This window comes from Castanea sativa, chromosome 5 (assembly GCF_040712315.1).
Source record: "Castanea sativa cultivar Marrone di Chiusa Pesio chromosome 5, ASM4071231v1".
NCBI lineage: Eukaryota > Viridiplantae > Streptophyta > Magnoliopsida > Fagales > Fagaceae > Castanea > Castanea sativa.
Window position 1 is genome coordinate 75,046,306 of NC_134017.1, and position 144,179 is coordinate 75,190,484.

General features: G+C 33.1%; 9 protein-coding genes and 1 pseudogene across 9 annotated transcripts; 2 read left to right on the forward strand and 8 right to left on the reverse strand.

The window, feature by feature from the left end:
• Window positions 1–2,254: 2,254 nt before the first annotated feature.
• Window positions 2,255–4,395, reverse strand: LOC142633278 (uncharacterized). Its single transcript, XM_075807493.1, has one exon. It carries the CDS (start codon window positions 4,218–4,220, stop codon window positions 2,484–2,486), a length of 1,737 nt encoding a protein of 578 aa, XP_075663608.1. The 5' UTR covers window positions 4,221–4,395; the 3' UTR covers window positions 2,255–2,483.
• Window positions 4,396–11,646: 7,251 nt separating this feature from the next.
• On the reverse strand, window positions 11,647–16,512 carry LOC142636673 (protein AUXIN SIGNALING F-BOX 3-like). Its single transcript, XM_075810955.1, has 3 exons — window positions 15,839–16,512; window positions 13,375–13,867; window positions 11,647–12,724 (listed from the first exon to the last, which is right to left on the reverse strand). Exons 1-3 carry the CDS (start codon window positions 16,357–16,359, stop codon window positions 11,966–11,968), a joined length of 1,773 nt encoding a protein of 590 aa, XP_075667070.1. The 5' UTR covers window positions 16,360–16,512; the 3' UTR covers window positions 11,647–11,965.
• A 4,761-nt stretch (window positions 16,513–21,273) lies between these two features.
• On the reverse strand, window positions 21,274–28,648 carry LOC142636547 (external alternative NAD(P)H-ubiquinone oxidoreductase B2, mitochondrial-like). Its single transcript, XM_075810800.1, has 10 exons — window positions 28,429–28,648; window positions 27,382–27,658; window positions 25,905–26,099; window positions 25,438–25,688; window positions 24,273–24,492; window positions 24,026–24,130; window positions 22,790–23,062; window positions 22,565–22,686; window positions 21,968–22,087; window positions 21,274–21,743 (listed from the first exon to the last, which is right to left on the reverse strand). Exons 1-10 carry the CDS (start codon window positions 28,515–28,517, stop codon window positions 21,656–21,658), a joined length of 1,740 nt encoding a protein of 579 aa, XP_075666915.1. The 5' UTR covers window positions 28,518–28,648; the 3' UTR covers window positions 21,274–21,655.
• A 14,391-nt stretch (window positions 28,649–43,039) lies between these two features.
• Window positions 43,040–44,484, reverse strand: LOC142634339 (uncharacterized). The gene has a single exon (XM_075808633.1). It carries the CDS (start codon window positions 44,152–44,154, stop codon window positions 43,225–43,227), a length of 930 nt encoding a protein of 309 aa, XP_075664748.1. The 5' UTR covers window positions 44,155–44,484; the 3' UTR covers window positions 43,040–43,224.
• A 7,583-nt stretch (window positions 44,485–52,067) lies between these two features.
• LOC142633985 (uncharacterized) lies at window positions 52,068–57,578 on the reverse strand. Its single transcript, XM_075808251.1, has 9 exons — window positions 57,391–57,578; window positions 54,298–55,061; window positions 53,993–54,181; window positions 53,781–53,889; window positions 53,592–53,650; window positions 53,342–53,513; window positions 53,145–53,212; window positions 52,533–52,986; window positions 52,068–52,439 (listed from the first exon to the last, which is right to left on the reverse strand). The coding sequence occupies exons 1-9, from the start codon at window positions 57,542–57,544 to the stop codon at window positions 52,336–52,338; spliced, it is 2,073 nt and encodes a 690-aa protein (XP_075664366.1). The 5' UTR covers window positions 57,545–57,578; the 3' UTR covers window positions 52,068–52,335.
• An 11,292-nt stretch (window positions 57,579–68,870) lies between these two features.
• LOC142633679 (receptor-like protein kinase FERONIA) lies at window positions 68,871–72,126 on the forward strand. The gene is made up of 2 exons (XM_075807921.1): window positions 68,871–70,673; window positions 71,034–72,126. Exons 1-2 carry the CDS (start codon window positions 69,011–69,013, stop codon window positions 72,020–72,022), a joined length of 2,652 nt encoding a protein of 883 aa, XP_075664036.1. The 5' UTR covers window positions 68,871–69,010; the 3' UTR covers window positions 72,023–72,126.
• Window positions 72,127–86,505: 14,379 nt separating this feature from the next.
• Window positions 86,506–89,591, reverse strand: LOC142636523 (receptor-like protein kinase FERONIA). The gene is made up of 2 exons (XM_075810775.1): window positions 87,932–89,591; window positions 86,506–87,577 (listed from the first exon to the last, which is right to left on the reverse strand). The coding sequence occupies exons 1-2, from the start codon at window positions 89,589–89,591 to the stop codon at window positions 86,583–86,585; spliced, it is 2,655 nt and encodes an 884-aa protein (XP_075666890.1). The 3' UTR covers window positions 86,506–86,582.
• A 15,463-nt stretch (window positions 89,592–105,054) lies between these two features.
• On the reverse strand, window positions 105,055–107,972 carry LOC142635809 (uncharacterized; annotated as a pseudogene).
• A 3,481-nt stretch (window positions 107,973–111,453) lies between these two features.
• Window positions 111,454–113,636, reverse strand: LOC142635810 (uncharacterized). Its single transcript, XM_075809890.1, has 5 exons — window positions 113,195–113,636; window positions 112,671–113,076; window positions 112,314–112,505; window positions 111,938–112,160; window positions 111,454–111,465 (listed from the first exon to the last, which is right to left on the reverse strand). Exons 1-5 carry the CDS (start codon window positions 113,634–113,636, stop codon window positions 111,454–111,456), a joined length of 1,275 nt encoding a protein of 424 aa, XP_075666005.1.
• Window positions 113,637–130,553: 16,917 nt separating this feature from the next.
• On the forward strand, window positions 130,554–133,839 carry LOC142636524 (receptor-like protein kinase FERONIA). Its single transcript, XM_075810776.1, has 2 exons — window positions 130,554–132,433; window positions 132,748–133,839. Exons 1-2 carry the CDS (start codon window positions 130,780–130,782, stop codon window positions 133,749–133,751), a joined length of 2,658 nt encoding a protein of 885 aa, XP_075666891.1. The 5' UTR covers window positions 130,554–130,779; the 3' UTR covers window positions 133,752–133,839.
• Window positions 133,840–144,179: the final 10,340 nt, after the last annotated feature.

A 144,179-nucleotide genomic window follows, 5' to 3' on the forward strand; every position in this document is an offset into this window, starting at 1 on the left:
TTAAATTAAGTTTTTTTTTTTTTTCCCTTTTACTTATTCTATTAAGTGTGTATTTGGTATTTAATTTTGAAGGTGTCTGCTTTTCATTGAACGCAACCAATTTTAGCTCCTCTGCTCAAATGATCAAATACAAAGATTGTTACAATTTGTAAATATAGAGACAAAAATTATGTTAACGATTTTTTTTTTGGTAATTGAAATTACAAACTAAATTGAACCAAGAAATAGAGTGTGTGTGAAGTATGCACCGGTTGAAGTACAAACGGTGTCGCTTTGCAAGGAGAGGAAAAGGCCATCTGCGAAGGTGAGGTGCACGAAAAAATCCGATAGCCGAGCTTGAAGGAAGCTCTGTTTTTATTTTTGTTTTGTGTTTTTCAATAATCGTTGGAAGCCCATTGGGCCTATGAACAAATAGTAGGTACTGTAGCCCATTTAATGGATATGGGCGTTGAATAGCTCACATTCTGAGGCTTGCATGTTTGTGATCTTGTAGCCCACATTCTGAGGCTTGCATTTTTTATAATTATAATGGGGGATTTTGTTTGAACTTGATTGTGTTGTTTCCTCTGCTTACTAAAACAAAGGGTTATCAATCTGTATGAAATTAAATTATAAATGATGTAACATCATATATACTGTTAGATTTACGAAAATTAAATATGAATATTAAAATTTATATGAAGATACATAAAATTCTTCCTCCATTCAATAAATTAGAATGTATTTATAAAAAAACTAACTTTGGTGTTGGTTATGGAAGTAATGTATTATTCAGGCCCAAGTTATAGCAAGTACTACGTCTAGGCCTCCATTCATAACTTATATACATTTTTTTTCTTTTCCCTTTTAGAGTATAATTGTATTTTTGTCCACTTTATTTTTTTAATTTCTTTTAATAATTTTTATTTTTAAGTTTAACCGGTAAAATATCTTGTTATAGAATAAGAGATTTGAAATTTGAACCCTGCTTACATAAAAAATCAACCAATATCTTGGCCTAGTGATAAAGAGTAATTATAATAGAAAGAACGCCATAAGTTGAAATTACTTACCTCTTTCTTAAGCTAAGTAAACTTAATGAAGATAAACTACGAAAACAAAAGTTAGGAAATATGCTATGTAAGTCCAATTTACAAGGACCTTTTTTAGTCACACATTAAATGAATATAACCCATTTCTTACTAAAACTACAGAACTTAGGCTGCCTTTGTTTGGATATGTAGATTTTATTATGAAGTTGACCATCATTTTGTTTGGAAATGGAAACTGAATCTGATAACCACTAACCTTGATGTATATTGAATGTTGGATACTGTTGTGTATAAGGACCTAAAGTCTCAACCAAAAGAAAGAAAGAAAAAGATAAACAGAACAAAACATCATCTTCTCTGCCAGACCCACAATGAAAGGATGCATTCAGGATTATTGTGTGGAACACAAGCAGGAGAGTCCTAAGTGGGTACAATTTCTGATCGCATCACGAAAAGTTCCAATGGTCCTAATGTCCTCTGTGGGCATCAATCCATTTCCATTTCTGTGATTGCATGTACCATACATAGGTCACCTCTGCTATCTAGTTAATAATGGGTACTAATCCATTTCTATGGTTCTCTCTCACAATCAATAGTCATATTTCCTAAATCATGCCTCAAAATGCTATTAGGTAGCTGATGGATGAGATGAGATGCAAGGAAAATGGCTATAAAAAAAATTTACAAACTGATGTGACGACAAATATGATTAATGCCTCGTCAATTCTATAGTAAATAAGTTTTTAATTTTTTTTTTTTTTTTTTGTATTGTGTTTAAAAATTAACAAATCGGTTTGAAACTACTATATATTTAAATTTATAGTATCTAACATCACTGGATATGCAAGCTAAAATTAACAAATTCAGCAGAATGTCAAACAATAAATCATAATTCCATGTTAACAATACTAAACTGGCATAATAAGGAGATGAGGCAGGCTAAAGGACAAGCAAATACAGAAGGAAACTTCATCCATCACTATCTTTTCTGTCTATAATTATAGCTGGACACAAGCTTTGATAGCCACTATTCACATGCCCATCTGTGTGTCTGTCATGTCTTTACCATGTAGTACCTCTCAAAAACATGTAGTACATGACCTCTCTACCTCCAACTAACTTCAAATAACAGTAATTGCATTCTTTATTATTCTTTTATTATTATGACTTCTTTCACCCATTTGCTTCATAACTGCAATTGCTTTCAGCAATGGCATAATATATTGAAGGAACTCTGTAATAGCAGCTTTTATTAGATATCTACTAGCACAGTTGCAGTTACAAGCTTAACAAAAAGTTGTTCTAAAGCTGTTTTCGGAAGGGGAGAATTTGAGAGAGGGTGACTTTGAACTTTGATACAAAAAGGAAACAAAGAAGGAAAATTTTGACAAACATTTATGCAGATTTACACCTATAAAAATTTAATTAAAAAAAAAAGAAGGAAAATTACATTCAAGAATGCCAGATTCCACTTAACATACTTCGGAATCTGTTTGTAGACAGCTTCCTGACAAGTCTCTTGGCATCAGTTTCAGCCTGTGCAAGTTTCTCTATGTTTTTCATGTACCCAGAATTCACGATCTTTCTTTTCACACTACTGCAACTTGTTAATGATGTTAATATAGATAACAAGAACTTTTTAATACCTGAATTTCCCTCTTCCTTCTCAAGCAATTGCAACAGCAAGCCAATATTCCTGTCATCCTGCGCAAACCTCTTTCGATTTTTGGGGACTAATACCATGCCAGAGAGTGCCTCAGCTGCCATTTCCCTAACTTCAAAAGACTTGCAATTGAGAAATTTAACAAGCTCAGGCATAAACCCTGCATCCCCCATTGCTTTCTTGGCCTCTTCTGATGTCCCACAAAGCCTAAATGCCACCTTCAATGCCAATTCTTGAACAGAAACTTCCCCATTTCGAACAAAGTACATAATTTGATCCACAAAACCATGATTCATCAAAATATTTATAGCAATCGATGAAGAGAAACATAAATTCTCAATAGCTCTCAATGCCACCTCTCTTGTTTTCGAAGAATAAGACCATCTAGGATCAACAACACGTAGTAATGCACGAATCCCTCCTTCTCTAAGAATCATTTCCCTAACCAATTTATCTTCAAACGCTATACTTTGAAGGAATTCAATCGAAATCATCAACAAGATTTCATCTTTACACCTTGCAAGCTTGATAAACATCGGAATAGCACCTTCTTCAATCAGAAACCGCTTTATTTCTTCAACACCAATTAGATTTCTCAACACCCCACAAGCATAACCGACCAACTCAACCTTACAATCACTCCCACATATTTTCAACAATGCGGTGACTCCACCATGTGCTGAAACAGACCATGAATTATCCGAATTTTCAGTCAGTTTCATCAAACACTTCAAAGCAACCTCTTTTCCCATCTCACTCCCACCCTCCAAAACTCGAATCAACGGTCCAACAACCCCAGCTCCAATCAAAACAGCCTTATACGAATCGAACCCAGAGATCACTTCCACGACTTTAGTCGACTCGACTTGTATCTGTGTCTCTGTCGAATCGAGAAAATTCACTAAAACATTCACAACGCCATCGAGTTCCAACATAACTCTTACATATTTCTCGTCCTCGACCACAACCTCGTACAAATTAACCAAAGCTTGCTTCTTCATCCTCGTATCACCAACCTTCATTCTCGTTAACAAGTCTCTTATATAAAACCGCATGTCGTCTCTACAAGCAGTAACACTAGGCTTTGAAACAACCAAGGCATGGTTTTGAGTTAAAACACCAGCTGTGTACAAGTCAGAGAGATTACTTACATGGCGATCGAGTTTCGTGAGGATCACATTCAAGTCACTTTGCATGAGAAGCTTTCCACTGTAAGAGAGATCGACGCAACGTTGAGCGAGGTCATGGGACTCTTTGGTCGTCAATAGTATAGCCGAAAGTAAGCCTGAGATCGCTGGGTTTTCGATGTGGGAGTGCTCGAACTCGCTGTTTTCAATGGCGATTAGACCCGAGTGGAGCTCCTCGAGCTTGACACGAATCGATTGCCATTTCGATACAAAGACTTTGACTGAGTGAGTCAGAGAGATCAATGAAGATATAATCTCAATGCCTCCCTGGAGAGTATTCGATTTTCCGGCGGATGTTTCCGGCGAGGTTTGGTTTTGGTCTTGTTTTTGTTCTCTCATCGTGGTTTTTCTTTGCTTTTCACTGGTTTTGGAGCAAACCCATTTGTCTTTGTGAGATTTTGGTGATGTGGGTACGAATATTCTGGCGAGAAATGAGAATTCTGGTGAAGAATATGGATCTGCGAGATCAGAAAAAATTGGGATTCTCTCTCTTTCACAGTTTGTCGCTGCTTCTATCTATGCTATGCTTTATCTCCTTGTTTGGACTTAGGAGCTGAAACTGAATTAGATTTTCAGTGTGAATTTACGAGAACTACCTTATGGGGGGTTTGTGTAATCGTGACAGCTCAGAGAGTGTGGTGACAAGGGCAGTTCTGTCATAGTGAACGGTGATAAAGGCTTGGTTCAATCTGTGGGACTCTGTGATGTGAAGTTGAAGACTGATTTATTATTGGGTTTTATGTTTTGCTCTCTTCTGCTGGTGGTATCTGGCTGTGAACAGCTTTTATAATGGTAGTTTCCATTTGTTGTATGTGGTAATGTACATTGGTACTAGAAAGACTAGAGCATATTCAAATACAGGTGTGGTTAAAGCAATGTATGCATTAAATGGTTTAATTTGTATTACTGTTTGATTATAATTATTTATGGCGGAAGTTATTAGTTAGCTGTGACTATCATATTATACTGTATAAAATTTTTGTCAGCTTGTTTTTATTAGAATAAGCTTTGCATTAAAAAAATAAAACAAAAAAGGAAAAAAAGAAAGAAGAAACATTGTACGCATTAAATGGTTGAATTTGTTTTACTATTTATTATAACTAAAATTATTGTGTACTCTCGAAATACCATAAATGCGTATTTTCTCATCCCACATGAATAGTAGGTCTCACTAATTAAATTCATGGTAGGATCCACCATTCATGTGAGAGAATGAAGTACGCATTTATGGTACTCCGGGATTATATAATAATTTTCCATAACTAACAATGGGCCGCGCGATGTGCTGTCAGCTGCCATGTGAGAATTTCCATGTGAGAATTTCCATGTGAGAATTTCTATATAGGATGTTTAAAATATTTTAAAGTAATAATATAAAGTAATGTTGTAATAATATTAAGAATATTTGTTAAATTAATGATGTAATACAAAATTAAGAGGATGAAGAGTTAAATTTGTATTACTATATGATTATAACTAGCAATGAGCCCATGCGATGCGCGAATAATGGTATAAGATGCAATGTGAGAATTGTCATATAGAATGTTTAAAATATTTTAAAGTAATAACATGAAGTAATGTTGTGATAACATTAAGAATTTTTTTTGTTAAATTAATGATGTAATACAAAATTAAGATGATGAAGAGTTGAATTTGTATTACTACTTGATTACAACTAGCAATGGGCCCGCGCGATGTGTGAATAATGCTATAAGCCACCATGTGAGAATTTCTATATAAAATGTTCACAATATTTTAAAGTAATACACGAAGTAATGTTGCGATAACAAGAATAAGTTTTTGTTAAATTAATGATGTAATACAAAATTAAGGGAATGAAGAATTTAGACTATAAAGTAAATGTTATAAAATTAGAAATTAGTTATTATGTGGTGTAATAAATTATTTATATGTCTAATCATAATTTTTGTTTCTTCAATGTATTGGAGTCCGCATAAATTTTTTTCTAGTATAATATTAATGTTTAGTTGGCTTATAAAAATATTATAAAAAATTTATGATGTCATATTTAAATGGAAAATTATTCTAACAAAACATCATACGACAGAGCTACATGATCTCCCATGTGAGGTTTTCTTATATAAACTTTAAAAAAAAACCATAATATATATTAGTGATTGATTGATTTACGGTGGAAGTTTATTAGATAGCTGTGACTATTGGTGATTGATTGATTTACGGTGGAAGTTTATTAGATAGCTGTGACTATCATATATACTATATAACATTTTTGTCAGCTTTGCAACTTCGGCTCACAGTTCTGAATTTAAGTGTTACAATGTTACATCATTTTGCTTTTTTTAACCACAACAGAATAAGCTCTGCATTGAAAAAAGAAATACACAAATCTGTTTCCTTAAATGAGTTGAACTATATAGAGCTCATTTTACAAATTGAGATTTCACTTGATAATAAAATTTTGTTATAAAGCAAATAAGAGTCAAATGATTCCACTTAATATGATGAAAATATGAATCTAATATGTAATGAGTTATCATGGTATTAAAACATGTGGTTTTGAGTTTGAAGTTTAAACCTTGTCCCCAGCTATTATTTTCCAATTCATTTGTTCCTTTTTTTCTCCCCTGATTTTTTCTTTTTATTTATTTATTTGTATGTAGAAAAGGTGAAGGATTCAGTACTAGTAGAAAGGCAATATACAAAATGTGAGAGACTAATTAACTTCAATGACAATGATTTAACCTTAATTTGATCCATAGAAAAAGTTACATTTCTGGTTCAGCTCACGAGCAAGAAAATGGTGCATAATTTCCTTAAGGAACTTTATCAACTCAAAATTTTCTCTACTTTACAGAGAAAAAGGCAAACAAGAAATTAATGAGGGCCCATTTCAAAATTACTGATTATAAGTCCACCATTGAGGTTGCAAAGTTTTAAGTAGTAATTTGGAGCCAAAAAAGAGAGAAAAAGTTGTGAATTTAGTACCAAGCTAGTGAGAAAAAAAAAAAACCAGCACCCCTTATGGACCAGCCCCTAATAAAGTCACACTAAAATGATTAGGTGAAAAGGAAGGAAAAGCGTAGCTTTCAATACCCTTATAGCCTGCAAAAGACATAGCTACCACCCCACCATGTGAAGCCCTTTAGTTGGATTTGGATGCCTTGAGCAAGCAGTCACCTTTTGAATAGGAGTTAGCTAATAAGAAGTGGAGGTAAAAATATCCACACCCAAAGACTCAAAAGGTGTTCTTTTTCTAACCCTTTTTTCTCGTCTGGATGATGATAACTAAAGCCAAAAGCTGCCCGTGTCAAACAATGGACAAAATAAAAGCACGAGTATACTGTATGTAAATTAGAGGATAAAGCCATGGAAGAATTTATTGTAGTTCAATAGCTCTACGTGGAATAAATGTGGGGCAAAAGCATTGTGCCCATCAAAACCTTGGAAGATGACAAATGACATAAAGAAAATTCAATGACCCATGATGTTGATTAGTTGTCTAGTTTTGCACTAATACTCACTTTTGTACATGACAAAGTACCCATTGTTATGTTTTTCCCCTGGTCACGGATTGTTATTTTATGTTTTCTAATCTAAATGAGTACCCTTTTAATTCAAGTGTTAAAAAATGATTAACTTTTTATCACGTCTAAAGTGATTTAGTATTGTTCTTTTTGAAACATAATCTAGTGGAGAATGTCGGCGTTCACTTTAACCATTTTAAATTATATCGCATCACATTTTTCTGTGTTTGTAATTATCTAAGTGAATTTAAATTTTAGATGTTTTTTTGTTGGAAACACGAGAAGATACCAATTGAGCTAATAGGGTTGTCAACAACATTTTTTTTTTATTTTTTTTTAACTATTCTGTCTTTTGTGCTTTATAGGGCTTGTTGGCTAAGCTTAACTCCTAAATTCTGTTGCATCCAACCTTGTCTTCTTCGTGCACATGGCCTTCAATCTGCTGTTAGGGACTATCTTGGATGTACCTACAAATATACTATTCAAAGAAAGAAGGTGAAGTATTTTCCTTAATGAGCATCATTTATCAAACAAGCAATTCTTTGTTACCAAAGAATTAATGAAGTTTGAGTAGCTTAAATGGCTGAACTAAAGGCTTTTTGTGCGGGCAACAAATGGCGGATGAGTACGTAATTATGACCATTGCCTATATCTTTGAGTTAGTTGAGAAATGCTTTTTTAATGCAATGTTGGACATATAGGGTTTCTCCTGTGTTGCAATGTTGCATTAGCCCCCAAATAGTACACACTGTTTAGGGGTTGTTTTAATGCTTATGGTGTTAGGTACAAAGGCGTCGGTATGCAAAAGCAAGAAAGTGATGGCCTACGAAAACTTTGAGTAGGGAAGAAGGCATATTTGAGAGTGAAGCACAGTTATAGAAGTACCTTAGCTTTGAAGAGAAAAGAATATGTGTGTGTATGACAATATTTCGTGTCCATCTACTTCAATGTGGAGGGTCTAGATGACCCAATAATGAGGTAAATACATATAGATAAGACAAATGAGATTGCTTCGTGATATTTTGTTTGTTCATCCTTAATAGGAACCAATTGTGTCTCTTACATCATTACCACTATTTGGGGGTTTAAATGTTTATTGATTTCAACATTTTTCTTCTCCAAAAAATTTTTTTTTGGCATTTTTAATATTGTTATGTTGCAATCAAGTAAAGCTTGGATAAGTTTTTCAAGTTTCCTTATTTAAATATTTGGCAGAAAACATAGATTTGAAATGTGATTTTAACTAAATCCAAACAATCAGATTTCACAACCTACAATTTTCAAACCAATGATGTGATGTATTAAATTTAAAATAGGGGATCTCATTTGCGTTGAATCGTTGATGTTGACTCTCCCAAATTAATTTGACTTTAATCTCTTTTTGGGCCCTTATATTATACTAAACCATGAATATACTTTAATGAGAGTGCATGCGAAGTTTAGTTGTTGGGTGTTCTAGCCTTCTATTCTTCTAGACTTCTAGCAGTCTATCTTGTTTGCATAAAGATTCTGTGTTTTAGTTCAAGTGTAGGAAAAAATTTAACTACAAAATTATTCATAGGGTAAGGTTACAATTTTCTTTAAAATAATTGATATTATTACATATTTTGAAAATTTAACTATTTGATTACATATTTTTTATATTCTTGATATACATGTTAAATTTTGCATATTATTTTCTAAATGTTATACATAATTTTAAATTACAAAAAACTTATAATTTAAACAATTTATTGATGACATAACTATTTATCTTTAATTTTTAAAATTTTTTTTTTTTGCAAATATGGAGGATCTAAGAAGAAAATATAATTCAATGATGAATTTGTTAAAATTCAACTCTAATAAAAAAATATTGAATAAAATTGTAATCTTAAACGACAACAAATTTTGTTGCTAAATTTTTTTTAATGTGTTTTCAGTTACTTTAGAAGAAAAAACTCAAGATTTTCTATTTGTTTGCAACAAGTCAAAGAGAGGAAAACGTTAAAGATTTTTCTAGTCCCAATATCATCACGATGGACTCCTTCCAACCCATCCAAAATTTTCATGCCCTTATTGCGGTGAACAAAACTCCATGAAAACCTGTCTTTTAGCTCCAAATTAGCAGTAAGATTCTTTAATTGATGGCTTTGTGGACTGCAAATTAACTCTCTAATGTTTCATCTTTTTGACTACTTACTGATAATCATGGTACAATTTTGTAAAATAGTTATGATTTTACAGCTCCTATTGCAAGTGAGTGATGTTCCCTAGCTTGATAGATCATGTGGGACTTTAACCCTTTAAGCAAAGACTGATAAGGTTATTATATGCTTCGAATCTGAATGAGACTGCTTACCAACCATAGCTTACACTGTTACACATATTACATATATAGTCACCATTCATTACACTGTATCGTAGGGTTGGAGCACAAAGGCTCTACTGTTTCTATTTACACCAACATGATCAAACCTAAAGGTGAAAAATAGGACCTCTCACCGAACCTTATTAACCGACAAGTTATTATTACTTTTTCTGGAGCCTTGATAGGTGAGATTCTGAAGTAAAATCATGATCAGTCCCTCTAAGATCTTACTGACCCCACGAAAATCTAATTATGGTCATAAAAAAGATTATGATTAAAACTCTTCAAAATTTCATAATCAAATACTATGTAAGAAAAACATTTGTTAGCTAAGAACATTATAACTTAGCTAGTACATCTTAGTATTTTTAACAAAGACTTTCAAAGTTTTAAATCTCCCCTCCACAATTGTTGTGCCTCAAAAAGAGTATTTGCTTCAAAAATGATAAAGAAATCAAATTCACTTTTCAAGTGACTCAATAACAAATTACCACTTGTCATTAATTATATTGCTAATTGTGTAAACGTAATTCCATGAATACAATAAACATGTTTAGAAGTTCATTGAGATTATTCATGAATTGAATGACATTTTCATAAAGAGCATAATATATTTATTCTTTGTTATAAGACCGAAACACTAATTAGTTCTAAAGTATAAATAAAATTTAAATTAATTTTTTTATACAAAATTTTACTAGTCATGAGCCTAAATATCATTTTTGAAGCGTGGATTATGTGGCCAAACGTCTCCAACCTTCCTACCAAAGAAGTTTTCATAATGTGACTGGACCCATAATCGGTGGAGCATAGCATAGGCCATGGAAAGCACATGCCTCTGGTGACTAGGGTCCACTCAGACCCACCAGTAGGGACTAGGGAGGTGGCTAAAATTGAATGATCAAAAATAATGAACGGCAAAAGATGGGTCTATCAAATTTAGTGAAATCTTAGAGAGAAAAACTCGAAGATGCATTAAGTTTGCTGAAGAGTGAGAGTGAAGGAGGACCAGCCCAATCCCCCCATTACAAGTGTCAGTACAAAGTGATAGCCATTAATAACTGGAGCACACAACTCAAAAGAATTTATTCATTTCTGGCTTTGTGATTATCTCACATCCATAATTGCACCGAAAGACTGAAGTCATAAACATGAATAAAATAATTTTCTAGCTTTAACTTCGGCCAAACGTGGCAAATTATTAAGTCTACGGCAAAAATAGCCGAAGTGTTCCTCTTAACTAACGAAATAATAATATACATAGAAATGTGAGTCAACTTCTTAAATAGCATAAGAAAGAAAGAAAAAAAAAAAAAAATTTCACGAAGTGATCTTATATTTCTATAAATTACATCATTTTATTGATTGAAAAGTCCAAAGAACAATCTCTGATAGACCTAATAATTTCTCACCATACACAGGCTAATCCTGCCTTTTGATAATCATTGATTACGAAATGGACCAGACCATGTTGATGACAGAATTCATTGCCCACTAAGAGGGCCTCAGCTCATGGTCAAGTATTCCAGTAGAGATCTGAAAATACGTTTGATAACAAGTGTTTTATTTTTTTTCAAGCCCAAAAAGTTGTCTGATAAGCCCAACAAAAAGAAAACTAAAACTAAAACCAAGCCTAACATAAGTTCCAATTAGAATAGTAATGGATAAATGATTAAATTCACAAGTTTTTTTTAGTCTAAACTTTTGGGATAAGATAAAGTTGATCGTGGTGCGAGTTATTTGAGTTCAAACTTCACTCGGAGCGCATGATTTCATTTCCATTTTGATAAAATTCTTCAAACGAATATGTGCTCCATTATTGCTAACTAAATGATATAGATATTGGTTATTAAACCCGAGAATGATACATAAGAAAATCACAAGCCACAAAGCATATATGCGCAAATGATAAGAAAAGACAAGTGACACCAGTCACCGCCAATATTCTGAATCAAAATCTTAAAGATTATTGTCTACAGTAATTTACACATAAGAAGCCTGGTTTTATTTAATATCATTTTGAGCTTTGCCTTTGCCCTTTGGTTTGTGGTGGAAGTACACACAACAAAGGGAAATCAAAAGCAAAATACAATAGTGATTAATTGAAGCAGATTCTCCAGGCAAGGTCAAGGCAACAACTTTGCACTCTCATCCCTCCTATTGTGTGTGTGTGTGTGCGCGCGCGTGTGAGAGAGAGAGATAGAGAGATGGAGGTTACTGTGCATAACTCAAAGAGTGAGAACAAAAGGTGGGGCGTCCTTTCTTGGCCCTGCAACAGAACGATAAACATAAAGTTTATCAGCCTGACAATCATCATTTCCGCATTCCTTTATTACCTCCACATTCAACCTGGGCATCTCTTGTGCCAACAATCTACAGCCATTCATTGTCACTTTGCAGCCTGACATCCAGAGTGACCTCATTGATTCATATTTCCTGAAACTTGATAGTAAAGCTGCATTCCCAAACGGGCAGTCCCTTATCTCAAGTTTCCTCAGCTTTGGACAACCTTTCAATACACACTCCATGCCCCAATCACTGCTGCCAGCAAATGCAACAGAAAGTGTTTCCAAGTTCTTGGCATACTTCCCAATGTACTCAAATGTGAGGTCAGTCAATAAACCTGAAACTGCAAGCCTCCGGAGTTTAGTGCAAGTTTTCACCACTGCACCAAAAGCCTCATCCATGGGCTCACCTGTTTGGTAATCTGGCTGGCGCGGGTTCATTATGCAAAGCCTGAAGTGGGTGAAATCAGGGCAGTTCTGCACAATGGTTGTTACTGCAGCATTAGTCATCCGTCGGCAAAAGTAGAGAACGTAGTGGAGTTTCTTGCAGCCATAAGACACAGCAAGGAACCCAATTTCAGTCACCCCATGTACAATTTCATCCTCATGCGGATCAGATGCAGGGAAGACACGGAGTTCCTCAAGTAGAGGACAGTTTGATCCGACGGCTTCCAACCCCTCATCTTCAACTGAGTCCAGGACCTATATCAAGAATTTGACATAGAGGCCCCAAATTATTAATGTTATGATTATTTATAATTAACAAGTTACTTGTGCAAGTCAGAGCAATTAGAACTACAAAAAATTATTCAGAATTAGCTAAATACTAGGATTTGCCATTGGTGCATATGCAGTGATCTTTCTGGAATTTTGTTAACTAAAGTAGTAATTATTACGTAAGAAATCAGTGCAGAATTCATTGGTTGGGGTTAGAAAATAGCTAAACAGAACTATAAGTTCTAGTGGAAGAGGGACTATGTCTTTGTGAAATGATGTGTATTTCTGACAGGTGAAGCATGTAGTTCTAAAAATATGCTTTTGAAGTGCATATGAAATGCCAGAGGTAGAGGAACCACCAAATTTTCAAGAAGGAAACTACATAAAGGGGAAGAGATCTGAATTATCGGTTGTAGATGAAGTATTTCCATATTTTAAGAAAAGTCCAATATGCAGTGGTTTCATTGAATTTGAGAATGATTATTATCTCCTCCGAAAAAACACAAATAATGATTTTAGAACTCTTAAGTTGTGCACCATGATCATGTCAAAAAGAATTGTAGCTTTTTTTACTTTACTATTGAACTTTGAGGAATTCTGACAAGAAGAGAAAATGGGAAATTGAGGTTCCTTACCCAGAGGCGCTGAAGAAGTGGGCAATGAATAAGAAGATTAGACAATTCATCACTTTGCAAAACAGCATAGCTCAAATTCAAGAATGTCAAATTTGTACAGGCAGGGTAAAGAACTGGAAGAAATATGGATGTAACTTCAGTAAAACCAGAGAGGATGTTTAGATTCTTGCAATTGCTGAATGCACTTTTGAGCTCTGAGTGCTGGCGGGGCGTAAGCTCTTGCAAAAGTGAACCAGTACCTACCTCCCTTAAGTGAGGAGCAAGAACAAGCAGCCTTTGTAATTGTTCCAAGGTTATATTTTCATTAACCTTTAAAACTTTCAACGATTTGCACCTACTAACCAGTCTCTCAAGAGCTTCAAAATTAACATCACTATTCAAATTGGCAAAGTTTAGGACTTCCAGTGACATGAAGTTTTCAGGGAAGCAACTCAACCATTTACCACTTTTATCATCAATATCATTCTCTTGTATGTCGAGCTCAGTCAAATTCCTGTAATCAAATCAGAATTTAGAACTTTATCTTTGATATGTGGAAATGCAATATGAGAAGTAAAACATTAATTTTAACATAAACCTTCTAACAAATTTTATATATATCAAACCACATTGTTAACCATATAGCAAAAAGGAATAAATAGAAGAACATGAACTTATAGGGAATAGAGTGTCAAGATTCCCCATATCTCAATTAATAGACTGATTTTAGGTATAACAAATGAATATTTCTAGTGCTCTCCACTCATTTGAATCTTAAGTCATTTAGTGCAGAGTACACTGAAGAGAAAAGAAGCAACTCCAAGAACTACATCTTGATCATTAAAGGTTCAGACCACACAACCAAAGCTCATTGCAAGGTAACATCGTCATTTGCAAATGCAACAAATTTGGATTCCTAGCAAGATTCCCTCAGTTCAATTGATCGAAAATACATGCTCACAAATTTGCAAAGGTTCTTGAGTATAAATATGAGAGATATTGAAAATATGGATAGAACCTTTCTAGATCATATAAATTCTGAACATTGAATTCTTTCTAGCGTGTAGAATTATACCCAAGAAACATATTACCCACCAAATCAACTTTATTAAAGTTTCACTTCACCTATGACCACAGGCATCAACTAGACAGGTAGTTTTATAAAATGATAAATCAATGAAATGCCAGTCAGAAACCAAAGAAAAAAGCAGAGGAAGAAATGGAAATAAAAAGCACGTCCATTCCCACCACAGCACTGTTTTCCTAGTAAAACACATTCCTTCTAAATTTGATCCATGGACATCCACCCAACAGGCCAACATATTCTCATGGTTTTTTATTTTTATTTTTACAATCATAAGACCTACTCCAATCTAGTGGCAGCGACAAGCATACAATAATAGAAGTGACATCCTTATCGCATAACATAAAGAACCACAACTTTTTTTTCACGTTGGACTTCATTCAAGGCCACAAGAAGATACTAGGTGGGTGCATTCTTCCTTGGCCACATATTGGCCAATTATTTGCCATTTTATTTTCACCAAATGGGACTTGCATAAGTATAAATACAAGGATATGCCATCCACTAAATACAGGATAAAAAGAGCATCCCCATTCACAGCAAAAAGAGAAGACCAAAAGAAACTAAAAGGTTGAAGCACTTCTATATGTTTCACAACCACTTCCACAATAACAACAAAATCTTTCTTTCCTACCTTCTTCAAAGTCCCATTACTAATCTGAAAACTAGAACCACAAAATCAGTTTGATCAACCTAAAACAAAAAGCCCCATTCATAGCAAAACGCATACAAGTTTTGAGCTTTGTCATCAAAATTATCACAAGCACCTGCTCAGATCTCACACACATTCGAAATTTTAAGACCCCATCTCAAAACAAATAAGAACTCCAGCTAATAAAACTTAAGTTTAAATTCACTACTGGTCCCTAAAGTTTAGTCCACGGCCAATTTTAGTCCACGGCCGATTTTAGTCCTTGAAGTTTAATGGGCCGTTTGGTAACATTCTTCTAGTAACGTTTGTTTGTATTTTTTGAAAAGTATAGAAATTCACATAATATTGTTTAAAAAACTGAAAAGTATTGCACAAACTACACTGCCAAACGGCCCCTAAATTGATCGCTTTTAAGATGACATGGCCAAACTAAAAACTGGCCCATCGTCACTCCAGTAAACCTGTCAGTACTAAAAATGGTCCCTTTTAATTTGTCAAAGGTTCAACTGATAAAATCTCTTATGGTTGAATAAGAAATTTGGGTTCAATTTCCGCCCACACTAGAAATCAATTAGAGTGCTCTGATGATGATAAAGAGCTATATTAAGAGTGGTTGAAACTCTAGAAAGAAAATTTTGTTAAAGAGCTAATGGGCTAAAACTAAAACTTAAAAAGTTCATAAATTTGAACAAAAATGAGCATGAAAGACACATAGAATATTGGTAAGAAAACCAAAAAATTATACTTACTTGCAATGAGTGGTAATGGAAGCAAGCCCATCAGTGCTGAACCCATCACAGCTCAAAAGCGAGAGAGCCTTAAAATTAGGAAAAGAAAGAGCCAAAAACTTTAAGCTCTCATCACTAACAGTCATTCTCTTAAGCCTAAGCTCCTCAAGAAAGTGATACTTGGTCGCAAAAACGAGCAACCAAGAGTGAACACACGCACCCCATTTGGGTGGAACCAGATCGAAATCCGAGAACCTGGGTTTCCCTTTGAGGGTCACGCTACGAATGTTTGGGAATCGCCGAGTCAGTATCTCCGGCGAGACTGAGTAGCAGTTTCCGATGAACACGTGGGTTCTTGACCAGCGCTCAGCATCGTACCAGTCTTTGCAGACAAGGGAGACCGAGTTACGGTCTTTTCTGGAGTTTAGGAGAGAGAGAACTCGTTCGAGAACTTCGTCTGGGAATGGTGAGGATAGCTGGGCTGACTCGTCCGAGTCAGGGGATGATGGGTCTGGGTTTGGGTTTTTTCTCTTGAGATTCATGGGTTCAGTGGGTAAAGAAAAATCGATATGATGAATATCTTGCTTTATTGGGCTAACGTGCACTGTGTTTTTGTTTTGGATGGGAAATACATGTATAGTTTACACAAGCGAGAGAGAGAGAGAGAGAGAGAGGAGCAAATAATAATACTCAAAGACAAAGTGTAAAGAATAATAGAATATATATATATAGAGAGAGAGAGAGAGAGAGAGAGAGAGAGAGATGTCTTTGAGTTAGCTTAGAAGAGATATTATCATAAAACAAACCTTATAAATTTGTAATAATATCATATTTATAAATAAATAAATAAAGACTACACAAATCTCCATTTCATCTCATGAGAAACATACTACATTGCAAAATTTTAAGAAGAGAATTTAAGGAACAATATTTAAATACTGGATCTAAATCTTGCCTGCAAAGATAAATATGAAAACTGATGACAATATATGTTATGAGAGGTGCTACGTCCACAACATTTTTACAACAAATCATAGGTGGTTAGTTGTTATTGGTTCAAATTTGAACCTAACACTAAGATTACTTTTTTGCCCCAACAATAACAACCAGTAACATTCTGCCACTTAGGATTTGTTGTAAAAATATTGTAAAAATGTTGTGGACATATCATTTCTCATATGTTATTCATGGTGGTAATCTATGTCAAATCGAGTAAAGTATTAAAAGTTTGGAATTGTTAATAACTTCATTTCTTTTTCTTTTTTTAAATGCAAGTAGAGTTCACATCATCAAGTTCTAATGTATTTAAGTTTAGTTTATTTTATTTTTCACGAATTACTTGATTCACGTACAATTAAAATAGCATACGTTATGCCACATAGTGATTGCGTAGAAGTTTGTGTCAATATCATTATCCACGTATAGGGGCAGAGCTATGGTGAAGCGTGGGGAGCAATGGCCCCCAAAAATTTTGAAAATTTTTAAATATATGTATATATATATAATTATTTTAATGTTTTCAAAATTTAATCTACAAAAATAACAGTTGGCCCCTCAAGTACTTGAATTAGTCCAATGATACTCTTAAAAAAAAAAATTGGTCTAATAGTTATAGAGACATATCTTTATTTTTCACAATTCTTTTTTATTGTAAAGTGTGATCTTATATCTGTTAAATATTTGATAAAATTTGGCTCCAAATATATTTGAATTTATCGTTTTTAATCTGTTGTGGTAATTAACAAGTCATTGACTCATTAAAAAAAAATATTGTCACTAAAACTATACATGAAATGTCTCTTTAGTTGCCACATAATGGGTTAAAACAAGATAACTTCAAATATGTTTGCAGTCTAACTTGTTCCTCCAAGTTTTGGATCATTTATGTTTTTGAAAATTTCATTAGTTTAATTGAAAAAAATTTTAATTACTTTAGTATAAAATTTGATAATTTGTATCGAAAATGAAACTTTTTAAGAATTTCACTATGAAAATAATAAAAATGAATTTTATTTTATGAAATATCTTCATCAAACATAATTTGATTGAAAATACTAAACTCCTTTTTTTGTTAGGTGTGTGTATATATATAACTTATCAAATAAAAAAGTGTGTGTATATATATATATATATGTGTGTGTGTATGTATATAATAAAAAAGCGTGTGTTTATATGTGTGTGAAAAGTTGTCTTGATAAATATATTAATTCTGCAACATGGCCCTTCAAACAAAAATTCTTGGTTCTGCCCTTATCTACATAGTGATTTCATTTTTGTTAATGAGTTAATAACTCTTAGATTAAGGGGATTCAAACCCTAAACGAGATACCATTCAATCGTTGGAAAGAGATGGTTACCAAATATATATATATATATATATATATGAAAATGGAATCTTATAACGTTCCTTACAAAAAAATTTAAAAAAAAAAAAAAAATCTAACTTTGATTACTGCTAGAGTCAAGGCCGGGGTCAAATAATTTTTTTTTTTTAAAGCTTCGTTTCTGCTATTACAAAATCGGTGTGTGAACTCTGGAGTCTGGAGCATGACACATATTGGAAGCAATTTCATTCTCAATGATATATATTTCTCGAAGGAATCAATTTTGCTAATGCCTATTATCACTGAGGTGTTAGCTAGTATATGGTGTGTAGTTCATTCTCCAATTATCTTTTTAAATGCAAGTAGTTGTAATCATATTGATTATATACACAATAGAGTTCACTGAGGTGCAGCCCACAGCTTTGAAACCTGGTTTTTACTTTTTATTGAACAAGCTGGCTAGTTCGTCAGTATAGTTTTATAGTTTCTGTTTCAAAAAAATCTTATTGATTTTCATAATAATTAGTAAAAAAAATCGAGTCAAGAAGTCATTAATTTAGTGCACTTTAAATGGGTCCGACATATAGGTAACATTCCAACTTTTTTAAAGGGCACGTTGTGGGGATAACTTTAGCGATTGAAGGTGACTTAATCACAATCCACATTATCACACATTAATGGTCATCTTTCATAGGAATAGAAAAGATATGGTCATCTCTTCGACACGATGGGATTAGTACTGCTGAGTCAATGAAAGGTGAGATGTACAATCGATTGATAAGATCCAATTCAACTACAAAATAAAATTCATTTGATTGTCTCTGCAATGCTGCATGTAATGAGCAATGCTATTCGACATAAGATTTCACAAGTAACAAATTATAATTGGTATAACATTATTTTTATGTGTTATTTTTGTTATATGCAAATTATAATATGTCAATTTAATAGTTGAGAAATTTTTTTATTCATTAGACTTATTGACGACTTAATTTTTACCCCCAACCCCTCAAATCTTGTTACTCTTTGATTGATGACTAACAATTATGGTTCCCCTTCTTATATCTAAAATATGAAAGATGAGATGAAGTCGTTAAATGGATCTTATTCTTCAGGAAACAAGACTTGAAAACATGGGGAAGGTTTATTTATTATGGGAATAAGACCTCTAACCCTTTTGTCCCCCAGAGCTTAGGAGCACCATGTTCTACTAATACCTACTTTTCTGAGTTTTCTCTCTCGGTCTTCAGAGGTCCACTTCGTTAAACCTTGCTATCATGACTGTCTACTAGTTGAAAAAAAAAATTATAAACAATGCTAGAGATACAAAAAAACCTCACGAATATTCTATTTGAATTCAAATTGTCATATAAACAATGCTAAAGACACAGCATACTAAATTGCTAATATGACAAATTGTTTATTAATTTTATTTGAATCCACCGTTAACTTCATTTTTTAACTACGTATCACAAACAATTTGTCGTATTAGCAATTCAGTATGCCGTGTGAATTTTGCGTGTTTATGAATTTTTTTAAAAATTCATAAGGGCTCAGCAATTCAGTATGCCGCATGAATTTAGTGTATTTATGGATTTTTTCGAAAAGTTATAAGATTTAGCAATTCAGTATGCCGCGTAAATTTTACGTGTCTATGGAATTTTTTCAAAAAATCATAAGGCCTAGCATTGGGGGAATTTCCACTTCGCAGTTGCACAGTTGGACAAGATGGGCCGAGTTGTTGGGATATTGGGTTTCCCATGGTGGCTTTTGAGCTGTGATGACAGGGAATTAGCTAAGATTGCTGAATGCTGATGCTGCAATGAGGAAGACCACGCAGGTCTTTTAAGGACACGGATTGGGACATGGGTGTGCATGTGTGACCAACCTTTTCGGCTTTTTACCAACTGGACTACATGATTGGATTGCCCCTAAAACAATCCTCACTCCTAAAAGGTATCCTTTTATTATTAAGCTCCAATTAGTTCGATTATAATGAGCAAAAAGATATTCATTAATATCATAAATGAGTATCATCAACAAAAAGTTTGAGAAATTTGTTTTTATTTTTGTAAACAGTACTTATCATTATCAATGTGATTTGTTATAATATATTAAGAATATTAAGGATATAGTATCAATTATGCTGTTTATATTTCATTCAGAAATAAAAATGGCTTCGTAGGAAGATTAATCAGCTTTTTTTTTTTTTTTTGATACTCTAAAAAAAAAGTTTTTGTTGAATCTATAGAAGTTTTTGTAAATGGTCCTATTTCGTTTAGAATAATGTAGTATGCATCCATAAAAAGTTTGTGTTGTAATTATCAAATTATAAATTAAAAAAAATCCTACTTCCTTACTTTAAAAATAATTATAAAAAAAAAAAAAAAAAAAACAAAGTCCTATTTCCTCAAATTGGATGTCGGAGAAGGTTGATTTTGTCTAATCACTTTTTTTATTATTATTTAATTTGGAAATATTTTCGCTTTCTTTTGATTGCGTTTATTTCTTGGGTTTGCTTCATAACTTGAAACTCCTTTTGGATGTTCTCTAATTTAAAATCTGATCTACTTTCTCATTTTAAAAATTCTGAGCTACTTGAGCTTGCATTCGTATACTGAGTTGTGGGCCTCGTGGCCCCTGCAAGATGTTGGGCCGAGGTTTATGAATGGCCTAACAGAAGAGACAAAGACCCAATACTTAGAAAGCTAGATACGGCTCCGGCCTAATTTTTCTGCTATATCTTGTGTGCTTGGAAAGATTTTTTTTTTTTTTTTTTTATTTCTAGAGGATATCTTATATAAAAAAGATAAAGACTTAAAATAGAAGGAGACCAATTTTTAATGAAGACCAAAACAAAGGAATCTCCTGCAAAGAAATAACAAATAAAAAGACCAAAATTTAAAAGGTAAATTAGGGTTTTGGGAAAAAGTAGTGGAATGTCCCAAAAGATTTACACTGATTTTTAATACCAAAATAACAGGGTTGATTTTATCCTCCTCTTGGTTTACAATTGCACGAAAATTTCTCAGGCCCTTGCAGGATGTACTCATACACACGAGTCATGATTGCCACGAAGAACATAAAAGAAACAGAGTATCTAAATTTTTGCCGAATCCTATGCTATACAAGAGAGAGAAAACATGAACTTTTCTTATTTTTCAAATAACATTGCCCAATAAAGCATGTTATATTAAAGAACAAATCAAAGTTTTTGCACCCTTGACATGGGTGACTAGTAACTAGCCATGTAGCATGATTTTTAATGAAAGTTTCTGCGAATCTGAAAATATTTAATCAGACGCTTCTTCCCTTCTGTCCCAACCAAAAAAAAAAAAAAAACCCTACTACCGACAACTTAACAAGATTGCATATTAAATTATTCAACAAATCAAGTTAACCAATCGAGATTTGAAAACAAAATTTTCCTCAAATATCAAAATGTAAATGATGGTCACCAAAATTTGGGCCGCGTTTTTCTATTGGAAACTCAATTATCTGTGAGCTGCCTGCCTCAGATACGACTTGAGTCCCTCCCGAAGATAAAACGCCTTGTCCAATCTGTTACCACCAATACCCTGTTTCGCCAGCTGACTTGCTTGCTGAAAGTTCAAGAAAAAAAGTTGGGAAAGAATCAAAATCTGATAAATGGAACTCTTTGGTCGTTAGCACATTGATTATTAACATTAAGCCAATCAGTTAGCTTTGTTGAGTAAAATTGGGTTTGTCGCGTATATGGGTCTCATCATCTTCTGAATAGGAAAGTTGAATTTGATACCCTAAATCATTTATGTAATACCAAAACGGAGGAGAAGAAATAAATTACCTTGTATAGACAGAATACCAAAGCCACTGACTGCTCTGGCCAATGGATACCCAATCGCCGGGCAGTTGTGCAGCTGTTTGCTCTCCTCCCAAAGGAGCAAACTGTCCAAGATGCTTATACCTGAAAGAGAAATCAACGATGTAAAAAATTGTTAAGATAGACATCATCACTATGAATTAAGAATAACACACGCTATTTCCAAGCTAAAATAATTTTTTCCATATTAGAAGTCAGAAACTTACTAAGAAGTGTGATTTGATTTAAGTTGAGAGAATGAAAAAATGTAGAAGAAAGACTTAAAATTAACATTAGCAAAAATAGTAAAAAATGACACACCAATTAAGGAAGTAACAGAGTATGACTTCTTTCTAAAAAAAGAAAAAGAAAATAGGACTTTAGATAGAATAGAACCGGAAAAATAATACAATTGTGGCCAACCATGACTAGCCAGTTGTTGCATAACAGAAACTTAGTACTATATTTAGACAACACACTTTTTGGAGTTGATCCCAAAATTCATGATTATGATTTATGAGGTATTATCTAGCTCTAACATGGCCATGCGAACACAGTTTGAAATATTAATTCAAATTGTACCTAAAGGGACGAAACCGATGGCGGCCTGTTCCCCTGAACCTGAGAGGACCCTCTGGATTTTTCTCACACTCTTCCATGCGGTTAAAACAGTTAGCAAGGTAGACACCTTGCTGAGATGCAACCTGAATTGTCATTTTGGAAGGCAAACAAAACATACATAAGGATATATGCCTCTGATAGATTATATTATTATAAAGGCATGACCAAATAAAAGTAACATGAAACCTGAGCCGTAGCTGGAAGATTTTTCATTTGAGAATCCACTTGGGAAAGAGCTGATTTAAATTCTTCAATATTTAGTTCAATAGATTCTTTTGTATCATCCCCTTTGGATTCCTTCAAAAGATAAAAAATATCGCTCATTTGCTTCTTCTTCAAATAAAGCTCCACTTGGGGGTATCGTTCACAGATGTCATCAATAACTTCTCTGAACTCTTTGACTGTAAGGGTTCCTGAGTTGTCCGCGTCTGCCTTACTAAATATGGCTGAAATATCTTCCTGAAAAGCAAATTCAATAAGGAAAGGAGAATAATTAGCAGAATGTGAAGCTTAAAAGAGGGGCTGAAATAGGAAAGAAATATTTGGACTAACTAGTAGCCCAAAGTAATCCATGACTCTATTTCTCCAACTATTAATTAATTGATATAGATTTAAAAGAAAATAGTTCTACAGTGAATAGGTTGCAAGTGATGGACAATGCCACATCAATAACAGCTAATGTGGAGGACTGGGAACTGGCTATTGCCAGCAAGCATACTTGGGATGGAAGATTAGTGTAGTAGAAAATATGCAAGTTCTATATGCGTTTCATGATTCCTAATAAATTACCAATTATCTCAAAAGCTTAAACTATTAAGAAATGATGAATTTAATCATTTAACCATAATTCTAACCCTCCCCCTCTTGTGTGGGTCTAGACTCTCCATAACAAATGGGGCCCAACACAGCGAATTTAACTTATTAAATGTGTGGTAAAGTGGAGACAAGGTTTGAACTCAAAAACCCTCCTTTGATTCTAAGATAAATTACCAATTGTCCCAAAAGCTTGAACTATTATAAAATGCTGAATTTAATCATTTAACAATAATTCTTTTGATGCCATGCAAAATAAATGAACATTTACAGATTAGCAAAAGTTCCTATTTAACCATAATTCTAACAATTCCCTTTTGAAAGAAAAAGTTTTATCAACTCTTTGAAAAAGAGAAATGATTTAGTTGTCATCTGTTATAAGTCTAGTCAGTCATGCCTGCACAACCAAACTTTTTTAGAAAGGAATAAAAGGAAGAACTTATAATCAAGAAGTTATAAGCCACATTTGCGGCAGAAAAAATATTCACATTGGTTAATTCAGATGAATCAGTCACGTCATTAACAGGACAAACATCTCTTGATTGACAATTCAATGAATGTTGAGTTTGATGTGCATATATGAACTAGAAAATTACTAGAGTATAGTACCATGACTTTGCGCTGATTTATAGTGGCACAATCACCTAGTGCATATATGCTGTCACATCCCTCAACTCGCAGCCATTCATCAGTTGCTAAAACACGCCTGTTGGCCTGTTTTAAGGAAACCCAATTATTAAATGAAGTGGTAAATGAACATAAAAAAGATCAGCTCATGAAGTTTTAGTAGTAAATGATATCAAAAACTCTATGTAAAGCAGCATTTTAATAATTCAGAGGTTCAGGTAAAACACACCTGACCAATTTGCTTCATAAAATCCACTATGATGGGACGAGTTCCAATGCCAGTTGACCAGACAGCCATTCCATATGGCATAGCAGAGATTTGCCCATTTTTCACTTCTTTAGTACTGATTTCTTTTTCAGATACTTTCACAACCATTGATCCTGTTTTCACATCAATACCATCTCGTCGAAACTTGTCTTCAGCAAAAGTTGTGATTCTTTTGTCAAACCTGCAAAAGTAAGAGAAATTTCAAGTAAAGGAAGAACTGACTCTCCTAGCATACCATCCAACTTTTAGAAAATGAAATCCACATCAGTGATAGTGTGCATGCACTTATTAGGTGGTCATAAAAGATGGACATGTTAGGTTAGCTTTCTAAAATGCACTCATAAAGTAATAGACGTATCATGAACACGATGACAGATTCACTTCCAAGAAACATACATTGCAAACATTGTTGATTGAATTAAATTAAATTCACCACTAAGATCTTATTTTCTTGCCTGCTTTCCTTAAAATTTACTTTCATAAACTTCAGGAATTGTGGCCATCATCACATCCTTAAAATATTTGATTAATGCCAGCACACAAACTTTACATATTTTCTTATGCTCAAAATATAAAAGGAACAGTGAGATAAGCCTTACCATAGAACTTTGTTGGTCCTTTTGCTTCTTTTTGAAAGAGTAAGTCTCAAACAATCTAAAATATGGAGACAGTCATTTCTTACTTTTGTAAGTCCCCAAAAGTCACATTGGTGAATCCCCAATTAATGTTTTGGCAGCACTCAACAGGTTTTATGACAGTTCCCAAACTTATAGTATTCAGATGACAGATGGTTTATGCAATATTTTTATAGAGAAAATTCACCTCCACATCTTAAATCATGTTAAACACTTGCAGTCTGGATATCATTATCAACTCAATGTCCTCTTTCAGATTGATCATGTCAATAATGCTGTTAAGGCACTCAACGCTCATAAATGCTGCAACCCTCTATGAACAAGGCCAACTACAGCTTTAGCTTCTATGGCTTGGACAAAAATTACATGTCTAACTCAGTGAACACAACTGAACTAGAAAAAAAAATCATACATTAATAGCTTAAGAGGATAATGCATCATGAACAACCCAAAAAAAAAAAATGACAGGCTTTGAAGTGTCACATTCTTACATGTTTAAAATATGGTCGCCTGCCTCCAGAAGTGTTATTTTAACCTGGTCTTTAACCCTAGGATATAGTGTCACTAAATCCTCTTTGACAAAATCATGAAGCACCGCAGCAAACTCCACACCAGTTGGGCCACCACCAACAATAGCAAAATGAAGAATTCTCTTCCTCTCTTCCTCGCTTACATTTGGCAGGCTTGCTCTTTCAAAGCAATCAATAACTGTTCTTCTGATCCTCTGAGCATCTTCTACTTCCTGCACTAAGACGTAAAATTCCCAGGGATGAAAAAGAAACAAGAAACGTACAAATGTTCAGTTCAAATTCTGGAATTCCCAAAGCAATAAATAATTTTTCTTCTTTCTCTCTCCCTCTTGTTTTCAGGGGAGGAGCTAGAGAAACATCTTCTGAAAAAGGGAAGCTTTCATGGGAATTCACCAAAACATAAACTAACAAGGTTGCAATGAAGTTACCTTCAGGAAATGACAATGCTCTTCCACACCAGGAGTATTGAATGTATTAACACGGGCTCCAACAGAAATTATAAGGTAGTCAAAGTCCACAACAAATTCTTCTTTCCCATTTTGAGTAGACCGACAGTAGATTTTCTTGTTTTCTGCATCAATCTTGTAACATTCTGCTTCACAGTATTGCACGTCTGAATGTTTCTGCTTGAGGAAAAGTCAAGAAAAGCATTGTCCAATTATATACATCATCTCTAGTAACTGACAAAAGCTACCTAGCATGTGAAAATGGTAACCAAGCGGCTATCAAACATAAAACCAATAATTATTGGGCCATGTCCACATACTCAATATAGTAAATATTTTCTATTTTCCAAAGAACAAAGGGATCCATCAAGTTCCTTTCCAAAATCTATAATCACATCTGACACCTGAGCAACACATTTTGCAGGCATCGAATAATAATTTGTCATCTATCCATGGTCTCATTTTCACCCCTCTTCATATTTGTGGTGTCCTCAATGGTTGTTTAAGGATGTACAAATCTTTTTGTATAGTTTTTGTTGTCTTATTGGCTTCATTCTGTTCCTTCTCCTCTTTCTTTCTATTTTCATTTACTTCGATGGAAGGCAAAAAGTGGCTGTATGTTGTTATTGTACCCCTATTCCCATGTGTCTGAAGGTTTATTATGATTGCAGAATTTATTTTTACTCATGGATAGTTATCTAGAAATCTTCTTTCCCATAACAAACACCTGAGCATAATCTCTATTACTTAAACCTTCACGTTCTCAAAGGGAAAACACTTGCTGTTTTTCTACATGTTTTATACGCACTCTTGCATATACAGGCATACAAAAATAAGATTAAGATATTAGACGCATTTTCCAGTAACAGTACCAAGGCCCTAAACGGCTTAACAGCCTTCAAGAAAGAAGCAATATCAGAATAGAAGCTACAAACCACATTGTTGACATGGTCTTTGCACACAGAAAACATTGAAGAACTACTTTTACCATCAGAGAAATTTAATGTGCAGAAACACAATCTTCTCAGATTTTTCAAAATTTTACGGCATATACCACAGTGCCACTGTAACTTGCCCTTTCTTCAACTGGTTTTATAACTACTCAAAAATTTGATTTTTTCCATTTTCCATCTATTTCTTATAGCATCGAAATCTGCAATCTTAGTGTGCGTTTGGGTTAGGATTAAAAATTAAATTTATTTCACTATTCAGCTTATTTTTGCTACTATTCATAGGCCCTACTGCACTTTTAGGCACTATTCATGGGCCCACTATACTATTTCAATTAACTTTTATCTTCATCTATAATACTTTCAGCAATAATTTTTTAATTCCAATAAAATAAACGATATCTAAACACACCCTCAAATTATGTTTGTCCCTAATACTATAAAAGCATAGATTATCTAACATAATCACATAATACAGAAACATTCTTATGCAATTCACTTTCGATTACCTTCCGGACAATGTTGCGAATTGGTTCAACAATGCTGCGAGGTTCAACTGTACCACATGTAACACTTGGCAGCAAAGGAGTGAATGCAAAATAATTACGGGGCGATATCACTTGAACATCATATGTGGGGTTTTTCAGATTCTTCAAGAAACTAGTTCCAGCCCAACCAGTTCCTAGTACCACCACCTTCTTTTTCACGTTCTCCGATTCAGACGAAGCAATGGCAGGAGCACCATTGGTCGAGTTTGCCTCGGCATAAGCGACAAGGCCCCCACCACTGCAACAAGAAGCGACAAACACAAGCCAAACAACACGAAAAAATCAAAAATCATGAACTCACATATCATAACATTTTACATTTAAAAATTGAAATTGAAATATACGAATACGAAAAATTGAATTGAAATCTAAAAACACTATTTTAAAAAAATAATAATTTCCAGTTCACAAAACTGCGATATATTATAACTCACAATCTTATAGCAATAGCAATTAAAATTCAATGTGCTCAAAAGCACAATTTTTCATTATTCGTTTAAAAAATATCTTAACACAAAATCTTCAAGTTGCCTAAAATATAAAATTGAAAAAAAAAAATTCTCTACGTGTTTATGGCTGAGTTGTACGGATCTGATACTAATTTGAACATGTTGATGTAATTAAGTTTTCTCAAACTTTCAGAGTTCAAATTATAGATCTAATATTCTAAAATTTTCTACTGGAATGAACAAAAAAATGTAGAACAATCTGATTCCGGAAACTTCCAAAAGAGTTGGAAAACTACAATTCAGGATTAGAACACAACGAAATGGAAATCATAGCTTTGTAGAATCACACTAGAACTATTTCGTTACAAAATCATTCATTTTCCTTCACGAGTTTAGCAAGATTTGAATCCAAAAAAAATTAAGTAAAACGTTGGAAGAAAAAAATATAAAAATTCAAATAACAGAACATGAGCTACAATCAAATTAAGCAAATATGTAAACCGATTAGCATTTATAAATTTATAATCGAGCACAAAACTCAAGCAGAGAGGGAGAGTACCTGACTGTGAAGACCACGAGAAACTTGGAGAGTGAAGGATAGTCATTGAAAGCTCTAGAAACTCTCTCATAGAAAGTGAAACTCCGCATATTTTTGCACAAATTGTTTCAAAATAGCTTTAGATCTGTAGCCAAAAACCTTGGAGAAAAAGAGAGGAAGAAGAAAGATTTATAGAGAGAGAAAGAGAGGGGCTGTTAGGTGTAGTTAGAGAGAGAGAGAGAGAGAGGTTGTTAAATATAAGTAGTATAAAAAGTCTAGAAGTTTTGGTCAGAGTGAGGAAGAGAGAGAGAGAAAGGGAAATCCGGAGAGGTGGGAGGAAGAAAGAGAAATGAACCGAACGTGAAGGAGAGAGAGAGAGATCTCTGGGTGTCTTTACGTGTTTCCCGCGCGTCGAGGTCACGATGGTTTTGCTGTGCTGTGCTGTGCCTGTCACAGTCTTGAGGTGTGAATCGTGATTTCATTTTTTTTTCTTTTCTATTTTTTTGACTTGACGGGCAAGGAAGTGGCAGGCGGCACGTGTCTTTCGATGAGGATTCTATGACTTTGACGGGGCTGGGTGGCCCCACCTGTTGTGAAGTCTTTTACACTTTTAGGAGTAGATTGGGAAGGTTGTTTTAGTAATTGGCGTAAATGTATTTTAATTCCTATATTTTTAGGCTTTACATTTTAATTTTACTACTTTTAATCTTTAAACTAATTATCGCATGTTATTTTTGTACTTTTCATTAGTTAATTGATGGAAATAACTGAGATGGCAGCTGGAGAAATTAAAAAATAATATAATTGCATAGTATATAATGCCACGTCATTATATAAATTTAAAAAATTAATTTATTAATTTTAATTAAATAAAAAACATAAATAAAACCAAAAATCACTAAAATTAAGATCTAAAAAGTATCTTGACTCTCTCTAGGAAGACATCACAAACTAGGTTCAAATTATTTTCTCTTCCATCTCACTTTATTAAATTAGTTTTTCTTCTCTCTCTCTCTCTCTCTCTCTCTCTCTCTCATCTGTGTCTCACTTTCTATCAAATTTTTTGATTATCTTCCCTCTCTCTCTCTCTCTCTCTCTCACAATTGTGTTTCTCACTCGTGGTAACTAGTGGTGCAGTGGCTTGTGATGGCTGTGGTGGGTTAAGATCGGGGTGGGGTGGGTTGAAATTGGTCTGGGGTGGGTGGGTTGAGACCGGCTGGGTGGCTTGAGTCAAGTGGCTGGGGTTGAGGTTGAGTTGGGGTGGGTGGGTTATGAGTCGGTTGGGGTGGGTAGAGATTGGGGTGGTTGGGGTTGAGACCGAGTTGGGTTTAGTTATGGTGGTTAGGATGGTGGGTTGTGGCGGCTGTGATGGTTTCTCGAATTTGTAGGTTAGTTTCTCGAATTTTTCTGGGTTTGAAATTTATAGGTTTGTTTCTCAGTTTCTCGAATTTCTGGGTTAGTTTTTCGAATTTTTTTGGGTTTGAAATTTATGGGTTTGTTTCTGGGTTTAATGTTTGTATGGAGGGTTTGATTTTTCATGTGATATTCTGGGTTTGCTAGAGATTGATTTTTCATGTGATATTCTGGGTTGGGTTTGGGTTTGTGTTCTTTGTGTTTTGAATCTTTGAAGGTCTTTGTATTTTGTAGATCTGTGCCCTTTGTTTTTACGTGTTCCATGTTGGCATGTTCTTGATTTTTTTTAATTTCCTCGGCATTTGATTTGTGTTCTTGGGTTTGATTTTTCTGGGTTCGTGTTCTTGTGTTCATAGGCATTTGATTTTATTTTTTTAAAATTTTTTTATAGTTAAAATTGACAAATTATTATTTTTTTTTTTAAAAGATGCTGATGTGCCATTTTTAATGATATTTTAATTCCTCCGGCTACCATCTCAGCTATTTCCGTCGGTTGATTGATGGAAATAACAAAAATAACATACGTTAACTGGTTTAGGGACTAAAAGTGGTAAAATTAAAATGTAGGGACTAAAATGGAAAAACATCAAAATGTAGAGACTAAAAGTGCATTTACGCCTTAGTAATTTTGTTTGTATTTTTTTGAAAATACGTGTGAGTGGAAAAGTGTGTGAAAATTTGTGTAATATTGTTTAAAAACTGAAAACATGTATTTAAACTCCTACCCAAACGGCTCCTTATTTTCGAAAAATGCTATCTTCGTCAAATTTTCATCGCACTTTCATAACAAATTTTAGGTGGTAGGTAGTTATTGTTAATAATGGACAAAAGGGTAATTTCATAAGTGAGTTCAAATTAGAACTAATAATAACTTAATTTGTTGTGAAATTGTTGTAATAAGTTAGAGAAATGATACGTCCACAATATTTTCACAATATTTTACAACAAATCTTAAATGACAAGTTGTTATTGGTTGTTATTATTGAGGCAAAAAAGTAATCTTAGTGTTAGGTGCAAATTTGAACCAATAACAACTAACCATCTATGATTTGTTGTGAAAATATTTTAGACATAGCACCTCTCAATAAGTTATGGACGTAGAACTTCTCCTTTTTATTTTGAGTGGTGATATAAATCCTTCGGGTTTGACTCCGGTGATATAGATCCTACAAGTTTGACTTCGTTGAATTTATAAATAGATGGGTTACCAATCATTAAGAAATAATTGAAGCATTCATTTTATATAACGGTTGAAATCTATCAATTATATTCATTGACACCTAAATTTGTGAAATTATGTAGCACTTTTAACATTTTTTTAATAGGAAAAATTGTGAGATTCAACTACCTACTTATTAGTATTGTTGCGTGCTCAACAATGCTACCAACACAACGGATCTCACAAGTAATTTTACAACTTGTTGTACAATAAAAAGTGGTTGGTTGCACAAATCATTGAATCAATAATGGGAAAAAAATATTGACCATTCGCATAAAGGACATTTTGTCGAGACACTACTTCTTATTTATATAAGAGGTGCTACGTCCACAATATTTTCACAATAAATCATAAGTTCTTAGTTGTTATTGGTTTTAATTTGAACCTATCACTAAAATTACTTTTTTACCTCACCAATAACAACCTGTAACAACTTGCCACATAGAATTTATTATGAAAATATTGTGTACATATCATTTCTCAATTTATATTTATACATGTATAGTTGTACATAAACTAAATTAGCTAAGTTAATTAAAAAAGAAAACTCTGATAAACAAGCCATATGTAAGGATGAATCCACCTATAGATCCTATATATAAGGACTTACCTTACATGAGTGGAAATGTGGAATACATTAATGCATAATGTGATTATCAAAAAAAAAAAAAACATTAATGCATAATGTACTGGTTATACAAAATAATTTCTTTTATGCATATTTTGTAATTATGCAATTCAATCTATATATAAGCTATGAAGTATGAACTAAAAGAAAGAATAAAAGATAAATCGATTTACAATATAAATTGATGATATTTTTCATCTTGAACCTAAAAGCATCCATTTGTGGTCTAATGGTATATCATGTATTCCTTTACCAAGATGGTCAAGCTTCAAACCATGGAAAAATATGACTCCCATATAATATTTAGTGTAATGTGAAAGAAATTTAGAATTTGAACCGGTGAGTACAGATGATCGAAGACATCTAACAATATTATAATTTCAAAAAAAAAAAAAAAAAACACTAAAATTTAATTGCGAATGTCATTTCTTAACAAAGAGTGTGAATTCAAATAATTTACCTAACACCTTTCTGTTTTACAATTTTTAGTATATCAATACCAAAAAGGGAAATTGGTGTGGTTCTTCTAATAAAATATTATCAATTAAAATATTGAGTTGCTTTAAATGGTATTATTTTAATTGAATTGAGGCTTTTTACTGTCTTTTTAGTGGCGTAGCCGTAGATTCATATGTGATTATTTAATCAAGCAAATAGGAAATGATAATAAAAATCAAACAGTTAGATCTCACCTCTTTTTTCTTTTTCTTTTTTTTTTCTTTTTTTCCTTTTTCCAAATCTCTCTCGATCTGACTCGACCCAACGATCTGTTTTCAACATAAAGTCATTAGTCATCGCTGGTCCGTGTCTGATACGTTTTAGTAATGAAAAAAAAAGGTCTTTATTAGATTATCTTTCTTTTATAGTAAATTAATTTATTTAAAGTTTCTCAAAAAAATATCAATTTATTTAAAGTTTCACATAATATCTTATTGTATTTCGATGACGTTTCCATCTAATAATAATAATAATAATAATAATAATAATAATAATAATAATAATAATAATACTTTTTCAAAAAAAGAAAGATATATTAATGCTGTATTAGCTACCAATGGCATGTGTCACGTGCATGTATTTGTATCTCCTGATTTAATTAGACATATTTTCCTGGCAATTAAATGCCAGTAATAAGATTTCAGTATTTATGGTTACATACATACATTGCATGACGAATTGAATAAAAAACTAGTGATCCAATCTTCATCATGATGTAGGACTTGAACAGTTGAACAACCTAGATCAGCATCCAACTTTGAACTGAGACTTTTTTTTGTCAAGTTGAACCTTGGCATCATGCATGGGCCCTTATGGTTTGGCTTGGCTTTCGAAGTGCTGTAAAGTGTTTATTAATGAGTCTTAACTCTTAATTCTTAAAAGCTGTTTTTAACAATAAATTATTAATGATATAGTTTAGCTCCAAAGTCCAAACATGTTTGCAATCTTGGACACAAACCATCAATAGGAAAATAACATATATCATATGACTTATTTCGCTAGATTAAATGAGTTATGTGCATTACATATAATAAGAACAAATATCTTATTCCTATTGGTCATTGGAAGTGGAACCCAAAGCTTCAAATATGTTTGAAGACAAGTTTTAAACATGTTTGAAGCTAAGCTTTGTCCAATTACCAAACATTTTGAAATTAAAAAGCTAAAGAGAGTTATTAAAGTTGTTTTCAACTTTTTTCTCAAAAAAAAAAAATGTTGTTTTCAACTTTAACTCTTTAAAATTAGGAAAAAATTTGGCTCCAAACTGGTTTTTATGTGGTGGTTAAATAAACCATTTAGTGTAGTTTGAATGACACAAACTTTTTTAATAGGTTGTGTGGCCTAATATTTTTTAATTAAATAATAAACATGGATAATCTTATAATAAAGTTGCGTAATAGGTTGGAAAAAAATAGTTCCAAAATAGTTCTCTCAAAAGTTAAAGAGTTTTTCAATTAAAACTATATATTACACAAAATTTTCAATTAAAACTTTATATTTAAAAACTTGAAAAAAGTTTAATTTCAAACCAGTTTAAAGTTATTTTCTTCCGGTCTATTATATTACGATTCAAGAGATTATTTGATGCATAATTTTAGTTACAAAATTTTGTTAATAAGTCACATGACTTGTTTAAATATAAAAATAAATATTCTTATAAATCAAAACATAATCATGAGTTGAAGAGTAAAGCTTCAAATCGATTTGGAAATCAACTTTTTCTTTAAAATTTTTTTTTTTCTTTTTGGTGAAATTTGAAACTTCACTTCTTACCCCCAATGCATAAATAACAAACAATCATTGTCATTTGTCATTAGTTGGGACAAAGGAGTTTTGAGTCTTTTGAGTGAGAATGTGAAGAAAAAGCAAGTAGGAATGGGAGGCTGTATTGAATGGATGTTACGTACCTTGACATCACAAGCTGATATATGAGTGCCATAATATTGGAGAAGCAGACTCATGCGGTACAATGCTGAACTGAATTGCTAGGAATTTTCTGGCCTTGATTTCTGGAAGAAAGCTACTCTGTTGGGTCAGATTCTGGTGTCTAGACAGCCTGGTCCTGCCTTGTGTGTTTGACATTTCCATTTTCCACACATGGCCCTTAACTTGGAGCACAATTCTTGATTATTTATTAGGTGAAATGCTTCTGGTCATTTCGCATGGGGAAAAAAAATTATATATTAATTAGTGGTATATTAGTTTTTTTTTTTTAAGTTTAAAAGTATTCATATTTTTTTTCTTTGGTTGATAGTTGATGCTTTGTATTGTTCAACCGAAAGAAGTTTGTTGCTACTTGCGTTTCAACTTTTAATATCAACTTCAATATCTTCCATTAAAAAAGAAAAAAAACTTTTAATATCAACTGGTGTTTAGAAAAAACAAAATTTTTTCTTGAATAAAAAAAAGAGTCTTCGATGTAAGACTTGTCGACCTCACGTCATGTGATGGCAATAAATAATACCATGTGTACTACCGAAATCTTTTGAGGCTATCACTCGAATTGCTCACCAAGTGAAGCAATTCGAGAATTCCTACCGTCAAGCCACACACTTGATGGGTAGAGAAAAAAACATTTAATACAACTTTTTGAAATCAATTATTATCACAAAATGAGAACATTTTGAAGGTTGACAAAATATATATATATATATATATATATATATATATATTTTTTTTTTTTTTTGCTGAATTGAAGGTTGACAATATTGACAACCTTTTATGTAACTTTTATAGTCAAACAAATTTACAATGAAGAGCAAAGTAGTACATCAGCACAAAGTCCAGATGCCCCTAACACATTCTTGTCGTATACGAAACAATATGTAATATGCCCTTTTCAAATCTGAGCGCCCTGAATTCTCCCGATTATAATTTTTTTTTTTTTTTTGGCGAAACTGCACTTTTGGTCCCTGAAGTTTACCCGATGTGCGCAATTGGTCGCTCATGTTTGAAGCGAGCACAATTAGTCCCTTAAGTTTTAAAATTGAGTTGTATTGGTCCTTTTAATAATTGTTGTTAACGGTATTACTTACGTGTCTAACGGAACAATGAATTGGCATTTTTTTTAATGACTTGGAATGTTTTTAATTAAAAATAATTTTAAAAATAATTTCCACAAATCCCTAGCCGCCGCCAGTGGAGACCAAACCCAAGCCTAGCACTCGTATCATCCCACCTTCAACTACAACGAGTCACAACACTGCTCCATTGCTAGGCAGACCACAGATGAGTTCTCAACCTCTCTCTGTCAACACTGCTCCATTGCCGCAGAAGAGTCCTCTGCCTCCCTCTGTCAACACTGCTCCATTGCTAGGCACACCGCAGAAGAGTCCTCTACCTCCCTTTGTGTCTAACAGGGGTGCTTCCATCCCCTAGCCCTGATGAAAAAAATGTGTGTACTCCTTTTCTTTATCTAAGAACTAGCACTAGCAGATGAGAATAATTTTGTTTAGAAGTTGTTGCATTTGGATTTTAAATCTATAAATTTCAAAATTCTTTGTTTGGATGGTAAGGATTTCTTAGATTCCATGGGTTATTTATGCACCATAGTATGTTGTATGGATTACATATTTACATCTTTGATAATGTGAATTTGCGTTTATCTTGAATTCTCAGCTGATGGGTATATGTGCTTGGAAACTGTATGTGCCATATCACCGATCACAGTGTCGGCGCAAGAAACACCCTAAGAGCCTGAGAGCTTTTGTTTGCCTTTTCAATTTCATCTAACGTGTAAATTATTTTTAAAATTTTTTTTAATTAAAAACATTCCACATCATTAAAAAAATGCCAAGTTATTGTTCCGTTAGCCACATAAGTAACACCGTTAACAGCAATTAGTAAAAGGACCAATACAACTCCCTTTTAAAACTTAATGGACAAATTGTGCTTGCTTCAAACTTGAGGGATCAGTTGCGTACACAAGGTAAGTTTTAGGGACCAATAGTGCAGTTTCACCTTTTTTTATTTATTTATGAACTCCCGATTATAAATTCTTGGTACATGACAACATGTAGAAGTAGAAACATGATGTAACATGCTCTTTTTTCTTTTTAATAGAAATATTATATTAAATTAAATTGCACTTAGCATGGAATATGTAGAAATAGAAACATGATGTAACACGCTCCTTTTCCTTTTTAATAGAAATATTAAATTAAATTAAATTACATTTAGCAAGGAATACGTACAAGTAGAAATACTATGTAACGCCCTCTTTTCCCTTTTTAATAGAAATACTATATTATATTAAATTGCACTTAGCATGGAATATGGGAGATGCACTCTCTTTTATGATCTTTAAATCAGGAGAAAGTTTAACTTGAAACTAGTTTGGAGAAACCTCCTCTAATTTACTATATGACAATTTATAAGCTTATTCATGTATATTATTTAACAAGTTATATAACTTAATTAAAACTATAAAATACTTAATTACAAAATAGGTTTGAAGAAAATAGCTCCAAATCTATTCGGAGTTAAACTTTTTACTAAAAATCATACCGTTGGCATTGAACATTAAAAGTAGAGATATTCAATAATTTAAAGCTAAAAAAGAAGAAGAAGAAAATGCAGCCTTTGTTGGTCATATCACATATGGCATAATAATTTTATTAATAATAAAAGGTGGTCACTGATCACATAATAATAAAAATCTTTAGAGCAGACTTTTTTGCAATGTGATTGGGGTGCCTAAATTTGGTTTGCAAGTCCTTGGCTATTAAATATGAGCCATATGTATAATGTGTCTATAGTTGATTGGGTGCAGATGATAATCAACCCAAAACATGGCCTAGGTTTAGAGGGCGAAAAAGCTAAAGATTTCCAATTATATGCAACAATTTTATGTGATCAAATTTGGAAGATTGGAAGGAATCAAAACAAGTCCAGAAGAGCTGGCATGATAGGTGAATAAATCTTATGAAGAGCACAAAAATGCTTGGAGAGATCAACCAAAAAAACCCCAAAAGACCCATCCTAGACTCTCCCACCTTTAAAATGGATAAAATTGAATTTTGATGCTGCAATTAGGGAAGATAAATCCTCTGTAGCAATGGTGGCAAGAGACCAAAGAGAAAATTTAGTTGTAGCATGGATAGAACAATTGGATCAGATAGAGCCTTGTTGAGAGAAGCCAAAGCAGCTTGGTTATCTATCAAAAAAGCAGCTAATGAAGGATTCAAGAGAATTATCCTTGAAGGAGATGCACTAAATATCATTGAGAAACAAAGTAGTTGTCTCTCACTAGAGAATTAAAGCTGTCCTAAAGGATATTTTGTCCCTAGCCAAATCTTTTGATAATATATCATTTTCTTTTATATGTAGAGAATGCAATGTTATAGTTTATCTTCTAGCCTAATGAACTATTCTTTTGAATTGGAGTGGGTCAGTTTTCCATCTCTAACTTGTCACCGTGGTTAGTTAAGGTTTTAGATAAAGATGGTCACAGACCTTTCCTTGATTGTATATCTTTTGTTTCTTCTTATCATTAAATAATTTATTTAGCAAAAAAAAAAAATAAAAAATAAAATTGGGCTATAATAGAGAAGCCGACGTAGTGGTCCATGAAATAGGCAGATGGGCCTCGGCTTGTAATTATTTTGGTGTATATGGGTCAAGGCTGCCCATTCCTCCTCCATTGGAAAGAGAAAGAGCCTTGTATTTTGATTCTTTTATGTAAGTTGTTTTACTTTGATGTGTTAATTCTCATGGCATATGAAAATAACATATGTGCCATGTTGTGAGAGAATGATCTTCCTTTTAACATGAGGCCCAACTAAATATGATTCAAGAATCTGGCCCATATGTGATGTATATGAGTTAATATTCTCTTGCGGATGGCCTATGTATGCGATTTTTTTTTTTTTATAAAGTTTTGCAAGTCTTCCCTGTGGCAAAAAACCAAATAATATATTATTACTATTAAATAATAATAAAAAATGTGAGAAAAATATTTAGTTTTGCTTAAGTACTCAACACTGTTGTTGAGTTATTGTAGCAAAACAAAATTTTGTTGAGTTCGTTGGAGACCGGAAAAAGAGTTTTGCTCTTTAAAATTTGGAAAAATATAAATTAGTTGTTGAAATCGTTGTGAATACTTTAAGACCGTCTCTCCTAAAACGGGTACAAAAACTGTCAAACCAAGCCCAACATGTGCAAGTATGCAACTACCTTCTTCTTCTTCCTCTTAAGATCTTCTTGTTTTTTGTTTTTTTATTTTTATTTTTTCCCTAAATAACACTTGTCATAAAAGAAAGAGAAAATCCAAAGAAATTACATATAGAGGTACTAAGACAAGCTCTCTCCTGAAACCTCGGGCTAAAATCAGGAATAGAGTAGATGATGATCTTTCCCATACTATTACTAAAAATGGCCCATCTAGCTATTAACATGTGCTAACTACATTAGCCTCTTATGAACAAAAGAACAAGGGTCTAGTCAACGAAAGTCTCAAAAGCATTAGTTAATGTTGAATTGTTTATTAAAATCGATTATTTATTTTGAGAGTCGCACTTGAGTTGATTAATGAAGTATTTATTTATTTACGTTTGTTGCTCCCTAATGTTGTGAGGCCTATTAAATTCCTCTTTAATGGATGCGCAAATACACCCATTAACAAAAGAACAAAATTCCTTCAAACTTCTCTTATATCTTTATATTGAGTGTTAAAATTGAAAATTTAACCATTAGATTACATGCTCTTATTATATTCTTTATGCTTGCAAAGTTTCAAAAAGATTAAAGATGAATTACCATGTCATCAAATAAATGTTAAAATTTCAAATTTTTGTGATCTAAAATTGTGTATAAAAAATTAGTTTATTGATTAAATAGTAAATAACATTTGATTTGAACGAAATTTAATATACATATTAAGAACATAAGGAACATAAAATTTAATTGTTAGATTTTCAAATATTCAAAAAATAAATATATGAGAAGTTTGAAGAATTTATCTCCAGACTAATTTGAAGAGAAACTTTATTCTTAACAAAAACCAACAAAAGGGTACTAAAGCCCTTAAAGATCTGATATTTGCCATAATGGATGCTATCGACTGACCAGTAAGGCTCTACACTGAAGCAATGGAGAGGATGGGCAACATTTAAGCATCCACTTCCATCCTTACAATCCACTTCTTTAGGGCATCTCCAGCAGATTTTTCAAATTTTTGTACTGTTTGAAGAATAAACAGTGACATTTAACTATTACCTACTCACTTTTTCAAATATACTTTCTAATAGATTATCTATCATATTCTCTATCTCATTTAAATATTATTTTTTCATTCATTCTTTATTCTTTTATTAACAACTACACATCTTCTACTATTTTTTTTATTCAATATCTAATTATTATAATAGAAAAAAAACATTTGAATAATGAATAGTAACCATTAGATTTGATGAGCTACTGTTCATGAGAAAAAAAAAATTTAAGTATAGAGAAGCTATTAGAGGCTAGTTTTATGGTCTCATTCTCTATTATAGGCAATATTTTGCCACCATTGGAGATGCTCTTAGGTTTGGAAATGGCAAAAAGAGCAGCTAGAGATTTCACTCATAAAGAATCACCCAGTGGGATAATTTTTGACCAGATTTGTAGAACTTCTATTTTTATGGTCCCTGCTACACAAAGTCACAAACATGGTCTGACCTGACTGTAGAGTCAAATTTAATTTTAATTATTGCCAAGGACCAGGGGTGTAGGGGACTGTGACTTATATAAAAGATAAAACTCAACTAGCGTGTAGCTCTCAACTTCCCATATCATCTTGTGTGAGTAGAAGCCAAGGTATCAATGATTCTTGGCTCCTTAAGTTGTTTGTTTCAAGCCATATAAAGTGAATCACAACAAACAACTACGAACACAAGAAAATCCATGGAGTCCTCATGTGACAGGTTGAGAGTGAGCAAAGCATGAAGTGGCATTTCATATGCATTTGAGAAGTTCATTAAAGGAAACTTTATTGTTCATGGGGGAGTTGGACCAAATCATTTGGGCTATAGTACATTCAATGAAGATGTGCTCAACATACCTACTTAGAAGATAGATAACATCCTCCATACGAAGAAAATATCTCTTGTACTTATAGAGTGGCCTCTTACAAGTACATGGTCTCATGGAAGTACATGGTCTCATGCGTCTTTTGGAGATACTTGAATGGTAGGCTTAATAGACTTGAAAGACATAACATAAACCTAGAGATCTTAAGTTCCATTCAACATATTATTGGTCCATAAGATTTTCAGGGTGTTTCATGAACTAGAAGTTGAATAATCTAGTTAGATTATAATACCACCATAAAATGAAGATTATTTTATCTAATTAACTCAAATAAATAAAAATTATAATGTAGTTATTAATTATGTGCATACGTTTGTGAAGGTGTAAAAACTTTAAATTGTGGTTTTTTCAATATATGAGAAAAGAATAATTTGATTAAATAGCTCATGAACAAGCCTAAGCTTGTTTGACAAAAAAAAAAAAAAAAATTTGAACATATAATTAAGTTTGTTGATGAATTTGAGTTCGATTTGTATTTGAAATAAAATTTAGTGAATAACCTTAAATTTAAAATACTTGGTTCAGGTGAGTTCTAGTTAGCTCAACTGGTAAAGGCATTGATGGTTGAATAAGAGATTTGAAGTTCAATCCCCGTCTACACCAAAAACTGATTGGTGTCTTAGCCTGATGACAAAAAGCGCTCATCAAGAGCGGACGCCATAGGTTGAAACTCTCTCAAAATAAAATACTGGTTCAGCTCATTCATATCTAGATTCTAATACTTGGTTCAGCTCATTCATATCTAGATTCTAGACACGTTCTAATCAAGACTCAATGTGGGACCTTTTGTGGATAAGCAACTTTCTTAGCCAAACCCAATAGGCTAATATAGAGGAAAACTTACCACTTGAAGATGAAGTCCAAATGAAAGTGTCAGGATGTTGGACTTGAGGTAAATGAATCCTCAGAATATCGATGGTTGATTCATAAAAGGGGATGGAAACTCCTTAGGCCTAGGAAAGTTGTTCTATTTAGCAAACTGTTTCTTCACATGGAAGAGAAAGCATGCTGAATACATCGTTGTTGGTCTAAATTTGAATGCAAAAGTTGCATTTAAAGGATGTGGGAAGAGAGTCACCCAATTAAGTTTCCTTCACTATCATCATTGATTGGGGGCCAATAATTTCATCGTGAAACTGTTTAAGATGGCCATATAGCAGAGCTGTTTTTTAGATTGACATCCCAGTCAGGCTTTTAAAGGCTCAACTTTTTTTATTATTTAAAGTCTAATTAGCCACTGACCACTGTTTTGTTCTCATCGAAAATTAATGAATGGTGTTTCAAATGATGTAGGCAGGTCACCAACTATTTTCGTATGTGGAAAATGGATCCCAGAATTCAGAAATGACATTGCAAATTGCAATCTCCCCTGTCCTTTATTTGGGATTCAAAATACTCCATTGTTGTCAACAAGTCATTTTTGCAACCAATCAAGTTCATTTCCTTTTATTGCGATTTAACATAGAGTCATGCGCCATGTTCTTCAATAAATTATTTTGGCATAAATCCAATCAAGTTCATTTCCAAAACCCCATGTTGATGTTTCCACCTTTATTTTCCTTCCCTTTAAATTTTTTTATTTTTTATAATCTTTTTCATATCTTTAGGAGATAGTTAACCTTGTATTGGGTTCTATTTGTTACAAATGAATTCTTGAAAATTTTTGGAATATTGACACCGATCACAAAAAGAATAATAGTTAAAAAAAAAAAAATTAAATGAGTGAAAGATTGACATTTACTTGAATAAGAGCTTATGTAGGAGAGAGTTGTGTGAAAATAAATAAAATGTTGAATGGGAAAACTAGTAAGAGTTTAAAATATTAGATTTTTTTTTTCAATCCTTAAATTGCTAAGCTATAATAATCTTACTAAATCAAACATAAATTTAGATTGTTGTGGAAATTTCTCTAAGAAAGTTTCTAGCAAAATTTAGGAAGAAAATCACACAAATTCTTTTATTTATTTTTGGCACACAAATTCTTTTTTTAAAGTGATGGGAATTGAGACTTCCGAATATATTTTGCCATAATTCATAGTAAAACATTTACCAATCTTAAGAATTTGCCTTATTCATCCAATGGAGTGAGAAAAGATCAACTTCTTTTGAAAGTGAACAATTGAATGGAAAAGATCTTTGGCCAAAAAGGTATGAATGAAGTGAAGATGACTCATCTTCTTTCCACTTCTTTCCAAAAGGCAACTAATTGGAAACATGAATTTGCAAAAAGGAAAAAATGACCTAGGACTAGCCTAGACCTAAATTGATCACGACTTTTACACTAGATTTTCATGCTTTTGTATGCCAAATCTCTATCACTGCAAGTAATGTGTTCATGGACTTCTCACCTATATCACATGCCCTTTCATCAATTTCACTTTTGTACCAAATGTAACACCTTCCCTTGCTATCATCATCCTACCATGTTTCCAAACAAAACTTTTTGAACCTACATTAATAGAAAAATTCTTTAACCTTATATTATAAGTGCAATTTTAACTAAATCCTATTCTTTTTAAAGTTGCGAATTATGCCTTAAAGTTTAAGACTTAAGAAATATATTTCATAGTTTTGTTAGTTTCAAATGAAAATCTATAATTTTAAAATCTATATTGATTTAAACATTTGATTTAAATTGATGTAAACGATTTTAATTTTAAAATTTCAAGATTCGACTTGAAACTAATGAAGCACAATGTAATTTTTTCTATTAAAAAAAAATAATTTGAAACTATGGGATAAAAATGAAATAGTATATTATATAAAAATTTAAAAAGAGAAAAAAGATAAGGGTAAATTAGTCATTCCAAGCCACCCATTTAAATCTCTGGATTTGTGCTTAATTATACTTCCACATTTGGCTATAAAGAATAAACACAACGGTAAACCGAAGCTATATCGACAAAAAGGAAAGAACATTCCAAACCCACAGAACCCAAAAAACACAAAACCCAAAACTCTGATTAATTAATTCGTTAATCCATCCACATTAACTGTACCTAACCTCATCGGAAAACCTTAATTTCTCGCCGAAAAATTCTTCGTTTCTCGTCGGAGAAATATCAATCTCAATCAAATTCTCCTCCTCAACATGAAAACCCAAATCCAAATCCAAATCCAAACCCAAAGTCGAACCCGAACACTTCTTATCTCCATGATCCAAAGCAATCTCGATCAAGCCCTCTCTGTCCTCCTCCCCCCACGCGAAGCACGCGCTCTCCGGCGAGGACCATTCTCCGATCGCCGGAAAATCTCCGAGATCACCTTCGTCCGACGAGTCATCAGAGTCCGATTCCGGGTAGTACAATGACAACGAAGAAGACCTCTCAAGTTGTCGGGTCGGGTTTGGATCCGAATAATTGTCTTTCGGATCCTCCTCTGCCTCTTCGCCTTCGTGCTCTTCGTATATGACTTCCAACGGCGCTCTCACATTCCATTCCACGAACGAGAACGAGACCTCGAAGCACGTGATCGGGTCGTGATAACCCGTTTTGATTTCGGACTCTGTTTCGGATCGGCACGTGACCTGCTCCGCTATTTCCGGCTCGCTAATTTGGCTTTGGCTTTTGCTTTTGCTTGCTTTTTCTGGAGGGTCTGTTTGGACATGCAACGTGTAATCCGTGAATTCATTTTCCAACAATCTTTGAGCAGCACCGAGACGGAGTAGAGTGAAAAGGAGAATTCCGGTAAGAATAAGCACAGGCGAGAAAACAATTCTCAGGAAAAGGTGCGGGAAATAGAGGAGAATTAAGGTGTAGAAACTGACAATGCTTGAAAAAAGAGGGCTTGAGGAAATTAGTGATAATAAGTTGGAAAGCGAATCCACAGGAAAACTCATGTTTACGGTAAAACAACACAAAGGCAGAATAAGAACAGCAATTCTCAATTCCTTTGGGTTTGGAATTGAATTTCCTTCCATGAAGATTTTATTTTCCCAGAAAATAAACCATGGGTTTCAACTTTCAGGTGTGGAAAAAGAAACCCATTAGTGGAGAAGAAGAAAAAAAGCTCAAAATGGAATGTGGGTACTAACCAAAATAAAGGAATTTATCTCAGAAAACCGTGATTTTTGGAGGAAATAGTGAGTGAGAAATGGAACCCATTAGAGACAAGAAAGGTGGTAAAGTAGTGGAAGAGAAAAAGAATCAAAATTGGATGAGATTCAAAGAGACAACACAAAGAGAAAGAGAGAGGGGTTTATAGGTAATGGGGTTTTAGAATTTAGAGAGTTGAGAGGGGCTTTTGAGTAATGAAGGTGTGTGAGAGATAAGAGGCATGGAATATTTAGAGGTGAGGTGGTGTGGTCGGGTGGCCTATATTTTTGGTTTAGGGAGGGGGGGTTACAATTACCGAGAGGACCTTTGTAAATTGTCCCACAAAATCTACAAATCTTTCTTAAAAGATGTATTTATTATCTTTTAACATTATGCACATAATGCATTCATGGAATTTAATCACTGTTTTTAGGGTCAGCAACAGACCCAAAACTCCAACGAGCACTGGGAGTTGTAAACCACTAAACCTTTCCTCATTCGTGGCTTTGTACACTTGGGCTTGGGTTCTTCTTCCCTTTTCTTCTTTTAGGAAAAAAAAAAAAAATTAATTACCTTTTTTTTAGTTGAAGCCAATGTTTAGAGCTGTAATTAATTACTTTTTTTTTTGTACTTATATACTTGTGCATTTTTTATTCCCTCTAATTACTCTTTTGTCATATATAACTCATTATATTAAATTGCATTTAATGTATGTCATACATAATTTAATTATTTTTATTTTTATTAAATTGACTTGTATATTTTTAGACATGTCAACTGGTAAAGTTTTTGATAGTTGAATAAAAGATCTGTGGTTCAATTTTCGCCTACATTGAAAACTGATTGATGTCTTGGTTTGATAATAAAGAATTATTATTATTATTATTATTATTATGCATGTAAATATTTTTTTTTAGATAAGAAAATAGCATATGTTAAATTAAAATGACAACATTTACTGTGTGTGTGTTGTTCTTTGAATTAAAATTTTTTTGTTTATATATTTAGCTTGGCTTCCCTAAAAAAAATCCTAACTCTCTCACTAATGCTATTAGACATAGAAAAATGAGTTTCTAAAAAAAAAAAAAAACATAGGAAATAAGATATTTTTTAAGAAAATACTACTTAGAAAATGATTTATTTTTCAAAGTGTTAATGTCAAAATAAACGGAGAAATAAGGATTACTCATTGGTCCTTACAAGTTTCCAACCTTTTTATTTTTGGTTACCATCTTTAAGGAAAACTATCAAGCATGTGCGGTTGGGGTTTAGACTTTAGAGAACATTAAAGTTATGGTGGGTTTATAATTTGTATCATGGAATATTTTGCTTTTTATTTATTATTTATTTTTATAAAGTTTTGCCGAGTACTTGAAGGGAAGAGAAGAAGTTTGGGTATTAGTAGTAGGTGATCATAACCATGCTCAAAAAAACAAAAAACAAAAAAAGGAAAAAAAGACTAATGAATGTTCACGTATGAAGTATGAACTATGTATAAGGTTTTTTTTTTTTTTTTTTTTTGCATGTACATAAGGTTTAACTTTGCCATTTATTGCTTTAAAAAAAAAAAAAAAAACTTTGCCATTTAGTTGTTATGTAGGATTGTGACTGAAAGTTTGGATTTTGAAATATCATTTTCCTAATTGAGTTGCTCGATTATGTCGTGACTCGTGGGGTTAATCACTAGATTCCAAATGCCTAGTTGCCTTGCTTCAAAACCTAACCTCATTCACGAAGTTTCATTTTAGCCAAAAAAGAAATGTCACTCTTTAGTCTTTATATATAGTATAGGCATGGCATTTGTATACTTTCGGTGTATTGATTTTTCAACTGTTTGTATCATGTAGAATTCTTCACAAGTACTTTAACTTAATAGCGCATAGAGTTGTTGAGAGTTTTGTAACTCAATTGATATTTTTTAGTGTTTTTAACGATAATGTTAAAGGTTCAAACTCTCATGCTCTATTAGAAATATCAAATTCATTAAAAATAATTAGTAAGTAGAATTATAATTCAAATTATATCCTTTAGAAATTAAGTTTCAAGTATTCATGTAATGTCAATTAACGGGGTTGAGTGCCATATACGGTTGTAACATAATTACTGAGATTGAACATCTAGTGCATCAGAGAAGAACCTTTCTCACACTCAATGTGAATGATATGACCAAATTCTTTTCAATTGGAATCACTTCCTATCGATGGTTTCATAAACGCACTAAGCATATTAAACTTGATTGTTATTTTATTCGTCATCATCTTCATCAAGGCACTTGCATTAATATTCCATTTTATTGACAGCTAGCTTGCTGGTGTCTTCACAAAGTCTCATCCACCTCGTCGTCTTTGTGTTCTTGTTTCTAAACTCAAGCTGGCTTCTTTCATGCCACCTATAGTTTGAGAGTGGATGTTAGCATATATTAGTACATATTAGTCTGTGTGTAAACCTTACAGCCTTAAAGCTCAACGTATGATTACTTGTATTGCACATTTATTATGCCTATATAAAAAGGTAGTCCCTTGTACAGTTTTACACACAAAAATATACAGATTATTATTTTCCACCTCTATTTCTTGTCCCTCCTCTCTCTGTTTTAACATGTAGGACTAGGATGATAAAGTGTGGTAGTCCAGTAAATCAGGATGAAACTCGGGACATTGTTTTGAATGATTTTAGTAAGGGTGTCATATTAGTTACGTGGGAACAATCACTCTCATAATTTTTGTTAGGATTCTATCTCTCTTGGGGGAGCCAGGATTTTAGTTTGGGAGGCAAAATCAAAAGGCAATAATAAAAAAATAACCTAAAATTATTAATTGATATTAATAATAAAATTATAAACAAACAATAATTTTCTTACAAAGCTTATTAAAATTAAACAATTGTAAAATATCTAACTCATAGTTATTAATTGACGATCAATCATCAAAGTAAGAGATTAATCTATATACATAAAGTTTAGAGATCTAATTTGATTCCTAAAATTAAATTGAGAAAATAAATTTCAACTTTTCTCTATTCTTTTAATTATTTAAAATTTTGGATTCATGGTAGAGACTCAAATTTTGAAACTATGAAAATGGAAGAGATGAAGGATCAAAGAGTAATGGACATTTCAATGCTTTAGTACCATACAAGACATTATTATTATTATTATTATTATTATTATTATTATTATTATTATTATTATGTGTGATTAGAGCTCCAGGGTCTGAACTTCAAATAAAAAGAAGGAAATTTAGATAAGTGAAAAAAGAAAAAGGTAAAAAGATTTATTTTTGGTTAAAAGTGTAAACAGCTTTAACAAGTTTTGTTTGGTGACATTTATTTTGTGTCAGATTGTTTAAAGTAGGAGGAATTGTTTTTGTAATACCAAAAAATCTCATAATATTTTTACAACAAATTGAGGTGTTAGTATATCATTGGTTAGAATAAAATAAAATAAATTATTCTGATATTCATTTCAACTAAAAAAAGAGTATTATGAAAATATTGTGAGATTTTGTTGTGTCTCTAGACTTTCTTAATTGGAAGATTTGTTATTCTATTATTTATTTCATGTCATGTACAGTTTGTTTAGGGAAACTGTTTCTTTGTTTTTCTATTCTATGTCAGGAGCTAAATCAACTTTACATAAAAATGTATAATGGACTTTTAAGGAGGAGTCAGGGGGTAGGTGCCCCCTCGCCCCCCCCTCTAGCTCCGCCCTTGATATCTTCTTTTATTCACTTTGGGTTGAGCTTGTGTCCAGTATCCAGTTTCAATGGACACGTGTTCGCATCTCAACATGTCCAGTAGAATTGGCCACGGGACACAAGCCTCTTTCATTCACTTTTTGTTACAAAAATGGTGTTTTGGGCCATCCATTGTTCTTTTCATTTCCTCGCAGGTATTGATCAATCTTCCTTTTCTGTGGAAAAATGGATGTCTAAACGAAGTTGAAGCAATCATTTACTTTGAACTAAAATTTTGTTGATTGAGCAGGTATATCTTTTAAAAATAACAATAATAAAAAAATGGAGCTCATATGTGTTTGTACACAATCTCAAAATATGATCAAATTTCTATACGCAAATAACACATCTTTAGGAATTTGATAAAGAGAATGATCGGAATCATCCTTCCCAAGAGTAAATGTGGCTTTCTTTTTGTTTAGTAACCATAGATAACACTTATAAGACTGATAAAAATGAGAAAGGAAATATGATTTGTATTCTTTTTTGAGATAATATTATTTGGATTCCAGAGAAACCATTGGTTGGTATTTATTTACAAACTAAATACCCTTGTTATTTATTTATTTAGTGATTCAGTGCTACTATATCAGTGCACCCTTAATGTGTCAATGGTTGTTAAGAATGAAAAAAAAAAAAAAAAAAAGCAGCAGCAGCAGCAGAAATTGAAACATTTTTTTCAGGCTCTTGGAGTTAGAGCACTACCTGACTAATCTCTTGGGTATTTGTAATTTTTTCATTCCATACACCAAATAATTACAAGGAAGAATACTCTAAGAATAACCCCAATATATTGGTTAGAAGATCGATTTGAACCAAGGTCTCATGGATCACATAAAACATAAAAAATGCTAAACAAATGTAAGATTATCATTGTTCTATAAAAAGAAAATATAATCTTACACTCGTTTACGTCAATATTTACAATATATACAGAAATGTTTACATTTTAAAACATAAAATTAGATGCAAAAATACGAGTGTAACAGTATCATTACCCATACTTTTAAAGTTAGTTAAAACTTGTGTACTTAAAAGGACGAGCAACGTGTGCAATCAAGCTGTGAAGCATTATTACAAGTGATTGGAGGAAAGAAATGTGAAAATAAAGGAAAATGAAAAGGAAGGCCTATCAGCACCTTGCTGCAAATGTTTATACACGGATGGAATGGACCACATCACTGTGGTTGGCAAGCCCACTTAGGTGGTATCACTTGGACACATTGATGTTTTTTTGATGGACACTTTGATGTTGAAATAACTTAAAACTTTGATCATTCATGTAGGCCTAGTTTCTAAAGTAATGCTGGTCCAAGTAGGCTTCTGGTTAGAAAGAAAAGCATACCATATTATTGTCTCTATTGTTTTTACTATAGATAATCAAATGAGTTATGCTATGTGTTCCAAAACCAATTGTCTTATAAAGAATATATTTAGCCTGTAAAAAATAGTGTGTTTTTTAGTGCATAACACATAATCTACCTTTTGTTGGAACCCACTCCTGTCAAGTGACCAGCCCCAAGGACAGGGTGGGTAAAGCTGAATATAAATGGCTCCTCCTTGGGTATTATCCCAGGGCAAGTTTAGTGGTGGTGGGGTCATTCGGGATCACTGTGAACAATGGATGTTTGGTTTCTTGCAGCACGTTAAGGGTGGCCAGAAATGTGGTAAGAGAGCTTTGGGCCTTAAGAGATGGACTTTCGTTAATATTCTCGTGAGATTTTTGAATGTCTTTTTACTTATATTATGGTTCCTTTTCTTTCTAGTTTCTACTATGACTAAAGTTCATCCTGGTTTGAGTCCCCTTGTGGGTGATTGCAGGTCTCTATTGTGGATGAACCTTATCTTACGTCTTGTGTTAATGCCTTAACTATTTGGAGGAGAATATATTAATGAGGATTTTATTTTTTTTGAGACTCATTTTTTTTTTCTATTTTTAATAATTTTCCTTTTGATAATTCGCAGGATGTTAGTTTCCCTCTTATTCATGCATTCCTGTAGCAAATTTTAAACACTACTATAGTATCATGCACTGTACAATTTATGCATTCTTTCTTTTTCTTTTTCTTTTCCTTTATTTATTCTTTCTTTGAAACATGCATAATTCTTTTTTTATTCTTTCTCTGTCACTCTCAAACATGCACTATCCATGCTAAGTGTAAAAAAATATTATTTTAATGTACTGTATTATAACGTAAAAAATGAGATATGAAGTGTGCATAAAGTGACTTTTTTATGAGTTAAATGTTTTTTCTCCTTCTTCTTTGTAAGCGGATAGGAATGCTCTAAGTAATGGAGGCCTCGTTGGCTCGTCAGAAAGATATTTCGTTGGAAAGCTAGTGAATAAAAAAGCTGAGCTAAAAGAAAATGCAAAGTACTAGCTTTTCGTTTCTGTAAAACTCCCGGCTTTTGTTTTGATTTGAAGGAGTAGAACACTTGGAACTTTGGGTCTACCACTGGTCCTAGCTTCACTTTCAAGTAAATCATACAGAGTTATGATTGGATATGAAAGAACAATGAATTCGACCGTAGGGACGTCTATAAGTATTTTCTATGTGTATTGGTTAAAGCAGAAATTTTCATCTTGATAAGATAAATAATTCGATTCATTTTGAGTCCCAAAAAAAAAGAGAGAAACAAAGATTGAGTGAGAAAGAGAGAGTGCAGTTCTTTTGTGTACGCTACTGTTCTATCATTCCTTATGTTTTCAATATTAACAAGTATCCAAGCTCAACATAAAGGATATCCAAGTTAGATCACAACCTTCGAATTACTTCACTACACTGATTTTTTTGGGCAAATTGTGAGCAAAAAAAAAATCAGTCATCGACCAAACTCTTTTTACTTTGATTGAACCGGAAGGCTTCTATTCTAGCATGGAAAGAAAAGACATGTGAGCTACTTGTCATTGTTAATTGTGGCAGACAAAGAATCTAGGTTATCAACTCAGTGCTTAAAGCCATAAAGGTACACGAAGAACATACCCTTTTAGAGGGTTTGTCACATGGTTTGTGCCCTTGGATGTCAATCTCAAACTTTTGGGTTAGGTCCTCCCTTCAGCTCTAGATAAAATTTTCCTAAGATATACGCCAACTTCAAACCATCCAAAATGGAGTTTAATCTTTGGACCAATTTGTGTTAGGAACTATTGGGTTCAGTTCCTACCATTTGGAAGAAAACAAGAAAGCAGGTCCCTCCAACTTTGATAACTTGTAAAGACAAAGTTTGATCAATTTAATATGAACTTTAATGCACACAATTTTCTTACAGTAAGATCTAAGGAAAATAAAAGTGGATGATTGATGTGCTAGAACTTGTGCCTTATTTTGCAATACGTTGCCACACGCTAACAGCTAAAAACTACAAGCAACTAACTTCTTGCGGCTGAAGAATTATGTAACACAATTATTCATTGACATCTTTTCCCTCTAGGCCGGTTTCATTAATCTTTTTTCTTTAAATCATAAGTTGCAGTGCTACACATACAACTGGTAGGTCTTGATTCTCTTGAATCTACAATCTAACCCTCTACCTTAGTCTAGGTTTATCTCATCTAAAACCAATCTATCATTCACAGACATGGTTATCTGGACAATGACGCAAGATTGATTGAAAATGCTCCATTTGTTCATGAACGTGCACTGTGTCTTGCTCTCATCGTCTATATCAGGCGTCGCCTTTCATATTATGGTAATAACCATGGGTCTAATATGACTGGTGATTACAATTATACAATCTCAAATATTTACATGATGTTTATTTAAAAGAACTCTACACAGCAAATACTTTATATAGCAAGCACTAGATAACCCATCTATCCTTGTTGTGTTGAATTTTTTGATAAGTAGGGATGGCACCATCTATATAGCAAATCTGCACTCCAAAAACTTGTGTACAAGCTACCATGTATAAGACCTACATGTATCTGAAGTTGTCATATTATATGTTGATATCCTCAACTCTACAAGACCATTATGAAACCTAGTCGTGATTGACATCACACCATCTGAATGCAAAAATAAAGAACACAGCAAATCAAGATGGGAACAAGATATTCAAAGTGACCATCATCCCCAGAATTCAATATTGAGGTTTTCTTTTCTTTTTTCTTTTTTAAAATTACATCTTCTAAATGTTTTATGTCCAAAAAAAAAAGGGTGTCATGCTAGTATTATCTACCAATCGGAGTCAAAAGGCATGCCTTCAGTTGTAAGTCATAAAGCTTGTGTCAGATTTGGCCATGTCTCAAAACTGACATATCTATTGGTCCAACTTTGATGGATGGCCCAAACATCATGTCTTTAGCGAACATCCAGCAAATCTATACAGAAGTTAGTAGTATTTTGGATGAGGCGGGGCATATCCTCCAGTATACTGCCCATCAGTGGGATTACTTCCATATGGAGGTCTTGGACTCGGAGTTCCATAAGGTGAACCTAAAGGAATAATCAATAATGCGGCTGAAAATTAACACAAGCATGAACATGTATACGCGTGTAAATAGCAAATAATGAATCAAGAGTACCTACCATATGTCACTGGGGGAGGCCTGGGCAAATATGAGGGTGCTCTTGGTGCCTGCAGAGCAGCTCCAGGACCTCCAATGTTGCTAAAATGTTCACCATGACTGCTGTGTGAGAATGGCGTCGTACTTGCACTTCCAAATGGAGGGTGTTCAACCATACTACTCCTGCAAGGGACAATGGCAACGGCAGGAATGGCATTCATGGCTTCAATTTTTGGTCTGCTGTAGGGGGGACCACCCATTCCATAACCCCAGTTAGGGGCAGTCCCACTACTTGGAGTACCAGCATAACTCCCAGAGTAACCAGTATTATCTCTAGGAATTGAACTCTCATAGCTTGAATAGGTTCCAGGAGGAGGAGCTACTATAGCTACAGGAGGATATTGATTGCCTTGATATGCTTCAGCATATGATCCTGTACGTCCTTGTAGTTTAGCCCCTTGATATGTCGTATTCACCTATGAATTTAAGCATATCCATTATATCACTTTACTTATTCAAGGCAGGTCCTTTCATTGAAAATTTATATTGATTTTAATTATATCAAAGAAATTATTAGAACTTCAACAAACAAATGCCAGCCCACTCACAAAAGATAAAAACAACTTCAACTCACTTGGTTGGGCCCTTGATAATTATATGGAGGGGGAGGTGCATAAGAGCTTTGCCAATGTCCTCCAGTTGCTGGAATTAGTGAAACATCATCAGCATCATAATCACATAATATATCTAAATAGTTACATTTTACTTATTAAATCAAAAATCTAAAATGGGCTATTTCCAAATTTCAAACTTTTACAAGGTCAGACAAACCTGCCAAAGATCCTTGATGCTGTGGTGTAAACCCAGTATATGGCTGGATGGAACCTTCCCGAGAATAAGGTGAAGAGTTATTAGAGTTCAAGTTGGGTGCAGCTGCAAGAGCATTCTTCATCTCATCCAAATGTCTTTGAGACTCTGCTCGATTGAGTTCCACAAAGATAACCTTTTAAAAGAGACCAAAGAAATAGCCACATTACTATGAACAAAAACATAATGAATTTCCAAGTTGATGGATAATTACCTGATCAAAATACTCATCTGAACCAGGCATATCCTTTCTCCCGGGCAAAACAAAATTGGCTGTCAAAGACATTATGAAGAGAAAAATAAAACCACGAATTTAAAGGAGGGCAGTAACCAAAACAACAGTTGAACAAAATTGCAACAAAATAATTATATAAAGATGAAAGTAAGCTAAAATAGCGGATACCTAACATCTCATTAACTGCATCAGCTGGTACCTCTTTTCCCATTTCTTTGAATCTTTTATCAGCACGAAACTTAAGCTCTTCAGGCTTTGGAAACACCACAACAGCTATCTGGAGGAGGAAAAATAGTAAATCATAAATATTAAAGGTCATACTCCAAGAAAGGAATCCTTTAATTTTCCAACATATAAATTTATCATAGTTTTGTAGTTACCTTCTGAAAGTATGCAAATGGTTTCAGTTTGCGTTTACGTGCATTCTTGTAGACATTTGTTTGATCAATTATATAGTTGCGAGGTGTTTTGGCTGCTCGAGGTAAAAGGGTATTAAAAATAGCAGTAGCTCGATCCATTAGGCGATCAAATCGTTCCCCATAATTTGGCTTACGTCTTAACCCTGGCACCTGCAAAAGGCTTCAAGATATGAGAATATTGAGCAGAAAAAATGAATGGCACCATTAGAACATCTAGCCAAAGGCATTGAAAAAGGATTAAAAAAAAAGAGAATGAATTAAATAACCTTCATTTGATCCAAAATAAGGTTTGTCCCAAGCAAAACGTAACGCTTCTCAGGGTGCTCCTTCACCCATTTTTCTGCCCATGTAGTCTTGCCTGAAGCTGGTAATCCAACCATCATCATCAGTACACAATCACTTGGCTTAGAGAAAGTAGGGCCCATCATTGCATTTCCATCCTTAAGAGCAGAAGCCCAAGGTTTGTAACCTTCTTCAGGAATGAGTCCCTCTTCAACACTAAATTGCAAATCTACTACAACATTTTTCAACAAAATATGGGGAAAAAGTGCTGATTCCCACTGTAACTTTCTCGTTGGAGAGTCCACCACTGTTAGACCCTTTGGACCAGCATTAAATTGCCTTGCAATGCCCAACCATTTTCCATTCTTGGAGAAACCAATGCAAGCCAATGGTTTGTCTTCAAGATTAACAGCACACACAATTGTATCTCCAATCCCAAACTTTTCACCATAATCTAAAAATTTCCTTGCACTAGAAAATTTTCCTAAGCCCCCAAACCCGAAGCTGTGTTCAGTTTCCCCGAGGTTCCCCACATTATCATCCCCTCTAGAAATGCCTACACGGCAAACGTGATGCTGGTCAGGGGCAGTGTCCTCCATATCAACTGGCTGCACTGAAATAATTTTGCAACCAAAACAGTATTTCCCTCGAGTTATTCCAGCATTCGCACGAGCACCAGACCAGCAATAAGAAAACCCCTGCTCATAAAGTGCAGATCCTTGGAGACCATTGCCCTCGATATTGAAATCTAGAGACAGGGTAAAAATTCAAGTCAGCAATCATACAATTCGAAAATGCATTTGTTTAGATCTTAAGTTTATCCATACAAATACATACATATAAAACCACAAGCATTCAAAAGAAATGGTCATTTCTAAGTGGTGCTTAAATACCCAACCTAATTCTTAGGTTTATTACACTGAAAATACCCATGCTTTAACACAATAAACCTCAACAGGCACCTATGATAACACATTTGAAAAAGGAGAGGCTTCAAGCACCTCAATTCCATGAAATAATTCAAATCTAGAAATGCAGGCTAGACTAGAAATAGGAAGAACAATTACTGGACACTGCCTAGGCTAGAAAGTACAACAAAAGCCTATATGAGACAAACTGGAGCAGATTGATAATTGATGGACACTGCTTAGCCTATAGAAAATACAACTCATGTACCTTGTTTTTCATCAGCCTAGTGAATGACTCCATAGCTATTACAAAAGATAAGGAGAGATTGGATTCCCTTGCCTAAGCCCTTTGCCACCTTTAAAGTGCCCCATCAAGACAATTGGGAACCTTGAATTACTAATGCATTTTCTTGCCCTTTTAAAAAATCTAGGAGGAAACCCAGATGCACGTAGGCACATCGATATAAATTCCAATCCACTAAGTCAAATGCTTTCCTGGAGTCAGCCTTGATTGCACATCTTCTAGGCCCTTTACTCCTTTGATAATTCTTCACTAATTCATGAGCTAGTAGAAAATTTACTGCAATGCTCCTTCCTTTAATAAAATTTGGTTTGCTATTTTCAACATCTCAAGATAGTCCCTCAACCTTTTATATATCACATTGCAATATGCAATGAATATAAATTTTGTTGCTGTGGTAGGAATAGGGACCTTAGGGATCAATGAAAGGATAGTGGCATTCACATCTTTCAACAGCTTTACCAGTCATGAAGAAAGATTTGATGGCAGCAATAACATCATCCTTCGCAATATGCCGAGACTTCTTAAGGAGTAAGGCAGTGAAGCAATCAAGACCAGGTGCCTTTTCATTGCCCAGGTAAAATAAAGGCGGCTATATTTCATGATCAGTCACATCCTGATACATCCTTGCCTACATATCATCAGGCATCTGATCTTGGAATAGAGTGGAGACTTTATTAACCATCAGATCTACATTGATTTCAGTAGGAGAACCAAGCAGATTTTACTCAACCATCATCTGCTTGATTTTAGATGGTTCATCCATCCTTATTCTAACAACATTCCTTGCTTGCCTTGCGTTCACCAAATTATAAAAGAAAGAATTGTTTTGGCCCCTAGGTTAAGCTATCCATTCCTTGAATTCTGCTTAAGGAAAACCTATTCAGCGTTGCTAATTGAGAGAAACTCATGAAGATATTGCTGCACAATATTGGGCACCCTGACCAAATAAGAGAATTGCATCAATTTAGCTTCACAAGCTTCAAGGTTAGCTCTAGCCAATTCCACTCATTGAAAAATCCCACAATCAATATCCTTATTAACACCCTTAAGCTTTACCTTGCTAGACGTCAGCTTCCTATAAAATATGAACATAGGGGGTACCCCTTTCTCCCATAACCCAAGCTTCCTTTAACCAATCAATAAAATCCCAACGCTCACACAAGAAATTAAAATAACTCAAAGGGTTTAGGGCCAAAATTCTTGTTGTTGTACCTCAACTGGCACACGTGTTTTTTACGAAGACGTCCAGGGTTCAACAACCACTCCTTATTTAACAACAAATTGCTCAAACCTACACACACCACCACTCCTTATTTATCATCACCCTATCCAACTTCTTTGCAAATAAAACCCTTATCTTCCCTTCTGTTAGTCCATGTGAAAAAAAAAAAAAAAAAAAAAAACACCAAACAACAAGATGATCCTCAATTTCCACATTGGTGAAATTCCACTTCAAATCCAGTAACCATATTTTCCCCAAACTTCTCCCCGGGACTCGTCACAACATCAAAACCACCAGCAAGCATCCACAAAGAATTTACCAACAATGTTCTCAAAAGATTCCAAATTTTGCTACAATATCCTCCTTTTCACACCCATCATTGGATTTGAAAGTAGAGTTATTAGGGTTAGGCATAAAAGACTTAAATTCTACTTCAAATTATTAGCGCAACAACAAAAAGAGTAAATCTTTGTTTCTATTACTGACTAAGGCTTTGTTTGTTAGTTGTTGTTACAAATACATACTAGAAGAAAATTGAAAAATATATAGCAAAATTAAGCAAATTTAGCAAAAATTTAAGAAAACTAAAACCCAATCGAACAAAAAAAAGTTGCAAGAAAGAAAAAGAAAGAAAAGAAAATACCTAAGTTGCAGTCAGCAGGGTTGAGCACCACGCGCTCTGTAGGCTTTGATTCCTTCGCTGCTTCGTGATCATCTTCTACGAGAACCTTTGTCTTCTTCGCTGCTCCATGCTCATCTTGTTCGAGAATTTTGCGTTTCTCGGTGGAGGAAGCCATTGAGGATTGAATTTCAGAGAGTGAGAGAGAGAGAGAGAGAGAGCGCGAAATCAAAATGGACAAGAAAAAGCGTGATTTTTTGCGCTGTGTAAACTGTACTTAATAGAGTGAAAAATGCTCACTCTAACCGACGTAAATGTCTGGGCTGGGCTGGGCTGGGCTGGGCGAAATATGCTGTTTCTTCGTTTAAAATAGTGGGGTTGAGCTTTGGGTTCATAAAATGTAGTTTTAACTTTTAATAAATTTAAAGTTTTTTTGTTTTGGTAAAAATAAATTTAAAGTATTAGATGAACCGTATTAATCAAAATTTCCTCACACCAAATAAGAGATGATAAGTTGATAATAACTAAATATTAATTAAGTTTAGTAAACATATTAGCATATATTTTTTAAATTTTACTAAATTTAAATTTGAAATGCGTAATGATATTTATTGGTTTTAAAAAACAAATAGAAAGAATTATTATCCTAAATTATAATTCAATAGTTATAATAATAAGGAGGGTGGTGGTTCCAGTTAGCTAAAACTGGCAAAGTCTCTAATGGTTATTGCTTACACATGAAGAATGTTTATAATTTTGATTTAACATATGATTTTTTTAATAAAAACAAAAATATTTATATCAATTGATATTTTCAACAAAAAAAAAAGTAAGTTTTGACGTGTCTAAAAATGTACAAGTCAATTTAATAAAAATAATATAATTAAATTATGCATGGTATACATTAATTACACTTTAATTGAATGAGTTATGTATGATATAAAAGTAATTTGAGAGAACAAAAAATGAATTGGTCAACTATATAAATGCATTAGATGTTTTTAGAAAAAATATAGGGGACCATTATTCAAAATTATGTACACAATTATTTATTTATTTTTTTACAAAAACTACAAGAGGGATTGAGGATTTCTGAAAAGTAGAGGGGAGCTATGGCCCCCCAGTAGGGGTGGCAAAATTTGACACGACCCGCGAACTCGACACGACACGACACGAAATTAGCAGGTTATGGGTTGAGGCTTAACGGGTTCGTGTCATATTCGGGTTGACACGGCTAACCCGTTTAATAAATGGGTTGGGTTAGTGTTGAACACATAGAACCCGTTTGATCCGTCTGACCCGTTTAATTAAATGATATTTTACCAATATACCCTTCAAACTCTAGGTATATGAACTTATTAGTTGTTGTGATTTATATTCTTTGACATATTGTGATTGATTATTTGTGATTGATTATTTGTGATATTGGGATATACTTTAATTTTGAATGATTATTTGTGATGCAATTACTCGTTAGTTTTGAATTTTATATTAAAAATATTTATTTGTTTGTTTTTTCATTATTTTTTATTTTTTATTTTGATAAAATCTGATAAACAGGTCGACACGACTGACCCGTTTAATAAATGGGTCGTGTTAGGGTTGAGGAATCTTGACCCGTTTAATAAACATGTCGGGTTAGTGTTGACCTATGTAGTCGAATACTCATGACTTGACACGACACGAACCCGACACGCGAACACGAATTGCCACCCCTACCCCCCAGCCCCCATCTCTCTGCCCCCGAATCTATATGTGTACTATAAATAATAATGGATGCTTCATAATAAATTTTGCAAATCTCTTGATGATGTTGTCATTTAGACTTGTAGGCGCCCATGTGGCTAGCCCATTGCAATAGGGTTTTTTGGTGTGCACAAATATAAGAGAGCACAATATCCCTGATCTATTAAAGATACCTAAATTTATGTTTAAGTGTGCAATCAGAAAATAATAGAGACATTCTTGATAAGGCTCTCTCTAGTCTCAAGATTCCATCATCAAAGTCATGTGTCTTAGCATGTAAACATCACATAGAAACCCATACTTGTGGATTTTACTGACTTGAAAGCCATTGAAAATCGTTTGAAATGCTACAAAGGTCATGGAAAGTTATGGTATTTTCGCTCCATTGAGGTTTAGTTAGAGTTTGATACTAAACCCAAAAGGTAAGAACCAAAACCTTTAAATCTATAACATGAGATTGTGTTTGTATGTTTTTCCTTACGTCATCAACATCCTTTCCTTTTCTTTTTCTTTTTTTCAACTTTCACTTTGTTTTACCTTTCATCTCATTCAATTGCTACCTTCTTATACTAAGTTTGTATTGGTATTATCTAATCGTTTAACCTTTTTCATATAACATAAATGGGTGAATTTGAAGAAACATTTGAATTAAATAATTATTATTGTTGATATGTTTATAAATATAATTAAAAGATTCATTTGTTAATCATAAGTTTCGTATCCCTTTCAAGGATAACTTCCTATAATCATTTATTTTTTTTGTGAGCTGTATTGTTCTTCTACAAACTAGTACCTTGACATGCTCCACCAACACCAAATAACCATAGAAATTTTTTTTGTTGCCCTATTAGGCTATAGCTAGAAAACCTAACCCATGAGGTCCACAAAATTTGCATACCAAACTATTCCAAGATATTGAAACATAATGTTATTATATTATGTATAAGGAGAGCTCTATGGATTTTTACACAACCTTATTCACTCAAATAATAGAGTTAAATATTATTATTGTTTCACTATTAATGTCTATTTATTCATTTTTAATTGTTTTAGTTATTCACAATTTCTTACTTCTACTAGAAAGAGTTCTCATGTAACACAACAACAACAAAAATAAAAATAAAAATAAAACTGTGCAATGCACAGGCCCATATCTAGTACTTATAAACAAATGAATCTCAACCATATTTATAAACATATTAGCAACAATAATTATTTAATTCAATTGTTTCTTCAAATTCACACATTTTATACCTATTTTTTTTACTGGCTACATCAACTTAAGCACCTCCTTTCTCATGCAACTGAAGGTGCCCTATATGAAAATGCTACAAAAACCTTATTATTACCATTTTTAGCATGGTTCTCAAGATTCATTTCCATCTTCTTAGCACCAAATATTAGATCAGTGACAAAAATTGAAGTAAGTTGATGGCTTACTGGTGTTCTATATATTTTTAATTACTATTTGGAGTGTTTTCATGTATTTTACTGATAAAATCATTAACAACAAAATTATCGTTTAAAATAGCTGTATCAGGGGCCTCTATCATGTGGGTCATGCTATTACTAATAGTGAAATTTTAAGTTGGAGGAAGTAGACCAACGACTAAGTTGAAGATTTATATATTTTGAAAAAACTCAATTGTGTTTGTGACGATCCTTTCAGCAGGAAAGATTTCATACCAGTTATCTTAACAATAACTTCAGACTCAGAGGCAATAAAATTTAATAAACACATGACCCAGAATTCAACTCTATGATCCTCTTTAATCCTTCGGTGAAATTGTAACTCAATTATTTGCTAGAATAATGTTTAGCCCTACCTTTTTGGCATCATTATAATAGACATTGATCTCAAACTATAAAATTATGATTTTATTAGAGGTTTAAAATAAAAGTTGTTTCAAATTTTGTTCTCGTTATAGTTATAGTTATAGTTATATATATATATATATATATATATATATATATATATATATATATATGTTTAGAATTTTGATCTAGATAGTCATTGAAAGGGGGAAAAAGATTTTTATTTCAAATTTAAAATTTGTTTTTTGATCTTTAATTCCATACTATAATGTGGAACCCAAAATAACTTAGAAGTAATAAAGTTGAAAAAACAAAAATTTGAATTAACTCTAACCAAAAATTGATATAATTATTTATATGTTTATACATATGTTTGAAGGTAGACTTGAATTGTGTAACACATGATATGGCTTAGCTTAGATGTCATAGAAAAATGTTTAAAGGGGATGGCATGGTTGTTGATATTGGTTTGCAAATAATTAGTACAGCTATGGGGACAAAGAAGAAATTTGAAGTTTTGAGGTGCTATTTAACTCACTCGAATAACTACATCAGACCTATATTAATTCAAAGCGTAGCTCAACCAAAAAATAATGTATGTTGTTGTTGAGAATGACAGCATTAAAAATTCAAGGTTTAAATTGAACAATGCTTAATCCCTCCACCATTTCCACAAGCCTTAAAATTACATAGGAAATTGGACACCGAATCTAAGATATTAGAGCATTTGCATTAAGTCAAGATAAATTTGTTATTATTGCATGTTATCAAGCAAGTGTCTGCATATGCCAAGGTAATTAAGGATCTATGCGCTATCAAGAGAAAGCATCATATGAAGAAGACCGCATTCCTAACAGAACAGGTAAGTGCAGTTATCCAACATAAGACTCCACCAAAGTATAAGGATCCAGGTTGTCCAACAATCTCTTGTACTATTAGAGATTACATCATGGAGTATGCATTGCAAGATCTTGGGGCAAGTGTTAATTTGATCCCTTTTAGTGTATATCAAAAACTTGGACTTGGTGAGTTAAAACCTACTTCAATAACTTTACAGTTGGCTAACTGCTCTATAAGGGAGCCAAGAGGGATTGTTGAGGATGTGTTGGTGAAAATTGAACAATTTTATTATCTTGTTGATTTTATTGTTCTAGATTACCAACTTGTTTTACATCATAGTGTTCATACCCCTATTATTTTGGGTAGACCTTTTCTTGCCACAGCTAATGCTCTAATTAATTGCAGGAATGGAAGAATGCAACTCACTTTTGGTTTCATGACTTTGGAGCTAAACATATTTCACGTGGCTAAACAACCACATGAGGATGATGACTATGCTTATGTGAACCTCATTGGGGTTGTGGTTTAAGAAAAGTTTAATAAGAATTTTTTTTTTGATCCTCTTAAAACTCTTCTCAATAATTTTGTTGGTTCTTCTGATTTAGAATGTGATATTTATGTATTTGAAAATTTTTCTTTGTTGGATTCTCACAGGTTTTGGAAGAACAACAGATGATGGCAGTTAATGAAGAATGGAAGCCTTGCTTTGAGGAGCTACCAGAGAACAAAAAAAAAAGCTTGTGCATTCAAGTGAAAAGGCATTATAGTTGGAGCTTAAGTCGCTGCTCGGTGGTTTTAAATATGCATATTTGGGCTCAGGTAAGCGAAAACCTTGGTAGGATGACCCTTTCATTGTAAGGGAAGTGTTTAACCATGGAGCTGTAGTAGTTGATGACCCTAGAGATGGTAGGATTTTGAAAGTAAATGGACAAAGGTTAAAACCATACTTAGGGGGAGTTATACTAGAGGAGGAGACTATGTCACTGGAGATCCCTGCCTATTGGGATGCTACATGAACTCTAAAAGAGTCTTATGAAGTTGTACCATATTTGTTTTAATTTTCTTTTATTTTATTTTTTTTTCTTTTTGCCTTTTTTTTTTTTGTTTTGTTTTGTTTAGTTTTTGCGAGCTAACATTTGCAAGTGTGAAAGAAATTAAAAAAAAAAAAAAATTTAAATGCTTAAGGTAACTTCTTCCTTTTATACTTGAATTTATTTTAGCTTTGATACATTGAGGACAATGCAATATTTTAGTTGGGGGGAGAGGTTTACAATTTTTACTACACCTTGTGATGGAATGAATAATGCTGAGTTGGTTATACTATTTACTATATTAAGACTCTTTTATGAAGAATACAATTGGAAACTTTTGAGCACTATAGCCAGGTTAGCGGACGGTTGAATGTTGGATATGCATAGATCATGAACATACTAGATATAAGCTGAAACTCAACCCATATAGAGAGTTTTTGAGCCTTACTTTTCCTTGTGAGAGTATATCTTTGTTTGAACTCTTAAATTTCTCTCATATGCTTCAATTTTTGTAAAAAATCTCTATATTTTTTGGTTGACTATTGGAAACATTATGGGGAGATATACCATGATCCTACTTATTTTTGTCCTTAGGCATGTTAGTTTATATGGAATTTTTGGAGATGAGAACCTAAGACCTCCAATTTTTTGTCACCAACTAAACAAATATTCAGCCTACCTTTACATTAACCATTGTCACCATCATTTGAGCTATGCGAAATACTTCTACAATACCACAAAACATTTTTATTTATGGGTATTCTCATGAGGGTTCAAGTTTTGAGCAATTGATTTGTTTGGATACCACCATTGTCTCTCTTTTCTTCAAAAAAAAAAAAAAAAATCAAAAAGAAGAAGAAAGAAAAAAAAAAAAAGAGAAAAGAAAAAAAAAAAGAGAAAAAGAAAAAGAAGGAAGAGACATACATAATTAATCAATAAATTATTAGTGTCTTACACATCTTTCATGTATTTCAGAAAGATTATATGATTAAGTAAAGGTTACACTCTATTTGATTTAAACAATATTTTTCTCACTTTTTTTTTTTTTCATTTCACACTCACCCATATGACTCCACCAACTTTTAACCCACCACACTCACTCTTTCTCTTTCTCTGAGCACTTTCTTTTTCTCATTCTCCTTTCTTTTCTTTCTTCTTTCGTCTTCTCCTTCTCCTTCTTCTTTCTTCTTCTCATTCTTCTTCTTCTTCTTTTTAATTTGGGTTTCACTATGGATGGTGATTTTGGGCGGATTTCACCGCTACAGTGAGCGGTGATTTTGGGCGGATTTCAGGCGGATTTCTCCGCTCCTACTGCTGCTTCTTCTTCTTCCTCTTTGGCATTTTCTTCTTCTTCACTTCGGCGTTTTGGGTTTGATTAGTAATATGGGTTTGATGGGATTTTTTTTTGGAGGAGAGGGTTTGATGAATTTGGGATCTAGATTTAGAATAAATGATTTGTATAAATTTTTTGTTGGATTCAAGAAGATAGAGGAGAAAGAGAGCTGAGAGAGAGAGAGAATCAGATAAGAGAGAATAAACAATAAAAAATCAAATAGAAAGCTACAGATATTGTGCATATATGCACAGTCACTGTAGCATTTCTATATTTATGCACAATTTTGATTTGCGTTTTATATTTTGGCAAGATTTTGTGAGATTGGAGAAATATATATATCCGCTATGCCTTTTTGGACAATAGGACTGGGACAAAACTTTCCTGAAAGGTCTGGGGGTTGTTTGGTATGTGTACTTAAAAAGTGAAAACACGTGGATGAAAAAGTGTATGAAAATACATATAATGTTGTTTAAAAACTGAAAATATGTATCAAACGGGACCCTAATATCCCTGATGTAATGCAATGTAATTTGTTTGAACGCGAGGTCTACATGTTAACAATAATGGCCTGTTTGGAAGTTAAAAAAAGGAGGGGGAGTAGAGTAAAGGAAGGGAGAGTAATTCAATTACGTTGTTTGGAAGTTTTTTAAGGAAGGAGGGAGAGAGATTTGGAGGGGTTTCAACTACCTCTAACCCATCATTTTTAATTCTCCCAAATTGGAGAGATTTGGAGGGAGAGTAGAGTAGATAAACTATTGACCAAATGAATTTCCTAATTTACCATTTCTAAATTAATAAAATTGCAAACCGATTATCTTTGTTTGTTTACTGAGAAAATTGAAGGTGATAAAAAAAAAAAAATTCACAACTTACTAATCAATTCCCAAATTTCAGACTCACCCTTCAACCCATCTGTTGCTCTCTCTCTCAAAATTGAAGCTTCGAGAAACATATCCACACAAATCAATCAAACTCCAGATTTTCTCACCAACCAGACACCCTACTTTCCCAAGAAAAAAAAAATCATAACAACTCTATTTCCCCTCAAATCGATCAAACCCCGGATTTTCTCACCAACCAAACACCCTACTTTCCCGAGAAAAAATAATCATAACAACTCTATTTCCCCTCAAATTGAGCTCTAAGATTGCGATCCTAATTAGAGGCCGATAATTCCGTGTTGCGAGTCCACGTTGGCGAATTCGTCTTCGTCTTCTTCGTCTTGCTTAACTTCAACCACGACGACATCGAACATAGTTTACTCTCCGTTTGGTTACCGAGAAAGTGTAGCTAAAAACAAATAGAAACTCCACTATTCAACTGAGACTAGTTTACGGTTACAATTTGAATTCTCACTACTGTAAAACATGAAACAGAGTGCGATCGATGATAAAATTTTCTCGGAAAACAAACAGAGAGAGAGAGAGAGAGAGAGACTTACAGGTGGAGGAGTAGAATTTGAGAGCTTGGAATTTGGAGTGGCAAATGCCATTTGTATTTGGTTTTTTTGGTTTTGATATTTCAATGATCCCTCATTTTTTATTTTCCAAATTGGAAAATTTTCCATAAATAAAGAAAATTTATTATAATTTTTTTTGAGGTAATAAAAATTATTTTATAATAGTTAATAGTAGTTTTATACTTTTTTAGTGGTATTTGATGGAATGAAAATATTGATTAAATAATTTTTTTAAATTATACGAATTAATCATAAACTAATACTGCAAGTCTATTTTTCAAATAGGGGTAAATTTGTCTATTTAAATTATTTCCTCTTCTTTCTATCCTAATTTTTAAAACATCCAAACAAAAGGAAGAGTCAATTATTCTTTTCTACCTTACTAATTTTAAAAACATCTAAATAAAATAAAGAATAACTATCCACCTCCACTACTCTCCTTTACCCTCTCCCCCTTTAAACTTCCAAAACATATCATAAGTTGGAGTAGGACAGTCAACAGTATTATTGGCTATCCTACTCTTACTTAATAAATAGGGCTGTGTTAACGGGGCGGTGCCGTTAACAACTTTTATTACTTTTTTTTTTAACTGTTTTTTTAAAAACTTTTTTGTAGCTTTGTACTATATTTTACATATTTTTTCAACTTTTTGCAGCTTTTTAAAGGTAAAGTACATCCCTAACCGGCGTCACAGCAGCGCTGTTTAACATTTGCCTAATAAATATACTGTTGGCCGTCCTACTACTTAATAAATATACTTTTCTCAAGTCCAGTACGATGCATGTGAATCTGTTTGTGGACGGAGATCACTCACTGTTTTTGAGCTTATCGTCCTTTCTTTCTGTTACACACTCACCTTTTTTATTTTAATTAACTATAAGTATATCGCTCAAGGTGGACAATGTATGCGAATGAGTAGTGGAGGAGGGAGGGAGATCATTTGGTAGTGGCAACACTGATCGAAATGGAAGAATATATTAGGAAGAGAGCAGGTGTAATTCTTCTGGTATTCTTAGTGATGCTGATTCTCAACGCATGCTATTGTCATGCTTCTTCTGCTCATGCCCAAGTTAAAGGCAACTACGCCACTTTGCCGAGCAATGACGGCCTTGGTGAATGCCTGATCATTGAGGATGAATGGAACCCGTACGAAAGACGCATGCTTTACACTTCTAAAGTCCAAAGCCAGAATCCTAGCAAACCAGCCGTTCCTTGCGGCGGAAAATTAGACTCTTATGGTCGTTGCATCAATGCTGATTGTGTTAAACGCAGTAGTTACGACCGCTGCCGCCTCTAGAAATCTTGAATCGTTCCAGTGTACATGTTTCCTTTGGGCTGTCCACTTGTTCTATTATATCCATTCTTATAATAGAATTATTATTCAATAACGATTCCCTAATTGTTGTAAGGGTAAACAAATATCTGAATCTGTGTATTACGTACTGCATGTATATGCATGCATTAGAGAATTAATGTATTTTTTGTTGGAAATTAAACAAACAATTCCTAATTTTCATCGTCATTGTAAACGCATATTGCTGTATAAGAACTTCAATTAACTTCAACTTGAGCAGGAAGTCAGTTGTAAACCTCATACGACGGCCTGTCCTCTCATATCTCATATCTCATCTCTCATCTCTCTCTCTCTCTCTCTCTCTCTCTCTCTTATTTATTTATTTTATTCACATAAGGTGTTAGAGGCCACAGAAGAAGCAGAGTTGTAGAATGATTACTTTTTGGGTAACAATTAATGTATAATCCACACATATTAGAAGCAATGCGAGATAGATGGGAAAATGGTGTTTTCCCCACCAATAATCCGCATCTAGCAATGATTTCTATCCCAACAATCGAAAGGTAATCATCTTTCTCATTTGACTTGATTTGATTTGATTTTTCATTTTTTTTTTTTTTTTTTTTTTTCTGTCTTTTGTTTTGGATTTTGGGTTTTATTTCAATGGGTTTGGGTAGTGACCACAACACAAACTATGGCTCCCAAGTATTTTCCAGATTCCTGCAGCGGGTCCGATGTCTATAGTAGGGTGGAGGTTCTATTGGTTTGGTTTGTTTGAAAAAAGGGGTTTTGATACTTGTATTAAGGAAAATGCTGTGACTATCTAAAATTGTATAACTTTGTGCCACAACTCGCCACGTGGTGAGTTGTGATTGGTGAAGGTGTGTCCCTACATGGCTCACAAATACTCCTTCACCAGTTACAGCTCACCACGTGACGAGTTATGGCATAAAGTTGTACTATTTTTGGTGGTCCTACCACAACTCTTGTAGGGATACACCTTCACCAGTCACAACTCACTACATAACGAGTTGTGGCATAAAATTGTACAATTTTTGGTGGTCCTACCACAACTCTTGTATTAAAAGGGCTGAGTTTAATGGTCATAACCGATAAACACCCTGTGAAGGCTGCTGCGACATCATTTTCGTTGGCATCTTTGCATGGTCGGAGGTAGTTGCATTTATGTTTTAATTTTATTGGAGTTGATTTTTTGTGAAAATTATTGAATACTTTGGAAATACCATCAATGTGTACTCCTTCATTTTACATAAATTGTGAATTTTATCATAAATTTAATTAGTAGGACCTACAATTATGTGAGAAGGGAAAATACACATTTATGGTACTCCGAAAGTACTCAATAATTACTCGATTTTCTAAAACAAAAAAATATTAAGAAAGAAATTTGTGTGCTAGAATCTGCATGTTACTTTGTAAAAATTTGTAAAACTTAAGACATGGTGATATTGGAATTGGAGGGTGTAAACTTAGACGGCATCTTTATCAAATTTGGACTCATTTAATATCACAATGGGAAGGTCAAAACTCAAGAAAATAATTTATTCAATCTTAATTAATCTCACTCCGCTCGGTCCTATATATTTTGAAAACTGTAAATTTTATTAATAATCAGTTTAATGAAAAACGCATATATATATATATTCTTTTCTTTTCTTTTCTTTTTGCAAATATTTATCCATGTTTAAGAGTGGCTAGAGTTTGGGCATTGAGTATATACATTATTAGCCTCCAAAACGATTGAGGATGAAACCCAAAAATATCCGGAATTTACCAATTTCGCTGAAACACCCTGAAGAAGTAGAAACTCTCTCTAGAAGTTGACTGAGTCCAAAAGCAAGCACGGGTCCCTACTCAGAACTGAGCAAGGACATCTATAAAGTTATACAAGCATGAAGCAATTGGCAGTAGCCTTCACTCCCAGCCGTTTGTTGATCTAGCATTTATTACTCTTTACAAAGTACAAACTTTCAAAACACTGGGATAGATTAGCATGATTCAAGTAGTTTAATAATTTTTCTCACATTACTTTGATATATCTGGAACAGAAAGGACTCTTTCCTCCTCTCTAATTTGTTGCAGACACTTACCTCTTGCACTCATGAAGAGCCACCCTATGCTCACACCTATCTTATATGTCTGCTGCTTATTCTTCCTTCTTTCCTATTTAACAATTGCTACTTGTACACCTCTTTACAATCCTGTTGAAAATATTGTCGTTAACTGTGGCTCCCCTGGCAGCTTGAAGGGGAATGATGACCGTGATTGGATCGGAGACAAAGGCTCCAAGTTCGCTCCAACAGAAGAACCTAATCACAAATCTAAAACCTCTGAAGCCCAAAGCCAAGTCTCCGTCGAAACTACTGTCCCCTACATGACTGCCCGTTTATCTTATTGGCAATTCACATACGTGTTTCCAGTCACTCCTGGCCCGAAATTCGTCCGGTTGTACTTCTACTCCGCGGTTTACTCAGGTTTTGAAAGTTCTAAGGACTTTTTCACTGTCAAAGCAGGTTCGTTCACCTTACTTAGAAACTTCAGTGTTTCCACTTATCCTTATTTATTAGACCAAAAGAAGGTTTATAAAGAGTTCTGCATCAGTGTTGATAAGAATCGAGAATTGAACTTAACCTTCATCCCTTTTACAACTACTTCTATGAATTACCATGCTTTCATCAATGGAATTGAGATAGTCTCCATGCCTATGGACCTGTACTACAAGCCACAGGATGTCATTAAAGGTGAAGAATTTGTCCCAGTTTATGTCGGCCAATCTAATCCGATCTACATAGACTACAACATGGCTCTCGAAATGGTTTATCGATTAAACGTGGGTGGAGGTGCGATACAAGCAAAGGAAGACACAGGCATGTTCAGAGAGTGGTCAGGGGGTGGAGAATATTTGTTGTCTGGAGGCTATGTGCCTCGCAATACATCTTTGAAGCCAAAATACACAAAAATACCAAATTACACTGCACCTGATGCTGTCTATCAGTCTGCAATATCAATGGGTCGAGACAGAACCAAGAACAAGCAGTCTAATTTGACATGGGGCTTACCTGTTGATACAGGATTCAATTTTCTGGTGAGGCTCCATTTCTGCGAAATACAGCCTGAGATAGTTGCTAGTGGGACAAGGGAATTCTATATCTATATAGACTATCAGTTGGCTGAAGAAAGAGCAGATGTACTATTGTGGACTGACGACAACGATACGCCTTACTACAAGGACTACGTGGTGATGATAAAAAACATGGGTAATGACACACATCTACTTTCCATTGATCTACACTCTAGATTAGATGCTGATTTGATCGATGCCATTTTAAACGGCGTGGAAGTATTCAAATTGAGTGACTCAGACAACAATCTTGCCCGAGCCAATATTGCAGCTCCATTGCTTGATCAACAACTTGCTGGGGCAGCCAAAGAGTCCATGTCAAAGAAGACAACAATATTCATTGCCATTGGAAGTGTTTTGGGCTTACTAGTCATGCTCACTCTAGTTTGTTGCATGGTTCTTTGCAAACTGAAGAAGGCCAAGCACTATGGTTCTTACCATCCACTAGCAAAGTGGTGGTGGTGGTCTAGGCCAGATCCCTACAGAAGAGAGTTCTCAAGGAGAAGAGCTTCATCACTGCCTGGAGAACTATGCCACCACTTCAGACTAGAGGAAATCAAAACAGCAACCAACAACTTCAATGAAGATCTAATTATTGGTGTAGGTGGCTTTGGAAATGTTTATAAGGGTCTGCTTGAGCAAGGTAATGTATAATACCATGATTATCTTTTTATTATTTTTAGTTTTTTCCTGAATTTTCCCTCATTGCAGTAATACCGAGATTTCTAACTGCATATAATTAAGATTAGTGATACTATTTTAGGACAAGTCTTTGCATCTTATAGTTTCCAAAATATTATAGAAACTAAACATACATAAGTCATAAATATTTTTGTTTACACACAATAATATAAGAGTGGTGTTAGCTAGGGTTAGTGCAAGTTTTATTAAATAAGACTTACAAACTGATATGTCCTTATAGGTATTGAAATCCAACAATCACTTTCATTATCATATTTATTGGATTTTTAAAAACATGATAAAACAATATTTTGTCCTCTAGGTAATATGATGGTGGCAATCAAGCGCATGAAACAAGAGTCTCGACAAGGTGCTCTTGAGTTTATGACAGAGATCAAAATGCTTTCTCAGCTTCGTCATGTGCACCTTGTGTCTCTCATTGGATATTGTGATGATGAAGGTGAGATGATACTTGTTTATGAGTACATGACAAATGGTACCCTCTGCCACCACCTCTATGACACACCTAACGATCCCCTCACTTGGAAACAAAGGCTCCAAATATGCATAGGAGCAGCACGTGGTTTGCACCACCTCCACACATGTACAAAGCATCCTATTATCCACCGTGACGTTAAAACAACAAATATTCTACTGGACGAGAAATGGGTATCCAAGGTGTCAGATTTCGGATTGTCCAAAATGGGTTTGGATAACACTGCTGTTAGTACCCTAGTAAAAGGAACATGGGGGTATTTGGATCCAGATTATGCAAGACGCCAGCAATTGACTGAGAAATCTGATGTGTACTCATTTGGTGTAGTGATGTTTGAAGTGTTGTGTGCTCGGAAGGCACTAAATTCAAAACTCCCAGAAGAGCAGCGAAATTTGGCTAGTTGGGCTAAAAAATGCATTGATAGAGGGACCATAAGCAAGATCATTGATCCGTATCTGACGAACAAGATAGTGCCAGAGTGTTTAAAGGTATACGTGGAACTTGCAGAAAGTTGTATATGTGATCATGGAATCCAACGGCCCAAAATGAATGATGTGATGGAAAAGCTAGAGTTTGCATTAGAGCTCCAAGAGCAAGCAGAAGCAACCAAAGATACTGATTCAGAAGTGGTATCATTCTGTGTTGCCACTGCCAATGGAGCTCCTTGGTACAACAATTTTTACCATGGACAGGTGTTGGAGTCAAATAGTGGAACTGAGTTAAGTACGATCAGTACTGGATTAAGTTACCCTAATCTTACTATTAGTTTCACAAGTGAAGATGTCTCCTCGGGCACTAAAAATAGTAGTTCTTAAGCTTTGTAATTATTGTTGTCTTTCTATAGTGAATAATTACGATATGGTGTGATTATTGACTTATTGTTCTAAAAAAAATAAAAAAAATATGAAGTAAAAAAAAATTCCTTTTGCTTTTTTTGTAACAGTAGATTACCAAAGTTTTTTCTCTAAATGAGTTGAAATTAAGATTGAGGGACAATTAATTGACTTGTGGCTTTAGTGAAAAAAGAAAAAAGAAAAAAAAGACATCTACATTTATTTACTAACATTTTTAATTAATTAAATAAATTATAAAACAACAATTAAGTAAATGATTCAAATATGTACAGTAATTTCTTTGATGTTCAATATTTGTTTTGGTTCCTATAACGAAGGTAGTATGAACCTTTAATTTTGAAACACTTGATTATTTGAGTAGTACTTATAAAAGTGTCATTTAATATGTGAATTACCTATATATATATATATATATATATATATATATATATATATATATATATATATATATATATAATACCAAACACACCATTTTACTTTTTGAGTCAGCTAACGTGCCTTTTGGGCCAAAAAACTGAACCAAACAGGCACATAATTATCTATCTATTTATATATTTAGAGATTTTTTTGCAAGAAAAAACCAAACCGTGACCACAATAACGGGGCATGGTTCATAGATGAGACATTTGAATACGTCAAGACCATAAATCCATCATGAGACAAAATGAAAGGATGAGAACATATGAGTGGCATAATAACCCCAGTCTACAATTACAAAATTTATACCTTTTTGTAGTTGTATTCTGGTTATGTAATGTACTATAAACTCGCTTTAAAGCACTATTATTATTTTTGTGTGTGTTCTATTAAGTATTAGTGTTTACTCAAAAAAATAGGGATGTTTATCTTACATTAGTTGTGTGTATTCAGTGTTCGTTATTTATAATCTCAGTCTACAATTACAAATGTTAGACTTTTTTATAGTTGTACTATGGTTATGTAATGTATTATAACCCTACTTTAAAACACAATTATTATTTTCATATATGTTCTAATAATTATTACTGCTTACTTAAAAAAAAAATTAGAGTGACAAGAGCCAAGACTTTTCAACGGGACTCTAAAAAAAAAATAAAGAAAAAAACTTTCAATGGGACAAAGAAACTGGACCCACAATCTTGGAGACTTTTGTAGGGGACAAGAACCTGGATTTCTTACGCATACGCTATTTACGTTATTACTGATTATTGTTTTTATGAATGGTCATTGTCCTCACTTGGCAGGAGTGGCTTTCAGGGCTTAAAGACGAAAAAGAGATGAGGATGGGTTCAAAATAGTTTCCCTTTAAAGTGGGGTAATATTATGGATGGGATTGAGAGATTTTCTTTCCAACTACCTCTAACTTGTGTCATTACTCATTACTTTTCCACTTGTTGAAATCAAAGCTTCCAGACTATTTTGACGATGTTCACAAAGTAGTTATTAGTTGGGTGGGTAACCTGTATAAATGATACATTAATGATGGGGCCACCCTATCTGCAATCAATGGATAGAGTTAATCCTGGTAAATGGTTTGGGTCAACCAGGTTCAGGTTTGATTCAGTGGGGTTTAGAGCAGAAATGAGTTCAGCCAAAATGGGCTTTAATAACACTTATATTCGATCTTTCACAAATCGGATTTACCTGTATTTTTGTTTGTTGCAAAAATTTTTTTTAAAAAAGTTTAAACATATATATATTTTAATTTTTATCTTCTTTTTAATAAAAATAAGAGAACAAAGATTTGAAATAATACATAAATTTATAAAGGACAAAATTTAGTTACAAAATTAGTTGTAATCTTAGACTACAACCTTACTTAATAAAATAAATATTACTACATATTTTAAAAATTTAACCATTGAATTGCATGTTCTTTATGCTCTTCATACATATGTCAAATTTTGTGTCAATCAGTTGTTATTTACTATATGATCTATAAGTTATATTTTATGCATAATTTTAAATTCCAAAAACTTGCAATTTAAACATTTTATTGATGACATAACTATTGATCTTTAATTTTTTAGAAATTTTGCAAGAATGGAGGATATAAGAAGAAGATGTAATCCTTGGTGGATTTTTCAAAATTTATCTCTAATAAAAAAGATATTGAGTAAGGTTGTAACTTTAGACTATAACCAATTTATAGTTAAACTTTGTTCATATATAAAATAAGAAATAAAAAGTCAATAGAATAATAACTAGAATTTTAAATTTTACCAAATAATAAATAATCATGGTAAGATTATGTATGGATTGCATAGGACAGTTTTTGTCTAAGCCATGTAATTCAAAAATATTTAAAAAGAGTTTTAAAAAGACAATAACATCTTATTACAGAAAATAATTAAACACTAAAAAAATATTATACAAATTCCATATAAAAGTAACTATGACAATTTTTTTATTTATTTTATAAATAGTAAATTTTTACATTATAAATATTTTAGCATTTTCATGTAATATGAATGGCTAAAGAATATTAGATATAAAAATAAAAAAAAATAAAATTAATGAGTAATTGAAACTTCTTGCTATAGTTAATTTCTTTAACATACATATTCATATTTTTGTTAGAAAATTTAGAAAATAAGTTTCTTTAATATATATTTTCAATTTTTCTTTTCAAAGTCGAGTAGAAACAAACTCAAAAATTATGAGTGTTTTCAATTAAAAAAATAATCGTCAAACGGTTGAATGCAATGAGAGATGATGGTTGGTAAGTTTTGGTCTTGACAAAGGGAGATCTTTGATAAGAAAGAGTGCAAGATCAAAAAAGTAGAAGACACTCGACTGGCATAGAATATCCCAAAATGCCAAATTTATAAATTTTCAAAATCCTAGATTGTGTATTTCTAGAGATTAGTGAAGTTGTGGGGTTCTTAACTTAAAAAATGAATGAATTCATTTACTAATCTATCTTAAATATTTGCATTGATATACCATATTAAATATGTTAAAATAGATGTAAAAGCAAAAGTATAAAATAGAGCAATACAATAACTTATGTCTACGAGGGTTGTGTGGTATTGCCTTACGGCCAACGTATACGAAAAAAACCCTTAACGGTTACATCTTTAATATATGAGAGTGTAGTACAAATCTTGTGTTAGAATTACATAACATGTGTATATATAAGAGGCTAAACCCGAAACTAATTATACACTAATTATGGTTAGTAGACTTATTGAAAAAATTATAAAGCCTTGGTCGTAACTACAATTTATAAAAGTACATGGTTTTATTTTATTTTATTTATCTTAATCACAACACACTCTTATAATTAAATCCACACAATCGAGGGCATCACATGAGAAATGTACAAGAAAGTATTCTATGACAGCATCATCCCTAATGTTGTAGATAAAAGTATAAAGCATGGGTATGCAAACTTAGTGCAAAGGAACATAATAATGGATTAGTATGCCACTAAACTTATTGAGTCATCTTGCTCCCAATTGTGGCTAAGGGCTAAGGAATCGAGCAAATTCCAAAAGCGCTAAATGAAAGGATCTTACATAACGTCATTGCTTCGGAAATCCAAAGCGAAGTACCAAACTATCAGCATCTCAACAAGGGAATGGCTGTTGTCACTATGTAAAAAATCTAAGAACTCTCTTTTATTGATATGAAGAAAAAAAATCTCATAATTGAGAAATAGATACAATAGTCCAGACTATATATACAATCTACAAAAAAGAAAGAAAAGAAACTAGCTATACTAAATCCGAGATAATCGGGAAAGTTCATTGGGCTAACGACCAATGAAATACAAACACATGGCAAAATTAGTTAACAGGGAACCGTTAAGCAGGGGGTTGAAGAACTTAAGTGATATGGCGCCGTATCCATAAAATTAGTAAAACTACTACAAAACGGTGCCGCACGTATAAAATTCATTAGTTCTTTACTTAAATCAAACGCTGTCGTTTTGGAGTCTAGCTTTAATGAGCTCGCAAACGAATGCGTTTCATGTCCCTGTTCTTCTTTGTTTTCAACACACTAGGCTAAGAAAAGGATCTTATGCGTTACAATAATTTCTAATTTAAATTATGTGGCATGATTGTAGCTTCTTATTATTTTACAAAATTAAATTAAATTCATATAGATTAACAAACACACACACACACACAAACATTTGTACCTGAAAAGATAGATTGAATCTACTATACTAAATTGAGTTAATACTTTAGAATGCTCACTCTCTCTTACATAGCTCCCATTCATTGGTGTTCTTTCAATCCCATAAAAACTGTTGTTGATGCAATTTTTTTCCCCACATCTACGGGCCATGATGTTAACGGTTAATTTTTTACAACCCACACGTAATAAGTACAGCAAAATAAACTTAATATATTCGGACCCAACAAATTGCCACAAGCCCAACTGCCCAAGATTGGCCCAAAGGCCAGGCAAGGCCACCTGAGGTTTCGCCCTCGATTTGCATGCAAGAATCCAAATTCTAGTTCAAAATTTATAAAAATCATATTCTCCACTTTTGGGATCAAGAGAATGTCAAAAATCAACTTAAGGGTCGAATTAAAAATTTTCAAAAACAAAAGTGTCGAAATAAACAATTTTAGGGATCAAGAGTTAAAATGACCAAACGTTCTTTTTTGACCAAAAAATCGACTGACTGATTGTGATAAATATTTTTTTAGCCCAGTGATAGATAGTCAATTGAATTCCCTTCATAATGACTGCTTATGAATCCAAATCAGAAACTAGCAAGATACTGCAAAAACAAGAAATAAAAAAATTCTACTTCAAATCTTGTTGAGATTGATGCAAGCAGTAAACGGCAAAAGGAAACAGAGCCTAAAAGACAATCAAGATCAAAACAGAAGAAGAAAAACGACACTTCACAAGCTTAATGCCTCAGCACGTGTGAAAGAATAAAAGCATGTGAATTAGATGGTTAAAGTTCCAGCTGTCATGCATTCATTGGTGTAGTTATAAGTGGTGCTAGTCATACTGTTAGGATAGCTTATAGAAAAGTTCGTTAGAGTTGGTTTTTGGCGCCTCTTTTGCATCTCTGTTTTTTACATGTATATATAGTAATTATTGCTTGTAAATTAACATTATTTTACTTGATTTCAATGAATTAGAGCATATTACCTCCAAACCTCTCCCTGGGACCCCTCACAACATTGAAACCATCAGCAAGCGTCCATGGAGATTTTACCAACAATGGTCCTAAAAGATTCCTGATTTTGCCACAATATCCTCCTTTTTACCCCTACATTGGATTTGAAGTAGAATTTTTTTTGTTGTTTTTAGGGTTAGGCATAAAAGATTAAATTCTACTTCAAATTCTTAGCGCAACAACAAAAAATGTAAAGATTTGTTTCTATTATTGACTAAGGCTTTGTTTGTTGTTTTTTTATATATATATATAAACTAGAAGAAATTTGGAAATATATAATATAGCAAATTTAGCAAAAATTTAAGAGAACTAAAACCCTATTGAACAAAACAGAGCAACAAGAAAAAAAAAAAAAAGGAAGAGAAAAATACCTAAGTTGCAATGAGCAGGGTTGAGCACCACACGCTCTGTTGGCTTTTGACTGATTGATTCCTTCGTTGCTTTGTGTTCATCTTCTCCAAGAACCTTTGTCTTCTTCGCTGCTTCATTTTCATTTTGTTCGAGAATTTTGCATTTGTTGGTGGAGGAAGCCATTGATAATTGAATTTCAGAGAGTGATATTGATGAGAGCGAGAGAAAAAGAGCAAGAGAGAGAGCTCGAAATAAATTGGATGAGTAAAAAGTGTGATTTTTCATTTTGTGTTAGCTATATTTATATGGTGAAAAATACTTACTCCAATTGACGAAAAGGTTGGGCTTACTATTCTGACTACTTTTAAAAGGGTGGGGTTAAGCTTAACTGCTAGATGTGCTTTATTTTGGGTTACTACAGAATTTAAATTTTACCTTTTGAAATTATATTTCATTTGCATCAATAATCTATCCATTCATATTTTCTGTTAAAGTGTCATATAAGCTGGTTATGCATGTTTAGTTCTTCTAATAAAATCATGTCACATCATTTTTTAATATAGACTACAAGAATAACCTAGTTTGTTGAAAATGATGTGACATCATTTTATTTGACGAACTAAATATGTGTGAATAGCTTATGTGGCATTTAATGAAAAATATGGATAGAGTGATTATTGATGCTAATAGAATATAACTTCAGAGAGTGATATCTTAATTCTTAAACATCATAGTGTAAAATACAAAAACCTCCAAACTTTAGGGGTGTAATTTACCCTATTAAAAATTTAAACTATTAGTTGGATTAGTGCCATATTATTCAAAATTTTCTCACACCAAAAATAAGAGATGATAACTAAATAGTAAGTTTTATAAACATGTTATCACATATATTTTAAATTTTACAAAATTTAAATCTACAATGCATAATGATATTTATTTATTTTTTTTAAAAAATTGAGAGAATTATTATCCTAAATTCTAATTTGATAGTTAAAATAATAAGGGGATGAAAGATTTGAATTTTGGTTCACTTTGCAAAAGAGAGTATGCAATGTCACTAAACTACGAGACTCTTGACGCTAGGGCTATAAAAGAGTCAAGCTTTGCCAAATAGTGTATGTTTGGGCTTGGCTCATTAGTAAAAATTAAATGCTCCAGCTTGGCTCGAGCTTGAAACAAGCCTAAATAAAATATTTGAACTCGAGCTCGGGGAAAAACCAAAAGAGAGAAAGATTGAGATTTCTCAAAGAAGTTTTGGTCTTTCCAAGAGAGCCTAAGAGTTTTAGGTTGCAGTAGATAGACCTTGTGTGACAGTCAATAGTGAGAATCTCAATTTGAATAGAATTGAATTGTTTTTTGTTTTGTTGAATAATAGAACTAAATTGTGAAGTTTAGGCAAAGAGGAGAAGCTAAATTAAAGAATTAGAGAATTGGATGTGAAGTTTTAGTCTATTTAGAAAATTGGATGGGAAAGAATACATTGTAACACGAAAAGGAATAGGAAAAGACTACAGAAGGACACCTAAGATGGTGAAGTCTATCTGTCTAAGCTATGTGTGAAGTACTACTGTACTAGAAGTGAAAATTGAAGATTCTAGAAAAACTTTGAAGTACTAGAAATGAAAAGTCTAGAAAAATGCTTATTAAATTTGTATTCTTGAATTACGAAGTCTCAAGTCTAGAAAGACTTAGGATTTGTTTGGAAAGAGTATTCATATATAGCTTTTTGTTTTGCAATTCATAATATAGTGGGTTTCACACTTGAATTTATTATTTGGCTAATATTTTTTAAATATAGTTTTTAAAAAACTGTATCTTATTTTCCTAGTTTAGAATAAGATTTTGAAAACGGCTAAAGAGGTGTTTTCAAGATATAAAAAATATTTTTAATGACATAGTTATAAATAAATTGAAAATAGTAGACATCACATATTTTTCCAAATTCTTTTATTTCTTAAATTAAGGAGTTTATTTTTATCACAAAAAGAATTGTCACACTTTAAATTGGAAACTTATCATTAAAAAAAAAGTACATGATGAATTCTATTTCCTTATCATTATCCACAAAAAAAGTAATCTACAGATTCTACACGTTATTTTTTGTAAATATATATTTTTTAAATCTCAAAAATAGAAATGGTTTCCCAAACAATTATTTTTTGTTTTTAGAATTTAGAATTTTTTTTAAAAGTGAGAGCTAAATACGTATAATATAAAGATTATTATTCAAAAACTATTTTCAAGTTCAATTTTTTGAAATTTTTTTTCATATATTTTTTTGATAACAGAAACAAAAACCCTCCTGCTAATTAGGCCCTTATATATTTGTAACTGAACGGGAAAGACTTACTAGTTATTAAGTACTCCTCATATAGTATTATATAAATTTTTGGGTGGGGGAAAAGCCATTCGTGGGCCACTTGGATTAAAAAATATACGTAACTTAAGTCTAGAAATGTTCCCTAGTCTTTTTTTTTTTTTTTTTTTGCTAGTAATGTCCCTTAGTCATGTTAAAAAAAGATTAGAGGGAAGAAAACAAAAATTAAGATAATGAATAGTTGTAACTAGTTTTTGTGTGGGGCATTTCATTATTAAAATATGTGTAATGTCATGATAATTAGTTTATTTAGTAAATATATATCAAGCCTTTTTTCAAGCTATGTATGAGCTTCAGCTTGACTTGTTTTGTAATGAACCCTATTGTTCACAAGTTTGTTCATGAACAATTTTTTTTGCTTGGACTTGACTTGTTTATGAAAAAAGCCGAAAACTATAGCTCAAGTTTGATTTATTTATAAACAAACAAACATGAACAAATTTTTTATCAAGTAAAGCTTGAGTTGTTCATGATTGGCTTGGTTCGTTTATAACCCTACTTGATGCCTACATTTATGGAATAACTATGCATTTTTTATTGTCCTCATGTTGTTTTTATAAGTTTAGGGAAATAATAATAATAACCTCTTAGTTTGCTATTAGTGATGAATTCAATCTATATTTTTTAATAAATTTTTTTTTTTATTGTAAGACTTGTATTTTATAAACCATGACAATTTAAATACTTTGTCCATTTCTTTTAAAAATTATCATTGGGGCAACCAACATAATGAGAGAGAGTTAACCATTGCATGGGACTTATTCTTATTACGGAATATATTCTAGAAGTACCTAATAATTTTTTAATTAAGACATTTTGTTTAAATGACAAGGTAAAAAGGGAAAAATATGCTCTGCAGCATCTGGTATTTGTTTCTTTTCTCTCACATAACTGTTGTATCTCACTAAAGAATGTGACCCACTAATTATGAGAGAGGAGAACCATAGATCTTGTATGCTTTCTGGATAATAGGACTGGGACAAATAACTTTGCTGAAAGGTCTAATATCACTGATGTAATGCAATGCCATTTACTTGAACGCGAGGTCCACATATTAACAATGAGTAGGAGTAGGACAGCCACCAATAAATATAATTTTCAAGTCCAGTGCAATGCGTGTGGTTCTGTTTGTGGACGGAGATCACTCACATTTTTTTTTTGAGCTTATACTCCTTTCTTTCTGTTACGCACTCACCTTTTATTATTATTATTATTATTATTATTATTATTATTTTATCTATAAGTATATCGCTCAAGGTGGACAATGTATGTGAATGAGTAGTGGAGGAGGGAGGGAGATCATTTGGTAGTGGCAACACTGATCGAAATGGAAGAATATATTAGGAAGAGAGCAGGTGTAATTCTTCTGGTATTCTTAGTGATGCTGATTCTCAACGCATGCTATTGTCATGCTTCTGCTGTTCAAGTTAAAGGCAACACCACTTTGCCGTGCAATGACGGCCTTGTTGAATGCCTGATCATTGAGGATGAATGGGACGCGTACGTAAGACGCATGCTTGCTAGTGGTTCCGGAGGCAATACCAAAATTTCTAACAAACCAGCCTTTCCTCCTTGCGGCGGAAAAAATGATCCTAGTTATTGCTACAGACCAGGTTGTCAAAAACGCAATTCTTACGACCGCCAATGCAGCCACTACAAATCTTGAATCGTTCCAGTGTGTTTCCTTTGGGCTGTCCACGTGTTCTATTGTATCCAATCTTATATATTATAAGTATTATCCATTAACGACTCCCTCCTTGTTGTAAGGGAAAAACAAAATCTGAATCTGTGTTTTACGTACTGTATATGCATGTATTAGAGAATTAATGTATATTTTGTTGGAAAACGAACAATTCCTAATTTTCATCGTCATAGTAACTTCAACTTGAGCAGGAAGTCGGTTGTAAACCTCATACGACGGCCTGTCCTCTCTTCTCTCTCTCTCTCTCTCTCTCTATTCTTATTATTATTTTTATTTTTTATTCACATAAGGTGTTAAAGGCCACAGAAGAAGCAGAGTTGTAGAAAGATTACATTTTGGGTAACAATTAATGTATAATCCACACATATTAGAAGCAATGCGAAATGGATGGGAAAATGGTGTTTTCCCCACCAATAAGTCGCATCTAGCAATGATTTCTATCCAACAATGGAAGGGTAATCATCTTTCTCATTTGATTTCGTCTTTTGGCTTTCTATTTTTTTTTTCTGTCTTTTGTTTTGGATTTTGGGTGTTATTTAGATTGGGTAGTGACCACAACACAAACGATGGCTCCCAAGACCCAAGTATTTTCCAGATTCCTGCAGCGGCTCCAACGTCTTCCTAGGTGCGTCTATGGTAGGTTGGAGGTTCGATTGGTTTGGTTTGTTTGAAAAAAGGGGTTTTGATGCTTGTATTAACAGAAAGGCTGAGTTTGATGGTCATAACCAGTAACCACCACGTGAAGGCTGCTGCGGCATCATCTTTGTTGGCATCTTTGCATGGTTGGAGGTAGTGGTATTTATGTTTTAATTTTATTAGAGTTGATTTTCTGAAACAAAGAGATATTGCTAAAGAATTTTGTATGCTAAACTCTATACATTACTTTGTGAAATTTTGTAAAACTCGAGACATGGTGATATTGGAGGGTGTAGCTAAAGAGTTTATACGGCATTTTTATCAAATTTTGGATTCATTCAATATCACAATGGGAAGGTCAAAACTCAAAAAAATAATTCATTCAATATTAATTAATCTTACTCTGCTTGGTCCTATATATTTTGAAAATTGTAAATTTTATTAATAATCAGTTTAATGAAACATACACACCGGTAAAATATCATTTTCGTCCCTAAACTTTTATAAAAGTTTATTTTCATCCCTGAACTTTCAAAAATTCATTTTTCGTCTCTAAACATTAGAAAACGTTTTACTTTTCATCCTTCCGTCTATGTCCGTTAGTTCATATTCTATGTGGCCTAACAGAATGATGATGTGATATCTAACTTAGACCAAATTATTTTATTTACAAAATTATTAATACATGGCAAAGAGTTATTGGCACACATGGATAATAATAATAATAATAATAATAATAATAATAATAAGGACGTAGTTTGGTTCCTAAGCCCAAAAGGTAAAAAGATTTGGGTCTAAAGAGCCCAATACATTGAATTTGTAGAAAGTGGACTAGAAAACTAGGTTCTAATGAATTGGATAACAATTACAGTGGGTCCAGATGAGAAGAAAATAAGAATAAATTGGTTTTACCCAAAAAAAATCGTCCTCAAACCAATCCGATGAGATTAGTTCTTGTATATACTTCTTTTGAATTTGATTACAGGTCCAGTTCTGATTGCTACAGTGTTTTTCACTCAATTCTCAGATAGATCCTCATGCAAGGGGCTCATTTCTCTATTATATACCCATCTCTTCTTCATCTCCACCCTCCACGTGTAGGTCAAGTTGTTGGCTTTGATCCTTGTCCTATCAGCACCTTCCAGAAATCTTAGGGACTAGCTATAAGGCTGCTTGCTACTGTTTAGGTATCACCTCCACATTAATGCGCCCAAAGGGTTAGCTGCAGAGCATTCAATGCGGTGGTAGCAGTTTTCCCTTAGATATTTCTTAACTTCTCTTTATCCTATGTTTCTCTGATATTTATCCTTATCAATAGAACCTTTCGAAGTGTTGCTTTTAAGGGCAGACCAAGCCTTTTGACCTTTGCTTTACTTAGTCGAGGAGGCATTCCTCCTCGAACTATCTTCCCAAATCTTCGTAGTCATAATTTGTTCGTGGCACTCTAACTCTTATGTCTTCCCTATCGTCTATCTGTCCTTAGACCACTAAGTGTCACCGGACATGGCTCATGACCCAATATATACTTTTAGACCCTTTATCCCTATTATAATAATAATAATAATAATAATAATAGTTCAGATTTTAATGTAAGAATTTATCAAGATTTAAAATAAAAATTTAAAACACCAAAATATCAAAATCCCCAATTTAAGCCGACTATTGATCTCCTCCAATCTCTTGCTATCGGCGCCGATTCAAGCTCTATTCTCCAATAACCACCACCCACCCATGTCCTCATCGGTATCATTTCAATCCATCCAAATGTTCATCCCTTTTTGCAATGATGACGAGCACTAGAGAAACCAGAAGGAGAGCACTAGAGAAAGAAGGAGATGATGACAATGACAACAAGTAGTGGGTTTCTTAGCAACCAATAAATAGTGGCCTTTATGAATTGCAATGAATTTGATCATTGTCCATAAAAAATATGCCATCACTTGCACACCAGTCTATGCTACAAGAAGATCTAGAGTTTTCTCAAAAAATAGAAGAAAAAAAAAATCCCTTCCTCTGTTCACGCCTCACAATATATAACACTCTAAAGATCCAAAACTTAATCGTAAGAGATAATAGAAGCAAATGCTAAAACCTACCCAAAAAAAAAAAACCCATCAAAACATAAAAAACGAATGAAAAATCAAGGAAGTTTTGGTCAAACGTCATTGGAGATGGACAACTTGAACTGGGTTTTTTTTTTTCTTTTTCTTTTTTTTTTCTTTTAATGTTTTGGTGTTTTAATTTTTTATTTTAAATCCTAATAAATTCTTAACATAAATTTTATTTTATTTTAAAAATGCCTCATCAGTTTGTAAGGATGCAATATCACAAAATATTTAATCCATGTGTGCTAATAACTCTTTGCCATATATCCATAATTTTATAACTAAAATCATTTGGTCCAAATCAGATACCATGTCATCATTTTGTTAGGCCACACAAGACATAAATTAACAAACATAGACAGAGGGATGAAAAGTAAAACGTTTTGTAAAATTTAGGGACAAAAAACGAACTTTTGAAATTTCAAAGATGAAAAACAAATTTTTATAAAAGTTTCGGGACGAAAATGATAATTTACCCTTATATGTGTGTGTCTGTGTCTATATATATATATATATATATATATATATATATATATATTGGTAATTTACATATTAAACCGACACTTTTATAAGTGCTAATCAAGTACTCAGGTTTTTCAGAAATAAAAGTTCATACCACATTCGTTATAAGAACCATAACAAATATTGAACATCGAAGAAATTACTATACATATTTGAATCATTTACTTAATTGTTGTTTTATGATTTATTTAATTAAAAATGTTAGTAAATGAATGTAGATGTCTTTTTTTTTCTTCACTAAAGCCACAAGTCAATTAATTGTCCCTCAACTTAAAACACCAAAATATCAAAATCCCCAATTTAAGCCGACTATTGATCTCCTCCAATCTCTTGCTATCGGCACCGATTCAAGCTCTATTCTCCAATAACCACCACCCACCCATGTCCTCATCGGTATCATTTCAATCCATCCAAACGTTCATCCCTTTTTGCAATGATGACGAGCACTAGAGAAACCAGAAGGAGAGCACTAGAGAAAGAAGGAGATGATGACAATGACAACAAGTAGTGGGTTTCTTAGCAACCAATAAACAGTGGCCTTTATGAATTGCAATGAATTTGATCGTTGTCCATAAAAAATATGCCATCACTTGCACACCAGTCTATGCTACAAGAAGATCTGGAGTTTTCTCAAAAAATAGAAGAAAAAAAAATCCCTTCCTCTGTTCACGCCTCACAATATATAACACTCTAAAGATCCAAAACTTAATCGTAAGAGATAATAGAAGCAAATGCTAAAACCTACCAAAAAAAAAAACCATCAGAACATAAAAAACGAATGAAAAATCAAGGAAGTTTTGGTCGAACGTCATTGGAGATGGACAACTTGAACTGGGTTTTTTTTTTCTTTTTTCTTTTTTTTTTTCTTTTAATGTTTTGGTGTTTTAATTTTTTATTTTAAATCCTAATAAATTCTTAACATAAATTTTATTTTATTTTAAAAGTGGCTCATCAGTTTGTAAGGATGCAGTATCACAAAATATGTAATCCATGTGTGATAATAACTCTTTGCCATATATCCATAATTTTATAAATAAAATCATTTGGTCCAAATCAGATACCATGTCATCATTTTGTTAGGCCACACAAGACATAAATTAACAAACATAGACAGAGGGATGAAAAGTAAAACGTTTTGTAAAATTTAGGGACAAAAAACGAACTTTTGAAATTTCAGGAATGAAAAACAAATTTTTATAAAAGTTTAGGGACGAAAATGATAATTTACCCTTATATGTGTGTGTGTGTGTGTGTCTATATATATATATATATTGGTAATTTACATATTAAACCGACACTTTTATAAGTGCTAATCAAGTACTCAGGTTTTTCAGAATTAAAAGTTCATACCACATTCGTTATAGGAACCATAACAAATATTGAACATCGAAGAAATTACTATACATATTTGAATCATTTACTTAATTGTTGTTTTATGATTTATTAAATTAAAAATGTTAGTAAATGAATGTAGATGTCTTTTTTTTTCCTTCACTAAAGCCACAAGTCAATTAATTGTCCCTCAATCTTAATTTCAACTCATTTAGAGAAAAATCTTTGGTAATCTACTGTTAAAGAAAAGGCAGAAGGAAATTTTTTTTGACTTCATAGTATTTTTTTTTTCTTGAACAATAAGTCAATAATCACACCATAGTGTAGTTATTTGCTATAGAAAGACACAACAATAATTACAAAGCTTAAGAACTACTGTTTTTAGTGCCCAAGGAGACATCTTCACTTGTGATACTAGTAATAGAATCAAGACCAGGGTAACTTAATCCAGTACTAGTCGTACTTAACTTAGTTCCACTATTCGACTCCAACACTTGTCCATGGTAAAAATTGTTGTACCAAGGAGCTCCATTGGCAGTGGCAACACGGAATGATACCACTTTTGAATCAGTATCTTTGGTTGCTTCTGCTTGCTCTTGCAGCTCTAATGCAAACTCTAGCTTTTCCATCACATCGTTCATTGTGGGCCGTTGGATTCCATGATCACATATACAACTTTCTGCAAGTTCCACGTATACCTTTAAACACTCTGGCACTATCTTGTTCGTCAGATACGGATCAATGATCTTGCTTATGGTCCCTCTATCAATGCATTTCTGAGCCCAACTAGCCAAATTTCGCTGCTCTTTTGGGAGTTTTGGATTTAGTGCCTTCCGAACACACAACACTTCAAACATCACTACACCAAATGAGTACACATCGGATTTCTCAGTCAATTGCTGGCATCTTGCATAATCTGGATCCAAATACCCCCATGTCCCTTTTACTAGGGTACTAACAGCAGTGTTATCCAAACCCATTTTGGACAATCCGAAATCCGACACCTTGGATACCCATTTCTCATCCAGTAGAATATTTGTTGTCTTAACATCACGGTGGATAATAGGATGCTTTGTACATGTGTGGAGGTGGTGCAAACCACGTGCTGCTCCTATGCATATTTGGAGCCTTTGTTTCCAAGTGAGGGGATCATTAGGTGTGTCATAGAGGTGGTGGCATAGGGTACCATTCGTCATGTACTCATAAACAAGTATCATCTCACCCTCATCATCACAATATCCAATGAGAGACAGAAGGTGCACATGACGAAGTTGAGAAAGCATTTTGATCTCTGTCATAAACTCAAGAGCACCTTGTCGAGACTCTTGTTTCATGCGCTTGATTGCCACCATCTTATTACCTGGAGGACAAAATATTGTTTTATTATGTTTTTAAAAACCCAATAAATATGATAATGAATGTGATTGATGGATTTCAATAACGTATAAGGACATATCAATTTGTAAGATTTATTTAATAAAACTTGCACTAACCCTAGCTAAAACCACTCTTATATTATTGTGTGTAAACAAAAATATTTACGACTTATGTCTAGTTTCTATAATATTTTGGAATCTATAAGATGCATAGACTTGTCCTAAAATAGTATCACTAATCTTAATTATATGAAGTTAGAAATCCCAGTATTACTGCAATTAGGGGAAATTCAGGAAAAAACTAGAAATAAAAAGATAATCATGGTTTTATACATTACTTTGCTCAAGCAGACCCTTATAAACATTTCCAAAGCCACCTACACCGATAATTAGATCTTCATTGAAGTTGTTGGTTGCTGTTTTGATTTCCTCTAGTCTGAAGTGGTGGCATAGTTCTCCAGGCAGTGATGAAGCTCTTCTCCTTAAGAACTCTCTTCTGTAGGGATCTGGCCTAGACCACCACCACCACTTTGCTAGTGGATGGTAAGAACCATAGTGCTTGGCCTTCTTCAGTTTGCAGAGAACCATGCAACAAACTAGAGTGAGCATGACTAGTAAGCCCAAAACACTTCCAATGGCAATGAATATTGTTGTCTTCTTTGACATGGACTCTTTGGCTGCCCTAGCAGGTTGTTGGTCAAGAAATGGAGCTGCAATATTGGCTCGGGCAAGATTGTTGTCTGAGTCACTTAATTTGAATACTTCCACGCCGTTTAAAATGGCATCAATCAATTCAGCATCTGATCTAGAGTGTAGATCAATGGAAAGCAGATGTGTGTCATTACCCTTGTTTTTTATCATTACTACGTAGTCCTTGTAGTAAGGCGTATCGTTGTCGTCAGTCCACAATAGTACATCTGCTCTTTCTTCAGCCAACTGATAGTCTATATAGATATAGAATTCCCTCATCCCACTGGCATGTATCTCGGACTCTATTTCGCAGAAATGGAGCCTCACAAGATAATTGAATCCTGTATTAACAAGTAAGCCCCATGTCAAATTAGACTGCATGTTCTTGGTTCTGTCTGGACCCATTGATATTGCAGACTGATAGACAGCATCAGGTGCAGTGTAATTTGGTATTTTTGTGTATTTTGGCTTCAAAGATGGATTGCGAGGCACGAAGCCTCCAGACAACATATAATCTCTATCCTCTGACCATTTTCTGGACATGCCTGTGTCGTCCTGTACTTGTATAGCGCTTCCACCTGCGTTTAATCGATAAACCATTTCGAGAGCCATGCTGTAGTTTATGTAGAACGGATTAGGTTGGCCGACGAAAACTGGGACGAATTCTTCACCTTTAATGACATCTTGTGGCTTGTAGTAGAGGTACATAGGCATGGAGACTATCTCAATTCCATTGATGAAAGCATGGTAATTCATAGAAGTACTTGTAAAAGGGATGAAGGTTAAGTTCAATTTTTGATTCTCATCAACATTGATGCAGAACTCTTTATAAATATCCTTTCGGTCCAATGAATCAGTATAAATGGAAGCACTGAAGTTTCTAAGTAAGGTGAACGAACCTGCTTTGACAGTGAAAAAGTCCTTCGAACTTTCAAAACCTGAGTAAACAGTGGAGTAGAAGTACAACCGGATGAATTTCGGGCCAGGAGTGACCGGAAACACGTATGTGAATTGCCAATAAGATAAACGGGCTGTCATGTAAGGGACAATCTCGACGGAGACTTGGCTTTGGGCTTTAGAGGTTTTAGATTTGTGATTAGGTTCTTCTGTTGGAGCGAATTTGGAGCCTTTGTCTCCAATCCAGTCACGGTCATCATTCCCCTTCAAGCTGCCAAGAGAGCCACAGTTAACGACAATATTTTCAATAGGATTGTAAAGAGGTGTAGAAGTAGCAATTGTTAAATAGGAAAGAAGGAAGAATAAGCAGCAGACGTATAAGGTAGGTGTGAGCATAGGGTGGCTCTTCATGAGTGAAAGAGGTGAGTGTCTGTAACAAATTAGAGAGGAGCAAAGGGCCCTTTCTATTCCAGATATACCAAATTAATTTGAGAAAAATTATTGAACTACTTGGATCATGCTAATCTACCCTAGTGTTTTGTAGGTTTGTACTTTGTAGAGAGTTGTAAATGCAAGAGCAACAAAAGTGTGGGAGTGAAGACTGATGTGCAAGTGAGGGCATATTTTTTATGGACAAGGATAAAAGTCTTTGTAATTCGTAAATGCCACTGTTTATGGGTTGCTAAGAAACCCCTACTTTGTTGTCATTGTCATTGTCTCCTTCTTTCTCTAGTGCTCTCCTTCATGTTTCTCTAGTGCTTGTCATCATTGCAAAAAAGGATGAATGTTTGGATGGATTGAAATGAAACCGATGAGGACATGGGCGGGTGGTGGTTACTAGAGAATAAAGCTTAAATATGTGCCGACAATGAGAGATTGGAGGAGATGAATAGTTGGCTTAAATTAGGGATTTTGATATTTTGGTGTTTTAAATTTTTATTTTAAAACTTGATAAATTCTTACATTAAAATCTGACCTATTATTATCATTTTTTTAATCCATTTGTGGAAATAACTATTTTCCATGTTTTCATAATTTTATAAATAAAATAATTTGGTCTAAGTTAGATATCACATCATCACTCTGTTAGGCCACATAGGATATAAACTATCAGATATAGATGGAAGGATAAAAAGTAAAACATTTTTTAAAGTTTAGGGACAAAAAATGAACTTTTGAAAGTTTAGGAACAAAAAACAAACTTTTGTGAAAGTTTAGGGACGAAAATGATATTTTACCTTTGAATCATTTACTTAATTGTTGTTTTATAATTTATTTAATTAAAAATGTTAGTAAATAAATGTAGATGTATTTAACTAGCACTTATAAAAGTGTCGGTTTAATATCTAAATTACCAACACACACACACACACACACACACATATTAGGGTAAAATATCATTTTCATCCCTAAACTTTACAAAACATTTTACTTTTCATCCTTCAGTCTATGTCCGTTAATTTATGTCCTATGTGGCTTAACAAAATGACGACATGGTATTTGACTTGGACCAAATGATTTTATTTCTAAAATTGTGGATATATGGCAAAGAGTTATTGGCACACATGGATTAAATATTTTGTGATATGGCATCCTTACAAGCTGTCGAATTCCAATGATGTTCAACCAAAACTTCCTAGATCTTTTATTTGTTTTTGATGTTTTGATGTTTTTTTTTTTTTGTAGCTTTTAGCATTATCTTCTATTATCTTATGATTAAGTTTTGGATCTTTACGGTGTTATATATTGTGAGGCGTGAACAGAGGAAGGGGTTTTTTTTTCTTTTCATCTATTTTTTTGAGAAAACACCAAATCTTCTTGTAGCATAGACTGGTGTGCAAGTGAGGACAGATTTTTTATGGACAAGGATGAAAGTCTTTGTAATTCATAAAGGCCACTGTTTATTGGTTGCTAAGAAACCCACTACTTTGTTATCATTGTCATCATCTCCTTCTTTCTCTAGTGCTCTCCTTCTTGTTTCTCTAGTGCTCGTCATCATTGCTAAAAAGGATGAATGTTTGGATGGATTGAAATGAAACCGATGAGGACATGGGTGGGTGGTGGTTACCAAAGAATAGAGCTTGAATCATTGCCAACAGCGAGAGATTGGAGGAGATGAATAGTCGACTAAAATTAGGGATCTTGATATTTTGATGTTTTAAAATTTGATTTTGAACCTTGATAAATTCTTACATTAAAATTTGACCTATTATTATTATTATTTTTTAATCCATGTGTGCCAATAACTCTTTGCCATGTGTTCATAATTTTATAAATAAAATAATTTGGTCTAAGTTAGATATCGCATCATCAGTCTGTTAGGCTACATAGGATATAAATTAACAAACATAGATGTAAAGATGAAAAGTAATGTTTGGAAAATCTAGACCCCGGTTGATAGAATTAACAAGTTTTAAACTCAAGTTGTTAATTAGATTTATTATGAATAAATCTTGTTAAATCAAACTAACATCAATATCATGTCAATATCATGCACAATGGAAAATTAAATAAGACAAGATATAATAACCCAGGAAAATCAATGAAACAAACTAATTTCACAATAAAAAACACGGGGGGAAACCTTCCCAAAAAGTAATCCACTATAATAAAGAGAAGTTTCAAATCTAGCACAAAACTTTTGTCCCTAGACTCTACAATCCTCGTAGACGAACTTACAGCAAAAACCTTCTACCGTTTCAGAACCTCTAAACTCTTCAATATATGAACGTCGCTCTTTTTACACGGATCCCAGTACGTGACTAACTCACCTACTTGAAGAAAATGTTAGTTGCAAAGTTCTTCACTTCATCAATAATGAAGATCAAGAAGCACTTGGTTACAAAACCTTAAGGCATAAAGACACAATAGCTTCTTTTAGAGAGAATAAGGCACTCATTCACCTTTTGTATGTGTTCTCCTTGTATTCTTTTTGTGACGGCCTTTAAAATAAGTCTTATATATGCCTAGGGTTGTGAGAAAATAAACCCTACACAAATACATAAGCAATGGCTGAAAATCAAATCTGCAAATATGAATTTCATAATTCTCGATAGATACCTCAATAGATAGTATCTGTCGAGCCTCGATAGATAGCTAGCTGTTGAGTTATATGTTTGGTTTTATTGAATTAGCACTTCTTTACTTGTTTCTTGAACAAACTTGCATGACTTTAATACTTGAACTTGGAACCTTGTTCCTTGAAGTATCAAACATATCCTAAATCTACCCAATTACAAGTAAAATGCGTTTTTTAAAGGATTAGCCAATTTTATAAAATATTGATATATATTCCTAACATGATACACATATGTCCCAACAAGTATGACGCTTTCTAAACTTTAGGGATGAAAAATGAATTTTTGAAAGTTTAGGGACGAAAAACAAACTTTTATGAAAGTTTAGGATCTAAATAGCTAGTTTATGTCTATATATATATATATATATATTAGAGAAATTTCATGATTAACACAACAAAATCTCACAATATCTATACAATAATCTTATATTGAACTGTTGTGAGTTTGGGGTATAATTTTATTATACTTTAACATATGGTAAATTAACATCTCAACTTGTTGAAAACATAAGGTGAGCTTTATTATAAAAGTAGAATTTTTTACATTAAATTTATAAATGATGAATCAGAATAAAATTTAGGTTTAATTATACATTTATTGCCTATTTTGACCTAGCTTTTCAGCTAGTTTTTAGATTTTATGTACAAATTTTTAGTGGGTTCCAATTTGATTAACTGGTAAAGTTTCTAATGGTTGAATAAGAGATATATGGTTCAATCTCCATCTACACCAAAATCGATTAGTGTCTTGGTCTGATGATAAATAACAAATTCATTAGAAACAGACGTCATCTCTATAAAAAAAAATGTACAAATTTTTAAAACTCACTTTTTCTTCACTTTTTATAATTTTTTCTCAAAATACAAACATACTTTGGCACACATTCAGTAAACAAAATAGCAAAAAACTAAATAAACTAGAACAAAGTTTGGCTATAAACTTGGTTATAGCCTAAGGCTATAACTTCCATTAAGAAACTAACATAACTACATATTTTGAAAATCTAAACTGATCCCAAACAAATGCTTAATCCTCAACTTTTATCTCATATTTTAATATGGTATTCATCTTTAATTTGAAATGTTTCTTTTTGTTGTTGATTCTCACTTTGATACGAGTAATACTATATATATATATATATATATATATATATTTTTTTTTTTTTTTTGAGAAACTGTAATACAATAGATATAACGAAAAGTTAAAATAATTTCTAATTTAAATTATGTAGTATGTTAATTTGGGAATACTTTTACTGTAGCTATTTGTTTTTTTTTCGCCCATTGCATTCTAAATGCATAGATCTTTTCACTCAAATAACACCAAGAAAACTGTTTTCATCATAGCTGTTCATTTCTTTGCCACCAAAGGCTAGACTAGCCTTTCATCAGTCATCCCATGGCCCATTTCTTACGCATACACTATATATGTGATTACTGATTATTGTTTTTATGAATAGTCATTGTCCTCACTTGGCAAGAGTGGCTTTCAGAGCTTAAAAACGAAAAAGAGATGAGGATGGGTTGAAAATAATTTCCCATCAAAGTGGGGTAATATTATGGATGGGTTTGGGAGATTTTCATTCCAAGCATCTACCTCTAACTTGTGTCTTTACTTTTCCACTTGTTGAAATCAAAGCTTCCAAACAATTTTGACGATGTTCTCATAGTAGTTATTAGATGGGTGGGTAACCTGTATAAAGGATACATTAATGATGGGGCCATCCTATCTGCGATCAATGGATAGTGTTAAACCTGGTAAATGGTTTGGGTCAACCAGGTTCAGGTTTGATCCAGTTGGGTTTAGAACAGAAACGAGTTAAGCCTAAATGGGCTTTAATAACACTTATTCGATCTTTCATAAATTGGATTTACCTGTATTTTTGTTTGTTGCAAAAAAAAAGAAATTTTTTTTAACATAATCTTTTTAATTTTTATCTTCTTTTTAATAAAAATAAGAGAACAAAGACTTGAAATAATACATAATTATATAAAGGACAGAGTTTAGCTACAAAATTGGTTGTAGTCTTAGGCTATAACCTTACTCAGTAAAATAAATATTACTACATATTTTGAAAATGTAACCGTTGAATTGCATGTTCTTTGTGTTCTTAATAGATATGCCAAATTTTGTATCAATCAGATGTTATTTACTATATAATCTATAAGAAGATATTTTATGCATAATTTTGAATTACAAGAACTTGCAATTTAAATATTTTATTGATGACATAGTTATTGATCTTTAATTTTTCAGAAATTTTGCAAGTATGGAGGATATAAGAAGAAGATGTAATCCAATGGTGGATTTTTCAAAATTCACCTTTAATAAAAAAGATATTGAGTAAAGTTGTAGCTTTAGACCACAACCAATTTTGTAGCTAAATTTTGTCCATATATAAAATAAGAAATAAAGTCAATAGAATAATAACTAGAATTTTAAATTTTACTGAATAATAAATAATCATGGTAAGATTATGTATGGATTGCATAGGACAGTTTTGTTTCAGCCATGTAATTCAAAAATATTTAAAAAGACAATAACATCTTATTATAGAAAATAATTAAACACTAAAAACATATTATACAAATTCCATATAAAAATAACTTTTGACAAATTTTTTTTTTATAAAAAGTAAATTTTTTACATAATAAATATTTTAGCATTTTCATGTAATATGAATGGCTAAAGAATATTAGATATAAAAAAAAAACAAATAAAATTAATGAGTAATTGAAACTTCTTGCTATAGTTTCTTTAACATACATATTCATATGTTTGTTAGAAAATTTAGAAAATAAGTTTCTTTAATGTACATTTTCAATTTTTTTTTAAAGTCCAGTAGGAACAAACTCAAAAAGTATGAGTTTTCAATTAAAAAAATAATCGTCAAACGGTTGAATGCAATGAGAGATGATGGTTGGTAAGTTTTGGTCTTGACAAAGGGAGATCTTTGATAAGAAAGAGTACAAGATCAAAAAAGTAGAAGACACTCAACTAGCATAGAACATCCCAAAATGCCAAATTCCTAAATTTTCAAAATCCTAGATAGTGTATTTCTAGAGATTAGTGAAGTTGTGGGGTTCTTAACTTAAAAAATGAATGAATTCATTTACTAATCTATCTTAAATATCTGTATTGATATATGATATTAAATATGTTAAAATAGATGCAAAAGCGAAAGTATAAAATAGAGCAATACAAGAATATGTATATGAGAGTTGTGTGGTTCAACCTACGGTCAACGTACACAGAGAAAACCCTTAAGGGTTACATCTTTAATATATAAGAATGTAGTACAAATCTTGTGTTACAATTACATAACATGTATATATATAAACCCTAAACTAATTATACACTAACTATGGTTAGTAGACTTATTGAAAAAATTATAAGGCCTTGGTCGTAACTACAATTTATGAAAAGTACATGGTTTTTTCCCCCCTAGTTACATTCTATTAAATGTAAAAATTACATATATGCAATATCTATTGATCTAAGTTTTGAAGTTAAATTACAAAGTGAGAACGTGTTAAGCACCCACTTTGTCAAATAGAAACTGGTCTTTAAGATTAAGGTGGCCTTTAAGAATAAACAAGTTTTAATACAATAGATAATAGCTCTAACAATTTGCAAGAACATAAAATAAAAATAAGTTTAGAACAATCTCACAATGCTATAAAATCACGTTGCGAAAGCATTATCCTTAAATATTGATTCGTGCCACTCAAAGTGAAACTCGGTGAGATTGATTTTCTTGATCAAACAACCCACAAGGATTAGATTATAGTGTTTACCTTCGTTATGGACGCACTTCCACTCATGAAGGTTCATGAACAACTTTCTAATATCGCTTTTCCTTAAAACAATTAAAACTGTAGAAAAAATATATGGGACAGAAACTGTAGAACCCATAAGGATTAGATTATAGCGTTAACCTTTGCGATGGACGCACTTCCACTCATGAAGGTTCATGAACAACCTTCTAATATTGCTTTTCCTTAAAAGAATTAAAACTGTAGAAAAAAATATATGGGACATAAAGAGAATAGAAATTGTGTATATGGAAATATAGAGTAAAATGACTTATAGGAATGGTGTAGTGATGAAAATTATATAGGCCATTCATGACACTAATAGCATATAGTTATTAGTTACTAAAAACTCGTAAAAGCCCAAAGGCTAGATTACCCATTATTGTTAAACAACTATTTTTCTCATAATTGTCCAACAACTATTTTATTCTTTATTGCCCAACATAAATTCTCAACGTCTAGAAAATAAAAAATAATAAAAGTGTTTGAAAAACACACCCACACCAACACATGTCCCATCATACATACATGTAAAATCATAAAGAATATCATACAATCATTTTGGATGAACTGAAATATGAATTTGGAACATGGAATTTTGAATTTTGAAAATAAAATTTGGATTTTGAAAAGAACATATGAACAACACAAAACATGAATTTATTTTGAGGGAGTTAAAGGAAAAACAAATTTGACTAGATTTTTTATATACCTTTTGTATTCAACATAACCAATTGATTGAAACATGGTAAGGATAAACAAAATTTTAAGTTTAGTATACAAAAATGTTGAGAGGAAAAACCAATTTTTACATGTGACTAGGATTAAGCAATGTATGAGCATTTGGCAAATGAAGAACATGCAAGAACAAACTTGATTTCATATGAAATTATTAATAAATTAAGATCTAACATCACAAAAAAATAAAGAACATGCAAAAACGAGCAAAGTTTCATATGATTTTACCTTAGAACACAGATCTAGCATAAGATTATAAAGAGAATGCATAAGTTTCCTATTTAGATCCTAATTAGCATGGCAAAGCAATTTGAACATGAAAACATAAACTCCATAGCAATTACAACAACTTAAATATCATAAAAATATAAGCATCATAATCACACAAGCATGATAACATTACAACAAAATTATGAAAGAAATTTCCTGCATATAATTAAATAGGAAGATGATCATGTATGCCTAACTTTGTTGCTTCCTCTAGAACTCTATAGGAACTATTCTAAGGTCTTAGAGAGAAAGCAAAAAACACACAGAATCTTGGCTCAAAAAAGTATGAAAAATAGCCTCTATATCCTCTAAGATGCTAGGGGATGGCCGGATGGGTGCCTTGGATGGGGTTGTCTCCCTCTATTTATAGGGGGAAAGAAGGCTTTAGAAGAGGGTGGAGCCTCTTGAGCAGTGCCGGTTCATAGCTGTCAAGTTTTAAATTCAAATATAAAAGGGATTTAAGGTTTGTTGCATAAAATCTCATTATGGGTTTGACAGTTGGATGCAGTGTTTTGAACTTCTAATGGCTAATGGATTAGATTCCATATTTTTGCACATTAAAATCTTCAGGATTTACCACCGCTTCCCCTTGGTGCAGTGGTCACTTTACAAGTATAAATACTTGTGGGGTGTGAGAGGCAAAGGCTGGGGTTCAAGTCTCCAGAAAGGAGCTTCACACACATATACACTTAGATTAGGGTAGAGTAGAAATTCTATCTTGTATAAAAATAAAAATAAAATCTTCAGGATTTGGTTAATTTCCAGCAAAAAAATGATTACTTTTAATATTAATTAATTCCAAATCATTATTTTAATTAACAACCATTAAGGATTATTAATATTTAAATAAGAAAAGAAATTTTATTTTGTGTGTATATCCACATAATTATTTCTAGCCTTATCCAATAGTATTTTGACATGAAATTAATTTCAAATCAATGTTTTGATGGTCCAATTAAAATTAATTGCTTATAATTATACATAATTCAGCCTTAAATACAGATGTATACTAGCAATTGAAATTTGATGTTGCGATATCATGTGATTGAATGGTCAGATTGAGGCCCATGACATGTCGTTTTAATCGTTAAATTCTCTAGATTCATTTTGTGAAAAGTAATCTAATATCTAACGATTCAAATTATGATTTTGCCCTTGGGGTAGTGACCATTTTGTCTCTAGATGAGATTAAATATAGGTTATAAAATAAGTTGTCTGCGCAATACACATTCATACGGTCAAGTCCATACAGCATTGGGTACTACAATCCCCACGACTTAAAATCTTGACATTCTCATTAGAACTTGCTTTGTGATGTATTGCCCTAAGCCATAAAGCATTAATCAAGCAAGCAATGATACTATTTCTCATAGCTCGAGAAAAATGTTAGCCAAATCTGCACTATACCCAAAACTGACTAGTTAAGTTATGATTAGGGTTCCTCGAAGTTGCTTCTATAGTTCCATTCGACAAAGGCCCAATGTGGGACTCAATACATCACATAACACACTCTTATAATTAAATCCACACAAGTGAGGGCATCACATGAGAAATGTTCAAGAAAGTGCTCTATGATAGCATTATCCCTAATGTTGTAGATAAGCGTAAAAAGCATGAGTATGCAAACTTAATGCGAGGAACATGATAATGGATTAGTATGCCACTAAACTTATTGAGTCATCTTGCTTTAGTTGCTCCTAATTGTGGCTAAGGGCTAAGGAACCGAGCAAATTCCAAAAGCCCTAAATGAAAGGATCTCACTTAACATCATTGCATCAAGCCTTGAAAACCATATAGAGTCAGTCAGGAAGGCTATGAGACTTGAAGAGGATTTCAAAAATAATGCCATGAATGGAAATCCAAAGTGAAATATTAAACTGTCAGCATCTCAATAAGGGAATGCCTGTTGTCACTATATGTCAAAAATCTGAGAACTTTCTCTAAATAAAACTCAGTTTTATTGATATGAAGCAGTGGCGGCTCTAGGAATTTTGTTTAGGGGGGTCATTAAAAAATTTTAATTAAAACAAACTTGAATATATTGAGTTATCGACAAAAAAAATTAATACATGAAGTTTTACAATTTTTTCTACAAATTTTAAAATTTCAAATTGTTATATGATAGTTCATTATGAGTTTCTATTGCCAATGTGGGTAGTTATGAGCATATGACCATTTTTTTTGTTAAATTTTTCTAACATTTTTTTTTTATGCAATTGTTATTATCTATTTGTTATTGTTTTTATAAAAAAAATATAAACAAAATGACTAAACTAAACTCATTAGCTTTGTATTAATTATTGACACACACAACCATACTCATTCATACATAAATTTATACACTATGTGTCTACTTAATCAATCAAATGCTTGGACAATCACTAACTTTACAATTTTTTTAAATTTTTTTTTACTAACTTTATAACAAAAAGTTATTATAACATGATAACAATACATACACATGTAACAAACCATCTCTATTTCCTAATTATTAAATTATATAAACTTATATTATATTTATATTGTACACACAAACGTTCACACACATCATAATTCACATAAATAGTATTATACAAAAAGTAATGCACACAATTAATATTAGACACACTCACACATATAATATAAATTTATAAAAATGGTGATACTTACAATTCACAAACACTTACATTTTATTCATAGAGTTGAAAATACTTGTATTAAGAGTGTGAAAAATTTAAGTCAAGGAGTGCAAAAATATTTTTAAAAATAAATTAAAATATTAAACTAACAAAAAATAATATTATATATATATATATATATATATATATATATATATATATATATATATATATGTATATATTTATTTGAAGTCAGGGGTTCATTTGATCCCTGAATATAGAGTAGAGCCGCCACTGATATGAAGAAAAATATATGTAAAAAATCTGAGAACTTTCTCTAAATAAAACTTAGTTTTATTGATACGAAGAAAACAAATCTCAAAACTGAGAGATAGATACAATAGGCCAGACTATATGTACAATCTACAAAGAAGAAAGAAAAGAAACTAACTATAATAAATCCGAAATAACATGGGAAAGTTTGTTGGACTAACTACCAATGAAATACATACACATGGCAAAAATAGTTAACAGGGAACCGTTAAGCAAGGGGTTGAAGAACTTAAGTGATACGGCGTTGTTTCCATAAAATCAGCAAAGCCACTACAAAACGGTGCCGCATGTATAAAACTCATTAGTTCTTTACTTAAATCAAACGCTATCGTTTTGGAGTCTGGCTTTAATGAGGTCGTAAACGACTGCGTTTCATGTCCCTGTTCTTTGTTTTCAACACACTAGGCTAAGAAAGGATCTTATGCGTGACTTGTGTGTGACACTTGAGGGTGATGTGTGCGCATGATTGCAGCTTCTTATTATTTTACAAAATTAAATTAAATTCATATAGATTAACAAACACACACATACAAACATTTCTACATGAAAAGATATATTGAATTAATCCACCATACTAAATTGAGATTAGTACTTTACAATGCCCACTCTCTTTTACATAACTCCCATTCATTGGTGTTCTTTCAACCCTATAATAACTTTTGTTGATGACAATTTTTTTCTTTCCCTATATCTACGGGCCATGATGTTAATGGTTAATTTTACACAACCCAAACGTAATAAGTACAGCAAAATAAAGTTAATGTATTCGGGCCCAACAAATTGCCACAAGCCCAATTGCCCAAGATTGGCCCAAAGGCCAGGCAAGGCCGCCTGAACTGCGGGTTCGCCCTCAATTTGCATGCAAGAATCCAAATTCTAGTTCAAAATTTATAAAAATCTTATTCTCCACTTTGGATCAAGAGAATTTCAAAAATCAACTTGCTTTTCCTAATTGAGTGTCGCATTAAACAATTTTAGGGGTCAAAAGTCAAAATGACCGACGCTTTGTTTGTTTTAGCAATAATATTTTTTTTTTTAAAATAACTCATTTTCCAAGAATTATTTCTTATAAAACTATCTCATTTTTCAATGGTTGGCAATAATTTTAAAAAAGTTGAAAAACAACCTGCTAACTTTATTTAGTTTGCCATTAAATAGAGTTGTTTTCTAAGAAAAATTTACTAGAAAATAATCTCTAAAAATAAATCATATTTTTTATGTTAACCAAATATAGTTTTCATTTGACCTATCTTCTTCTTCTTCTTAATTTTTTTTTATGCTATCAAACACTAGAAAACACGAAAAATTATTTTTGCACAAGGTTTTCCATCAAAACGAACAAAGCTTGCTGTAAGATAGAGTTTTTTTCTAAATTATTTTAGTGAAAAACAACTTCTAAAAATAAACCATACTTTTTATGCTGACCAAAAATAGTTTTCTTTTGACTTACCTTTTTTTATGCTACCAATCACTGGAAAATACGAAAAATAAGTGTGAGACATTTCAGCAAAAAACAACTACTTCATTAACAAATGAAAGACATATGTTAGTAGGTAGTTATTTTTACACACATGTCTCCTATTTATTGGGTTTTGATACAAATGATGTGATATCATTTGATGCAAAATACTTTTTCGTCCCTATAACTCCTTGCAACATTGAAACCACCAGCAAGCGTCCATAGAGATTTTGCCAACAATGGTCCTAAAAGATTCCTGATTTTGCCACAATATCCTCCTTTTGACCCCTGGCATTGGATTTGAAGTAGAGTTATTAGGGTTATGTATAAAGGACTTAAATTCTACTTCAAATTATTAGCGCAACAACAAAAAGTATAAAGATTTGTTTCTATTATTGACTAAAGCTTCGTTTAAAAGGATGGGGTTAAGTTTAAAGGCTAGACGAGCTTTATTTTGGGTTACTAAAATTGTATTTTTAACTTTTAACCTCTAAAATTTGGGAGTTTTCAGAATTTAGATTTTACAGTTTAAAGTTATATTCTACTTGCATCAACAATCTATATGTCCATATATTCTATTAAGTATCATATAAACATGTCACATGTATTTAGTTCGTTCAATAAAATAATGTCACACCATTTTTGGAAATAGGTTAGAAGAATAATTTGGCTTAATAAAAATGACGTGACATCATTTTATTGGATGAACTAAACACGTATGACAAACTTATGTAACGCTTAATGAAAAATATGGATGAAGTAACTACTGATGCTAATGGAGTATAACTTCAAAGAGTAAAATATAAATTCTAAAGCTTTGGTATGAAATCTAAAAACCTCAAAACCTTTTAATAAATTTAAACTATTAGATGGATTAGTGCCATATTATTCAAAATTTCCTCACACCAAAATAAGAGATGATAACTAAATAGTAACTAAGTTTTATAAACATGTTATCTCATATATTTTAAAATTAAATTTATGATATATATATATATATATTTTAAAAAACAAATTGAGAGAATTATTAGCTTAAGTTCTAATTAGATAGTTATAATAATAAGGAATGAGAGATTTGAACCCTAATTCTCCTCATAAAGGAGAGTATGCAATTTCACTAAATTACAAAGCTCTTGACACCTACGTTTGTGGATTAACTATGCATTTTAATTGTCCTCGCGTTGTTTTTATAAGTTTGGGTAAATAATAACAATAATAATATTATTAGTTTGCTACTAGTGATAAATTAAATCTTAATTTTTAAAATATTTTTTCATTTAAATTGGAGCAACCAACAAAAGGGGAGGAAAATTTTGATTTACATGGATTAAGTTTAAGTTTAAACATGTGTATATAAAATTTTAGGCATCCTCCCCTTGCACGCTGATTTTCAAGAGCGAGTTTTATCCACATGTTTGTATTATTTGGTATTAGAGCCAAGCACCACATTAAGTAATTTGACGTTAATTCATTAAAAATGAAATCAATGAGTTGCTGCTTTGTGGTTGGATCTCAGAGGGAGCGACCTATAAGCTAGATTAAAATAACTAATAGGTGAGGGGAGCAACCAAATAGAGAAAGGGCTACCATCGGGCCAATGTCGGTAGAGTGAGCCGTCATGGATGTTGGCTGTGGAACGTAGCGGTATATATGTTATGATCCTAGTGTCTCACATGGATTAAGTATAAGCTTAAACATGTGTATATAAGCTCATGGGCACCCTCCCATTGGAAGTTGGTTTTCAATGGGAAGTTCTACTCATAGGTTTGTATCAAGAGAGCACCAATAATATTTATCAAAAACATATATGGACAAAGTGTGTAAATCATCAAAGTTTAGGGGGTTTAGAATGACAACATTAAAAATTCAAGGTTTAATTTGCTACAAGAAACAAACTTGGGATTTTACTTCTTGTGAGTATAATATTATTCTTCAAACCATTGCATTAGGGATTTTAGGTGTGCACAAATATAAGAGTGTACACAATCCCTGGTCTATTAAAGACGCCTAAATGTATGTTTAAACATGCATTCAAAAAAATAAGAGATACGCATTCTCATTAAGGCTTTCTCTAGTCTCAATATTCCATCATCAAAGCCCTGTGTCTTACCCTGTAAACATCACATAGAAAACCCACACTTGTGGATTTTACTGACTCGAAAGCCATTAGAAATCATTTGAAAGGCTATAGAGGTCATGGAAAGAGTCATGATAGATTGTTTTCACTCCATTGAGGGTTAATTAGGGTTTTATACCAAACCCAAAAGGTAAGAACCAAAACCATTAAATCTATAACATGAGAATGTGTTTGTATGTTTTTTCTTCTTGCACCACATCATCAACTTCCTCTCTTTTTTTTTTCCTTTTTTTTTTCTTCCCAATTTTCAATTTGTTCTACCTTTCATCTCCTTCAATCATTACCTTCTTAAACTAAATTTGTATTGGTATTATCTAATCATTCAACCTTTTTCATATAACATAGTAAACACTAGAATGGGTGAATTTGAAGAAAAATTTGAAATTAAATAATTATTATTGTTGATATGTTTATAAATATAGTTAAAAGATTCATTTGTTAATCATAATTTTTGTATCCCCTTCAAGGAGAACTTCTTGTACTCCTATTTCTTTTGTGAGTTGTACTGTTCTTCTACAAGCTAGTACCTTGACATGCTCCACCAACACCAAAGAACCATAGAAATTTTTTTCGTGGCCCTATCATGCTACAGCTAGAAAACCTAACCCATGAGGTCCACAAAATTTGCATACCAAACTATTCCAAGATATTGAATCATAATGTTATTATATTACGTATAAGGAGAGTTCTATGGATTTTTACGCAATCTTATTCACTCAAATAATAGAGTAATATATTATTATTTTTTCACTATTAATGTCTATTTATTCATTTTTAATTTTTTTAGTTATTCACAATTTCTTACTTCTACTTGAAAGTGTTCTCATGCAACACAACAACAACAAAAATAATAATAATAAAATTTACAACCCACAGGCCTATATCTAGTACTTATAAACAAATGAATCTCAATCATATTTATAAACATCTTAGCAACAATAATTATTTAATTCAAATGTTTCTTCAAATTCACACATTTTATACCTATTCTTACAAGCTACTTCAACTTAAGCACCTCCCTTCTCATGCAACTGGAGTGTGCCCTATATGAAAAATGCTAGAAAAACCTTATTATTACTATTTTTAGCATGGTTCCCAAAGAAGCGTAAGAGCCATGGACCAAGAGACACAAACTAAGCAAGAAGAGGTCCAAAAATATATTCTTAACTTTTAAGGAGTAAGGGTTATGATAATACTCTTATCTATAGGGGTGGTTCATCTTCAAGTTAAAAGACTTATTAGTTAGTATATTATTTTAGCAATTGAGCCGCACTACATGGTGTGACTACTTTTTTTAATGCATTATTTGAAACTAATTATATTACATTACACTTGAAAATCTATATTTGTTTTCTACAACTTATACTTTAAGAGTTGTGATTTTAATTTATTAGTGTGGCTATTTTTTATGCATTGTTAAAAATGTTTCTTATAACATGGTTAATGTTTTTACTTTACGATTTTAATGATGTATTGTTTTTATATTTTAATGTAGTTACTCTGGGAGTACCACCATAACTCCCAGAGTAACTAGTATTATCTCTGGGAATCGAACTCTCATAGCTTGAATAGGTTCCAGGAGGAGGAGCTACAATAGCTAAAGGAGGATATTAATTGCCTTGATATGCTTCAGCATACGATCCTGTACGTCCTTGTAGTTTAGCCCCTTGATATGTCGCATTCACCTATGAATTTAAGCATATCCATCATATCACTTTACTTATTCAAGGCAGGTCCTTTCATTGAAATTTTATATTGATTTTAATTGTATCAAAGAAATTATTAGAACTTCAACAAACAAATGCCAGCCCACTCACAAAAGATAAAAACAACTTCAACTTACTTGGTTGGGCCCTCGATAATTATATGGAAGGGGAGGTGCATTAGAGCTTTGCCAATGTCCTCCAGTAGCTGGAATTAGTGAAACATCATAATCACATAATATATCTAAATAGTTACATTTTACTTATTAAATAAAAAAAAATCTAAAAAGGGCTATTTCCAAATTTCAAAATTTTACAAGGTCAGACAAACCTGCCAAAGATCCTTGATGCTGTGGCGTAAACCCAGTATATGGCTGGATGGAACCTTCCCGAGAATAAGGTGAAGAGTTATTAGAGTTCAAGTTGGGTGCAGCTACAAGAGCATTCTTCATCTCATCCAAATGTCTTTGAGACTCTGCTCGATTGAGTTCCACAAAGATAACCTTTTAAAAGAGACCAAAGAATTAGCCACATTACTATGAACAAAAACATAATGAATATCTAAGTTGATAGATAATTACTTGATCAAAATACTCATCTGAACCAGGCATATCCTTTCTCCTGGGCAAAACAAAATTGGCTTTCAAAGACATTATGAAGAGAAAAATAAAACCACAAATTAAAAGGAGGGCAGTAACCAAAACAACAGTTAAACAAAATTGCAACAAAATAATTATATAAAGATGAAAGTAAGCTAAAATAGTGGATACTTAACATCTCATTAACTGCATCAGCTGGAACCTCTTTTCCCATTTCTTTGAATCTATTATCAGCACGAAACTTAAGCTCTTCAGGCTTTGGAAACACCACAACAGCTATCTGGAGGAGGAAAAATGGTAAATCATAAATATTAATGGTCATACTCCTAGAAAATCCTTTAATTTTCCAAAATATAAATTTATCATGGTTTTGTAGTTACCTTCTGAAAGTATGCAAATGGTTTCAGTTTGCGTTTACGTGCATTCTTGTAGACAATTGTTTGATCAATTATGTAGTTGCGAGGTGTTTTGGCTGCCCAAGTTAAAAGGGTATTAAAAATAGCAGTAGCTCGATCCATTAGGCGATCAAATCGTTCCCCATAATTTTGCTTACGCGTTAACCCTGGCACCTGCAAAAGGCTTCAAGATATGAGAATATTGAGCAGAAAACATGAATGGCACCATTACTCCATTAGAACATTTAGCCAAAGGCATTGAAAAAAAGAAAAGAAAAGAATGAATTAAATAACCTTCATTTGATCAAAAATAAGTTTGTCCCGAGCAAAACATAACGCTTCTCAGGGTGCTCCTTCACCCATTTTTCTGCCCATGTAGTCTTGCCTGAAGCTGGTAATCCAACCATCATCAACAGTTCATCATCATTTGGCTTAGAGAAAGTAGGGCCCATCATTGCATTTCCATCCTAAAGAGAAGAAGCCCAAGGTTTGTAACCTTCTTCAGGAATAAATCCCTCTTCAACACTAAATTGCAACTCTACTACAACTTTTTTCAACAAAATATCGGGAAAAAGTGCTGATTCCCACTGTAACTTTCTTGTTGGAGAGTCCACCACTCCTAGACCCTTTGGACCAGCATTAAATTGCCTTGCAATGCCAGCCATTTGCCACTCTTGGAGAAACCAATGCAAGCCAATGGTTTGTCTTCAAGATTAACAGCACACACAATCGTATCTCCAATCCCAAACTTTTCACCATAATCTAAAAATTTCCTTGCCCTAGAAAATTTTCCTAAGCCCCCAAACCCGAAGCTGTGTTCAGTCTCCCCGAGGTTCCCCACAATATCATCCCCTCTAGAAATGCCTACACGGCAAACATGATGCTGGTCAGGGGCAGTGTCCTCCATATCAACTGGCTGCACTGAAATAATTTTGCAACCAAAACAGTATTTCCCTCGAGTTATTCCACACATTCACATGAGCACCAGACCAGCAATAGAAAAACTCCTGCTCATAAAGTGCAGATCCTAGGAGACCAGTGACTTCAATATTGAAATCTAGAGACGGGGTAAAAATTCAAGTCAGCAATCATACAATTTGAAAATGCATTTGTTTAGATCTTAGGTTTATCCATACAAATACAACCACAAGGATTCAAAAGAAATGGTCATTTCTAATGGGTGCTTAAATACCCTACCTAATTCTTAGGTTTATGACACTTAAAATACCTATGCTTTAACACAATAAATCTCAACAGACACCTATGATAACACATTTGGAAAAGGAGAGGCTTCAAGCACCTCAATTTCATGGAATAATTCAAATCTAGAAAAGCAAGCTAGACTAGAAGTAGGAGGAACAATTACTGGACACTTCTTAGGCTAGAAAATACAACAAAAGCCTATATGAGACAAACTGGAGCAGATTGGTAATTAATGGACACTGCTTCGCCTATAGAAAATACAACTCATGTACCTTGTTTTTCATCAGCCTAGTGAATGACTCCATAGCTATTACAAAAGATAAGGAGAGATTGGATTCCCTTGCCTAAGCCCTTTGCCACCTCTAAAGTGCCCCATCAAGACAATTGGGAACCTTGAATTACTAATGCATTTTCTTACCCTTTTACAAAATCTAGGAGGAAACCCAGATGCACGTAGGCACATCGATATAAATTCCAATCCACTAAGTCAAATGCTTTCCCAAAGTCAGCCTTGATTGCGCATCTTCTAGGCCTTTTAATCCTTTGATAATTCTTCACTAATTCATGTGCTAGTAGAAAATTTACTGCAATGCTCCTTCCTCTAATAAAAATTGGTTTTCTTTTTTCAACATCTCAAGATAGTCCCTCAACCTTTTATATATCACATTGCAATATGCAATGAATATAAATTTTGTTGCTGTGGTAGGAATAGGGACCTTAGGGATCAATGAAAGGATAGTGGAATTCACATCTTTCAACAGCTTTGCCAGTCATGAAGATAGATTTGATGGCAGCAATAACATCATCCTTTGCCTCATATCATCAGGCATCTGATCTTGGAATAGAGTGGAGACTTTATTAACCATCAGATCTACATTGATTTCAGTAGGAGAGCCAAGCAGATCTTGGTAGTACTCAACCATCATCTGCTTGATTTTAGATGGCTCATCTACCCTTATTCTAACAACATTCCTTGCTTGCCTTGCTTTCACCAAATTATATATAATTTGGTTTACTGCAATGCTTGCCTTGCATTATACCTCAACTGGCACATGTGTTTTTAACGAAGACATCCAGGGTTCAACCACTCCTTATTTAAGGAAAAATTGCTCAAACCTACACACACAACCGCTCCTTATTTATCATCACCCTTTCCAACTTCTTTGCAATAAAACCCTTATCTTCCGTTCTGTTAGTCCATGTGATAAAAAAAAGAATAAAAAAGAAAGAAAGAAAGAAAGAAAGAAAGAAAGATGATCCTCAATTTCCATGGAATCCACGCAAAATAAGTCTAAAATTCCACTTCAAATCCAGTAACCATATTTCCTCCAAAATACTACCCGGGACTCCTCACAACATCGAAACCAGGGGCGGAGGGAAGGGGGGGCGAGGGGGGGCAGGTGCCCCCCCCTGAACTGCAAATTTTTTTACATATAATTATAATATAGTATATTGGTATGTTGTGGAATATGAAGTGGATGAAGTGGTAGTCTGGTAGTGGAGAAAAGTAAAAAGAAAAGTGGTCAAAAGTGAAGATAGAGATCAGAGAGAAGGGAAATAATATGTGTGGAGGAGAAAAAAAGGGAATATAACAATAAAGAAATGTGTGGATGAAGAAAAAAGAGATAAGGGAAAAATAAAATAAAAAATAAGAAATTAAAATTAAGAAATGCTATCACAATATTTTCACAATATTTTTACAATAAATCTTAAGTGTAGGATAGTTACTAGCTAATACTAGTGAATAAAAATAATTTAAGTGGTGTGTTCAAATTAAATCAATAACAACTTATCACACATGATTTGTTGTGAAAGTATTGTACAAATGTTGGGAACATGACCCTTCATATTAATATTAGATGATTTTACAATTCATTATATTATTGCCACAAGTGCTCCACTAGATTTGTTTAAAAAATATCATTGGAAAATTAAAACTATTACTGTTAGGTTTTGTTATTTTTATTCCTAAATTTAATACACGAAAACTAAACTCACGTTATTTTTTAAAATTATATATATATATATATGCTTAATTTGAATATTCTTAGTTAAAAAAACTTAAAATATATTTTTTTAATTTTTATTATTTAAAAAAATTAATTATATTATTTATGATGTTATCAGTTTGACCACCGGTCTGACCAAAAAACCGATAACCAGTCTCTTTTTCGATTCTTTTACCGTACTGATTTTTAAAATCATGATTTTATGTTAGATTCTATATGGTAATTACATTAGCATATAGTTGTTTATTTCTTTTGTTATTAATATTGATAAAAAATTTTCAGATTCATTTTTTTACTTTTAATCTTGTCTTCTAATCTTGCCCCCTCTGACCTAAATTTCTAGCTCCGCCACTGATCGAAACCACCAGCAAGCATCCATGAAGAATTTACCAACTATGTTCAGTGTTCTCAAAAGATTCCAGATTTTGCTACAATATCCTCCTTTTCACCCCATCATTGGATTTGGAAGTAGAGTTATTGTTGGGTGCACTGCACCATAGTCCATCCCACATGCTGTTTCAAGAGCTCGTTTAATGAGCTTGTGAGAAGTATGACTTCTCTTAATGAGAAGTGAACCAAAGTGTGTTGGACACACTGAAGAAAAAAGGAAAGAACAAGCGAAGGCCATTCGGCCAAGAGAGATGAAGAAAGAGACTTTTTGGTTGAAGTAAAGTCAAAGTAAGGGACTTGCATTTATTGTGATTTGATGTGAAGAGTGTGGAAGGCAGAAAAGAAGAGAAGGTGAAAGAAATAAAAGGGAAAGGTCATTTGGCCATTTGGGGAAGAGAGAAAAAAGAGAAGTCCCAGCAGATTAAGGACAGTGCAGTGTTGAAGAACTGCGTGAGGGAGAGCAAGCAAAAGATAAGAAAGAAATAGAGAGAGCAAGAGAAAATTGTGAGAAATACATCGTGAGGAAGAGAGTAGTGAGTGAAAAGAAAAAGAGAGTTTTTTTTTTCCTCAAATTATATCTCTAAGTGTTGTAATTTCTATTTAATATAGTGAAATTATTTGGAGTTTGTTCCGTGGTTTTTCCCTTCAAGAAGTAAGGGTTTCCACGTAAATTTTTGTGTTATTGTTTGGTTGTGCTTCCGCTGTGCTTGCTAAAATTTATTCACAGTTATATAGAATTTTTCCCAACAAGTGGTATCAGAGCATAGGTTCGATTGGGAGCAATGGCCGGAGAAGAAGGAAAGACGTCAGGAATTGAGAAGTTTGATGGCACAGACTTTGGCTATTGGAAGATGCAGATCGAAGATTATCTGTATGGGAAGAAATTACATCTTCCTCTTTTAGGAAGGAAACCAGATAGTATGGAAGAAGAAGAATGGAGTCTTCTTGATACACAGGTGCTAGGAGTTATACAATTAACTCTGACAAGATTAGTTGCACACAACGTTATGAAGGAAAAGACCACAGTGGATCTGATGAAGGCTTTGTCTAGTATGTATGAAAAGCCTTTGGCTAACAGTAAGTTGCATCTGATGAAGAAGTTGTTTAATCTGAAGATGGTGGAAGGTACTCCTGTGGTTCAACATCTGAATGAGTTTAACACCATCACAAATTAATTGTCCTCCATGGAGATTGATTTTGATGATGAGATCCGTGCAATAATTGTTTTGGCTTCTTTGTTAAACAGTTGGGAGGCCATGAGAATGGCAGTGAGCAATTTTGCTGGAAAAAGCAAACTTAAATATGATGATATTCGAGATTTGATTCTAAGTGAGGAGGTTCGCAGAAGAGATGCTAGTACAAACAATGCACAAGATCAAGCTCTTGTTATGGAGAACAGGGGCAAAAATAGAAGCTAAGGGCTTAATGATCGAACCAAATCCAATGACAGGTCACAGTCAAGAGGTAGATCTCAATTCAAAGAGATCAAAGAATGTTTCTATTGTGGGAAAAATGGTCACATAAGAAGAAACTGTTGGCATTGGATTAAAGAACAAACTGAAGAGAAAGATGAAAAGAATGATGATGAGAAGAATATTGCAGCAGTTATGTTTCATGAGGATGTTTTGCTATGAAGCACGGGTGCGTTTCGGGATTCGGGTGCAGGTGCGGGACTTGACAATTTCTGAAAAAGTAGGGTGCGGGTGCGGCGGGGTGCCGCGATTAAAAAATTATTAAAAATATTTTTATTTATATTTTTAATATATTGCTAAACATACTTTTTCACATTATATAAACATATACCAAATTTAAGAACAATAGTAAATAATAACTAGAATACAACTCCATTATATAAACATTCCATGATGTTCGAAAATTAAAATACAACTCACAAGTTTGAAACTAAAACAAAATAAAAGATACATCAACAAGACAATCAACAAGACAATCAAACACCAACTTCATCATCATCAAGATCAATAGCTTCACTTTGAACTTCACTTTCACTAGTAGTAACACTAGTGCTAACATTCCTAATAACCATGGCCTCCAACTCTGGCTCATTAAGTGTAAGAGCTGCATTCTCAAGAATTCCAACTCCTCCATGTATGTCGCTCTCATTCCAAGAGTCTCCTGCAATATTCCACATCTTTGTATCTCTATTTATGTACTCCGCATTGCGCCTTGACAAGAGTCGAAGATTAGAATGCGCATATACCAAATCCTCAGCACATGCAGGAGCCATTTTGTTTCTTTTTAAGGAATGAATAAATTTGTATGTGCTCCAATTCCTCTCAGCACATGAGGATGAACAAGGTTGTCCAAGAAATTTAAAGGCAAGGGTTTGAAGAGTTGGAAATGCGGAGCCATGGTATTGCCACCAAACCAAAGGTTGTAAGACCCACCTATCTGTCAAGACAGCTGGTGAAGGAAACCTCCCTCCTGGAAATGTAGCAAACTCAAACTTCACCACATTTAATTCATTCACATCTTCAAAGAATCGATCCAAACACTTGCTCCTTTCCATAGAAATTTCATGATCTCGATGTGGAGGGATGCGTTTTGAATACTCCAAAAGCCATTCAGTGGAGTAATACCTAGAGTTAAAGATTAAAAAACAAATATGAATGAAACGTGTGTTTTACTAGAAGGTGAAACTAAAGAAAATAGAAAATAAATGTACTTACCTAGGATTTAAGGAATGAGCCAAGCAGTGTAGTGGAGTACAATTTTTAGTCTAACGATCAATAAGTAAATCATACACCACACTCCAAAATGAGCTATACTCATCATCTTCCAAGCCTTCATGCCGATATATTGCTACCTTTACCTTCTCTATCATTGAATCCCACATCTCATACCCAAGATGAAAACAAGGCTTATCTGTGTCAGCTACTCGTATCATATCATAAATAGGTGCTGTGAATTCAAGGATATAATCAACCTTATCCCACCAAAGATCACTTAGAATCATCTCTTTCACCTTTTGAGCCTTTCCAACATCATCCTCCCTATAAGAAGCCCATTGCTCACTAATAGCCATGGCTTGAAGGCATCTTTTTATCAACTTCAACCTTTTTAGCATTATAACAACCGAAGCAAATCTAGTATCAGCAACTTGGAGCAATATGTATGAAGGATTCATCATCAGCAATACGTGTAATCCAACTACATTCCTCATATGTAACTTCATTCTTTTCAGTGTTTTTTGCTGCACAAATATTCTTCAAAGCTAGATTGAGAGTGTGGACAACACAGGGTGTCCAAAATATTTTAGGATACTCACCCTCAATAAGAGCTCCAGCAGACTTCATCGCATTAGCATTATCAGTGATGACTTTGACAACTTTCTCATGTCTAATCTCTTTTATAGCATCCCTCAACACCCCAGCAATATAATGCTTGTCTTTGAACTCACCTGACCCATCAATTGCCTTAATAAACATTGGACCCCCATCTGATACAACCATAATATTAATAAGAGGCCTCCTTTGTGGATCTGACCATCCATCAGAAACTATACTTACACCATTTTCAACCCAAAAGTCCTTAATTGGTTTCAAAAGTCTATCAACATGAGCTTTTTCTCTTTGCAAAAGTGTTGTTCTCAAGGCATTGTATCCAGGAGGAACATAACCTGGAATGCTATGAGTAGCGGCATATGAATAGGAACTACGATAATATGGGTTCCTTGCAAAGTTAAATGAAATCCCACCGGTGTAAAACATCCTAGCAATTTGACTATCCAATTTATGTCTAGCATTATTTCAGAATAATTTCTCCACCGTAGGATTCACAACCTTCCTCCTCTTATTACCATCAAAGGGATTTGTACTATCACTCTCTTCTTGTGTCCGAAATGGGGGAATACTCCCAATAGGCCCACGGCTTGGGGGAGGTGGGGGTAAGGGAATTTGTTTTCTCCATTCTCTTTCTAACTTATCATTCTCAACCTGATCATGCAATCGCTGCATTTCCAACCTATGGCTCGGTGTCACACTAGGGCATACTTTAATACCTTTATTAACAATTCTTAATAAATGAGCCTTAACCCTAGAATGTGATCCCAAATAAATATTACCACAATAGTTGCACTTAAAGTGTGTGTTTCCACCTGATTTAACAGTAGAACCAGATGGTTTTTCTATTTTAGTCAGATACTGCCAAAGAGGAGCTTCATCATTTGGCTTTCCTTCATTAGATGAAGGTGAACTTTTTGTGCTAGTAGCTTCATCCATTGCAAATTCAACAAATTCAATTTAACCTACAAATAATTTCCAAATATAAAATAACTATTAATTAAATAAAAAATCAAACCCCAATGTCACAAGACTCACAAAAAAAATAAAATCAGACTCACAATATCACAACACAATCACAAATCTGAGTAATAATAACTATTAAATATTAATTAAATAAAAAATTAAACATCACAAGACTCACAAAAAATAAAATAAAAAATAGAAAAAAATCAATTCATCACAGTCCACAACACAATCACAAATCATAATAACTAATAGTTGCAAATTTAGCTATTAACTAACTAAAAAATCATCTATTAACAATAAACTAAGAGTGTGAGTGTGAGAGCTATCAGCTATGATACCTGACAGTGAGGGGAGACGGAGAGCAAGGGAGACGAAGTGGAGCGCTGAAAAATGAGATGTGCTGAAGAGTGAAGGCAGAAAATGGGAGAGAGCTAGCTGAAGAGTGAAGGCAGAGAGTGGGAGAGACTTGAGAGCACTAGCTTGAAGAGGTAGGGGCTGGGGCGGCTAAGACAGAGCCAGACTTGAAAAAAAAGGAAGAGAGTGTTTTGGTTGGGACGAGTGATCTATGAGGGCTAAGCATATAAGGGTTTCATAGTTTTTTTTCCAAAACGCAGCGTTTGGCATTTTTTTATTATTTTTTTTCGGCTAAGCAAAATGGTGCATTGCGCACCTGTTTTTTTTTTTTTTTGAATTTCGGCCGTATCGGCCGATTTCGGTGTTGCGCTTGATACGGATTGATTTAGGCCGAATCGGCGCGCGTCGGCCGCATTTCGCACGCGTCGGCCCGAATCGGCATCGTATCGGCGTGAATCGGCGCGAATTGTGCCAAAAAAATTAATTTTTTATTGCCCAACGTGGCACGGACGTGCAGGCAGCGGCGTCGCCTGCGCGTCGCCGCGTCGGGCCGCGTTCGACATGGGTGTGGCGGCCCAAATGCCGCACCCGTGCTTCAGAGATGTTTTGATGCTCTCTCTTGAAGAGCAAAAATGTGAGCATGTTGCTAAGAATGATATTGAGTGGGTTGTTGATTCAACAGCTTCCCACCATGTTATTCCCACAAAAGGGTTGTTCACCACATACAAAGCAGGTGGCTTTGGTGTTGTGAAGATGAGTAACTCTAGTTACTCAAAAATTGTGGGAATTGGTGATGTGTGCATCAAGACCAATGTTGGTTGCACGTTGATATTGAAGAATGTGCGGTATGTTCCAGATTTAAGGATGAATGTGCTGTCTACATTGGCTTTGGATCGAGCGGGTTATAGTAATCATCTTGGAAATGGAAGATAGAAACTTTCTAAAGGTTCATTGGTTATTTCTAGGGGGTGTGCTTGTTGTGGCATGTACAGAACTCATGTGAGGGCTTGTAAGAAAAAGTCCCATGTAGTCAAAGTTTTTGAGAAAACTCCACAGTTGAGAGTTGATATTAATGGTGTTGCAGCCAAGAGAGTAAAATTCTCTCTATCTGAAAGTGATTTAAATGAGGAAGTGATATTTGATGAAAAATACCATGATGCTAAGAAGAATGATGAAGTGAAAGATCGTGAAGGTATTGAGAAGGAGGAGCCAAGAAATTGGATTAAGGATATCCGAAGTGAAATAAATTCTTTGAGAAAGAAAGGTATTAATTTTGATGAAATTTTCTTAGTATTAGTGAAGATAATGAAGAAGGTTGAGTCTGGTGTTGACTTGGCCAAAAATGAATTTTAATTGAAGAATTCGATCAAAGATCTACTCTGTAGTGGGCTGGAGGGAGAGATTGTTGGGTGCACTGCACCATGGTCCAGCCCACATTCTGTTTCAAGAGCTCATTTAATGAGCTTGTGAGAAGTTTGACTTCTCTTAATGAGAAGTGAACCAAAGTGTGTTGGACACGCTGAAGAAAAAAGGAAAGAACAAGCAAAGGCCATTTAGCCAAGAGAGATGAAGAAAGAGACTTTTTGGTTGAAGCAAAGTCAAAGTAAGTGACTTGCATTTATTGTGATTTGATGTGAAAAGTGTGGAAGGAAGAAAAGAAGAAAATGTGAAAGAAATAAAAAGGAAAGGCCATTCGGCCATTTGGGCAAGAGAGAAAAAAGAGAAGTCCCAGCAGACTGAGGACAGTGCAATGTTTAAGAACTACGTGAGGGAGAGCACGCAAAAGATAAGAAAGAAATAGAGAGAGCAAGAGAAAATTGTGAGAAATACACCGTGAGGAAGAGTGCAGTGAGTGAAAAGAAAAAGAGAGTTTTTTTTCTTAAATTATATCTTTAAGCGTTGTAATCTCTATTTAATATAGTGAAATTATTCGAAGTTTGTCCCGTGGTTTTTCCCTTTAAGGAGAAAGGGTTTCACATAAATCTTTGTGTTATTGTGTGGTTGTGCTTCCGCTGTACTTGCTAAAATTTATTAACAGTTATATAGAATTTTTCCCAATAGTTATTAGGGTTAGTCATAAAAGACTTAAATTCTACTTCAAATTATTAGCGTAGCAACAAAAAGAGTAAATCTTTGTTTTTATCACTGACTAAGGCTTTGTTTGTATATAGCAAAATTAAGCAAATTTAGCAAATATTTAAGAAAACTAAAACCCTATCGAACAAAACAGAGTTACAAGAAAGGAAAGAAAATACCTAAGTTGCAGTCAGCAGGGTTGAGCACCCCGTGCTTTGTAGGCTTTGATTCCTTCGCTGCTTCGTGATCATCTTCTACGAGAACCTTTGTCTTCTTCGCTACTTCGTGTTCATCTTGTTCGACAATTTTGTGTTTCTTGGTGGAGGAAGCCATTGAGGATTGAATTTCAGAGAGAGAGAGAGAGAGAGAGAGAGAGAGAGAGAGAGAAATAAAAATGGACGAGAAAAAAGTGTGAAAAATCACTCCAACTGACGTCAAGGTCTGATCTGAGCTGGGCTAGGCTGGGCGTAATGTTGATTCATTCATTTCTTCATTTAAAATAGTGGGGTTAAGCTTTAGGTTCATAAAGTGTAGTTTTAACTTTTAATAAATTTAAATTTTTTTTTAATATAAAAATAAATTTAAAGTATTAGATGAACGATATTAATCAAAATTTCCTCACACCAAATAAGAGAATATAAGTTGATAATAACTCAATATTAATTAAGTTTAGTAAAAATATTAGCATATATATTTTAAATTTTACAACATTTAAATTTGAAATGCATAATGATATTTATCGGTTTTTTTTAAAAAAAATAGAGAGAATTATTATCCTAAATTATAATTCAATAGTTATAATAATAAGGAGGATGGTGAGTTCTAGTTAGCTTAAACTGGTAATGTCTCTAGTGGTTATTGCTTACACATGAAGAATGCTTGTAAATTTGATTTAACATATGATATTTTTTTTACAAAAACAAAAATATTTATATCAATTAAGTCTTTACATATTTGTAAAAAAAAAAAAAGAGAGTAAGTTTTGACATGTCTAAAAATGTACAAGTCGATTTAATAAAAATAATATAATTAAATTGTGTATGGTAAAAAATTACACTTTAATTTAATGAGATATGTATGATATAAAAGTAATTTGAGATAACAAAAAATGAATTGGTCAACTATATAAATGCATCAGATGTTTTTAGAAATATATATATATATATATATATATATATATATATATATATATATATATATATATATATATATATTTTCTTTTTACCAAAACTACAAGAGGGATTGAGGATTTTTGAAAAGTAGAGAGGAGCCATGGCCCCCTAGCCTCCCTCCCTTTGCCCCTGAATCAATATGTTTACTATATATAATAACGGATGCTTCGCAATAAATTTTGCAAAGCTCTTGATGATGTTGTCATTTACATTTAGACTCGTAGGCGCCCATGTGGCTAGCCCATTATAATAGGGTTTTTTGGTTTGCACAAATATAAAAAAGCACAAAATCCCTGATCTATTAAGGACACCTAAATTTATGTTTAAGTATACATTTAGAAAATAAGAGAGAACATTCTTGTTAAGGCTCTCTCTAGTCTCAAGATTCCATCATCAAAGTCATGTGTCTTAGCATGTAAACATCACATCGAAAACCCATACTTGTGGATTTTACTAACTCGAATGCCATTGAAAATCGTTTGAAATGCTACAAAGGTCATGGAAAGAGTCATGGTAGATTGTTTTTGCTCCATTGGGGTTTAGTTAGAGTTTGACACTAAACCCAAAAGGTAAGAACCAAAACCCTTAAATCTATAATATAAGAACATGTTTGTATGTTTTTCCTTCATGCACCACGTCTAGGGCTGTCCAGCACTTGACCGGCCCGAAGAATTCGACCGGCCTGACGATCTTTGACCCGATAACCGCCCGATCTGAGTGGTGGTTTGGTCGGCTACGGGTCGCTGGTGTGAAGACCCGACACGATTGGTTTGAGTCTTGGTTTGACTGCCTAAGAAATCGAAGAACCCGACCCGCTCGATGTGAATGTTCATCGACAAATATAATGAGATCTCGGTTTGAGTCTCATGTTTTGAAAAAAAATCGGTAAGTCTAAATTCAAAACTCCATCGAATCTTGACAAATATAGCAAGATCTTGGCCAAATCTCGAAGGATATGAAGGAATATTGGCCAGATCTCGATAGATCCAGCCAGATCTGTTGAGATCCAGCCAGATTTTGGCCAAAATCTGGCAAGGTTTCAACCCCCTATAGTGAACCCGAAACCGCTCGATATGCACCCGAAAAATCGACAAGACCCGATCCGGCCGATCCGAAGCTCCACAAGGGTCGGTTGTGGGTTCTGATTTCTCCCACCCGAGTCTGTCGAGTCGAGTCCGGGTTGGGCACAAACCCGACCCGAGCCGACCCGTGGACACCCCTAACCACATCATTAACATCCTTTCCTTTTCTTTTTTACTTTCACTTTGTTTTACCTTTCATCTCATTCAATTGTTACCTTCTTATACTAAGTTTGTATTGTTATTATCTAATCGTTTAACCTTTTTCATATAACATAATAAATACTAGAATGGGTGTATTTGAAGATACATTTGAATTAAATAATTACTATGGTTGATATGCTTATAAATATAATTAAAACATTAATCATAATTTTCATATCCCTTTCAAGGATAACTTCCTATACTCCTTTTTTTTTTTGTGAGTTGTACTATCCTTCTACAAACTAGTACCTTGACATGCTCCACCAACACCAAAGAACCATAGAACATTTTTTCATGGCCCTACCAAGCTACAGCTAGAAAACCAAACCCATGAGGTCTACAAAATTTGCATACCTAAACTATTCCAAGATATTGAAACATAATGTTATTATATTATGTATAAGGAGAGTTCTATGGATTTTACACAACCTTATTCACTCAAATAATAGAGTTAAATATTATTATTGTTTCACTATTAATGTCTATTTATTCATTTTTAATTGTTTTAGTTATTCACAATTTCTTACTTCTACTTGAAAGAGTTCTCATGCAACACAACAACAACAAAAATAAAAATAAAACTGTGCAACACACATGCCTATATCTAGTACTTATAAACAAATGAATCTCAACTATATTTATAAACATATTAGCAACAATAATTATTTAATTCAATTGTTTCTTCAAATTGACACATTTTACACCTATTCTTTTTACTGGCTACATCAACTTAAGCATGTCCTTTCTCATTTGAAGGTGTCCTATATGAAAATGCTTAAAAAACCCTATTAGTACTGTTTTTAGCATGGTTCCCAAGATTCATTTCCATCTTCTTAGCACCAAATATCAGAGATTCGACAAAAATTGAAGTAAGTTGATGGCTTACTGGTGTTCTATATATTTTTAATTAATATTTGGAGTGCTTTCATTTATTTTACTGATAAAATCATTAACAACAAAATTATCATTTAAAACAGTTGTATCGGGGGCCTCTATCATGTGGGTCATGCTCACACTAATAGTGAAATTCTAAGTTGCAGGAAGCAGATCAACGACTAAGTTGAAGATTTACATATTCTGTTGAAATTCGATTGTCTTTATAACCATCCCTTCAGCACTAAAAAAACCATACCAGTTATCTTAACAACTTTAGACAGTGAGGTGATAAAACTTAATAAATAAATGACCCCAAAATTCCGCTCTATGATCATCTTTAATCCTTCGGTGAAATTTTAACTCAATTATTTGCTAGAATTATGTTTAGCACCACCTTTTTGGCATCATTATTATAGGCGTTGACCTCAAACTGTAAATTTATGGTTTTATTAGAGGTTTAAAATAAAAATTGTTTCAAATTTTGTTCTCGGTATAGTTATTTATGTGTGTGTGTATATATATATATATGCTTAGAACTTTGATCAAGATATTCATTGAAAGGGGAAAATATAGTTTTATTTCAAAGGCATAAATGCACTTTTAGTCCCTATATTTTGACCCGATTTTTATTTTGGTCCCTACATTTTATTTTTATCACCCAACTAATAGAAAATGCTGACATGGCTGATGGCACAGTAAAATACTCCCTTCGTCCCACTTAGTTTGTCTTGTTTGAAAAGTCAATCTTTTTAAGGAAACATCATTTATTGTCTTGTCTAACTTTTAAAAATGTATTAGTTTCCAAACTACCCTTAAATAAATTTATCAAAAAATTGAATTTCTTTTCAAATGGAGTAGTTTTGAAAATTAAATAGGGGTATAATAGGAACATTAGTAAATTAATGACTTTTATTATTAAAAACAGGACAATATTTTGAGACATCCCAAAATGAAATAGAGGACAAACTAAATTGGACAGAGGGAGTAATAATTAAAAAATCTATTTTGGTATTAAAAAATTGCCATATCACCTGACACATCACTTATGTTAATTTATCAATTTTAGCAAAATTAAAAAATAGAAAAACAAAATTAAAAACTTAAAAACATATAAATTCAAATCATGTTGAAGAACATGTATAAACAAGATCTTAAACCCAGATTACAAAAACACAACCCCATATCACAAGAACGAAGAATATAGTACTCAAAGATTTTCTTTTCTAACATTTCTCATAACACTAATTCAACTAAATATATAGAATTTCATCCCAAACATATCTCCAAAACCAGTAAATCAAAATCCAACCAAATCAACAACAAAACATCTAAATCATCCAACATCAACAACAAAACAAAACCCAATCATCAAACCAAAACCCATAAATTTCAGACCACAAATCCTCAACAAACTCCAGAGAAAACCCAATCATCAACACCGATTCGTGTAGCGCTAGAGCCTTCACTAGGCTGCATGGCTCCTCTGCCAAGCCTGCTGCCGCCGCGTGATGCCCGAGCCGTCGATGATGGTTCAAGAGACCATGACGGAGCAGCTCAAGGAGCGCCAGAGAGACTGGGCCTAGTCGAAGCCTATGGTGATCCTCGACGTACTTTGGAATCTCGCCCACGGCAGAGCAGCTTTTTTTCGGTGATGGGGATTTGGAGCTTGGATTCTTGGTTATTTTGGCCTTTGAGATTTGATGATTGATGAGTTTTTTGGTTTGTTTTTCTTGTGGGTATTCTGGATCTTTTGGGTTTGCTGGAGATCGGTTGAATAGGGTTGTTGCTGGTTAAGAGAATCAGTTTGTTGCTGGGTTGAATTTTCAGATTTGGTTTTGGAATTTTTGGCCTTTGAGATCTGATGATTGATGAGTTTTTTGGTTTGTTTTTCTTGTGGGTATTCTAGATCTTTTGGGTTTGCTAGATTCGTGGTTATTTGTGATGTGGGTAATGGAAAAGGTTAAGTTTTTGTGAGGTTGATGTGGTTATATAGCTTAAATGACACTTTTTTTTTTTGTATGTGTTTTTGTTTGGTGGTTGAGAAAATGAGGTACAATTTTGAAAATTGGAATGTTAGAGCTCGGGTTTTTGGTTATTGTGATGTGGGTGCTTTTGATTTTGTTTTCTCTTTTTACTTGTGTGTTCTTCATTTAGATTAAGAAATAATTAATTAAGATCAAAGGATTCCAAAGTCCACCAAGATGTGAATTTTTTCTGGTTTTGAAATTTTCTGGGCTTGAGCATATAGGTTCTTACGGGGAAAAAAAAATGAAAAGTAAAAAAAAAAAAAAAAGATTAATGTTTATTTTAATTTTTTTTTATATATTTTCTGACCTAGCTTTTTATTTTCTGGGCTTTTTATTTTTTATTTATTAAAATTCTGACGTGTTGATGTGTCATGGGTAATGTGACATTTTTTATATTTAATTCTTCCGTCAACCACATTAGATATTTCCATCGGTTGACTGACGGAAAGGACGAAAATAACACTCGTTAATTGGTTTAAGGACTAAAAGTGGTAAAATTAAAATGGAGGGACCAAAATAGAAAAAAGCCAAAATATAGAGACTAAAAGTGCATTTATGCCTATTTCAAATCGAAAATTTGTTCTTTCATCTTTAATTCCATACTATGAATTGTGTAACACATAATATGGCTTAGTTTAGATGTCATATACAAATGTTTAAAGGGGATGGCATGGTTGTTGTTATTGGTTTGCAGATAATTAGTACATCCCTGGAAACAAATAAGAAATTTAAAGTTTTGAGGTGATGTTCAGCCCACTCGAAAAACTACATCAGACCCATATTATTTCAATGTGTAGCTTAGCCCAAAAATAATGTATGTTGCTGTTGTTAGTCATATGTTACAAGTTTTGAGGTAAATAATAAAAATCTTATGAATAACTTGTTTGTGTTTCACTTTATACTTCATCAATCACTTTCCAAAAACATAATAAATAAAGGTTTGGAGGTATGACAAGGGATTCTCAGAGAACTTGAAACAATCTGTATTAACTGATTTCTGAATGAAAGGTTTCAAGATGAGTTTTTTAAAAACATTTTCTTATTTAAGATATAATTTATTTTATTTATATGTTTTTTTTTTTCCTAAATGAGGTATTTTGTGTGTGTGTGTGTGTGTATAATATTGAGTTGATATTGATATTATCTAACCAATTAACCTTTTTCATATAACATAGTAAACATTAGATGATTATTAGAATTGGTTAAGTTGAAGAAACATTTGAATTAAATAATTATTGTTGCTTATATGTTTATTTATAAATACAGTTATGATTTTTTTATTTATAAGTATGTTTATGATTAACATGGTTATATGTCTAATGGTTTTTTTAAGCAAGTGTTTGATATATGACCTATGTTGCAGGAATAGGTAAAGGTATTTTTAATCTGTTCTCGTCATTTAGTTAGTTTAGTCCATAAACGTTACAACTCAATTACTTATTTAAATTATGTTTAGCCCTGGCTTTTTAGGAAAGTAGAGGAATTTAAGAGGTTTTGTTTCTTCCGAATTGAGGGTTATAGCTCATTTTTATTTTGAATAGGTAAAAATTTCTGTTGTAATTTATGTATTCCACATTAGGTTAATTAGGACTTTTCTATAGTGTTTTGTATCTAATTTACGTAACTATATTTTTTTTTACAAACATATTAAATATTTTTTAGTATTATTAAAAATATGGTTTGGGTGGTAAGAAAAACACATTTAGATTAGTTTAATGATTTTTAGTCCACGAGTAGATTTGACATCATTATAATTGATGTTGATTTCGGAGTATAAGTTTTATGATTTTTTTAGAAATTTTGTTTCAATGTTTGCACTTATTATAGTTACAGTTTTGTTTTAGATAGTAATTGAAAGAAAGGCCGAGAGGGGGGGGGGGGGGGGGGAGCTATATTTGAAGTCTAGAATCTGTTTGTTCAACTTGACCCAAAATAATTTTCATTGTTTATATATTTTTATATGTTTATACATATGTTCAATTTTTTAGATAAATATATCTAAGATTTATACATCTATAATTGTGTTTAGGGTTATTATGTAAAATATTGGTATTATCTCACTTATTAACCTTTTCATATAACATAGTAAACATTAGGATGGGCGGAGTCGAAAAAACTTTTGAATAAATAATTGTAGATATTGGTATGATTATAAATATGGTTAAGATTTATTTGTTTATAAGTAAGTTTAAGATTAATATGGTTATATGTTTAATGGTTTTTTAAGTGAGTGTTTGATAACCTGACCTATTTTGTTACTAAAGGGCTTTATAGAAATCTCTTTCTTTTGAGGGGAAGCCAAATTCTATGAAAATTGAAAATTGGCTCCTATAAATAAGGATTTGGAAGAAATGGATTATGAGAGGGGTTTTACCATTAATATGTCATGACATGAGGAAAGTGTTTGCCACACTTGTGCTATATTCCAAAACAATTCATCATGTTACAATCAAAACTCCTCGTAATCATTTACATAGCCTCGTTCGACCTAGTTAATGTGGCATTCACACTATGAGCGATTGTGATCTTGGCCTACCAATTCACTGGTGGCTCCACATGGAGTTCAAGGTGGTTACAGGACAACCCTGACCTGGCAAAAAAAATTAATTATTATATATAAATTTTTAAAAATTTATGATTTTATTATCTTTAAAAAATATTTGTGGCCACCCTAAAATTTTTTAGGCGCAACATTATTAATTTTTGGACAAAATTTAGTAATAAACTTGATTATAGACTAAAAGTACAACTCCACTCAATATTTTTTTTATGTGAATTGTGATAAATTCACCATTGGATTACATTTTCTTCTTATATCCTCCATATTTGCAAAATTTAAAAAAGATCAAAGATCAATAGCTATATCATCAATCAAATTTTTTAATTTTGAGTTTTTGTAGTCTAAAATTACATAAAAATTTAAGTTTATGAATCAAATAGTAAATAACATCCGACTAACATAAAATTTGACATGTGTTTTAATAACAAAAAGAACATGCAATTCAATGTTTAGATTTTCAAAATATGTAACTATGTTAATTTGTTTAGTGAGTATTGTAGTCTTAGACTACAACTAAGTCTATAGCCAAACTTTGTCTTTAAATATTGGCCCCCCTTAACAATATATTAAGTCATTACCAAAAAAAAAAATAATAATAAAACTAAAATTTTGAAAGAGATGTAATTTATAACATTGATAATGAGACTATCATGCAAAGATTTCAAAATTAGAAAATTTGTAGTAGAAAATTGTAAGACATTATGTATTTATGTGTGTGTGTGTTTTGGTCAATGTATGAAGTTATCTTTTTGTTAAATTTTGGTCGATAATGACCACCCTAAAAAATATTCCTAGAGTCGCCATTGTGCCAATTGGTTCTAATCAGGCCAAACCCACGTGAATGGGTAAGTTTGTGATCGTGTCCATTAAAATGGAAAGCCCACTTGAAAACACATTTCCCCCTAAATCATGGGTTCATAATAGAGTCACTACTTATTTAATTAAGAAAAAAAAAACCTTTATAAATAATACATGCTTCCTTAAATCATTGAATTTGAAATTACATACTTCATTGAATCATTGGCAAAGTGGGTGCTTAACACCTCACTTTGTAATTTAACTTCAAAAATTACAAGGCCTTGGTCCTAAGTACAAGGGTGCACTATCAAGAACTCTTGATCTAAGTTTTGAAGTTAAATTACAAAGTGAGGAGTTAAGCACCCACTTTGCCAAATAGGAACTGGTCTTCTAAACTATAGCGGCCAAATTATATGTTGTTGGAAATATTTTAGTGAAAAGTTATATTGATGAGTATTATATAGGTCACTCACAACAATAATAGCCTATAGTTTTTGGTTACTAAAACCTCTTGATAAAAGCCTAATCACTAGATTACCCATTATTGTCCAATAACTATTTTTCTCATAATTTCCCAACAACTATTTTATCCTTTATTGCCAAACATAAATTCCCAATGGCTAGAAAATAAAGAATAATAAAATTTTTGGAACACACACTCACACCAACACATGTCCCATCACACAAACATGTAAAATCATAAAGCATATCATACAATCATATTGGATGAATTGAATTATGAATTTGGAACATGGAAATTTGAATTATGAAATTTGACACATGAAATATGATTTTTGAAAAGAACATATGAATAGCACAAAACAAGAATTTATTTTGAGGGAGTTAAGAAAAAACAAATTTGACTAGAGTTTTGATATTCTATGGTTGTAGCTAATGGTTACAACTTCACTCAATATCTTTTTTATTGGATGTAAATCTTGATAAATCAACCATTGGATAACATTTGCTTTTGAGATCCTCGATACTTGCAAAATTTACAAAAAATAAAAAAATCAATAATTATGTTATTAATCAAATGATTAAACTTCAAGTTTTCATAGTTTAAAATTATACATAAAAAAAATTATAGATCAAATAGTAAATAATATCAGATTGACATAAAATCTGACATGCCTATTAGATATATAAAGAACATGTATTTTAATGCATGGTTAAATTTTCAAAATATGTAATCATATTAATTTTTTCAATAGAAGATGTAAACATTAACTACAACAAAGTTTATAGCCAAACTTTCTCCATTTAAGTATAACTGAAAAAAAAATGTATCAAGATTTCATACTAGGTGAATGATGTAGTATAGCTTGGGGCATTAAAATTTAAGTTGGTAGGTGCCTAGTTTGAATAATCAACAATATGGTTAACAATGTAGCCAACTAGACATGGATCAAACATTTCCGCACGTCTAGGCACAATAATTTTCACTAAAATTATATTAAGCTTATTAATCTGAAATCTTATAATAATAAATTTAGAAATAAGACGAAGATACACCATAACATTTTCATCTTTAGTTTTAATTATAATGCAAGGAATTAATGGTTGTAAAGTTGTTAATATATATTTATATCTATGGAAAAATGATAAATTTGGACCAAAAGCTTGTAATTAACCCAGTGATATTGATTGGTTTCTTTTATTAAAAGAACAAATGTGAGATTGATTGGTTTCTCCTTTCACCGCTTATTGTAACAATTATTCTAAAATATAAAAGCCCTGATTGGTGAGTGAATTCTAATTCACATTTGCAAATTTTAAACAATATTATACTTTTTTTTTACGCACTTTTTACTTATGTATATCAAAAACACTGTATCAAACTCTTCTCCCAAGCACCTCTAAAAACTCTTCAGGCTTCTAAGTAAACAATGGGCCGTGACCGTGAGCCCGCCAATCTAGAACATTGCGTGAGACTCATCTCTGTGTGATAGGGAATGACTTAATAATTTTTTAACGAAGACCCTTTGTTTGAATGACAAGGTAAGGTGAAAAACATGCCCAGTATCGGCTACTTGTTTCTTCTCTCTCTCACGTAGCTGGTGTGTCCCCTAAAGAGTGATACCCGCCCGCTAACTGTGAGAGAGGAGAAATATATATATATATATATATATATATATATATATATATATATATATATATATATATATATATATCCGGTATGCCTTCTCGATAATAGAACTGAGACAAATAACTTTACTGAAGGTCTAATATCCCTGATGCAATGCAATTTGTTTGAACGCGAGGTCCACATAAGTAGTAGGACAGCCTACCATAAATATACTTTTCAAGTCCAGTACAATGCATGTGATTCTGTTTGTGGACGGAGATCACTCACTGCTTTTGAGCTTATCCTCCTTTCTTTCTGTCACACACTCACCTTTTTATTTTTATTAACTATAAGTATATCGCTCAAGGTGGACAATGTATGTGAATGAGTAGTGGAGCAGGGAGGGGGATCATTTGGTAGTGGCAAGTGGCAACACTGAAATGGAAGATTATAATAGGAAGAGAGGTGTATATCTTCTGGCATTCTTAGTGATGCTGATTCTCAACGCATACTATTGTCATGCTTCTGCTGTTCAAGTTGAAGGCAACACCACTTTGACGTGCAATGACGGCCTTGGCGAATGCCTGATCATTGAGGATGAATGTGACCCGTATGTAAGACGCAAGCTTGCTTCTCGTAACGTACACAACACACTTGTTCCTAACATTGCAGTCTTTCAAACTTGCGGCGGAAAAAATGATCCTAGTTATTGCATACGAGGTTGTAAAAAACGCGATAATTACGACCGCGCCTGCGGCCACTAGAAATCTTGAATCGTTCCAGTGTGTTTCCTTTGGGCTGTCCACTTGTTCTATTGTATCCAATCTTATATATTATAAGTATTATCCATTAACGACTCCCTCCTTGTTGTAAGGGAAAAACAAATATCTGCATTTGTGTTTTGCTGTTTATATAATTATGCATGTGTTAGAGAATGTATCTTTTGTTGGAAAACAATTCCTAATTTTCATCATCATAGTAAACGTATATTGCTGTATAAGAACTTCAATTAACTTTAACTTGAGCAGGAAGCCACTTGTAAACGGCCTGTCCTCTCATCTCTCTCTATCTGTTCTTTTTTTTTTTTTTTTTTGTTCACATAAGGTGTTAAAGGCCACAGAAAAACAGAATTGTAGAAAGATTACTTTTTGGGTAACAATTAATGTATAAACCACACATATTAGAAGCAATGCGAGATAGATAGGAAAATGGTGTTTTCCCCACCAATAAGTCGCATCTAGCAACGATTTCTATCCCAACAATCGAATCGAAGGGTAATCATCTTTCTCATTTGATTTCTTCTTTTGGTTTTCTTTTTTATTTTTCTTTTTTTCGGTCTTTTGTTTTGGATTTTGGGTTTTATTTCGATGGGTTTGGGTAGTGACCACAACACAAACGGTGGCTCCCAAGTAACCACCACATGAAAGCTGCTGCGGCATCATCTTCGTTGGCATCTTTGCATGGTTGGAGACTTAGAGGTAGTGGTATTTATGTTTTGATTTTATCGGAGTTGATTTTCTGAAACAGAGAGGCATTGAGAAAGAATATGGTGCTGTACTATATAGGTTACTTTGTGTGAAATTTTGTAAAACTCAAAGACATGATAATATTGGAGGGTGTATATCAAAGGGTTTACACCGTATTTTTATCAAGTTTGGACTCATTCAATATCACAATGGGATGGTCAAAACTCAAGAAAATAATTCATTTAATTTTAATTAGTCTCACTCCGCTTGGTCCTATATAATTTGAACTGTAAATTTTATTAATAATCAGTTAAATGAAAAACTCCTAATTTTTCACTAAATTAAAAAAATAAAAACAGTTTTTTCTACTATCTCTAGATTTCTCTTTCACGTTAGTTTTCCATTTTTTTTTTTTGGTTGAACGTTTTCAACTTTATTAATTAACAAAATCAATTTTTCCCTTGTTTTTAACCGATTAGATTTACCATTTCACTCTTAAAAAATTGCTTTTAATTTGCCAAACACGTTTTCCACTTATACAATTACTAAACTCTTTTTTTTTTCTTCCTTTTACAACAAATTGTAAACCAAATTCATTGTGAAATACATTTTTCATTAGTTCTTTTTCAATTTCTTCGCAGTTCGCCCTTTCTCCACTAGCCACTATTGATGTATACTACTATTAAGGGGCTAAGTATTTTTTAATTGAACTCAAATGTCCAATCAAACACTATAAATGTGTCAAAATTTAAGATCTTTTGGGATCAAAGCTATAATTTCAATTTATATATATCCTATCACAATCATACTAATTAAAGATTTTAGTGCCGTCCAGATTGCTTAACAACTTTATGAAGAATGCTATGATTCAGAATTTTAACAATTCATGCTATCAAGTAGTATTAGAACCTATAATGATGAAACAATCAAAGAAACAAATAATGAATAATCACCATCATCCACTGCAATGACAAACACTTTTTTCTTTTCTTACCTTCTTCTTGTTATTCTTTTTATTTTTAGGGGAGCAAAGTAAACTTCGATACATTACTGAATTTGATCTTGATTGTATGGGTCCATAGTTATTGCATGGCCGGTCCGCCCCCACCATCTCACTGAATGCTCTTAAATGATTGGGCCCCTTTTGCTTGTGTATGGGTCCATAGTTATTGCATGGCCGGTCCGCCCCCACCATCTCACTAAATGCTCTTAAATGATTGGGCCCCTTTTGCTTGTGTATATAAATATATATATATATATATATATATATATATATATATATATATTTCAAATATTTATCCAAGTTTAAGGGGCTAGAAGCTTGTTTGTTATTGTTGTTTAAATAAGAGTCTTCAGTATTTAAATAATGTTACATGTATTTTTATATACTTTTTTATTTATACATATTTTCAAAAAATATAAATAATATTACTAAAAACTCTTACGAAATAAACCTAAGTTTGGGCATTGAGTATATACATTCTTAGCCTAAAAAACGAATGAGGATGAAACCCAAAAATATCCAGAATTTACCAATTTCGCAGAAACACCGTGAAGAAGTAGAAACTCTCTAGAATTTAACTGAGTCCAAAAGCATGCATGGTCCCCACTAATTAAGAACTGAGCAAGGACATATATATCCTGAATTTACCAATTTCTCGTAACACCATGAAGTAGACACTCCCTCTAGAAGTTGACTGAGTCCAAAAGCAAGCATATATGAGTCCTGCTAATTAAGAACTGAGCAAGGAAAATGTGGAAGCGCCATTTTCTGTACGTACCTTACAAACATACAAAACACTGGGGTAGATTAGCATGATCCAAGTAGTTCCATAATTTTTCTCAAATTACTTTGGTATATCTGGAACAGAAAGGACCCTTTCCTCCTCTCTAATTTGTTGCAGACACTTACCTCTTGTACTCATGAAGAGCCACCCTATGCTCACACCTATCTTATACGTCTGCTGCTTATTCTTCCTTCTTTCCTATTTAACAATTGCTACTTCTACACCTCTTTACAATCCTGTTGAAAATATTGTCGTTAACTGTGGCTCCCCTGGCAGCTTGAAGGGGAATGATGACCGTGACTGGATCGGAGACAAAGGCTCCAAGTTCGCTCCAACAGAAGAGCCTAATCACAAATCTAAAACCTCTGAAGCCCAAAGCCAAGTCTCCGTCGAAGCTGTCCCTTACATGACTGCCCGTTTATCTTATTGGCAATTCACATATGTGTTTCCGGTCACTCCTGGCCCGAAATTCGTCCGGTTGTACTTCTACTCCGCGGTTTACTCAGGTTTTGAAAGTTCTAAGGACTTTTTCACTGTCAAAGCAGGTTCGTTCACCTTACTTAGAAACTTTAGTGCTTCCATTTATGTTGATTCATTGGACCGAAAGGATATTTATAAAGAGTTCTGCATCAATGTTGATGAGAATCAAAAATTGAACTTAACCTTCATCCCTTTTACAAGTACTTCTATGAATTGCCATGCTTTCATCAATGGAATTGAGATAGTCTCCATGCCTATGGACCTCTACTACAAGCCACAAGATGCCATTAAAGGTGAAGAATTCGTCCCAGTTTTCGTCGGCCAACCTAATCCGTTCTACATAGACTACAACATGGCTCTCGAAATGGTTTATCGATTAAACGCGGGTGGAAGCGCTATACAAGTACAACATGACACAGGCATGTCCAGAAAATGGTCAGAGGATAGAGATTATATGTTGTCTGGAGGCTTCGTGCCTCACAATCCATCTTTGAAGCCAAAATACACAAAAATACCAAATTACACTGCACCTGATGCTGTCTATCAGTCTGCAATATCAATGGGTCCAGACAGAACCAAGAACATGCAGTCTAATTTGACATGGGGCTTACTTGTTGATACAGGATTCAATTATCTTGTGAGGCTCCATTTCTGTGAAATAGAGTCTGAGATACATGCCAGTGGGATGAGGGAATTCGATATCTATATAGACTATCAGTTGGCTGAAGAAAGAGCAGATGTACTATTGTGGACTGACGACAACGATACGCCTTACTACAAGGACTACGTAGTAATGATAAAAAACAAGGGTAATGACACACATCTGCTTTCCATTGATCTACACTCTAGATCAGATGCTGAATTGATCGATGCCATTTTAAACGGCGTGGAAGTATTCAAATTGAGTGACTCAAACAACAATCTTGCCATTGCTTCTCCATTGCTTGATCAACAACAACCTACTGGGGCAGCCAACGAGTCCAAGTCAAAGAAGACAACAATATTCATTGCCATTGGAAGTGTTTTGGGCTTATTGGTCGTGCTCACTCTAGTATGTTGCATGGTTCACTGTATATTGAAGAAGACCAAGCACCATGGTTCTTACCATCCACTAGCAAAGTGGTGGCGGTGGTCTAGGCCAAATCCCTACAAAAGAGACTTCTCAAGGAGAACAGCTTCACCACTGCCTGGAGAACTTTGTCACTACTTCAGACTAGATGAAATCAAAACAGCAACCAACAACTTCAATGAAGATCTAATTATTGGTGTAGGTGGCTTTGGAAATGTTTATAAGGGTCTGATTAAGCAAGGTAATGTATAATACCATGATTATCTTTTTATTTTTAGTTTTTTCCTGAATTTTTCCTAATTGCAGTAATACTGGGATTTCTAACTTAATACGTCTTTGCATCTTATAGTTTCCAAAATACTATAGAAACTAGACATAAGTCATAAATATTTTTGTTTACACACAATAATAAAAGAGTGGTGTTAGCTAGGGTTAGTGCAAGTTTTATTAAATATAACTTACAAACTGATATGTTTATTGAAATCCATTAATCACATTCATTGTTATATTTATTGGGTTTTAAAAAACATAATAAAATAATATTTCGTCCTCCAGGTAATATGATGACCATGGTAGCAATCAAGCGCATGAAACAAGAGTCTCGACAAGGTGCTCTTGAGTTTATGACAGAAATTAAAATGCTTTCTCAGCTTCGTCATGTGCACCTTGTGTCTCTCGTTGGATATTGTGATGATGAGGGTGAGATGATACTTGTTTATGAGTACATGACAAATGGTACCCTACGCCACCACCTCTATGACACACCTAATGATCCCCTCACTTGGAAACAAAGGCTCCAAATATGTATAGGAGCAGCACGTGGTTTGCACTACCTCCACACATGTACAAAGCATCCTATTATCCACCGTGACGTTAAGACAACAAATATTCTACTAGACGAGAAATGGGTATCCAAGGTGTCGGATTTCGGATTGTCCAAAATGGGTTCGGATAACACTGCTATTAGTACCCTAGTAAAAGGGACATGGGGATATTTGGATCCAGATTATGCAAGACGCCAGCAATTGACTGAGAAATCCGATGTATACTCATTTGGTGTAGTGATGTTTGAGGTGTTGTGTGCCCGGAAGGCACTAAATCCAAAACTCCAAGAAGAACAGCGGAATTTAGGTAGTTGGGCTAAAAAATGCATTGATAGAGGGACTATAAGCAAGATCATTGATCCGTATTTGACGAATAAGATAGTGCCAGAGTGTTTAAAGGTATACGTAGAACTTGCAGAAAGTTGTATATGTGAACATGGAATCCAACGGCCCACAATGAATGATGTGATGGAAAAGCTAGAGTTTGCATTAGAGCTCCAAGAGCAAGAAGAAGCGACCAAAGATACTAATTCAGAAGTGGTATCATTCCCTGTTGCCACTGCCAATGGAGCTCCTTGGTACAACAATTTCTACCATGGACAGGTGTTGGAATCGAATAGTGGAACTGAGTTAAGTACGATCAATACTGGATTAAGTTACCCTAGTCTTGATTCTGTTACCATTAGTATCACAAGTGAAGATGTCTTCTCGGGCACTAAAAACAGTAGTTCTTAAGTTTTGTAATTATTGTTGTGTCTTTCTATAGTGAATAACTACGATATGGTGTGATTATTGACTTATTGTTCTAGAAAAAAATAAAATAATATGAAGTAAAAAAAAAATCCTTTTACTTTTTTTGTAACAGTAGATTACCAAAGATTTTTCTCTAAATGAGTTGAAATTAAGATTGAGGGACAATTAATTGACTTGTGGCTTTAGTGAAAAAAGAAAAAAGAAAAAAGAAAAAGACATCTACATTTATTTACTAACATTGTCAATTAAATAAATTATAAAACAACAATTAAGTAAATGATTCAAATATGTACGGTAATTTCTTTGATGTTCAATATTTGTTATGGTTCCTATAATGAAGATAGTATGAACCTTTAATTTTGAAAAACTTGAGAATTTGACTAGCACTTATAAAAGTCTTGTTTAATATGTAAATTACTAATATATATATAATACCAAACACACCATTTTACTTTTTGAGTTAGCTAACGTGCTTTTGGGCTACAAAACGGAACCAAAGAGGCACATAATTATCTATCTATTTATATATTTAGAGACTTTTCTGCAAGGAAAAACCAAACCGTGACCACAATAACGGGGCATGGTTCATAGATGAGACATTTGAATGCGTCAAGACCATCATAAGACAAAATGAAAGGATGAGAAACAGATGAGTGGCAAGAGCCAAGACTTTTCAATGGGACTTTAAAAAAAAAAAGCCTTTCCATGGGACAAATAACCTGGACCCACAATCCTGGAGACTTTTGTAGGAGACAAGAACCTAGACCACATCCACAATCATGAATTATGCATAACAACTTGTACTCTCTACAAGTTCCAAGAAAAAGCTCTCAATACTTTTCCAATGGGCCATAGCCTTTTTGTTTCCATCTTGACTTGTGGTGTGCGGTCACAGATTCATAGATCCATCGAGGGAAAAATAGTGTATGCTATAGTGGCATGAGATATCATCTCTCTATTAAGTATTAACTATTTGTTTTTCGTAGGGTTAGGACTGTAAATGAACCAAGCCGTTCATAAACAGTTCGAGTTTGGTTCGATAAAAAACTCGTTTATGTTTGTTTGTTTATAAATAATTGTAAGCTTTAGTTTTAGACTTATTTAATAAACAAGCTGAGCTTGGGTAAAAAGTATTATTCACGAACAAGCTTGTGAATACCAACGCTCGATACAAAAGTAACAAAACAAGTTGAGCTTAGACTTATTTATGAGTTTAGTAATAATATTGATATAAGTTTGACATATAAACTCATATCCTTTTAAGACTTTAACTAATTTAAGTTGAGACCACTCATCCAAACCAAATAAGCTAGATAATCAACTTGATATAAGTTTAATAATATATCCATTTTACTTTTTGAGTTAGCTAACGTGCTTTTTGGGCTACAAAACTGAACCAAAGAGGCACATAATTATCTATCAATTTATATATTTAGAGACTTTTCTGCAAGGAAAAACCAAACCGCGACCACAATAACGGGGCATGGTTCATAGATGAGACATTCGAATGCGTCAAGACCATCATGAGACAAAATGAAAGGATGAGAAACATATGAGTGGCAAGAGCCAAGACTTTTCAATGGGACATAAAAAAAAAAAAAAAAAAAAGCCTTTCCATAGGACAAAGAACCTGGACCCACAATCCTGGACACTTTTGTAGGAGATAAGAACCTAGACCACATCCACAATCGTGGACTACGCATAATAACTTGTACTCTCTACTAGTTCCAAGAAGAAGCTCTCAATACTTTTCCAATGGGCCGTAGCCTTTTTGTTTCCATCTTGACTTGTGGTGTGCGGTCACAGATTCATAGATCTATCGAGGGAAAAATAGTGTATGCTATAGTGGCATGAGATATCATCTCTCTATTAAGTATTAACTATTTGTTTTTCGTAGGGTTAGGACTGTAAATGAACCAAGCTGTTCATAAACAGTTTGAGTTTGGTTCGATAAAAAACTCGTTTATGTTTGTTTGTTTATAAATAATTGTAAGATTTAGTTTTAGGCTTATTTAATAAACAAGCTGAGCTTTGGTAAAAAATATTGTTCATGAACAAGCTTGTGAATACTAAGGCTCGATACAAAAGTCACAAAACAAGTTGAACTTAGACTTATTTATGAGTTTAGTAATAAAATTGATATAAGTTTGACATATAAACTCATATCCTTTTAAGACTTTAATTAATTTAAGTTGAGACCACTCATCCAAACCAAATAGGCTAGATAATAAACTTGATATAAGTTTGATAATATATCCATTTTACTTTTTGAGTTAGCTAACGTGCTTTTGGGGCTACAAAATTGAACCAAAGAGGCACATAATTATCTATCTATTTATATATTCAAAGACTATTCTGCAAGGAAAAACCAAACCGTGACCACAATAACGGGGCATGGTTCATAGATGAGACATTTGAATGCGTCAAGACCATCATGAGACAAAATGAAAGGATGAGAAACATATGAGTGGCAAGAGCCAAGACTTTTCAATGGGACTTAAAAAAAAAGCCTTTCCATGGGACAAAGAACCTGGACCCACAATCCTGGACACTTTTGTAGGAGACAAGAACCTAGACCACATCCACAATCGTGGACTAGGCATAATAACTTGTACTCTCTACTAGTTCCAAGAAGAAGCTCTTAATACTTTTCCAATGGGCCGTAGCCTTTTTGTTTCCATCTTGACTTGTGTTGTGCGGTCACAGATTCCTAGATCTATCGAGGGAAAAATAGTGCATGCTATAGTGGCATGAGATATCATCTCTCTATTAAGTATTAACTGATTTTTTTTCGTAGGGTTAGGACAGTAAATGAACCAAGCCGTTCATAAACAATCCGAGTTTGGTTTGATAAAAAACGCGTTTATGTTTGTTTGTTTATAAATAATTGTAAGCTTTAGTTTTAGGCTTATTTAATAAACAAGCTAAGCTTGGGTAAAAAATATTGTTCATGAACAAGCTTGTGAACACCAAGGCTCGATACAAAAGTAACAAAACAATTTGAGCTTAGAGTTATTTGTGAGTTTAGTAATAAAATTGATATAAGTTTGACATATAAACTCATTTCCTTTTAAGACTTTAATTAATTTAAGTTGAGACCACTCATCCAAACCAAATAGGCTAGATAATCAACTCGATATAAGTTTGATAATATATCCATTTTACTTTTTGAGTTAGCTAACGTGCTTTTTGGGCTACAAAACTGAACGAAAGAGGCACATAATTATCTATCTATTTATATATTCAGAGTCTTTTCTGCAAGGAAAAACCAAACCGTGACCACAATAACGAGGCATGGTTCATAGATGAGACATTTGAATGCGTCAAGACCATCATGAGACAAAATGAAAGGATGAGAAACATATGAGTGGCAAGAGCCAAGACTTTTCAATGGGACATAAAACAAAAAGCCTTTCCATGGACAAAGAACTTGGACCCACAATCCCGGAGACTTTTGTAGGAGACAAGAACCTAGACCACATCCACAATCGTGGACTACGCATAATAACTTGTACTCTCTACTAGTTCCAAGAAGAAGCTCTCAATACTTTTCCAATGGGCCGTAGCCTTTTTGTTTCCATCTTGACTTGTGGTGTGCGGTCACAGATTCGTAGATCTATCGAGGGAAAAATAGTGCATGCTATAGTGGCATGAGATATCATCTCTCTATTAAGTATTAACTATTTTTTTTTCGTAGGGTTAGGACAGTAAATGAACCAAGCCGTTCATAAACAGTCCAAGTTTGGTTCGATAAAAAACGCGCTTATGTTTGTTTGTTTATAAATAAGTGCAAGCTTTAGTTTTAGGCTTATTTAATAAACAAGCTGAGCTTGGGTAAAAAATATTGTTCATGAATAAGCTTGTGAACACCAAGGCTCGATACAAAAGTAACAAAACAAGTTGAGCTTAGACTTATTTATGAGTTTAGTAATAAAATTGATATAAGTTTGACATATAAATTCATATCCATTTAAGACTTTAATTAATTTAAGTTGAGACCACTCATCCAAACCAAATAGGCTAGATAATAAACTTGATATAAGTTTGATAATATATTTGTGTTGGATCTCAAGCTCAAAAATATGATATTGAGCTTGATATAGAGCTCGAGTTTGGCTTGACTAATGAACCAAGTCAAGCCAAGCTAAGCCGAGCTCAAGTTTTTATACCTTATAACAAGCTCAAACTTGAACATTATTTGTAGGCTTGTATCAAGCTCAAGCCAAGTTTGAACATTCTACTTTTGCTATCAAGCCGAGTTTGAACATTCACTACTCGATAAAGCTCGGCTCATTTACAGCCCTACGTAGGGTTGTACATGAGTCGATTTGGGTTAGTTTTCAACTTAACCCGAAACTGACGAGCTCAAGTCAAGTGGAAGATGATAGGACTTACAACTGACTACCAATTAACATGGGTCGAGTTGGATTAGGCTTAGGCAGACGATCTGTTGATTCGGGAGAAACCGATTAAGAAGTGGTGGTGGTGGCGATATGAGTAGAGGAGAGCACAACTTTGTCTGAACTGAGTAGAGAAGAGCACAATATCACCGGATCTAAGCTAAGAAGAAATTGACATGGTCAAATCTAGCGAAATTTGTTCCAAACATGGCCGAATCTTAGTGGAATTGTACCAAATATGGCTGGATCTTAGCGGGTCTATGCCAAATTTGGTCGGATCTTAGTGGAAGAGGGTCAAATGTGGCAGGATCTAAGTGGAGGAGGCCTTATCATTGCCGGATCTGGGTGGATTCAACCTCAGTTTGATGGGTTTCTTGGTCGGGTCAAGTGGACTTAGGTATTAGAAGAGGAAACTGCCACACAACTTGCCGGAGTCGGTTTCAGAAGGTTGAGATCGGCATTGAACACCGGAGGTGTCAGATTGGGCTACGACGGTTCAGTTTAGTTGGTTTACTTGGATAGCTCTGGCCTTCCCGTTTCTTGATGTGAAATGTTTCACATGACACTTGTATATTAGGTAGTATAAATACTATTACATACATTTTGTTACACACATGATTATACACGCCTATAATATCCATTGAAATCATGAGTTACAATTTTAGTGCATTTTACAATGTGGTTAATACCGTACCGATAGATATACCAGTATTGAAATACCAACGTTTCGTTCCGGTTTAAATATCAGCCGTATCAGCCAATTTCGGGCAATACCGGCTAGTACATATATATATTTTTTTTTAATTTTGTAATTTTTGAATTTTTGTAAGGACAGAATTGTAACTTACTTGCATTAACTTATTAGTATTATTTGTTTTCTTAGTATGCAATGAACAATTAAGCTTTCTATTTTTTCTATTATGTTTTTTTTTTCTTTTAATTGATGCTGCTAAAGTCTAAAATCATGAATAATTTGTTCTAAATTGATGTAATGTTTTATGGTAAACTTTTATATTTATTAATATATATATATATATATATATATATATGTACACACACACGCGCACACACACACACACATATATATTTATAAATATAAAAAATAACGATAAACTCGAAACGGTACATCAGTATTTACCGGTACCGAAATATATCGTTTCACTGGTCAAACCAGTATAGCCTTCGGTACGAAATTGACTCCCTTGGCATTTTATGAGAGTGTGTAAACTTGAGTGTATTAAGGTGTGTATAATAAACATCACCCATAATGAACACAAATGTGAGAGTATGGAGATTGTTAAATACGAAATGATCAGAGCCTAAATCAAAATAATATAATAAATAAATAGCTTTTTTTTTTTAATCAGAGAAAAATTTCATATACACAATAAAATCTCACAATATCTTTACAATAATCTTATTTTGAACTGTTGTGAGTTTGTGGTATGATTTTATTACATTTTAACATACGGTAAATTAACATCTCAACTTGTTGAAAACATAATGTGAGATTTTTTATTATAAGAGTAGAACTCTTTACATTACATTTATAAATGATGAATCAGAATAAAATTTAAGTCTAATTATACATTTATTGCCTATTTTGGTCCAGCTTTTTAGCTAGTTTTAGATTTTATGTACAAATATTTAGTGGGTTCAAATTTGATCAATTGGTAAAGTCTCTAATGGTTTAATAAGAGATATGGGGATCAATTCCCATCTACACCAAAACCGATTAGTGTCTTGATCTGATGATAAAGAACAGATTCATTGGAAACAGACATTATAGGTTGAAACTCTATAATAATAAAAAAAAGTACAAATTTTTAAAACTCACTTTTTCTTCACTTGTATAACTTTTTTTTTTCAAAATACAAACATACTTTGGCACACATTCAGTAAACAAAATAGCAAAAAGCTAAATAAACTAGAACAAAATTAGCTACAAACTTTGTTGTAGCTTAAGACTAAAACTTCCATTAAAAAAAAATTCTTTTTTCTTCACTTTTTATAACTTTTTTTCAAAATGCAAACATACTTTGGCACACATTCGGTAAACACAATAGCAAAAAGCTAAATAAATTGAAACAAAATTTAGCTACAAACTTGATTGTAGCCTAAGGCTATATCTTCCATTAAAAAAATTAACATAACTATATATTTTGAAAATCTAAATTAATCCTAAACGCACTCTTGATCCTCAACTTTATATTTTATTATGGTATTCATCTTTTGAAATGTTTATTTTTGTTGCTGATTCTCACTTCGATATGAGTAATACAATAGATATAACAAAAAGTTACAATAATTTATAATTTAAATTATGTGGCATGTTAATTTGGGAATATTGTAAAATTATTGTAACTTTTTTTTTTTTTTTTTTTTTTTTCTGTCCATTGCATTCTATATGCATTGATCTTTTCACTCAAATAAGACCAAGAAAATTGTTTTCATCATAGCTGTTCTTTTCTTTGGCAACCAAAGGCTAGACTAGCCTTTAATCAGTCATCCCATGGCCCATTCTTGCGCATACACTATTTATGTGATTAATGATTATTGTTTTTATGAATGGTCATTGTCCTCACTTGGCAGGAGTGGCTTTCAGATCTTAAAAACGGAAAAGAGATGAGTATGGGTTCAAAATAATTTCCCATTAAAGTGGGGTAATATTATGGATGGGATTGGGAGATTTTCTTTCCAAGCATCTACCTCTAACTTGTGTCATTACTTTTCCACTTGTTGAAATCAAAGCTTCCAAACAATTTTGACCATAGTCACATAGTAGTTATTAGATTGGTGGGTGACCTGTATAAGGGTACATTAACGATGGGGCTACCCTATCTGCAATCAGTGGATAGACTTAAACTTGGTAAACGGTTTGGGTCAACCAGGTTCAGGTTTGATCCAGTTGGGTTCAGAGCAGAAACGAGTTGAGCGTAAATGGGCTTTAATAACACTTATATTCGATCTTTCACAAATCAGATTTACCTGTATTTTTGTTTGTTGCAAAAATTAAAAATTAAAAAAAAAAGTTTAAACAAATTCTTTTTAATTTTTATATTCTTTTTAATAAAAATAAGAGAACAAAGACTTGAAATAATACATAAATATATAAAAGATAAAGTTTAACTGCAAAATTGGTTGTAACCTTAAGATACAACCTTACTCGATAAAATAAATATTACTACATATTTTGAAAATTTAACCGTTGAATTGCATGTTTTTTATGCTCTTTATGTACTTAATACATATGTTAAATTTTGTATCAACCAAATATTATTTACTATATGATCTATAAGCTTATATTTTATACATAATTTTAAACTACAAAAAATTGCAATTTAAATATTTTTTTGATGACATAGCTATATATTGATCATTAATTTTCTAGAAATTTTGCAAGTATGAAAGATATAAGAAGAAGATGTAATTCAATGATAGATTTTTCAAAATTCACCCCTAATAAAAGAGATATTGAGTAAGGTTGTAGTTTTAGACTATAACTAATTTTGTAACTAAATTTTGTCTATATATAAAATAAGAAATAGATTTAATAGAATAATGACCAGAGTTTTAAATTTTACCAAATAATAAATAATCATGGTAAGATTGCATAGGACAGTTTTTGTTTAAGCCATGTAATTCAAAAATATTTAAAAAGCGTTTTAAAAAGACAATAACATCTTATTACAGAAAATAATTAAACACTAAAAACATATTTTACAAATTCCATGTAAAAATAACTTTGACAAATTCACATACGTACGTGGATTTATTGAAAATGAGAACTTTGACAAATTCAAAGGGAGATCTTTAATAAGAAAGAGTGCGAGGTCAAAAAAGTAGAAGACACTCAACTGGCATAGAACATCCCACAATGCCAAATTCCTAAAATTTCAAAATCCTAGATAGTGTATTTCTAGAGCTTAGTGAAGTTGTGGGGTTCTTAACTTAAAAAATGAATGAATTCATTTCCGCATCTATCTTAAATATTTGCATTGATATACCATATTAAATATGTTAAAATAGATGCAAAAGCGAAAGTATAAAATAGAGCAATACAAGAACATGTATACAAGGGTTGTGTGATTCAGCCTTATGGCCAACGTACACGAAGAAAACCCTTAACGATTACATCTTTAATATATGAGAGTGTAATACAAATCCTATGTTACAATTACATAACATGTGTATATATAAGAGGCTAAACCCTAAACTAATTATACACTAACTATGGTTAGTAGACTTATAGAAAAAATTATAAGGTCTTGGTCATAACTACAATTTATGAAAAATACATGGTTTTTTTTTTAAACAAATTATATCCTAGTTACATTCCATTAAATGTAAAAATTACATATATCCACTACCTATTGATCTAAGTTTTGAAGTTAAATTACAAAGTGAGAATGTGTTAAGCACCCACTTTATCAAATAGGAACTAGTCTTCTAGATTAAGGTGGCCAAATTACATGATGTTGGGAATATTTTAGTGAATAAACAAGTTTTTATACTATAGATAATAACTCTAACAGTTTGCAAGAACATAAAATAAAAATAAGTTTAGAACAATTTCACAATGCTATAGAACCACGCTGTGAAAGTATTATCCTTAAATGTTGATTCATGCCACTCAAAGTTAAACTTGATGCGATTGATTTTCTTGACCAAACAACCCACAAGGATTATATTATAGTGTTAATCTTCGTGATGGACACACTTCCACTGATGAAGGTTCGTGAACAATCTTCTAATATTGCTTTTCCTTAAAACAATTAAAATTGTAGGCAAAAAAAAATGGGATAGAAAGAGACTAGAAATTGTGTATATGGAAATATAGAGTAAAAAATGACTTATTGGAAATGGTTTAGTGATGAGAATTATATAGGTCATTTATGACAATAATAGCATATAGTTATTAGAGCATCTGCAATGAATGTTGGATATGCTATATCTAAGCCATTTTACAATTGAAGTCTAAAAGAAGCCCAAAAAAGCCACTCCAGCGAAACTTGTAAAATGGGAGAATTGCAAAAAAATTTGCAATTGTGCTACAGTGTGATTCTAAATGTAGAATCACACTATAACTCAATTGTAAAAATTATATTAATATTTAATTTGTAAATATCATTCCTTCTTCCACAGTTTCTCGTCTCTCTCCATCGCTGAGACTTAAACGCACACCAAGCCTCTCTCTTCTCTCTCATCCTCTCTCTCTCTCTCTCGCCATCGTTACCGATTCACCTACCCATCTCCAAATCCCTTTAATCTCAGCCTTTCTCTCTCAGTCGGTCTCTCATTTCTGGGTTTTTTTTTGTGTGGTTTCTGGTGGTGGAGATTGGCGAGCGATTTGGGTTTCTAGCGGTGGAGATCGGTGAGTTGTGTGGGTTCCTGGCGGTGGTGGGTTTGTGACTGATGTAGGCATGGGGCAGGTGGTGCAGCGGCAACATGGGTCGGTAGTGGGTTTCTGGTTTTGATTTTGGGTTTTGGGTTTTGGATTTTGATTTAGATCGGAGATCGGTGAGTGATTTGTTATGGATTTTGGATTTTGATTTTGATTTTTGATTTTGATTTGGTCGGAGATCGGCGAGTGATTTGCTAGAGATTGCTTACCTGGTGCTTGTTTGATCGAAGATCGGAGATCTGGTGCTTGTTTGATTTGGGTGATTTTTTGTTGTGATTTGCTGGGTATGGGTTTGCTAGAGGTTGAGTCTGGTGCTAGAGGTTGAGGCTGGTGCTAGAGATTGAGGGAGAAAGAGAGACTAAGAAAGAAAAAAAGAGAAATAGTAAAAAAAAAAGGATTAAAAAAGAATATTTAAATAAAATGGGAAAAAAATAGAATTTTAGGATGTTGGGGTATTGTAAAATGGTATGATATAATTGATAAAATAGTTTTTTGGACGGTAAAATAGGATAAAATTAGGAAAAATGAATGCTGATGCTCTTAGTTACTTAAAACTCATAAAAGCCCAAAGGCTAGACTACCAATTATTGGTAAACAACTATTTTT

What these genes read in the sequence shown, in the direction of transcription:
- LOC142633278 (XM_075807493.1), bottom strand. Translation starts at nt 4,220, where the DNA reads ATGAGAGAACAAAAACAAGACCAAAACCAAACCTCGCCGGAAACATCC.
- LOC142636673 (XM_075810955.1), bottom strand. Translation starts at nt 16,359, where the DNA reads ATGAATCTCAAGAGAAAAAACCCAAACCCAGACCCATCATCCCCTGAC. An exon ending in TCCATTACCACTCATTGCAA is followed by an intron (nt 13,868 to 15,838) that starts GTAAGTATAATT and finishes ATTTGATTACAG; the next exon opens with GAATTTGACTGAGCTCGACA. An exon ending in CACTTCTTCAGCGCCTCTGG is followed by an intron (nt 12,725 to 13,374) that starts GTAAGGAACCTC and finishes TTCTTGATATAG; the next exon opens with GTCCTGGACTCAGTTGAAGA.
- LOC142636547 (XM_075810800.1), bottom strand. Translation starts at nt 28,517, where the DNA reads ATGCGGAGTTTCACTTTCTATGAGAGAGTTTCTAGAGCTTTCAATGAC. An exon ending in TTATGAAGCAAATTGGTCAG is followed by an intron (nt 24,131 to 24,272) that starts GTGTGTTTTACC and finishes TCCTTAAAACAG; the next exon opens with GCCAACAGGCGTGTTTTAGC. An exon ending in ATCTTCCAGCTACGGCTCAG is followed by an intron (nt 22,687 to 22,789) that starts GTTTCATGTTAC and finishes ATGACAATTCAG; the next exon opens with GTTGCATCTCAGCAAGGTGT.
- LOC142634339 (XM_075808633.1), bottom strand. Translation starts at nt 44,154, where the DNA reads ATGGAAGGAAATTCAATTCCAAACCCAAAGGAATTGAGAATTGCTGTT.
- LOC142633985 (XM_075808251.1), bottom strand. Translation starts at nt 57,544, where the DNA reads ATGGCTTCCTCCACCGAGAAACGCAAAATTCTCGAACAAGATGAGCAT. An exon ending in CAGATGAGTATTTTGATCAG is followed by an intron (nt 53,514 to 53,591) that starts GTAATTATCCAT and finishes CTCTTTTAAAAG; the next exon opens with GTTATCTTTGTGGAACTCAA. An exon ending in ATTATCAAGGGCCCAACCAA is followed by an intron (nt 52,987 to 53,144) that starts GTGAGTTGAAGT and finishes TTAAATTCATAG; the next exon opens with GTGAATACGACATATCAAGG.
- LOC142633679 (XM_075807921.1), top strand. Translation starts at nt 69,011, where the DNA reads ATGAAGAGCCACCCTATGCTCACACCTATCTTATATGTCTGCTGCTTA. An exon ending in TAAGGGTCTGCTTGAGCAAG is followed by an intron (nt 70,674 to 71,033) that starts GTAATGTATAAT and finishes TTTGTCCTCTAG; the next exon opens with GTAATATGATGGTGGCAATC.
- LOC142636523 (XM_075810775.1), bottom strand. Translation starts at nt 89,591, where the DNA reads ATGAAGAGCCACCCTATGCTCACACCTACCTTATACGTCTGCTGCTTA. An exon ending in TAAGGGTCTGCTTGAGCAAA is followed by an intron (nt 87,578 to 87,931) that starts GTAATGTATAAA and finishes TTTGTCCTCCAG; the next exon opens with GTAATAAGATGGTGGCAATC.
- LOC142635810 (XM_075809890.1), bottom strand. Translation starts at nt 113,636, where the DNA reads ATGTTTTACACCGGTGGGATTTCATTTAACTTTGCAAGGAACCCATAT. An exon ending in AGCTCATTTTGGAGTGTGGT is followed by an intron (nt 112,506 to 112,670) that starts GTATGATTTACT and finishes CTTTAACTCTAG; the next exon opens with GTATTACTCCACTGAATGGC. An exon ending in CCAGCTGTCTTGACAGATAG is followed by an intron (nt 112,161 to 112,313) that starts GTGGGTCTTACA and finishes TTCCTTAAAAAG; the next exon opens with AAACAAAATGGCTCCTGCAT.
- LOC142636524 (XM_075810776.1), top strand. Translation starts at nt 130,780, where the DNA reads ATGAAGAGCCACCCTATGCTCACACCTATCTTATACGTCTGCTGCTTA. An exon ending in TAAGGGTCTGATTAAGCAAG is followed by an intron (nt 132,434 to 132,747) that starts GTAATGTATAAT and finishes TTCGTCCTCCAG; the next exon opens with GTAATATGATGACCATGGTA.